This window comes from Salmo salar, chromosome ssa11 (assembly GCF_905237065.1).
Source record: "Salmo salar chromosome ssa11, Ssal_v3.1, whole genome shotgun sequence".
Taxonomy (NCBI): domain Eukaryota; kingdom Metazoa; phylum Chordata; class Actinopteri; order Salmoniformes; family Salmonidae; genus Salmo; species Salmo salar.
Genome location: NC_059452.1, coordinates 72,867,067 through 73,011,245, shown reverse-complemented (window position 1 = coordinate 73,011,245; position 144,179 = coordinate 72,867,067). Strand labels below are relative to the sequence as shown.

The window sequence follows — 144,179 nt, the reverse complement described above, 5'->3', positions numbered from 1 at the left end:
CATCTTGTTCCTCTCGTCCTATAGGCAGAAACTCAAACAGGAAGTGCCCGTGCTTCGTACTATTCAACACTGGTCTGACCAATCAGAATCCACGCTTCAGGATTGTTTTGATCACATGGGATATGTTCTGGGTAGCATTTGAAAAATAAACCAGATGCACAGATACAGTGACTGAGTTCATAAGGAAGTGTATAGGAGATGTAGTACCCACTGTGACTATTAAAGCCTACCCTAACCAGAAACCGTGGATAGATGGTACTGTAGCATTCGTGGAAAACTGAAAGCAGGAACCACCACATTTAACAATGGCAAGGCGAGTGTTAATATGGCAGAATATAAACAGTGTAGTTATTCACTCTGCAAGGCAATCAAACAAGCTAAACGTCAGTATAGAGATAAAGTGGAGTCGCAATTCAACGGCTAAGACATGAGACATGTGGCAGGGACTACAGACAGTCACGGAGTACAAAAGGAAAACCAGCCACGTCACCGAGACTGACATCTTACTTCCGGACAGGCTAAACACATTCTTCGCACACTTTGAGGATAACACAGTGCCACCGACGCGGCCCACTACCAAGGACTGTGGGCTCTCCTTCTCCGTGGCCGACGTGAGTAAAACATTTAAACGTGTTAAACCTTGCAAGGCTGCCGGTCCTGACGGCATCCCTAGCCGCGTCCTCAGAGCATGCGCAGACCAGCTGGTATGTTTATGGGCATATTCAATCTCTCCCTATCCCAGTCTGCTGTCCCCACATGCTTCAAGATGGCCACCATTGTTCCTGTATCCAAGAAGGCAAAGGAAACTGAACTTAATGACTATCGCCCTGTAGAACTCACTTCTGTCATCAAGAAATGATTTGAGAGACTAGTCAAGGATCATATCACTTCTACCTTACCTGCCACCCTAGACCCACTTCAATTTTCTTACCGCTCCAATATATCTACAGACAATGCAATCGCCATCACTCAGCACACTGCGCTATCCCATCTGGACAAGAGGAATACCTATGTAAGAATGCTGTTTATTGACTATAGCCCAGTATTCAACACCATAGCACCCTCCAAGCTCATCATTAAGCTTGAGGCCCTGGGTCTGAACCCAGCCCTGTGCAACTGGGTCCTGGACTTCCTGACGGGCCGCCCCCAGGTGGTGAAGGTAGGAAACATCCCCTCCACTCTGCTGATCTTCAACATCAGTCTCAACGTCAACAGTGAAGAAAAGACTCCGGGATGCTGGCCTTCTAGGCAGAGTTCCTCTGTTCAGTGTTTGTGTTCTTTTGTCCGTCTTAATCTTTTCTTTTTATTGGCCAGTCTGGGATATGGCTCTTTCTTTGCAACTCTGCCTAGAAGGCCAGCATCCCGGAGTCACCTCTTCACTGTTGACGTTGAGACTGTTGTTTTGCTGGTACTATTAAATGAAGCTGCCAGTTGAGGACTTGTGAGGCATCTATTTCTCAAACTAGACACTCTAATGTACTTGTCCTCTTGGTCAGTTGTGCACCGGGGCCTCCCACTCTTCTTTCTATTCTGGCTACAGCCAGTTTGCGCTGTTCTGTGAAGGGAGTTGTACACAGCTTTGTACGAGATCTTAAGTTTCTTGGCAATTTCTCACATGGAATAGCCTTCATTTCTCAGAACAAACAAACAAAACAAAAGGTGTTATCTGGAACCTAAAAGGGTTAATCAGCTGACTTATAGGAGAACACTTTGAGAACCTTTTTGGGTTCCAGGTAGAACCTTTTTTCTTCCAGGTATAACCCTTTTAAGTTCCATCTGGAACCCTTTACAAAGAGGGTTCTACATGGAACCTGAAAGAGTTCTATCTGGAACCAAAACGGGTTCTCCTATGGGGACAGCCTAGAACCCTTTTGGAACCTTTTTTCTTAGAGTGTTCTTGGCTGTTCATTAACCACAGCTCAGTCAAAGAGACGGGCAGAGCCGCTGAGAGATAGGCGCAGCTGCCACTGGGTCCATTACGACTCAAAAAGGCTGTAGTACTCAATTACATTTGGAGCTGTGTCCTATTAATGACAACAGCGGGGAGATTCATTGTGCTCTGCCATGTTGCAGAGCAGCTTCACTGACTGTATGGAAGAGGGAGCGACAGAGATTGGAGTGGCCGGCCCTGAGTCCATTATGGCTCAAACCGCTGCAGCGTTGGGTTGGGTGCTGTTTAGAGCAGACAGCGTGACTGCGCAGTTTCAAAGTCAAATTCACCATACGCAATGACCCAATAACAGGGCTCCTCTAGACAGACAGGGGCACTGTTCTGAAGCCACCGCTAATGTTCTTCACCAACTAAAGCCAACCGCTCTTTCTCTTCCATTGAAAGCGATGACGTCAGTCTACTCATTCCAGTGACGTATGGGTGTGAGCAAAACCCAACCCAAGACCCCAGCAGTCATTCAGTCATGCTGGATGATTTCTCTGCGTGCATCAGTAAGCTAAACTGCTCAAGGCTTCTCTCCGGTACCTTTTTATAAACCCAGGTGACTCACCTTCAGTCTCCGAGTCAACTAAACTCTCTCCCACGACAACAACGCAGTGAAGTCTCATTCTGTTGTCATGGTAACCCAACCCCACAAAGCGCAACAACAGCACATAAGGTAATTGCTGAAAAAAAAGGTCATGTGGTCTGAGTTGCTGATCCTAGATCTGTCTCTTAGGCGCACCCACGCGCGCACACACACACACGCTGCCATGCAGAGACTTAATAACACATGAGATTAGAGAGATGCAGGATCACATATTACATTACTCAACTGCTTACACACAGAGAAAGAGAGGGAGGGAGATCGGGAGGAAGGGTGGGGGGGTTAAATGGTGGTAGAGAGAGAACAATAGTGAGGGTAGAGAGAAAGAGAGGATATAGGGAGGTGGAAAGGGACAGCACGGAACTTAGAACGAGAAAGAGAATGGCAAAGTAACCTCCAACTGAGAGACTGAAGAGGCTCATATTCAGAGAGACTAAGGGAGAGATGTCTGAGAGATGAGAAATGAGAGAAGCAGATTGGGGATCTGTAAAGTGTCTTACTCTCCACCTTTTCTCTCTCCCTCTCTCCATCTCTCTCTCTCACTCATTCTCTCTCCCACCACTAGCTCACAGAAAAAGGCAATTATCGTCAGTGTCACTATCTATTAACCAACACCTTAATGGAAGATGACAAATTATGGAGTGCATTGGACATCACAGTCCTCCACCCACTCGGCGTGTGTGTGTGTGTCCGTGTCCATCTGGACAACAACTAATACACTGAAAAACAGCATTACAGAGGAACAATACTTTCCTTGTGTAGTTTTGTAAACACGATTGATTAGCAGATATTACTGTTATACAGAATATGAACCTTCAACTTCACATTAGCCCATGGCAACCTTTGTAACATTTTGCTTAAGGTAACCTGCGCATGGACCAATTGATTCTCTACCCTATCAAGGCTGTACTGTTCCATCTCTTCTCATCTTTCCTTTCTGGGCACATAGCTACTCAGTAGTACTTCTGAAGACATTTCCCTTGGCGTGGAACCCTGCATGTTTGATTCAGCCAACAGATGGTACATGCAGTAAACATAAAGCCTTGGCTATGTGCTTCAAGGCTACTTGAAAAGAAACAAAAGAGAGGACAAGAGGAGGTTAGAGAGGCACTGTGGGAAGAGTGATTCAAAACAACACATCTGTGTTTTCAACACATAGCATAGAACATGTCAAGTCCTCTTTGGGTTGTTCAAGTCACCTTTTGTAGTAGATTAGACATGAACACATGTCCAAACACCTAGTTGAAAGTGTGTTCGCGTGTGTGACTATGTGGGCTTCAGTGTAAGGTTGAGTGACAGGATCTTTCCACATCAAAGTCAAGTGGACACTCCTAGAAGCACATTTGATGTGCTTTTAGAAACAGCTAAAACTGTCACATCAACCACCTCCTTATTGTAGATGCACAAATCCCCAGCTGAATCTATAGTAGGAATTGTGTATTCATTGGATAGTGGTATGTTTTAGTGTATGAATACAGTAACCTCCCTGTCACGTTGTATAAATGATTGGAAACAGGCGCAGGAATACGTAATCGTAATCGTAATCGTATTTTTTTTTTTTTTAATACGAAGTCCAAAACAAACACGTATACAAAAACACAGGGACCCAAACAAAAGAGCGAGGTTAAACCTCTAATAAATACACGGGACAAGACCCGTAATAACAAGTGCACATTAATACAGGCAGTACGAAAGCCGAAACAACAAAGCACAGGTACTCACAAGACCAACAGACATGGAAACAATAGCCGACCAAGACAATTGTGAACAAAGGGCACAATTATACAACTACTAATCCAGGAAAATGGGAACCAGGTGTGCGTAATGAAACAGTTCAGTAATGCTTAGAGGCCAGTGACGTAGACCTCCGGAACTGGGACATGGAATGAGCAACATTACCGGAGGGATCCGTGACACTCCCATTGACTATGTCCCAAATGGCCAAATGACCTGGCCGTGTGGTGGCAGGACAACAACCTGTCCCTCAATGTGATCAAGACAAAGGAGATGATTGTGGACTACAGGAAAAAGAGGACCGAGCAAGCCCCCATTCTCATCGACGAGGCTGCAGTGGAGCAGGTTGAGAGCTCAAGTTCCTTGGTGTCCACATCACCAACAAACTAACATGGTCCAAGCACACCAAGACAGTCGTGAAGAGGGCACGACAAAACCTATTCCCCCTCAGGAGACTGAAAAGATTTGGCATGGGTCCTCAGATCCTCAAAAGGTTCGACAGCTGCACCATCGAGAGCATCCTGACTGGTTGCATCACTGCCTGGTATGGCATCTGCTTGGCCTCCGATCACAAGGCACTACAGAGGGTAGTCCGAATGGCCCAGTACATCACTGGGGCCAAGCTTCCTGCTATCCAGGACCTCTATACTAGACGATGTCAGAAGGCCCTAAAAATGTTCAAAGACTCCAGTCACCCAGTCATAGACTGTTCTCTCTGCTATCGCACGGCAAGCGGTACTGGAGCGCCAAGTCTAGGTTCAAGAGGCTTCTAAACAGCTTCTACCCCCAAGCCATAAGACTCCTGAACACCTAATCAAATGGCTACCCAGACTATTTGCATTGCCCCCCCCCCCCCCCTTTACACCACTGCTACTCTCTGTTGTTATCATAGTCACTTTAATAACTCTACCTACGTGTACATATTACCTCAACTAACCGATGCCCCCTGCACATTGACTCCGTACAGGTACCCCCCCTATATATAGTCTCGGAATTGTTATTTTACTGCTGCTATTTAATTACTTGTTACTTTTATTTATTTTTCTTATCCGTATTTTTTTATAACTGCATTGATGCATTGATGCAGTCCAGTAAGTAAGCATTTCACATTACAAGGTCTACATACACCTGTTGTATTCGGCGCATGTGACTAATACAATTTGATTTGATTTGAAATTAGACCTTATTCCCTATGTAGTGCACTACTTTTGTCCAAAAGTATTGTAAACTAGCCTATCCCTGCTTCCCTCAACACTCATTCTAACGTTACACTTCTCAACTGCCTTTTTCAATCCTTGATTCTCTTTTTTTACAGGAATCTCCTACAGCTTGGATGGAAAGATGGAGTAGGGAAAACAGGGAAAAATTACATAAGTTATCCAGCCTGCTGACTAAGAAATGTTAATAGCCAATGTTTTGCTGTCTATCTCTCTTTCTATCTCTGTCTGTCTGCCTGACTGACAGATAGTTGAGGGGCAACATAGTCAATGTACTTGCTAAGCTAAGTCTATCTTAGTGAAGACCTTAGGTAGTGGTTAATCATGATTCTTCTCTGTCTTTACAGTTCCAGAAACATGTCAATGACCTGATGCATGGCCTCTACAGTAGTGCTTGGCCACCCACTCAGTTACCAGATCATCTGATCTTAAATGTGTATTGATTCTCACTAACCAGCTTGGTAAGATCTAGGTATGTAATAGCTATGCTGATGATCATTAATGTTTTTGCTCTGCATCAGGTCTCAGAGAGTGGATTCCCCAAGAGGCATGCTATTCATCTGCCCATGATTACCTGATTTTAGTGTAAGTAAATTGAAATAGCACCACTTCTAGTAATATTAGTTTGTAAAGCAAATAAAATCCTATTTTAACTCTTTTTTTCCCCGGTAGGCTACCTGCCACCTCAGAAAAGCCAGAAAACTCAGGAAGTTGATGTGTTGCGGGCCTTCTGGAAAGTCCTAAATATGCCTCTTACCACCGTGGTGGAGGAGGACGAAAAAGTAGGTATATGAGCAAGTTGCTATTTTTCGAAGACATCTCTAAGCTCTAACTGCCACAACCTTCTTCAACTTAGAGTCCTCCATGGAAATACTTTTAGCCAGCTGAGTCCACAAAGTTTTTTTCAGGAATGTCCTTTATTTCAAAATCAGTGATTGTCTTCACTGCAGATCTGACCCATCACATGACTCTTTAAGAGGGCCATTAGGCTCCAGGTCAACTTCTGTGCTCAGAGGTCCTTGATGAGGATCTACCCCATCACACCACTCTTATTAATCATTCATCAAATATAACAATGGGCCTTCATATACTCTGTGTCCCAGTATTTCAATGCATGTAATATCTGTGGGTGAATTATGAAACAATTACTGCATGCAGATGGGCAAGAAATTGCGATGTAGATTCGTTTTTTGCCATTGCTTGATCTATTTTAAATGTAAGAACATGTTGCAGATTTAAACTTTAATTGGTGCCTATGGAAACAAATTGAAATGTAATCAACCATTTTTTCAATATCCAACTTTTCCCTCGGCAATACGTTTTACAGTAGGTAATAAGCTGTAGTCAGGTGGTTATTACCAGGTTATGATTAGGTCTTAACTATCCCCAGTACATAATAGTGTGGTCAGAATTATGACCAGCTGGTTAGATAGAGGTCACAATTTGGACAAACTGGTCATATGGTGGTCAGAAAGGAGGGTGGAAGGGGGACCTGAGTGAAAAAGTTTGGGAACCCCTGATCTAACCAAGCATGTATAGGTTATTACAAGTTTCCACGTGACCTTTGAAAAGGAATAGTATTAGTTTAAACAGAGCTACACCCCAAACTGACCCCTGTTCTTGTGACGAGTGCGCTGAGAGTCGGGAAGAAAGTTCAGGGAGTGAGAGTTTTAATAAATAAACACAACTAAATGCAAAACAAGGAAACACAACGCACAGACATGACACTGGAACAGAAACAGTGACGCCTGGGGAAGGAACCAAAGGGAGTGACATATATAGGGAAGGTAATCAGGGAAGTGATGCAGTCCAGTTGAGTCTGATGACGCGCAGGTGCGCGTAACGATGGTGACAGGTGTGCGCCATAACGAGCAGCCTGGTGACCTAGAGGCCGGAGAGGGAGCACACCTGACAGTTCTACTGATTCCAAATTTCATGTTTTAATGTCATCTGCAGTGAATGCCTTTCTTGCAAGCTCTAAACCCAACAATGCAGTAATCAACATCAGTGTAGTACTAAAAATAACAAGGTAGAACAAAAACACACAAGGAATTTAAGTAGGAAATAAGAAGAACATAAGAAAGTAAGAAGCTCCGGTATATACAGGGTCAGTTCCATATTTATAATGTGCAGGGATACTGGAGTGATGGAGGTAGATATGTATAGGGGTAAGGTGACTAGGCATCAGGATGTATGATAAGCAGAGTAGCGGCAGCGTAAATTAAGATTGTATGTTTGTGTGTGTGCGTGCGTGTACACGCCGTTTAAGAATTATTTTTAATGAACATGGCTTAAGATAAAAAAATTATGAACATGGCCTTATTTATATTACAGCATATTGGATGACTGTCATGCATATTCCGATCACCCAGCTCAACGTAACAAAATGTTTCCCTATGTCCATCATGAGGTTGCTACAACCTAGCCTACGAATGAAAGTTTACAACGTAGGTGCACAGGTCGAGAGAAATTTGAGTAGTCAAGGTGACAGACATTGACACATTGTCACGGTTGTCGTAAGAACGGGACCAAGGCGCAGCGGATGTTGAATTCCACATATTTATTACAAAGTGAAACTTTAAGCAAAAACAATAAATCAATAAACGACCAACGAAACGTGACTACGTGGTGCACATGCACAAACAAAAAACAATATCCCACAAACGCAGGTGGGAAAAATAGCTACATAAATATGATCCCCAATTAGAGACAACAATTACTAGCTGCCCCTAATTGGGAACCATACAAAACACCAACATAGAAAATAAAACTAGAACACAACATAGAAATTTTAAACTAGAATACCCCCTAGTCACGCCCTGACCTACTACACAATAGAAAAACAAGGGCTCTCTATGGTCAGGGCGTGACAGTACCCCCCAAAGGTGCGGACTCCGGCCGCAAAACCTGAAACCAAATGGGGAGGGTAGGGGGGGTGATTAGTGTCGGTGGCGGCTCCGGTGTAGGTCGTAGCCCCCGCCCAGACCCCGGAGGACTCCGGCCATGGAGCTGGGTTGGACGCCATGCCTGGACTGGGCACCGGCGCAAAGGAGGACTCCGGCCATGGAGCTGGGTTGGACGCCGTGCCTGGACTGGGCACCAGCGCAGAGGAAGGCTCCGGCTTTGGAGCTGGACTGGACGCCGTGCCTGGACTGAGCACCGGGTGCAGAGGGAGGCTCCTGCCATGGAGCGGAACTGGACGCCGTGCCTGGACTGGGCACCGGCACAGAGGGAGGCTCCTGCCATGGAGCGGGACTGGATGCCGTGCCTGGACTGGGCACCGGCGCAGAGGAAGGCTCCGGCCTTGGAGCGGGACTGGACGCCGTGCCTGGACTGGGCACCGGCGCCGAGGAAGGCTCCTGCCATGGAGCGGGACTAGACGCCGTGCCTGGACTGGGCACCAGCGCAGGGGAAGGCTCCGGCCTTGGAGCGGGACTGGACACCGTGCCTGGACTGGCACCGGCGCAGAGGAAGGCTCCTGCCCTGGAGCTGGACTGGACGCCATGCCTGGACTCTCCGGACCATTGACCGTCGCTCAGGTTTCACCGGACTGATGACACGCTCCTCCAAACGCCTGCGTTGCCGCATACTCCTAGCTAACTTCATTCTCCGGTATCCTTCCTCACACTGTTCCATCGATTCCCAGGCGAGCTCTGGCACTCTCCTTGGGTCGACCGACCACTTCTCTATCGCCTCCTTGACGGTCTCTGGCTCTTCCCTCTGCTCAGCCGCCAGCTCCATGTCCCCCCCCAAAAACAATCTTGGGGTTTCTGTGGCCGCGGTCCCCGGCGTCGTTGCTGTCCCCCTATGCTCCTTGGCGACTCCCGCCAAGGAAGGGTCTCATGTCCTCTCATGTCCTCCCAAGTCCAAAACTCCCTTACCTCATTTTCATGCTGCTTGGTCCTTTGTAGGTGGGATATTCTGACACGGTTGTCGTAAGAACGGGACCAAGGCGCAGCGGATGTTGAGTTCCACATATTTATTACAAAGTGAAACTTAAGCAAAAACAATAAATCAATAAACGAACAATGAAACGTGACTACGTGGTGCACATGCACAAACACAAAACAATATCCCACAAACACAGGTGGTAAAAATATCTACTTAAATATGATCCCCAATTAGAGACAACAATTAACTGCTGCCTCTAATTGGGAACCAACATAGAAAATAAAACTAGAACACAACATAGACATTTTAAACTAGAATACCCCCTAGTCACACCCTGACCTACTACACCATAGAGAAACAAGGGCTCAAGGGCGTGACACACATTCAGTACCGCCTTGCACACTCTCGCCTGCATCTAGCTGATCTAGGGTGTAATCATAGTCAAAACAGTTGCAAACGAGAGTTTCTATTGGACTAATTCAGGTATGTTTATCTCTGTTTCTTTCCGTTTGCTTACGTTTAAGAAATGTTTTTCAACAGAATCGGCGGAATGAATACACCCCTGATCACCCGCAAACACAGTTCACTTTCATAGCAGGCCTATGCAAACAGGATGATGACTTTGCTCGTTGTATAATTCCTTCTCGCATCTCCACCTCTCACCTGTGCCCTTCACTTGAGCACAACACAACAGCTGTCTGTGACCAGGCAAAAAAAACTTTCCAAACCAAACCTTCATACCATAACCACTAACCGTAACACACAGCCTAAATTGTTGTCACCATATTAGTTAACGTCATAGTCAACATAGCTACTAACACGTTGGAAAACCCTTTACAATCATGCAGTACAGTGTACAGCAAGCAGTTTAACCTGTTAGGGCTAGGGGGCAGTATTGACAAAGACTGGATAAAAAACGTACCCGATTTAATCTGGTTACTACTCCTGCCCAGTAACTAGAATATGCATATAATTATTGGCTTTGGATAGAAAACACCTTAAAGTTTCTAAAACTGTTTGAATGGTGTCTGTGAGTATAACAGAACTCCTATGGCAGGCCAAAACCTGAGAAGATTTCAAGCAGGAAGTGGCCTGTCTGAGAAGTAGTGTTTCACCTTGGCTCTTTTTATTGAAGACTCAGGATCTGTGCAATAACGTGACACTTCCTACGTCTTCCATAGGGTCTCAGAGCCCGGGAAAAAGTTGAACGATATCGAGGCAGGCTCTGGCTGAAACACTTTATCGCTTTTGGCAAGTGGCCACTCAGAGTACTATGGGCATAGGCGCGTGCCCGCTTCGACCGAATGCTTTCTTTTCCTTTGTCTGTTTATCTAAACGCAGATTCCCGGTCGGAATATTATCGCTTTTTTATGAGAAAAATGGCATAAAAATTGATTTTAAACAGCGGTTGACATGCTTCAAAGTACGGTAATGGAATATTTAGAATTCTTTTTTCACGAATTGCGCCATGCTCATCACCCTTATTTACCCTTTAGGATAGTGTCTAGAACGCACGAACAAAACGCCGCTGTTTGGATATAACGATGGATTATTTTGGACCAAACCAACATTTGTTATTGAAGTAGAAGTCCTGGGAGTGCATTCTGACGAAGACAACAAAGGTAATAACATTTTTCTTATAGTAAATCTGACTTTGATGAGTGCTAAACCTGCTGGGTGTCTAAATAGCTAGCCCTGTGATGCCGGGCTATCTACTGAGAATATTGCAAAATGTGCTTTCACCGAAAAGCTATTTTAAAATCGGACATATCGAGTGCATAGAGGAGTTCTGTATCTATAATTCTTAAAATAATTGTTATGCTTTTTGTGAACGTTTATCGTGAGTAATTTAGTAAATTCACCGGCAGTGTTCGGTGGGAATGCTAGTCACATGCTAGTCACATGCTAATGTAAAAAGCTGGTTTTTGATATAAATATGAACTTGATTGAACAAAACATGCATGTATTGTATAACATAATGTCCTAGGGTTGTCATCTGATGAAGATCATCAAAGGTTAGTGCTACATTTAGCTGTGGTTTGGGTTTATGTGACATTATATGCTAGCTTGAAAAATGGGTGTCTGATTATTTCTGGCTCGGTACTCTGCTGACATAATCTAATGTTTTGCTTTCGTTGTAAAGCCTTTTTGAAATCGGACAGTGTGGTTAGATTAACGAGAGTCTTATCTTTAAAATGGTGTAAAATAGTCATATTTTTGAAAAATTGAAGTAATATCATATCTAAGGTATTTGAATAACGCGCCACAGGATTCAACTGGCTGTTGAGTAGGTGGGACGCAAGCGTCCCACCTAGCCCATAGAGGTTAACGGTTACACCTGCGGGCCATGGTGGCAATAAATTATTATCTGGAATGATGGAGGTGATGTGTGCATACCTAGGGCTGTTGCGGTGACCGTATTACCGCCACACCGGCAGTCATGAGTCATGACCGTTGAGTCACGGTAATTTCATTTTATGCACTCTGGACATGCGTTAGTCGTGAGTACCCAACTGGCTCAGGATCATCAGGTCCTTATGGCCTGGTACTCAGGGCTCTGTTGTCCCTCTAACCACTCTGACGTCAATGCAAATGCAATGGATAATCACATCAAGCACTTATCATCAAAACAGTATGCGCTTTTAAAACTCACCTCAATTTGAAGAAAGTTCACCAACAGGTTGAAATGGAGTGGGAAATATGGTCATTGTGGATGTTGTTTCAAAGCCTAAAACAATGAAATGGACAGCGCTTTCTAAGGTGATGATTCATTCAAAACCCTCATATGCATATTAGAGCTTATGCATAAACATAGGCCTACAGTATATATCAGCCTAAGCCTGAAAAACAAATCTGAATTAAAATAATGATTGCGCCATTACACAATATATAGTCTACCGAATTTGTATTTGATTTTGAATAGCCTAGTAAAAATGTTTTAAAAAATATATATATATTCATAATAAATTGCTAACATTACCTTTAGATACAGAATAAGCTCGCAGAGAAGTGGTAGGCCACACAAGCTCACAGAACGGGACCAACAAGTGCTGAAGCGTGTAGTGCTGGAAGCAATGTCAGCACAATAACTAATGGTCGGGAGCTTCATAAAATGGGTTTCTATGGCCGAGCAGCCGCATACAAGCCTAAGATCACAATGTGCTATGCCAAGCATCGGCTGGAGTGGTGTAAAACTCTGGAGCAGTGGAAATGCTTCACCATCTGGCAGTCCGACGAACAAATCTGGGTTTGGCGGACTGCGAGCCAGGCCTAATCGCCCAAAATCAATGCCTGACCTCACTAATGCTCTTGTGGCTGAATGGAAGCAAGTCCCCGCAGCAATGTTCCAACATCTAGTAGAAAGCCTTCCCAGAAGAGTGGAGGCTGTTATAGCAGCAAAGGGGGACCAACTCCATATTAATGCCCATGATTTTGGAATGAGATGTTTGACGAGCAGGTGTTCATGTAGTGTTTGTGATAGTCATTGCTTAACTATATGAGTAGTGTAGGTAAGGGATAAAGGGAAAACCAATAGGAGGATAGCTCTCCACGAGGTGGGTTGGGCCTGAAATGACAGCAGGCTGTTCAATACTGAGCCATGCTGACTGACAAGTGGTGTGGGTTGGTACAGGGCAATTCCATGATAACAAAATTATGCTGAGACTCCTATTTGTCACTTTAAAATGTATGTCAAACAAACCAAATGATTGCAAATTGTGAAATGTAGACCTTGTGCATAGATTTTGTCCTGTGCGGCTCAGTTGGTAAAGCATGGCACTAAGATTGTGTGCTCAATTCCCATGAGGGACCAGTATGAAATAAAACATTTTTTTGACAATGTATGCACTCACTACTGTAAGTTGCTCTGGATAAGTGTGTCTGTAATATGTTTGGTTTGCTTCACTAGGATCATTGGTTTTTGTTTGACATCATTTTTAATGTGAAAAGTCTGAGCGTCAGCATCACCCTGTTACCGTAGAATTGCCCTACAGCTCTGCTCAGTCCAGTTCCACATTGTGTGTTATCACTTATTTGGCTAAATGGTTATCCATAGTTGCCTCTTTTGATACAGCAACAGCAGTCTTAAAATGGACTGTTACCTTGAATGTAGCATTAAGACATTTAAACTCCAATTGAAGTTTGTCTGTTACGTTTCCTGACGTCTTACTTTCTTCTCTCTCTCACTCCAGCTGTTCTCAGGAGACAGGTCAGTGTGTGTAGAGGGAACACGTTTGATCAGGTAGAGTCAGGCTTCTAGTTCATTGCCCTGGACCACTACACCAACGAGGCAGAGGACACCAAGTTTGGACCAGTCACCAACTCATCTTCCGCCTTACACAACTGAGCACATATGTATCGCTCCACCTTCCTCAAACTCCAGTTCCCTACTTTTGTTTACCTTTTGTCTATGGATTGTACAAGGATTTCAGGTTGGGACTTCGACTCCATACTAAATGTAATTCCATCTCCTGTATTGTTCTGCCCTCTCTATAGATTATGCTGATGCCCCACTGTAAGAACCTGGAGATATTCACTGGTTCTGAAGGAGGTGACGTGGCCACAAACACTGCCTGTCTAGAGAACAGCCAGAGGATGGCTCTGCTGCACCTGGGAGCTAAAGATAATGCCACTGACACTCCCAACAGTCATGAATCCGTAGCCCTTTCATGCAGTCAAATGACCTAGTTGCCTCGTGGGTGGAATGTTATTAATATTTGTCATAATTTTATAATTGATCAACATTATAAATAAATAAAAAAACACAGAAAATCCGGTGTTCTATGTGAAACAGATTTGTTATAATTCAGTCTTCTGTGATGTATGTCACGCCCTGACCTGAGAGAGCCTTTTCTATGTCTCTATTTAGGTTGGTCAGGGTGTGATTTAGGTGGACATTCTATGTCCTTTTTTCTATGCTTTGTATTTCTTTGTTTTGGCCAGGTATGGCTCTCAATCAGGGACAGCTGTACTTCGTTGTCACTGATTGGGAGTCATACTTAGGCAGCCTGTTTTCCTTTGGGGTTTGTGGGTGGTTATTTCCTGTTTTGTGTTCGTGCACCTGACGGGACTGTTTAGCTGTCATTTGTTGTTTTTGTATACGTGTTTCTTTTGTTTTCCTTTAATAAAATAAGAAGATGAGTTTACACGTTCCCGCTGCGTTTTGGTCTAATCCCTACGACACCCGTTACAGAACTACCCACCAACAGAAGACCAAGGAGTGTGGTTTAGCATCTGGGGGAAGGATGGACATGGGAGATGGAACGGCAACTCTGGGAGGACAGGCGAAGGGAGCTATGGGGAAGGGTTAGCTAAAATGGTTAAGGTTAACTCTGTAAGGTCTGCAATGGCTGACATGACAAGAGGAACTGATGATGTACTACCCAATTTACAAATTGCACCTTGTGCATTCTACTATTACAACTTTCAGGAGTAAGTTAAAAGCCGGACTGAGTTCCTTAAAAACAAATATTTCTGGATTACAATTAAAAACAAATTTGCTAAAATCTCTAAAAACATGTAATCACTATGTCATTGAATTGCAAAGCTGGAGAAATTAGAGTTGCAGTCTCCTGTCTATTAGAACAGAGAAGGAGAGAGATCGAAGAAAGTGAATCTCATTCTAGTTCTGTGAGAGAGATGCTGTCTCGCTTCTCTCTCTTACGGCTGAGATCCTCTTAACTTGTAAATTCGGATAGCCACGCTTGTTCTGCCATCATGTTGTTTCTAGCAGGCTAACAAGTAGGCTAGCTAGTGCTAGGTACCAACAGCCAATCCTGTAGGGGCTGGAAATTATAACGAGCTTCTATTGGTCAATATCAAAGCAATGTTGTGGAGTATTTGCATAAAGTTCAGCTTTCCCCAACTTTGGTCCTGCCTTGTTCAGGTACCTTGCCCATGCTTGCCTCGCCCAATGGTCCCCCACCCACTTTGATTCCTTCATTGAAAATGAAGACTATCGTTGTTTAGTCTCCCCCAACATGCTATGTGGATCTCTTGTGTTAACGCAATGGCTACGCCTGAGGTCTTAAACATGGATAAAATGTTACGCAAACCTAAGCATGGGTGGCCTAACCCAAATAAATTCTTAGATTATCAGGCGCGGGCTATCACATGGCATTTTCTTAGGGGGGAGGAGAATTAACGAGGAGGCAACTCAAATTAACTCTGATCGTTTTTATTAGAATATTTATTATGCAAACAGTGAAAATTATTTTTTTACCCCACGAGAGGTACCGGATCCGGCCAAACAGGTTCTGGAACGAAACAGACCAAAACTGAGAGGTGCTGGATGCTGTTCCAGCAGGTTCCGGCTCAAATTAAGCACTGGTAATATATCATACTAAATAGAGTGTCACAGATTTACGTACAGAATAAGAAGAATTTCCCTGAGACCACGTTGCACCTAAAGGTCAAGTGAAGAGATCCAATCTGATCAAACACACAATAGTGATGATTGATGTGTCCCTCATATGACTAGTAGCCACACCACCCACTCCTGCCTCATTGCATTACATTTCACATTACTACCCTCACTTACCCACGGCTGTATGGGACACCGGTGGAGAATCCACACACACATTATATTGTGGTGCTAACTGGGAAACCCTGGTGGAAACACACACACACACACACACACACACACACACACACACACACACACACACACACACACACACACACATACATACACACCAGTAGTTTTCTTCCTGCAGGTCATACATTAAGCTAAGTGCTTCCCGTGGTTGTTGGAGTTTGTAAAGGAAGACTGGACAGCCTGAGGTGGATTCCACTCCTCTTCTCATTTCCTCCCACTTCCTTTAATTTCCTCTTTTCCCCTCTTCACCACATTCCCATCCCCCTCTTTCTTCCTCTCCCCTCTACTCCCTTCCTTTCGTCTTGCCTCATCTCCTTTATCCCCTCTCCTCCCTCCTTACTGGTGATGGGAGGAAAAAGAGAGAACATAAGGAGAATGGGGACAAGCGGCAGATGGGGGGAGAGAAGAAGAGAAGGGATGAGAGGGAGGGGGAAGACAGTAGGGAAATAGGGAATGGGAGAAGAGAGGGAGAGAGGGAGATAGGAGATAGAGAAGGGAAAGAGAGGAAGGGAGAGTGGGGAAAAGAGAGGGCAGGGCGTAAGAGAGGTTATCCCCTAGGGAGATATTTGAGCATCATCAGGTTTGTGTTGTAGTGAGAGATGGTCCTTTCACAGCTCACTGTATAGTCCCTTACAGTCTCCCATTGGGATTGCATTAGGAAGGACAGACACACCATACATTAGTTGAAATACATTACACACTGTAGCTATAAAACCAGGATGTCAAGCCAGCCAATATGTACTTAGCTCATTGCAGTAGTTTAGATACTATTGTTACATGTGATTGTCGAAACGGTACATGTGTAAAAGAAAGTATGGTTATGGACCACATATGAGTGTAATGTGTTTTGTTCTACTTTAGGCAATGATGGATAATGAATGAAAGAAGATGCTCAGTTCCCTTGGTGAAGAAAGGAAAATAGGACAAGCAACAGCCAACATGACCTTAACTCACTGCATATCACACAGAAACACACACACACACACACACACACACACACACACACACACACACACACACACACACACACACACACACACACACACACACACACACACACACACACACACACACACACACTCTGTTACTCAGAACTCAGACACAGAGTGAGATCATTGTTGCAAATCTAAAGATACAGAGCACAAGATGACAACAATCCTGAGAGAGGAAGAGAGAAAGAGAAGGGAGAGAGAAAGATATATATATATATATGTACATAGTTTTACAAGTTATGTTTCACTGTATGTATAAAAAAAGACTAATAATAGGCAAATAATAGAAGCTATAAACCAGACCTATAGCTATGTATACTGGCCATAAGATTAGCCAATTATTGTAAGCAACACACACATTTAGACAGGTAAAAACATCCTTCTATCTGTTGAATGTATCTTTGTTGTTATTTCTGGACCAGTAGCTGCTGACGTCTGGAGGAAAACCTCTGGGAGCTGCTTGACATTTTGGCATTTGCAGAGCCAGAATGCTCTCGGACAAAAGTATCCTCTCTCCTTAACGTTTAGAAATGCGACAATGCTAAATATCACATCGCTCAGAGTGAATTGTTTGTTGTCATGGAACTTTCCAGAACGGAGCATGAATAAGCGTTTTTGTTCACAGCTGTTCAATGACAAGTCTGTGAGAGAAGACTGCATATGAAGCATCGATATGTTTCTCTGTGTCTGTAAGGCCCTACACCCAAACAAGGGCACTCCGTTCATCCACCTCTGGCCTGCTCGCCTCCCTACCTCTGAGGAAGCACAGTTCCCGCTCAGCCCAGTCAAAACTGTTCGCTGCTCTGGCACCCCAATGGTGGAACAAGCTCCCTCACGACGCCAGGACAGCGGAGTCAATCACCACCTTCCGGAGTCACCTGAAACCCCACCTCTTCAAGGAATACCTGGGATAGGATAAAGTAATCCTTCTAACCCCCCCCTTAAAAGATTTAGATGCACTATTGTAAAGTGGTTGTTCCACTGGATATTATAAGGTGAATGCACCAATTTGTAAGTCGCTCTGGATAAGAGCGTCTGCTAAATGACTTAAATGTAAAAAAAATGTAAATGTTAAATGTAAGTAATTAATTCATAGCATGTTCGCAAATGTAAAGGGTTAGAGTTACACACACACACACACACACACACACACACACACACACACACACACACACACACACACACACACACACACACACACACACACACACACACTCACCTCAGTGGAGAAAAATATCAATGATATGCATGATGTGGATACACACGTATAAAGAACATTTGTCTGACAGACTGCTCGGTGTTGCATAGTGAGGCTGCCTCTTGAGTCTGTTACTGTTCTAAAGAGCTGTCTTCTGTGACTCTGTCTGGTTCTTAAAGCAGCAATGTGTCTCTCTGCCTCTGGAGGAAAATAAAAGGAACAGGGACATCCCCACCACTACATAACATCTCTGTTCTCTAAGGACTGCTGAAAGGGAGAGAGAAAAAGAGAGACAGGAAGAGATCTATCGCCTTCCTTTTGATCCCTTCACCCTTTCTCCTCATCTCTATTCCTCTCTCCCTCCTCCACAGCCCTCCTTCTTTATTCTCCTCTCTTCCTCCACACTCCCCCCTTCCTCTCTCCTCCCCCTCCTCAGTGACTCTGGACCTCTGGGTGTTAACAGATGTAGTTAACCTTGCTGTAACCCCCCCCCCAGCTGCTATCCTATAGTGCCGCTTGTCTCACTACTTAACGCTATGTATGCATCACTCAGCCTTCAGAGGCTTGTTTATAGGCCCTGGTCTGGGAACTGTGGAATGAGGAAAGCGATGGATCAAATGCCTGCTAGAGGTGGATAGGAAATGATGGGCTGAAGGAACATAGGAATTTATGGATGGGAACACCCATCAAGGAGCCTTGGTGTGAATGGGAATGTAGATTTTATTCGCTGTGACCCTCTCTGTAATCACTAGCAGACTGTAATCAGAAGTGAGTAGCAGGTACATGCTATTTGTTCTTAAAACTCGTTCACTGTTGGTTAGGAGTACGGTTACATTAGATTTAGAGCTAGTGGTTCAAATCTATTTTTTTGGAGGGAAGGCTCTATCGTTTTGTCAGCATTGCCGGATAGTGATGAGTGTCTGTCAGTTCAGTACGCGCACTACAATATCACGGAGTCAGAGGTGAAGTGCTGGAGGCTTAAAGCTTCCTCTTCACATTAAGAGGAAAGAAAAATGAATTCACAGATGAACAGAGATCAAACACACTATCGATATCAACATATATGGATGTATTAATGAATTGACAGTTTTATCAACAGAGTGGCTTTCATAACAGAATTTTTGTTAACTAGGAAAGTCAGTCAAGAAGAAATTCTTATTTACAATGACAGCCTAGGAACAGTGGGTCTGCCTTGTTCAGGGGCAGAACGACAAATTTTTACCTTGTCAGCTCGGGGATTTGACCTACCAACTTTTTGGTTACTGGCCCAAAGCGCTAACCACTAGGCTACCTGCCGCCCCTATAGGATACGGGCTATCTGAACGCAGCAATTATGTTGAAGCTGATGGTATTGATGACCTCAAACTATTTACTTTGATGCATTGAGAGATGGGTTGAGTTTTTTATTGCCATGAGTTTATTATGTGTGGAAACTGTGTGAGTGCGGTGGGTTGGAAAAAGAGAGACACGAAGAGAGTTTTTGGCAAACAAGAGGACCAGCAATATGTAATTATCACCCCCTCTTTTTACACCCACAGGTGTTTTGTGTGTGTGTGTGTGTGTGTGTGTGTGTGTGTGTGTGTGTGTGTGTGTGTGTGTGTGTGTGTGTGTGTGTGTGTGCGCGCGTTAGCGTTTCTCAAAAACGGCCCCTACCCCTCATTTCAAGCCCACACACACACACACACACATGACCTGATTGGGGGGGGAGGACAGAGATGAGAGGAGTGTGTAATTATAGCGAAGAACAAAGCGCTGCATGGTAAAGCAGACCTTAACAACCTCCTATGTTTTCAGCCTCATCTGCATGGAATTATGTGCCCCGCTAAGCCATGTAATTGGTGATCAATTAAACTCCCTTTCACACCTCCACCGATGGAACAACTTGAAGACTATTACCTACACATGCTGCCCCGGGGCCTCCATCAGGAGTTCTGGGAACGACTTCAGAAAATGTCAACGTTCTATTGAAGGATTGGGATTTTTGAACTGCTGGAAAATAAAAGATGACTTGTTGTGAAGGAAAAGGGATAGAGTATGAAGGTATTGTGTGGTGGTGCAGTGGTCATACCTCTGCGTGTCAAGGGACGGCTGTGTGAAAAGTTAGTATTGTATGTATTTAACGCACAAAGTCAATGTCTGCGTGCGTCTATAGTGGTGTACCACTGCAGGTCCCTTGGGCACCAGTTCAAGTAACCTATGTAGGCTACGTGCGGCTACAGCGCATCTCGCATAGCCGCGGGAAGTAAGGGTGCTGAGACTGCAGCAGCACCCGCTGAAAAATCAAAAAACAAATAATAATAAATACAAAAATATATGTATTTTTTAGAAGAAAAAATCTCACAAAGTAGTGCACTGGGCCTAGTCCAGTATCAATGGACCAATATTGTCAGGTGTGTGCGTACTAGTAGCGAAGTCAGGTGCAGGAGAGCAGAGATTTGTGAACAGGCACACACTTTATTGAGGCAAAAGTGCAAAACGCTCAAAACAGTCACAAGAATTATGTTTAACAATAAACATCTTCGTGAAATACCATGGAAAAAACAAACCAGTCTGGCGCGTCAACAATAAACACGTAACACAAACAATCTTTCACAAAGACATGATGGGGAACAGAGGAATATATACATGTAGATTGATTGGGGAATGAAAACCAGGTGTGCAGGGAACAAGACAAAACAAATGGATACATGAAAAATGGAGCGGGGATGGCTAGAAAGCCGGTGACGTCGACCGCCGAACGCCGCCCGAACAAGGAGAGGAGCCGACTTCGGCGGAAGTCGTGACAGATATGGCCATCTGTGGCACCGGCAAAACTACATTTTTGCAACAGAGTCGGGTTTGAATCCGGTCCACTGCCCTTTAACTCACCCTTCCCCGACTTTCCAACACTATTCTATCTCTCCAATAAAAATTTTAACTTCTCTAGGGTAGGGGGCAGTATTTTGACGTCCAGATGAAAGGGGTGCTCAAATTAAACTGCCTGCTACTCATGCTCAGAAGGTAGGATATGCATATTAGTAGTAGATTTGGATAGAAAACACTCTGAAGTTTCTAAAACTGTTTGAATGATGTCTGTGAGTATAACAGAACTCATATGGCAGGTAAAAACCTGAGAAAAATCCAACCAGGAAGTGTGGAAATCTGAGGCTTGTAGTTTTTCAAGTGATTCCCTATCCAGTATACAGTGACTTAGGGTTCATTTTGCACTTCCTAAGGCTTCCATTAGATGTCAACAGTCTTTAGAACGTTGTTTCATGCTTCTACTGTGAATATGGAGCGAACAAGAGGGTCTGGAAGTTGGTTGATGAGTGAGAAAATGACATGAGCTCAGAGGCGAGCGCTCACGTGACTAAGTCAAGTCAGTAAGGGGGATAGAGTTATGGTCAAGGACATGGTAGGCACTGAAGGCAGCAGCCCTAACTAGACCACCCCAGGCCATGATTGAACAGTTGATTCATAAACTTAGGGTCCCTAGAAACCTTAAGATGTCCTCCTTTACAATAAGAAATACTGTAGATAAAAAATATATATATGTTTTTTGGGGGGTTTCAAAATCTGAGTCGCTCTCTTTCATACCATTGCATTCCAATCTGAGGGCTACCTCATTATTCTCAATTTCATTGTCTTTAAATCTGATATTATAGGCCTCTGTGTGCAATTACACTGAAGAAAAAAATGGTGTTTCGTGGGACCAAAAATGAGCTCAAATAAAAATGTCAGAAAATGTCCATAAGCACAAAAACCTTATTTCTGTCAAATGTGGTGCACAAATCAAATCAAATGTAATTTGTCAGATGCGCCGAATACAACAGGTGTAGACCTTATCGTGAAATGGTTACTTACAAGCCCTTAACCAACAATGTAGTTTTAAGAAAATAGAGTTAAGAAAATATTTACTAAATAAATGAAAGAAAAAACAAAAATGGAATACAAAATAACAATAATGAGGCTATATATACAGTGGGTACCGGTACCGAGTCAATGTGCTAGGGTACAGGTTAGTTGAGGTAATTTGTACATGTAGGTAGGGTGTAACGCCCTGGCCATAGAGAGGTTTTTTTTTGTACTTTATTTTGGTTAGGCCAGGGTGTTACATTGGGTGGGTGTTCTATGTTTTGTTTCTATGTTCTGTTTCTATATTTTTTGTATTTCTTTGTTTTGGGCCGTGTGTGGCTCCCAATCAGGCACAGCTGAAGTTCGTTGTTGTTGATTGGGAGTCACAACATAAGTGCATGTTTTTCCGTTGGGGTTTTGTGGGTAATTGTTTCTGTCATTGTGTTTCACCTGACAGGACTGTTTGGCTGTCAGTTTCTTGTTTTGTTTGTAGAGTGTTCTGTCTAGACGTTCCGCTAGCGGAACACCTGCTCCAATATCCAATGATAGGCGTGGCGCGAATTACAAATTCCTCAAAAATACAAAAACTTCAATTTTTCAAACATATGACTATTTCACAGCATTTTAAAGACAAGACTCTCCTTTATCTAACCACACTGTCCGATTTCAAAAAGGCTTTACAGCGAAAGCAAAACATTAGATTATGTCAGCAGAGTACCAAGCCAGAAATAATCAGACACCCATTTTTCAAGCTAGCATATAATGTCACAAAAACCCAGAAGACAGCTAAATGCAGCACTAACCTTTGATGATCTTCATCAGATGACACACCTAGGACATTATGTTATACAATACATGCATGTTTTGTTCAATCAAGTTCATATTTATATCAAAAAACAGCTTTTTACATTAGCATGTGACGTTCAGAACTAGCATACTAACTAGCATACTATAAACTTCCGGAGGAATTTGCTAACAATTTACTAAATTACTCACGATAAACGTTCACAAAAAGCAAAACAATTATTTTAAGAATTATAGATACAGAACTCCTCTATGCACTCGATATGTCCGATTTTAAAATAGCTTTTTGGTGAAAGCACATTTTGCAATATTCTAAGTACATAGCCCGGCATCACAGGGCTAGCTATTTAGACACCCGGCAAGTTTAGCCTTCACCAATATCAGATTTACTATTATAAAAGTTTGATTACCTTTTGTTGTCTTCGTCAGAATGCACTCCCAGGACTGCTACTTCAATAACAAATGTTGGTTTGGTCCAAAATAATCCATCGTTATATCCAAATTGCGGCGTTTTGTTCGTGCGTTCCAGACACTATCTGAAAGGGTAAATAAGGGTCGTGCGCATGGCGCAATTCGTGACAAAAAAAATCAAAATATTCCATTACCGTACTTCGAAGCATGTCAACCGCTGTTTAAAATCCATTTTTATGCCATTTTTCTCGTAAAAAAGCGATAATATTCCAACCGGGAATGTCCATTTAGCTAAACAGAGGAAAGTAAACAAAGCTTTCGGTCGACGCGGGCACGAGCCTGAGTCTCACAGTACTGTAACCAGCCACTACCCAAACGCGCTACTTTTTTTCAGCCAGAGCCTGCAAAGCCACGGTTCAGCTTTTTACCGCCTTCTGAGACCCTATGGCAGCCGTAGGAAGTGTCACGGGACAGCTAAGATCCTCACTCTTCAATAAACAGAGACAAGAAGAACGACACCTTGTCAGACAGGCCACTTCCTGCATGAAATCTTCTCAGGTTTTTGCCTGCCATATGAGTTCTGTTATACTCACAGACACCATTCAAACAGTTTTAGAAAATTTGGAGTGTTTTCTATCCAAAGCCAATAATTATATGCATATTCTAGTTACTGGGCAGGAGTAGTAACCAGATGAAATCGGGTACGTTTTTTATCCAGCCGTGAAAATACTGCCCCCTAGCCATAACAGGTTAATTAAATATGATGAACACTAACTCCGCTGTGTTTTGGTCCACTCTCTCTCACGGCAGTCGTTACAGAATTACCCACCACAAAAGGACCAAGCAGCGGAGGAAGGAGCAGCACCAGGAGAGCAGCATGATGGACTCATGGACGTGGGAACAAATACTGGACGGAGAGGGACCATGGACTCAGGCTGGGGATTATCGCCTCCCGCAGTGGGATATCGAAGTGGCGAGAGCGGAGAGGCGATGGTATGAGGAGAGAGAGCGCAACAGGCACGAAAGGCAGCCCCAAGATTCTTTTTGGGGGGGGTCACACGGGACAGTCGGCGGTGCCGAGGTCGGAACCAGAGCCAGTCGGGTTGACGTTGGAGGTGAGCGAAGGGTGGAAAGCAGAGACAGTGAAGGAGTTGATGGGGAGATTGGAGGAGAGAGAGAGATGAGAGACCTGCTGGTTTGGTGCATAAGGCACGGCATTCGCCCTACGGAGCGTGTCAGTGAATTGATGTCACCTGAGTCAGTTCTCAATACTCGTCCTGAGGTGCGTGCTGGCCGTCTGTTGAAGACTGTGCCTGTGCCCAGAAACAGGCCTCCTGCATGTCTTCCCAGCCCTGCACGTCCTGTGCCTACGCCCAGAAACAGGCCTCCTGTATGTCTTCCCATCCTGGTCAGTCCTGTGCCTCCTCCTAGGACCAGGCCACCAGTGGGTCTCCCCATCCTGGTCTGTCCTGTGCCTGCTCCACGGACTAGGCCTCCAGTGGGTCTCCCCATCCTGGTCTGTCCTGTGCCTGCTCCACGGACCAGGCCTCCAGTGGGTCTCCCCATCCTGGTTAAGCCTGTGCCACCTCCCAGGACTAGGCCTCCAGTGGGTCTGCCCATCCTGGTTAAGCCTGTGCCTCCTCCTCGGACCAGGCCTCCAGTGGGTCTCCCCATCCTGGTCTGTCCTGTGCCTGCTCCACGGACCAGGCCTCCAGTGGGTCTCCCCATCCTGGTCCGTCCAGTGCCACCTCCCAGGACTAGGCCTCCAGTGGGTCTCACCAGTCAGGAGCTGCCAGAGCCGCCCGCCAGTTCGGAGCTGCCAGAGTGGCCCGCCTGTTCGGAGCTGCCAGAGTGGCCCGCCTGTCCGGATCTGCCAGAGTGCCCCGCCAGTCCGGATCTGCCAGAGTGCCCCGCCAGTCCGGATCTGCCAGAGTGCCCCGCCAGTCCGGATCTGCCAGAGTGGCCCGCCGGTCCGGATCTGCCATCGCCGCCCGCCAGCCGGGCGCAGCCATCGCCGCCCGCCAGCCGGGCGCAGCCATCGCCGCCCGCCAGCCGGGCGCAGCCAGGGTCGTCCGCCAGCCGGGCGCAAATAGGGTCGCCCGCCAGCCGGGCGAAGTCAGGGTCGCCCACCAGACCTTCGGCGCGGCCAGGTGCGCCACCTAAGAGGGCGACGCCAAGGGTGGGGCAGAGGCCACGTCCCGCACCTGAGCCGCCGCCGTAAGAAGGCCCACCCGGACCCTCCTCTTCAGTGTCAGGTTTTGCGGCCGGAGTCCGCACCTTGGGGGGGGTACTGTAACGCCCTGGCCATAGAGAGGTTTTTTTTTGTTCTTTATTTTGTTTAGGCCAGGGTGTACATTGGGTGGGCGTTCTATGTTCTGTTTCTATGTTCTGTTTCTATGTTTTTGTATTTCTTTGTTTTGGGCCGTGTGTGGCTCCCAATCAGGCACAGCTGAAGTTCGTTGTTGTTGATTGGGAGTCACACATAACTGCATGTTTTTCCGTTGGGGTTTTGTGGGTAATTGTTTCTGTCATTGTGTTTCACCTGACAGGACTGTTTGGCTGTCAGTTTCTTGTTTTGTTTGTATAGTGTTCTGTCTTAATTAAATATGATGAACACTAACTCCGCTGCGTTTCGGTCCACTCTCTCTCACGGCAGTCGTTACATAGGGGTAAAGTAACTATGCATAGATAATAAACAGCGAGTAGCAGCAGCGTAAAAACAAAGGGGGGGGATGCAATAGTCCAGGTAGCCATTTGGTTAATTGTTCAGAAGTCTTATGGCTTGGGGGTAGTAGCTGTTAACCTGTTAGGGCTAGGGGGCAGTATTTACACCGCCGGATAAAAAACGTACCAGATTTAATCTGGTTACTACTCCTGCCCAGTAACTAGAATATGCGTATAATTATTGGCTTTGGATAGAAAACACCCTAAAGTTTCTAAAACTGTTTGAATGGTGTCTGTGAGTATAACAGAACTCCTATGGCAGGCCAAAACCTGAGAAGATTTCATGCAGGAAGTGGCCTGTCTGAGAAGTAGTGTTTCATCTTGGCTCTTTTTATTGAAGACTCAGGATCTGTGCAATAACGTGACACTTCCTACGTCTTCCATAGGGTCTCAGAGCCCGGGAAAACGTTGAACGATATCGAGGCAGGCTCTGGCTGAAACACTTTATCGCTTTTGGCAAGTGGCCACTCAGAGTACTATGGGCTTAGGCGCGTGCCCGCTTCGACCGAATGCTTTCTTTTCCTTTGTCTGTTTATCTAAACGCAGATTCCCGGTCGGAATATTATCGCTTTTTTATGAGAAAAATGGCATAAAAATGGATTTTAAACAGCGGTTGACATGCTTCGAAGTACGGTACTGGAATATTTAGAATTCTTTTGTCACGAATTGCGCCATGCTCGTCACCCTTATTTAGCCTTTAGGATAGTGTCTAGAACGCACGAACAAAACGCCGCTGTTTGGATATAACGATGGATTATTTTGGACCAAACCAACATTTGTTATTGAAGTAGAAGTCCTGGGAGTGCATTCTGACGAAGACAACAAAGGTAATAACATTTTTCTTATAGTAAATCTGACTTTGATGAGTGCTAAACTTGCTGGGTGTCTAAATAGCTAGCCCTGTGATACCGGGCTTTCTACTGAGAATATTGCAAAATGTGCTTTCACCGAAAAGCTATTTTAAAATCGGACATATCGAGTGCATAGAGGAGTTCTGTATCTATAATTCTTAAAATAATTGTTATGCTTTTTGTGAACGTTTATCGTGAGTAATTTAGTAAATTAACCGGCAGTGTTCGGTGGGAATGCTAGTCACATGCTAGTCACATGCTAATGTAAAAAGCTGGTTTTTGATATAAATATGAACTTGATTGAACAAAACATGCATGTATTGTATAACATAATGTCCTAGGGTTGTCATCTGATGAAGATCATCAAAGGTTAGTGCTACATTTAGCTGTGGTTTGGGTTTATGTGACATTATATGCTAGCTTGAAAAATGGGTGTCTGATTATTTCTGGCTCGGTACTCTGCTGACATAATCTAATGTTTTGCTTTCGTTGTAAAGCCTTTTTGAAATCGGACAGTGTGGTTAGATTAACGAGAGTCTTATCTTTAAAATGGTGTAAAATAGTCATATTTTTGAAAAATTGAAGTAATATCATATCTAAGGTATTTGAATAATGCGCCACAGGATTCAACTGGCTGTTGAGTAGGTGGGACGCAAGCGTCCCACCTAGCCCATAGAGGTTATGATATCATCTAGTACGTTGAGCGTGGCTGAGGCGCACCCATGACCAGCTCGGAACCCAGATTGCATAGCGGAGAAGGTACGGTGGGATTCTAAATGGTCGGTGATCTGTTTGTTAACTTGGCCTTCGAAGACCTTAGAAAGGCAGGGTGGGATAGATATAGGTCTGTAACAATTTGTGTCTAGAGTGTCACCCCCTTTGAAGAGGGGGATGACCGCTGCAGGTTTCCAATCTTTGGGGATCTCAGATGATACGAAAGAGAGGTCGAACATGCTAGTAATAGGGGTTGCAACAATTGCAGCGGATAATTTTAGAAAGAGAGGGTCCAGATTGTCTAGCCCGGCTGATTTGAAGAGGTCCAGATTTTGCAGTTTTTTCAGAACATTAGCTATCTGAATTTGGGTGAAGGAGAAATTGGGAAGGCTTGGGCAAGTTGCTATAGGGGGCGCAGGGCTGTTGACTGGGGTAGGGGTAGCCAGGTGAAAAGCATGGCCAGCAGTAGAAAAATGCTCATTGAAATTCTCAATTATCGCGGATTTATCTGTTGTGACAGTGTTTCCTAGCCTCAGTGCAGTGGACAGCTGGGAGGAGGTGCTCTTATTCTCCATGGACTTTTCAGTGTTCCAGAGCTTTTTGGAGTTTGTGCTACAGGATGCAAATTTCTGTTTGAAAAAGATAGCCTTTGCTTTCCTATATGCCTGTGTACAGTAATTTGGTTCCTAACTTCCCTGAAAGTTGCATATCGCGGGGGCTATTCGATGCTAATGCAGTACGCCATAGGATGTTTTTGTGCTGGTCAAGGGCAGTCAGGTCTGGAGTGAACCAAGGGCTATATCTGTTCCTGGTTAAAAAATGTTTGAATGGGGCATGCTTATTTAAGATGGTGAGAAAGGCACTTTTAAAGAATAACCAGGCACCCTCTACTGATGGAATGAGGTCAATATCCTTCCAGGATATCCGGGCCAGGTCAATTAGAAAGGCCTGCTCGCTGAAGTGTTTTAGGGATTGTTTGACTGTGATGAGGGTTGGTCGTTTGACCGCAGAACCATTATTACATTTACATTTACATTTAAGTCATTTAGCAGACGCTCTTATCCAGAGCGACTTACAAATTGGTGCATTCATTATGATATCCAGTGGAACAACCACTTTACAATAGTGCATCTAAATCTTTTAGGGGGGGGGGGTAGAAGGATTACTTTATCCTATCCCAGGTATTCCTTAAAGAGGTGGGGTTTCAGGTGTCTCCGGAAGGTGGTGATTGACTCCGCTGTCCTGGCGTCATGAGGGAGCTTGTTCCACCATAGGGGTGCCAGAGCAGCGAACAGTTTTGGCTGGGCTGAGCGGGAACTGTGCTTCCTCAGAGGTAGGGGGGCCAGCAGGCCAGAGGTGGATGAGCGCAGTGCCCTCGTTTGGGTGTAGGGACTGATCAGAGCCTGAAGGTACGGAGGTGCCGTTCCCCTCACGGCTCCGTAGGCAAGCACCATGGTCTTGTAGCGGATGCGAGCTTCAACTGGAAGCCAGTGGAGAGAGCGGAGGAGCGGGGTGACGTGAGAGAACTTGGGAAGGTTGAACACCAGACGGGCTGCGGCGTTCTGGATGAGTTGTAGGGGTTTAATGGCACAGGCAGGGAGCCCAGCCAAGAGCGAGATGCAGTAATCCAGACGGGAGATGACAAGTGCCTGGATTAGGACCTGCGCCGCTTCCTGTGTGAGGCAGGGTCGTACTCTGCGAATGTTGTAGAGCATGAACCTACAGGATCGGGTCACCGCCTTGATATTAGTGGAGAACGACAGGGTGTTGTCCAGGGTCACGCCAAGGTTCTTAGCACTCTGGGAGGAGGACACAATGGAGTTGTCAACCGTGATGGCGAGATCATGGAACGGGCAGTCCTTCCCCGGGAGGCTCCGTCTTGCCGAGGTTCAGCTTGAGGTTGTGATCCGTCATCCACACTGATATGTCTGCCAGACATGCAGAGATGCGATTCGCCACCTGGTTATCAGAAGGGGGAAAGGAGAATTGTGTGTCGTCTGCATAGCAATGATAGGAGAGACCATGTGAGGATATGACAGAGCCAAGTGACTTGGTGTATAGCGAGAATAGGAGAGGGCCTAGAACAGAGCCCTGGGGGACACCAGTGGTGAGAGCACGTGGTGCGGAGACAGATTCTCGCCACGCCACCTGGTAGGAGCGACCTGTCAGGTAGGACGCAATCCAAGCTTGGGCCGCGCCGGAGATGCCCAACTCGGAGAGGGTGGAGAGGAGGATCTGGTGGTTCACAGTATCAAAGGCAGCAGATAGGTCTAAAAGGATGAGAGCAGAGGAGAGAGAGTTAGCATTAGCAGTGCGGAGAGCCTCCGTGACACAGAGAAGAGCAGTCTCAGTTGAATGACCAGTCTTGAAGCCTGACTGATTGGGATCGAGAAGGTCATTCTGAGAGAGATAGCAAGATAGCTGGCCAAGGACGGCCGCTCAAGAGTTTTGGAGAGAAAAGAAAGAAGGGAAACGGGTCTGTAGTTGTTGACATTGGAGGGATCGAGTGTAGGTTTTTTGAGAAGTGGTGCAACTCTCGCTCTCTTGAGGACGGAAGGGACGTATCCAGTGGTCAAGGATGAGTTGATGAACGAGGTGAGATAAGGGAGAAGGTCTCCGGAAATGGTCTGGAGGAGAGAGGAGGGGATAGGGTCAAGCGGGCAGGTTGTTGGGCGGCCGGCCGTCACAAGTCGCAAGATTTCATCTGGAGAGAGAGGGGAGAATGAGGTCAAAGCATAGGGTAGGGCAATGTGAGCAGGACCCGTGGTAGAAAGTGGACCAGCGGTGTCGTTTGACTTAACAAACGAGGAGTGGATGTCGTCAACCTTCTTTTCAAAATGGTTGACGAAGTCATCCGCAGAGAGGGAGAAGCGGGGGGGAGGAGGATTCAGGAGGGAGGAGAAGGTGGCAAAGAGCTTCCTAGGGTTAGAGGCAGACGCTTGGAATTTAGAGTGGTAGAAATTGGCTTTAGCAGCAGAAACAGAAGAGGTAAATGTAGAGAGGAGGGAGTGAAAGGATGCCAGGTCCGCAGGGAGGCGAGTTTTCCTCCATTTCCGCTCAGCAGTGATCTGAGATCCTGGTTGAAGACAGCAGAGGTGTATTTGGAGGGCAGGTTGGTTAGGATGATATCTATGAGGGTCCCGTTTTTACGGATATTGGGTTGTACCTGGTAGGTTCATTGATCATTTGTGTGAGACGAAGGGCATCAAGCTTAGATTGTAGGATGGCCGGGGTGTTAACCTGTTAGGGCTAGGGGGCAGTATTTACACCGCCGGATAAAAAACGTACCCGATTTAATCTGGTTACCACTCCTACCCAGTAACTAGAATATGCATATACTTATTACATATGGATAGAAAACACCCTAAAGTTTCTAAAACTGTTTGAATGGTGTCTGTGAGTATAACAGAACTCATTTGGCAGGCAAAAACCTGAGAAGGTTTCATGCAGGAAGTGGCCTGTCTGACAAGGTGTCGTTCTTCTTGTCTCTGTTTATTGAAGAGTGAGGATTTTAGCTGTCCCGTGACACTTCCTACGGCTGCCATAGGCTCTCAGAAGGCGGCAAAACGCAGAATCGTGGCTTTGCAGGCTCTGGCTGAAAAAAAGTAGCGCGTTTGGGTAGTGGCTGGTTACAGTACTGTGAGACTCAGGCTCGTGCCCGCTTCGACCGAAAGCTGTGTTTTCTTTCCTCTGTTTAGCTAAATGGACATTCCCGGTCGGAATATTATCGCTTTTTTATGAGAAAAATGGCATAAAAATGGATTTTAAACAGCGGTTGACATGCTTCGAAGTACGGTAATGGAATATTTAGATTTTTTTTGTCACGAATTGTGCCATGCGCACGACCCTGATTTACCATTTCAGATAGTGTCTGGGACGCACGAACAAAACGCCGCTATTCGGATATAACGATGGATTATTTTGGACCAAACCAACATTTGTTATTGAAGTAGCAGTCCTGGGAGTGCATTCTGACGAAGACAACAAAAGGTAATCAAACTTTTATAATAGTAAATCTGATATTGGTGAAGGCTAAACTTGCCGGGTGTCTAAATAGCTAGCCCGTGATGCCTGGGCTATGTACTTAGAATATTGCAAAATGTGCTTTCACCAAAAAGCTATTTTAAAATCGGACATATCGAGTGCATAGAGGAGTTCTGTATCTATAATTCTTAAAATAATTGTTATGCTTTTTGTGAATGTTTATCGTGAGTAATTTAGTAAATTGTTAGCGAATTCCCCGGAAGTTTGCCCCCCGCAGACCCGTATGCTAGTTCTGAATGTCACATGCTAATGTAAAAAGCTGGTTTTTGATATAAATATGAACTTGATTGAACAAAACATGCATGTATTGTATAACATAATGTCCTAGGGTTGTCATCTGATGAAGATCATCAAAGGTTAGTGCTGCATTTAGCTGTCTTCTGGGTTTTTGTGACATTATATGCTAGCTTGAAAAATGGGTGTCTGATTATTTCTGGCTTGGTACTCTGCTGACATAATCTAATGTTTTGCTTTCGTTGTAAAGCCTTTTTGAAATCGGACAGTGTGGTTAGATTACCGAGAGTCTTGTCTTTAAATAGCTGTAAAATAGTCATATGTTTGAGAAATTGAAGTAATAATCCATAGTTATATCCAAATAGCGGCGTTTTGTTCGTGCGTTCAAGACACTATCCGAAAGGGTAAATAAGGGTTACGAGCATGGCGCATTTCGTGACAAAAAAATTCTAAATATTCCATTACCGTACTTCGAAGCATGTCAACCGTTGTTTAAGGAGCCTTTTGGACCTAGACTTGGTGCTCCGGTACCACTTGCTGTGCGATAGCAGAGAGAACAGTCTCTGACTTGGGTGACTAGAGTCTTTGACATTTTTTGTGCCATCCTCTGACACAGCCTGGTATATAGGTCCTGGACGGCAGGAAGCTTGGCCCCAGTGATGTACTGGGCTGTACGCACTACCCTCTGTAGTGCCTTATGGTCGGATGCCGAGCAGTTGCCATACCAGAGGGTGATGCAACCGGTCAGGATGTTCTCGATGGTGCAGCTGCAGAACTTTTTGAGGATCTGGGGGCACATGCCAAATCTTTTCAGTCTCCTGAGGAGTAAAAGGTGTTGTTGTGTCCTCTTCACGACTTCCTTGGTGTGTTTGGACCATGATAGTTTGTTGGTGATGTGGACACCAAGGAACTTGAAACTCTTGACCGCCTCCACTACAGCCCCGTCGATGTGAATGGGGGCGTCCACGATCATCTTAGTCTTGCTCACGTTGAGGGAGAGGTTGTTGTACTGGCACAACACTGCCAGGTCTCTGACCTCCTCCCTATAGGCTGTCTCATCGTTGTCTGTGATCAGGCCTACCACTGTTGTGTCGTCAGCAAACTTAATGATTGTGTCGGAGTTGTGCTTGGCCACACAGTCTTGGGCAAACAGGGAGTACAGGAGGGGACTAAGAATGCACCCCTCAGGGGCCCCCATGTTGAGGATCAGCGTGACAAATGTACTGTTGCCTACCCTTACCACCTGGGGTCGGCCCGTCAGGAAGTCCAGGATCCAGTTGCAGAGGGAGGTGTTCAGTCCCAGGGTCCTTAGCTTAGTGATGAGCTTTGTGAGCACTATGGTGTTGAACGCTGACCTGTAGTCAATGAACAGCATTCTCACATAGGTGTTCCTTTTGTCCAGCTGAGAAATGGCAGTGTGGAGTGCAATTGAGATTGCGTCATCTATGGATCTGTTGGGGAGGTATGCGAATTGGAGTGGGTCTATGGCTTCTCGGGATGAGGGTGTTGATGTGAGCCATGACCAGAATTTCAAAGAAATGTGTCTACATCTCTATTAGTGAGCATTTCTCCTTTGCCAAGATAATCCATTCACCTGACAGGTGTGGCATATCAAGAAGCTGATTAAACAGCACAATCACTATACAGGTGCACCTTGTGCTGGAAACAATAAAAGCTACTCTAAAATGTGCAGTTTTGTCACACAACAGAATGCCACATATGTCTCAAGTGAGGGACCGTGCAATTGGCATGCTGACTGCAGGAATGTCCACCAGAGCTGTTGCCAGAGAATGAAATGTCCATTTTTCTAACATAAGCCGATGTTTTAGAAAATATTGCAGTACATCCAACCAGCCTCACAACCACAGACCACGTTTAACCATGGCAGAACCTCCACATCCGGCTTTTTAACCTGCGGGATCATCTGATGAAACTGGGTTTGCACAACCCAAGATTTTCTGCACAAACTGTCAGAAACCATCTCAGGGAAGCTCATCTGCATGCTCATCGTCCTCACCAGGGTCTTGATCTGACTGCAGTTCGGCGTCGTAACCGACTTCAGTGGGCAAATGCTCACCTTCGATGGCCACTGGCACGCTGGAGAAGTGTGCTCTTCATGGATGAATCGTGGTTTGAACTGTACCGGGCAGATGGCAGATAGCGTGTATGACGTTGTGTGGGCGAGCGGTTTACTGATGTCAACGCTGTGAACAGAGTGCCCCATGGTAGCGGGGGGTTATGTTACGGCAGGCATAAGCTACGGACAATGAACACAATTGCATTTTATCAATGTCAATTTGAATGCACAGAGATACCGTGACGAGATCCTGAGGCCCATTGTCATGCCATTCGTCCACCGCCATCACCTCATGTTTCATCATGATAATGCACAGCCCCATGCCTCAAGGATCTGTACACAACTCCTGGAAGCTAAAAATGTCTCAGTTCTTCCATGGCCTGCATACTCACCAGACATGTCACCCATTGAGCACGTTTGGGATGCTCTGGATTGACGTGTATGACAGCGTGTTCCAGTTCCCGTCAATATCCAGCAACTTTGCACAGCTTTTGAAGAGGAGTAGGACAACATTCCACAGGCCACAATCAACAGCCTGATCAACTATGTAAAGGAGTCGCAAATTGTGGTCACACCAGATACTGACTCGTTTTCTAATCCACACCCCTACCTTTTTTTTAAAGTATCTTTAACCAACTTATGAATATCTGTATTCCCAGTCATGTGAAATCCATATTAGGCCCTAATGAATTTAATTCAATTGACTGATTTCCTTCCTGATTTGACTGAACTGTAACTCAGTAAAATCTTTGAAATTGTTGCATGTTGCGTTTATTTTTTTGTTTGTGTATTTTTAATAGTCTAAAGTAGGCTATAGTTTAGGTGCATTACACTTGACACTTGTATGTCGTGGAAACCAATATTGGTCTACTGTTATTAAGCTATATAAAACGACGGTTGTTGATGTGTTTGGATGCATTTGAGATACATTATTGTATGCTTGAATGTTGCACTAATAGGACCATAGGCCTACAGTACTGTAGCAGGAGGACATTTATTAATATTCTGTCTGGTGTTTTTAGCGTTTGAGCAAGCGACAGGGAGGATGATTTTGATAGCTGGCACTGGTCTGAATGATTTGACTGCCCCCGCATGGAGAGAAAGAGAACTGCGGGTTTTCAATTGTGCGCTACCCTATGGGACTCCCAATTATGGCCGGATGTGATACAGCCTGGATTCAAACCAGGGACTGTGGTGATGCCTCTTGCACTGAGATGTAGTGCCTTAGACCACTGCGCCACTCACACAAGGCTCATTTGAATTTCCTGATGCCCAGGAAAAAAAGTGCAACAAAAGAGTGAGCAAATTAAGATCCAACATCTGTAGGAAAGGTGGGGGTGGTGGGGGGGTAGATCAAATCAAAGGAGCAGGTTGTCTAATAAAGATGCTATGAAACACACCAGATGCCCAGAGCCTGACTTCTAACATGGACACGTTACACAGCTCATATAAATTAAATAATGCCGGAGCAATTAGTGGCTGTGGAGCCAGGAGTGTGTGTTTGTGCATGGTGTTTGTGCATGGTGCGCACGTGTGTGTGAGAGAGAGAGAGAGAGAGAGAGAGAGAGAGAGAGAGAGAGAGAGAGTGTGTGTGCCAATCTGTGCATGTGAGTGTGTAGATGAAACAGCAGCTGGTGGATATAAATGCACATTTATTAGCATTTTCATTTGAGTTGGAAAAAAGGGAGGTCCTTCCTTGCTTCCTTCCTCTCTACTTGAGATTTCTCTAATGGTTTTTTTTTTCGAGAGGAGAAGAGTAAAAAAAGAGAGGCTGTAAAAATAGAGGAACGGGGGAGAGGATAGAAGAGAAAAGGAGAGGATAGGAGAGGAAAGGAAAGGAGAGGATAGGAGAGGAACAGGAGGAGAGGATAGGAGAGGAAAGGAGAGGATATGAGAGGAACGGGATGAGAGGATAGGAGAGGAAAGGAGAGGATAGGACAGAAGAGGAGAGGAGGAGTCATTCATCAGAGTTGATAATGGCTGTTGTCCAGCCAAGCAGAATAGATGGCGCTTTTTGGGAAGATGGGATTTTCTACCCACAAGTCTCTGGGGTCCTCTTCAGAGCCTAAACAATCAACACACACACGCACACACACACACACACAGTTTGTCTGTTCTCATTTGACCCATGATGAAGGATAAACCTATTAAGTATGCGTCATTAAAAGTACAATTATACTTGTTTCGCTTCTCTATTTGGAAAGTTAATGACACACGTAAAAACCCTACCAGGCCTGCTTGGATGATAAATCATTGTTGAATTCACTGAATAAGTCAAGTGTCTATCTCTTGCTTAGGATTGTCCTCAGAATTCCAGGAAACAGTGAGTCATAATCTGACAGAAGTATGTGTCAATGCAAGGGTGAAGTGGATTAGTCTATCTATGCACAATAGTTCAACAGTGTTAGCTAGCCTACTGAACAGTAGTATTTGGGGAATTATAGGGTCTCAGACACACTCTCAAATCACTTTCAAATCAAATCTTATTTGTCACATGCTTCGTAAACAACAGGTGTAGACTAACAGTGAAATGCAGAGATGCAGAGAAAAAAAGAGAAATAACAGAAAAATAAAAACACGAGGAATAAATACACAATGAGTAACGATGACCTGGCTATATACACAGGGTACCGAGTAGATGTGCAGGGATACAAGGTAATTGAGGTAGATACTGTATGTACAGGTGTTGGTTCCACTTTTCTGGGCTCCGTTATTTACTTAACAAATAAGGAACACTCAAAATGTGCATATATAAAATTAAGATATTTTAATTAGAATACAGCTGTAGACAGAAGTCAAAGATCAAACATCAGACATACAACTGATGTATCTCCTGAGTTCTGCCCCGAACAAAAGAAAGACAGGATCTTATATACAAAGATCACACCTTATCTGCCCTTGTTTCAGAGAAAAACAGACACTGTCTCTCTGTGTCTCGCTATCACCCTCAGTCCCTTTCTCACCTTCTCTCACAGACGCACTATACAGGGGTGCCACTTTCACTGGGGATGGGGGGGGGGGGGGGGTAATGGCCACCCCACATTTGAAATTTCATTTTTGCCCCTCCTAGTTTTATTATTGCAATGTGATACAAAAAGCGGCAACGGTGTGCTTTAAACGGTCTTTGAACCACGCGGACGGTCTTAGAACCACACGGACAACACAGAGTAGGCTGACAAGCTGTGTGAACTGCGAAGGCAAAGCTTCTAGAAGGCTGGCTGGACCAGCATGGGAGAGTTGAGCATAGTTCAGTGTGTATGTGTTGTGCTCTTTCACCGAAGTTGTAAAAGCAAGTAGAGCAGAAACTGGCTACTCTTTAGTTGACTGATGTAGCTGGCAAGGTAACTGCTGTTTAACTTAACAGAAAAAACTAAACTAGTGTTTATTCACAATGCTGAGCTAGTATTGTAACTGACATGAAACGTTAACTAATGTTTCATCCCCTCTCGACTGAGGTGAATGAATAAGCTACACTAGCAAGTAGCTACCACAGCCAGGTCAGCTCTAGCCTCTAGTTATCTGTCAGAAAGAGATATGAGGTGGCAATTATTACTATCTAACAGCTGTTGTTTGTATGGAAATGTTTAGTAGCCTTTGTCCCGTTTCAGAAGTAAATGAACTTGGCTAGCTTTCGCCAGTTTATGTACCGTTAGAAAGAGAGCTGGCCAAAAGTTGGCTAATGTTAGCTATTATTTTTGCTTCAATCACACTAGACCTGAATCAAACGATGAAACCATCGGCCAAACGATTTAAGATTGATATTAAGACGTTTTTTTCAGTGTGAGTTTTATTACTCAGTATGGCAATGTAACGTTATTGATCTGTCAGTTTCCCCAGCTAACTCCCTTCTTTTCACACTTACGCAGTAATAAACCGCTCTAACGTTACAGGCTTCACTGTCATGGTGCACAGTATGGGTGATCAATATTTAGGCGTATTTCTAGGCAATGTAGTAAACTATAGCCTAATCATAGGCCTATTTAGGAAGTACATTTCCTTGGAAAGATAACTGCCCCATTCTTCTCCAACCATGCATAGTCTGTATGCTACTCCATTTAATTGAGATCACACGCAAACCTGATCTCGCAGGTATGGCTACTGAACTGGAAGCAGCAAGAATGATGACAGTGACACTTCGTTTTGCATAGTCCTATAGGATATAGGCAACCTTTTAGGAGGGACGATTTACAGTCAGAGACAAATAAATGGGTAATCATTACTTATTGAAAATGAAAAGGCTCAACGCTCGTTCACCATAGTAGCCTAACCTATGTGTGCGTTGTGCCTTTTCCTTTTCAATGATTGCAGTTTTGGATTGCACTTCGACTCACGTTGGTTGACAGCGCCCTTCCCTTCTTCCCATTTTCCGTGTTTATTTACAGACACTGTAGTAAACTACAGTCTAATCATATTTAAGGTAATTTCATATTCAAGTTAACTGCCACGTGATTCTCCACCCATGTAGGCAGCCTACTCTGTTTCAATGAGACCACACATACTAGGCGCACTTGAACTCTCACGCCAAACTAGGCGAGGTAGGCTACTGAAGTTGAGTGTATGAATAATGCGAAAAATACGTGATTTTAATACAATAGGTAGGCTAACGCATACAAAGCAAAAAGAGGACCTTTTCCAAATAATCTGTGGGACCAAAAAACATTTTCATCCCAAAGTCGTCTGTCCGACGACAGCTCCCACCCGCAGAATGAAAAATTCAGTGCAGTCAGTACACAACACTATGCTCATCATATTTGAACAGGATCAGATGGTGACAGTTGTCCCAGCAAGGTGAGACAGCCAGGGAAGCCCAGTCTATGGAGCTCAGATGAATTTTGCAGTATATTAACAATATCAGTGGATGATACAAAGATACAAAATCTTTGATGGGGAGACCTACAGTAGCTACAGGACAGCAGCTTAAACTTAAAGCTACAGTCTGGGATATTGGAGTAATGGTAATTTCAATTATTGAACCATTGATTATATTACTGGGTAAAATAACGTACACCAAGGTAATTCTTTATCATGCCTCATTTTAGGAGGATCAGACAGGGGTCTCAGCACTGTCAGGCAGACAGGGAAGACCCGTCTGTGACAGAGGTGAGGTGAAATTTTGCAGATACAACACTTTATTCTCTCTGTGCAGCAAACACTGGACAAGCCAGATGCTATTTTAAGGCAGTCTGACAAACCTCCAAAGTTGATTTCCAAACTGTATCAAGGGTTGATAGAGTCTTTTACAGGGCTCTAACTCCTCTGGCTCCACAATGACATAGGGTGCAGGCCAGACAGCAGGCTGTTAGTCAGCCTGCCTGCTTAGTGGAGTCTGCCACTTGCACAGTCAGTGTAGTCAGCTCAGCTATCCCTATTGAGACCGTGTCTGTGCCTTGATTTCTGATCATAATCTTGATGTGACTGGCCTGATTGAAACATGGCTCAAGTCTGATGAATTTACTGTGTTAAATGAGGCCTCTCATCCTGGTTACACTAGTGACCATATCCCCTGCGCAGCAAATTTCAATTCCCCCCCCAAAAATGACTGAATTTTTGTATTTTGAGCTTCTAGTCATGATATCTATGCAGCCTACTCAGTGTTTACAGGCCTCCTGGGCCATATACAGCGTTCCTCACAGATTTCCCTGAATTCCTATCGGACCTTGTAGTCATGGCAGATAATATTCCAATTTTTGGGGACTTTAAATATCAACTCAGTGGGTTTTGTCCAACATGTCTCCGAACCTACTCATTGCTACAGTCATACCCTGGATCTAGTTTTAATAAATATTGTGGATCTAAACGCCTTTTCTCATAATCCTGGACTATCGGACTACCATTTTATTACATTTGAAATCGCAACAAATAATCTGCTCAGACCCCAACCAAAGATCATCAAAAGCCGTGCAATAAATTTTCGGACAACCCAAAGATTCCTAGATGCCCTTCCAGACTCCCTCCACCTACCCAAGGACGTCAGAGTACAACAATCGGTGAACCACCTAACTGATGATCTTAATTTAACCTTGCGTAATACCATTGATGCAGTCGCACCCCAAAAGACAAAAACATTTGCCACAAGAAATGTACTCTCTGGTATACAGAAAATACCCGAGCGCTGAAGCAAGCTTCCAGAAAATTGGAACAGAAATGGGACTCCACCAAACTGGAAGTCTTCCAACTAGATTGGAAAGACAGTAACGTGCAATATCGAAGAGCCCTCACTGCTGCTCGATCATCCTATTTTTACAACCGAATTGAGGAGAATAAGAACAATCCCCCCCCCAAAAAAAATTATACGGTTGCAAAGCTAACTAAAAAGCAGCATTCAACAAGAGAGGATTGCTTTCACTTCAGCAGTGATAAATTCATGAACTTCTTCGATGAAAAGATCATGACCATTAGAAAGCAAATTACCGACTCCACTTTGAATCTCTGTATTTCTCCAAAGTTCAGTCGTCCTGAGTTTGCACAGAACTGCCAGGGGTCAATGGAGACACTCTTGACACATTCATGAAAATAGTCATGGCCTCTAAACCGTCAAGCTGCATACTGGACCCTATTTCAACTAAACTACTGAAAGAGCTACTTTCTGTGCTTGGCCCTCCTATGTTGAACATAATAAATGTCTCCCTATCCACCGGATGTGTACCAAACTCACTAAAAGTGTAAGTAATAAAGCCCCTCTTGAAAAGCCAAACCTTGACCCGGAAAATGTAAAAAACTATCTGCCTATATGAATCTCCCATTCCTCTCAAAAATGTTCGAAAAAGCTGTTGCACAGAAACTCACTGCCTTCCTGAAGACAAATAATATATACGAAATGCTTCAGTCTGGTTTTGACCCCATCATAGCACTGACACTGCACTCGTGAAGGTGGTAAATTACCTTTTATTGGCGTCAGACCAAGGCTCTGCATCTTTTCGCGTGCTCCTAGACCTTAGTGCTGCTTTTGACACCATCTATCACCACATTCTTTTGGAGAGATTAGAAACCATAATTGGTCTACATGGACAAGTTCTTGCCTGGTTTAGATCTTATATGTTGAAAATATATCAGTTCTTCTCTGTGGATTGTTTGTCCCCTGACAAATCAATTTTAAGTTTTGGCTTTCCTCAAGGTTCCGTTTTAGGACCACTATTGTTTTCATTATATATTCTACCTCTTGGTGATGTCATTCGGAAACACAATGTCAACTTTCTCTACTAAGCGGACGACACACAGCTGTACATTTCGATGAACATTGGTGAAGCCCCAAAATTGACTACCCTGGAAGCCTATGTTTCAGACATAAGGAAGTGGATGGCGGCACATGTTTTACTTTTAAACTTGGACAAAACAGAGATGCTTGTTCTAGGTCTCAAGAAACAAAGAGATCTACTGTTGGATCTGATAATTAATCTTGATGGTTATACAGTCGTCTCAAATAAACAAGTGAAAGACCTCGGAGTTACTCTGGACCCTGATCTCTCTTTTGACGAACATATCAAGAATATATCAAGGACAGCTTTTTTACATCTTCGTAACATTGCAAAAAACAGAAACTTTTTGTCAAAAAATGACAAAAAAGTGAATTCATGCTTTTGTCACTTCTAGATTAGACTACCACAATACCCTACTCTCCAGCTACCCAGATAAAGCACTAAATAAACTTCAGTTATTGCTAAACACGGTTGCTAGAATCCTGACTAGAACCCCAAAATTTGATCATATTACTCCAGTGCTAGCCTCTCTATATTGGCTTCCTGTTAAGGCTGGGGCTGATTTCAAGGTTTTACTGCTAACCTACGAAGCATTACATGGGCTTGCTCCTACCTATATCTCCGATTTGGTCCTGCCGTACATACCTACACGTACGCTACGGTCACAAGAAGCAGGTTTCCTTATTGTCCCTAGAATTTCTAAGCAAACAGCTGCAGGCAGGGCTTTCTCCTATAGAGCTCCATTTTTATGGAATGGTCTGCCTATCCATGTGAGAGAGGCAGACTCGGTCTCGACCTTTAAGTCCTTTGTGAAGACTCATCTATTCAGCAGGCCCTATGATTGAGTGTAGTCTGGCCCATGGGTGCGAAGGTGAATGGCAAGGCACTGGAGAGACTACCTTCCCTTGCTGTCTCTGCCTGGCTGGCTCCCCTCTCTCTTCTGGGATTTTGTGCCTCTGACCCTATCACGGGGGCTGAGTCACTGGCTGAGTGGCTGAGTCACTGGCTGAAAAGGGCTTTATAAATAAATGATTAATTTTCCTGATGACACGTGAGGAAGACCTGGTAGAAGCTATTGATGATGATGCATGGATACAGATATGTTTGAATGCCCAGTCATGTTCATATCATCTCAGACATAAATTACTGCAGTTGAAGACCATCCATAGAACGTACTATATATGTCTGTGAAAAGGAATTACATGCACTCAGAAATGTCATTCCTCTGCTGGAGGTGTAAAAAACAAAAGGGGACATATTTCCATATGTTATGGTCTTGTCGATGCTGGCTGCATTCTGGCAAAGAGTATGTTATTGTATCACAGATTCTCCCTTCTCCCTGTTTTTGTTTGCTTTGAAATATTGATACTGGAGACTTTTATCTGAAGAAACTGTGTAACCAAGCATTTATATCGGCTAAGCAATCCATTGCCATTAATTGGAAGGTTGGATATCCTCCCACAATGTCAAGGAATACAGTTGAAGTCGGAAGTTTACATACACCTTAGCCAAATACATTTAAACTCAGTTTTTCACAATTCCTGACATTTAATCAAAGTAAAATGTCCCTGTCTTAGGTCAGTTAGGATCTCCACTTTATTTTAAGAATGTGAAATGTCAGAATAATAGAGAGAATTATTTATTTCAGCTTTTATTTTCTTTCATCACATTCCCAGTGGGTCAGAAGTTTACATACACTCAATTAGTATTTGGTAGCATTGCCTTTAAATTGTTTAACTTGGGTCAAACGTTTCGGGTAGCCTTCCACAAGCTTCCCACAATAAGTTGGGGGAATTCTGGCCCACTCCTCTGGACAGAGCTGGTGTAACTAAGTCAGGTTTGTAGGCCTCCTTGCTCGCACACACTTTTTCAGTTCTGCCCAAAACGTTTCTATAGGATTGAGGTCAGGGCTTTGTGATGGCCACTCCAATACCTTGATTTTGTTGTCCTTAAGCCATTTTGCCACAACTTTGGAAGTATGTTTGGAGTCATTGTCCATTTGGAAGACCCATTTGCGACCAAGCTTTAACTTCGTGACTGATGTCTTGAGATGTTGCTTCAATATATCCACATAATTTACCATCTTCATGATACCATCTATTTTGTGAAGTGCACCAGTCCCTCCTGCAGGAAAGCACCCCCACAACATGATGCTACCACCCCCGTGCTTCACGGTTGGGATGGTGTTCTTCAGCTTGCAAGCCTCCCCCTTTTTCCTACAAACATAACGATGGTCATTATGGCCAAACAGTTCTATTTTTATTTCATCAGACCAGAGGACATTTCTCCAAAAAGTACAATCTTTGTCCCCAATGTGCATTTGCAAACCGTAGTCTGTCTTTTTTATGGCGGTTTTGGAGCAGTGGCTTCTTCCTTGCTGAGCGGCCTTTCAGGTTATGTCGATATAGGACTCATTTTACTGTGGATATCGATATTTTTGTACTTTTTTCCTCCATCATCTTCACAAGATCCTTTGCTGTTGTTCTGGGATTGATTTGCACTTTTCACACCAAATTACATTTATCTCTAGGAGACAGAACGTGTCTCCGTCCTGAGGGGTATGACAGCTACGTGGTCCCATGGTGTTTATACTTGCGTAATATTGTTTGTACAGATGAACGTGGTACCTTCAGGCATTTGGAAATTTCTCCCAAGGATGAACCAGACTTGTGGAGGTCTACCATTTTTTTCCGAGGTCTTGGCTGATTTATTTTGATTTTCCCATGATTTCAAGCAAAGAGGCACTGAGTTTGAAGGTAGGCCTTGAAATACATACACAGGTACACCTTCAGCTGACTGAAATGATGTCAATTAGCCTATCAGAAGCTTCTAAAGCCATGACATTTTTTTCAGGAATTTTCCAAGCTGTTTAAAGGTACAGTCAACTTAGTATATGTAAACTTTTGACCCACTGGAATTGTGATATAGTGAATTATAAGTGAAATAATCTGTCTGTAAACAATTGTTGGAAAAATTACTTGTGTCATGCACAAAGTAGACTATAGTTTGTTAACAAGAAATTTGTAGAGTGGTTGAAAAACAACTTTTAATGACTCCAACCTAAGTGTATGTAAACTTCCGACTTCAACTGTATATCACTGGATTTTATTTATTACAAGATTAAGGTTATACTGGGCAACTTTCATAAGGTCTGGATGCCTTATGAATACAGTAGGACTAAAGGAGTCTGTATTAAAAACATGCCCATGTCAGGAGAGATACCTATTTAGGCAATCCCTAGCTGCTGGGCTGCTCATTCCTGGACCTGAAGGTCTGCTGTCCTGTGGGTTGTCACTCTGGCCTTGGCCTAACACACCCAAAACCAAAAATGAATGTTTCACTAAGATCCTAAAGCTGAGTGGTGTGTGTTGGGTTGGGGTACTGCAGGGTGGTAGACCCCTAGAGACAGGGCGGGGCGACCCAGCTATATTGTGTGTAAGTAAAAATAACTTTACATTACTATTAGTCCTATGAGATTAATTAAATAGAGGATTTTATGTTTCTGTGTGTTAATGTATATTTTATGTGTATGTGTTTTATTTTGTTTTGTTGTTTTGTTTCCAAACCTTTCCCTTGGGAATATATATTTTTTAATGCAGGCAGCTTGGGCTGGCTGGTCGGTCTGGCTGAAAATGTATATAGAGGATGTTTTAACAAAGACAATCAAAAGTCTTTTTTTTTTTTATGTTTAGGCTGTTGGTTGAAGGTGCAACACAATATTATTATTATTATTGAATTACCTTTGATCTAGTTCAGTCTTATTAATCACTTAAACATATTGAATAATGATCTCTTAACTAGCTTGATGACTGTGGCTTTTTTGCTTACTTTTTGTTCTAAATAGAGACGGCATATTGGATTGTGTAAAAATGCAGTAAATTTGCTTAAAATGCCTCAAAAAATGATGGAGCAGGACCCCCAAAGCCCTCGCCAGGCTATGTCCCCCCACTACTAAAACTAAAGTGGCACCCCTGGCATAATAGAACTGAGCTGCAAGGATACTCTCTATGTTTCCAGCTGTACCTACTATAAGCAGACAGCATCAGCTCAGTAGTGGCCAAGCTTCTGGAGTGACTTCTCTCAGAACATATCTCTATCGTTATACATCATTCATATTACCATGTACGATGAATAAACGTCTTATAGACTCACTCGCAAGTTTTATTCAGATTGATTCAGACCGAGTTTCAGTCAACTTGAACACTTAAAACGAATTGTGAAACGGAATGCACAACGAGTCTGATTTTCTATGCAGTTCTAATAAACATGATGTATCTTTTGATCGCGAATATTCGCTATTAAATGTTGTGGCCTATTCCTCTGCCTCAAAGTATTGCTTTATTATTTTAATATCTTCTCAACGTAGCAGCCAGTGTCCCATCCAACCCTAAACCCTCCCCGCATCAGATACTAGACAGATTCTTCCATTATAGGGGATTACCCTCTAGTATTATTGATTTCATTCACCCTATTCCATCGTATGCTATGATAATGGATAATGAAATGAAAAACACAATACAAAGATATGCACACCTTATAAATCCCGGAGTGTCTCTTGGGACTCAACAATCAATCAACACAGACTACACCCCGAATGTGAAGTACTCTCTCTCTCTCTCTCTCTCTCTGTTTTTCTTTCCCTCTCGGCGTCTCTTCTCTTTATTGGAGTACTGCAGAGGCACCGCTGCATCGTGCATCGTGTAGGAGAGGGGGAGAAAAAAAAGAAAAGAGAAATAGCACTCCTTGCGCGGTCACTAACTACCTCCGTTTCTGCGTCGCGAGGGAAACCAGGAAATATCCGCCGGAAAAAGCACACAGCTGGCTCCCTGCGCTGTTTTACCGAACTGTCCATCTTCTGTAGTCTGTGAGTATAGTTGTTTTCCTCTCTTTATACTTAAATTTGACTTCAACTCTTTGATGCAAACCCCGTGTATTGTGAGTGGCCTATCCCAGTGATTCCTTTTATCTTTGCCAGGTTTACAGTTGGCTAAATGTAGATTTGAAATGTGTATCAAACCGTAGTGGGTACACCTCTGCGTTAGATTATCTCATCAATAGCTCGAAATAGGCTAGTTATTGTTATGTATGGTAAGACATGAATGGAATAAGACGTTCACATATTTTGGGAAAACTTTTAAAAGGTATGTCACGTTTCTAAACTTCAAACAGTGTAGTTTGTCATCCGCTGTGTCCTCGGTGTAATTCAGCAGCTGTCGCTGTTGGAGAGGGACACTTTGATCTGCTGAGATCACAACACCGTACATGAATTATCACACATTTAGCTGTATTAATGTAGGCTACTCTAGGCTACAAGATGCTTAATTTATTTAAATTGAATCGATATAGTTATGCTGTTTAAACTCTAACGTTTTTGCAGAAAGGTAATTGACTAATTAACGAATTCACACTCTCTTTCATTCTAATAAACAACATTTTGGACTGAAGGATAATGAAATAAAAAAAACACAATACAAAGATATTTACACCTTATAAGTCCCTGAGCGTCTCTTGGGACTCGTCAATCAATCAACACACACATTACAACGAATTTGTATCTCTCTCGCTCTCTCTCAAACGGCCCCCTACCCCTCATTTCAAGCCTACTCACACACACACACACACACACACACACACACACACACACACACACACACGCACGCACGCACACACACACACACACACACACACACACACACACACACACACACACACACACACACACACACACACACACACACACACACATACATTATGCATAAAGAGAACAGATCCATCTACAGTAGTACTGGGCAAAGAGAGACTATCTTAACATATCATACTGTACTTATTGTAAATTCGTAACATATTGTACTAATTGCAATTCATAACATATAGGAAATACAGGAGCATGTGCCTTGGGTTAAGTGCCTTGCTCAAGGGCACATTGACCGTTTTTTCAACTGGGCTCAGAGATGCGAACGCGCTTAAACCACTAAGCTACCTGCCACCGAGTCGTCTGTAGATATGAGAGCAGTTAGAGGATAGAGGAGGATGGAGGTTTGATTCCCGTCCACAATGTCAGGACAAGCCCTAGAATCTCATTACAGAACGCGACTTTCGCCAAAAGGCCGGCCGGTGATTGATGTCCTTCCTGGCCGGGTTCTCTGTGACCAAGCAGCGCAGCAGCGCAGCCCCTCACGAGCCGGTAGAACCGCGGTAGTAAAGGGGGAACCCGTGGTGCGTGAAACGACCAGCAGAGAGAGGGGGGTGTGTAGAACGAGAGGGAGACAGAGAAAAGAAGAGGAAGAGAGAAAGAAGGAGAGAAAGAACACTCAAGAGAGTCTCTCTTTGCCCAGTACTACTATCTCTGCTTCCATTGTTAGTGCTGAACATACACAACATCCCGCTGTCTCTCTTTGTACTGTAACATTGGCGATGTGTCCGTTTGATGGAGACCGACACTAAACAGTTGAAACAGTTAATTATGGGAGCTTGAGCAGGACTGAACGTGGGCGTATTGACATTTCCCTGGCTCAGCTATACATCGAGGGCATGTGTCCCAAATGGCACCCCTTTCCCTATAGTGCGCTCCTTTTGACAGGAATCCCCCATGGGCCTTGGGAATAGGGAATAGGGTGCCATTTGGGACAGACCGTTGTAGAACGTTATCTGGCTAGCAGACAGACATCTACCTTAATTAACTCAGTGTTGACTGTAAATTGGAATAGAGGTATGTCACCGTTGGAATAGAGTGTATCAACTCATGGATAGATTGTTCCATTGATTATAGTAGTCACATTTAATGTAATTCGGGTCTTTCTATAAACTAGGGGACCAGTGAAGAATTCCAATGCTGGACAACTTGTTACAGCAGAAGTAATTCATAATGATCTGTAACTGTGTTTAATGTCATTACATCAAGATATAAGGGGGAACATACCTATATTCCATAAAATTCACGAGTTGATTTAAAACCTATGTCTAACCCTTTATCATGGTTGGTGTCTTGACGGATTTTGTCGAAAATCGTGTGACATAAAACATGATTTTTCTGTCTTTGCATTTACGGTGGAGTAAGTTGTCGCTATATCATATATTAACCATTAATGAGTTACATTTTATATTGAATTTCAACCCTGTAAGAATACTGGATCTAGATGTCAAACATCTCAGAAACGCAGTGTAACTATGTAACATTTAATGTATTATGTTACTGGGTGAAAACAGTTTTTCATGGGCATACAAATCCAAAATAATAAGTGCGATTGCAAAATCGAATGCTTCTAACCGAAAGAGTCATATTACCTTGATAATTAAAACCTAATTCGATACAGTCATTAACGTGGTTGATCAATAATTATGTATAATACTTGTTGGATGCACACTTGGTGTTGAGCTGCAATTATGCTGTGATAATTTCACACGTCATCATCTGATCCAGGAAGGAACGTTAAAGCCAGAAACAGCTGTTGTGATAGCGCATGCAACGCTACAGCAGCCCAAGTGCTGAAAAAAAGGTGTTCACTTGGAATGTCCAGAATATTTTTGTGTCTCATTTATTAAACAGGTGAAGACAGTTGTGAATGGATTCACGTTGGATCTAATATCCCTAGTGAATTGTTGATAATCTGTTTTCTGCTTGATTTACAGCAAGGTCTCATTAGATTTAACAGAGAAAGCATCAAGGTAATGAGTTCACGTTTTCATATGTTTTTAGCCCTGGGATTGAACACGAGTCTGTAGGATAGATTATTGCGCAACGCTATTCCTATTCATTATTCTGGATATAATGACAACACATTACATCGCCTAGTGGGCTTCTTCACACTATCATCTGGTAATGAAATAACATGACGAATACATTTTGTTTTCCATGTTAGACCTGCAATTTTAAACAATACGGGGCTTGAAGGATCCTACTTGAATTTGAATTTGGAGCTCCGAAATTCAAGTAGCAATAGGCCTTCCTTGAAATTCAGACATTTCCTCAATTTGGTTCTTGAAAAGTACTTGTAATTATTGTAGCCAATTTCTAAGTTCTCCTGCTACCTTATAATTATCCGTGATTTCATTTTTTATACGTGTATTGTGAGAGATGTGACCAGTTTCGGGTTGTTTCCCGCCGCTTCAATTGACGGGTGTTGTTGCGCGAATCTGTTGCGGTAAAACCACGTGCGGTTATTATGACGATGACAATATTTAATGCTGGCTTCAACTTGGCTTCTCATACAAATCCTCCTGTTACAAAAGGAACCTGGTTTTTGGTCGTTTTCTCATTATAAAAACAGATGGTGAGATTAATGCTACCGCTATTCACGGTTTTATTATGTGTGCCTGCGTTGGCCACATAGGCTACAGAAAACCGGCATGCACATTCATTCACTCATTCAATTAATTTAGTCAGGCAAGTACACATTATTCTCACATATTTTAGGTAAATAATAATAATTATAAAATTAATGCATTGACAAGGCCTAAACAATTAATTGTTCTGAAAGTGTGTTAATGGCCTACTTATTTATTTATTTGTACACTTTTCGCATGATTTTTGTTGGGGGGGAGGGGGGGGGGGTTCTATATTAAGCCCTATATGTACACACATCTAAATTATGGCATTTTAGTCATTTAGCAGACGCTCTTATTGAGATCGTTTTACAGGAGCAATTAAGGTGAAGTGCATTGCTCAAGGGCACATAGATAGATTTTTCACCTAGTCGGCTCGGGGATTCAAACCAGCAACCTTTCGGTTACTGGCCCAATGCTCTTATCCACCAGGCTAACTGCTAACACTGAGGTCTTTGAAAATATAATGAAGTGCTTGAGAAAGTCCCTGAATGGCCTTGAATTTGACTTGCCAATGTCTGTATCAACCTTGCTTATAGGATGTATTGTCCTAGGCCGATGCTGAAATTGGAGTTATGGGTCAATTTGCATATATTCCTCTATTCCTGAAGCTGCATAAAAATCATTTTTATTTTTGTTTCAAACTATTTAGAAATGTTGAGCCCAATGTCACACATTGGCCCCATTATTGATGGAAAGACCCAATTCCTTTTGGATACTTATATGTTATGGTCTTTATGTCAGAATTGGTACTTACATGGAACACCGACTGCGAGCCAGGCCTAATCGCCCAAACATCAGTGCCCGACCTCACTAATGCTCTTGTGGCTGAATGGAAGCAAGTCCCCGCAGCAATGTTCCAACATCTAGTGGAAAGCCTTCCCAGAAGAGTGGAGGCTGTTATAGCAGCAAAGGGGGGGACCAACTCCATATTAATACTCATGATTTTGGAATGAGATGTTCGACGAGCAGGTGTCCATGTAGTGCTTGTGATAGTCATTGCTAAATAACACACACACACGCACGCACACACACACACGCACACACACACACACACACACACACACACACACACACACACACACACACACACGCACGCACGCACACGCACACACACACAGTCCTCAAGTGCCTCTATGAAACCAGTTTGATCTCCTACAGCTGTTGTGCAGTCATCCCCAGCAGCCAGTCAACCCACACAGCCATCCATCACCATATTACTGCACGCAGCCAGGCAGCTTGGTGGGTGTGCGTGCGTGCCCACGTGTGTGTCCTGAGACTATGACAGCTTTCGTGCAGTGTGTGTGTGTGACTCCATAAATACATAATTGAGTCCCAGTGTAATGAATGGTTGTTATACTGCCCTTTGTCTTTAGCAGTCAGTAACCAATCACCAGACAACGCTATGTGGAGTACAGTAGGGAGACACATGAGATGCCGCAATATGACATCACTGAGACTATGACGCCATAGCCCCAAGAGAGACAGAGCAGTGAATTTACACATCACTTTTTTCAGCCAGGACTTTTTCACCTCACCTCTGGACCAATCATTGAAAAAAAAAAATATATATATATTTATATATAGTTTTCTTGTTTTTTATTTCTATTTTCCAAATGATGCAGGATGATTAAGAACAAGCCTGTACTGTAACCTTTGATGCCCCTGAGAGGTAGAGTTTTGGGCTTGTCTGGGATGAGATGATGAAAGGGGGAGTGAGAGCATGGGGAAACCACGTCTGGTGCTACTGCAGTATCCTGCAGCTACCGAGACAAGAGGACGAGTGTCGTTCCTTCTTCAAACATCCTTATAAGGAAACATCGCCACCCTGCACAGACACACATTCACTCCCTGAGGAATACCTAGGTAGTGTTCAGAAAGCACGAAAAACAGGAGGAAACGGGGTTTTTTTAAACGGAGAAGGTACTACATGTATCTGAACAGTTCTCTCCAATCAGAATACAGATTTTTATTTTAAAATGTTTTCTGTTTGCAACTCTGGTTGGATATGGAAAGCTGCATGTTAGTCATTGAGCAGACACTCTTATCCAGAGTGACATAGAGGAGCAATTAGGTTTAAGTTTGTATTTTTATTCAGTTTTTCATTTTATCCCCCCCATCTCCTACAAAATGGGAAAAATCTCCCACCCTCTTTGATTCACTGTGTGTGTGCATGTGCGCGTGCGTGTCCGTGCGTACGTGTGCATGTGTGTGCGTTCGTGCATGCACGTGTGTGTGTGATTAATGAAGGTGGCTGGGTGGCGTCAGCGGGCCATGACAGCCCCACTAGGAGGAAATCATTTGTCCCCCTCAGCAGGCTCCTGATTCCAGCCAGCAGGAAATGTGCTGATTGCTTAAAACACATCTTGAGGCTGCGGTGGCTATATTAACCCCAATCACTGCACTAGGCACAGCAGCTACGCAGGGAGAGAGACGTGGAAAGGCATTTGACTCTGGATCTGAAATTGGAAGGGTAAAGTGTGGTGTGTGTGTGTGTGTGTGTGTGTGTGTGTGTGTGTGTGTGTGTGTGTGTGTGTGTGTGTGTGTGTGTGTGTGTGTGTGTGTGTGTGTGTGTGATTTTCTGTTCACACCTGCGTCAGTGTGTGTTTATACTGATGTTCCATATAAATCCATAGTGTGTTATCTGTGAAGCTCAAGGTGCATAGTGGTGATTTATAAATGTCAGCATTAATGACCATTAGCATATTAACTGTATGTAGGAAGGAATGGATCCACCATCATACGTAATGAAATGTCAACAGACAGACATACAAGGCCTTTAAGTCCCAGATTGCCTGTATGAAGATGACTTTGAAGCGTTTTTACACTGTAGAGAGAGCGAGAGCGAGAGAGAGAGAGAGAGAGAGAGGGAGGGAGAGGGAGAGAAGGGGAGAGGGAGAAAGAAGGACAGTGTGGTAAAGTGAAAAGTCTTTCAGTCAACCTTTACTAAAACATTTCACAGGCATTCCTATTCCACAGTCTACATTCCACCCCTACCTTGGCTGCTTGGTTATCCCATCCCCACCGGTATTCATACCCCGTTTTGTAAAAGGTGTGCCTAAATTAGTCAGGCAGAGTTGATCAGCTATTCCCTCATCCTTCCCCCCTGGGTGCAAAACCTCAGCCTCCAGTGTGATCTTGGTCTGTTGTCCTGGTCTGACCCCCACTGAGCCGTCAGACACTGTGTTAGGGAAGCAGGAGTACTGTAATTGATTTTAGGGAACTTGTCTAACATCCCAAATGATACACTGTTCCCTATATAGTGCAGTACCTTTCGCCATGTAGAGAATAGGGAGCCATTTAGGACGCAGCCTTCGAGACGGCTCTCTCCTCTCTAGATGGGCCAGATGAACAGGAAGTAGAGATATCTTTGTGCTTGTTGTCTTGGTGGTACATTATTGTTGTATGTTTATGGTTTGTTGCATTGTGGTTGAGGTATTTTACTTTTTTTATTGGACTGGGTTGATTGGTGCAGTGAAGTAGAAAGATACACCGTATAACGTGGTTGTGTGAACACACATCACATACTATACTCATACAGTACACATGCTGCATGGGCACACACACACACACACACACGCATAGACTGCAGTTGAGGAACAATGGGGGAAGTAATTATGCTTTGAAAGTTAATAAACTTGTAACCCCACTTGTTTTGAATGTTTTGGTACACCCTGCTTGAGAGCTCTTCTTTGTCTACTCCCACTCAGCATTGCTCTTACGCCTTAATCCCACCCATCTCTTTAAGGATTCACATGTGAGGTCATGTGCTAAACAGGGTGAGTAAGGTAGTGTAGTAAACAACCAAAGATTTCAAGACTAAACGTGGTGAAAATAGTAGCCTACAATAAAGAAAAACCCAAGGTTAAAAAAAATATTTATCTAGTCTTAATCTGACTTTGATGCAGGCCATGTTGTTCTTCACATTACCTTCTCTGGTAAACACACACTATTATCAAATGAAATCCAAGTCTGTTTGTCACATGCACAGGAAACAGAAGGTGTAAACAGTACAGTGAAACGGTTACTTGCATATTTCCATAGTAACAATATCAAAAATAGAAAGTGTCCAGATAAAAAAAACTATAACAAAAAGTGTCAATTCCAGTAGACAAAGAACTAAATAATATACAGTATGTACAAGAACAATATCAATAATGATATCAGTGATACTGGTGATAGATGAGGTAGTTACAGTACATGCATACTATCAGGGCTAAAGTGGCTGAGCAGCAGGATGAAAAAAACTATAGCAGCGGCAACGTTATGGTGTGTGTGTGTGTTAGGAGAGAGTCATGTGAATGTGCATAGAAATGGGTCCATCCGCACCACGCATAAACAAGGGAATCTATATTCGGAGAGCCTGTTTCTGTTCTGCCTTTGACTTAGGTCAATGTCTGTGCCCTCTTCATCACCAAACTTCCTGATCTTCTCAAAGAGCTACATTTGTCTAGTCGTGTCCAGTCCAGGTGGTGCTTGTACAGGCAGACCATCTATGGGAGGAAGGACATCAACGTTTTGCAGCAGCTGAAACCTGGTACCGACAGTCTGAACGCTCCTTGACAACACCAGGCTCCAGAGCATCAAAGCTGTAAAACAGTAAAATAGACATAAAACATTTACAACACAATACAACTTTAACATAACATCAGTTCACCTCTCAAGTTTAGATAATAAACGAATAACCTCATACAATGCAATGAAAATTATATTCACCTGAAGTGCTGGTACTGCTGTGGCGGTGGCCTGAGGTACGGAGTCAGGTATTGTTGCCAGCCATAGCTTTCCACCAGCACCGTACCATCCTCCAGTCCAACCAGCTGTGGGATGTTGACAGTGCTGTCCTTCACCACATCAGAAATTTCTGACAAAGTGTTCACTCTGGTCTTTCCGAAGCGGTGCTAGATGAGGCCGAAGCACCAGTTGGGGGCAAACTTGTTGTGGCCTGTGATCAGGAAGTGAATGTCCAGACTGTGATGGAGCTTGTGCATGGTCTGCCAGGCACAATACCAGAGTAAAAACTTGTTCTTGTTAAAAAGTATATGGGACCTGGCTGCAAAAATAAGTAGGAACAAAAGTAAAATAATAGGGTCAGAAGGATTGTGCACCTGCAAACAACAACAAAAGAACATTAGAGAAATGAAAATTCATTGTCACATCCCTGTCGGTCTGTCTTTACACAGGTCAGTGGAGACACGTGCCTGCTTCCCATTTATATACACAGTGCATTCAGGAAAGTATGCAGACCCCTTGACTTTAACAACATTTTGTTACGTTACAACCTTATTCTAAAATGATGAAAAAAAATACAAATCTCAGCAATCTACACAAAATATCCCATAATGACCAGGCAAAAATCGTTTTGGGGATTTTTTGCAATTTATAAAAATAAAAAAAAACAGAAATACATTATTTACATAAGTATTCAGACCCTTTGCTATAAGACACAAAATTGAGCTCAGGTGCATCCTGTTTCTATTGATCATCCTAGAGATGTTTCTACAACTTGATTGGAGTCCGCCTGTGGTAAATTCAATTGATTGGACATTATTTGGAAAGGCACAGACCTGTCTATATAAGGTCCCACAGTTGACAGTGCATGTCAGAGCAAAAACCAAGCCATGAGGTTGAAGGAGTTGTCCTTAAAGCTCTGAGACAAGATTGTGTCGATGCACAGATCTGGGAATGGTACCAAAACATTTCTGCAGCATTGAAGGTCCCCAAGAACACCGTGGCCTTCATTATGCTTAAATGGAAGAAGTTTGGAACCACCAAGACTCTTCATAGAGCTGACTGCCCGGCCAAACTGAGCAATCGGAGGAGAAGGGCCTTGGTCAGAGAGTTGACCAAGAACACTCTGATAGAGCTTGAGAATTCCTCTGGGAGAACCTTCCAGAAGGACAACTATCTCTGCTGCGCTCTACCAATCAGGCCTTTATGGTAAAGTGGCCAGACGGAAGCCATTCCTCAGTAAACGGCATATGACAGCCCACTTGGAGTTTGCCAAAAGGCACACAAAGACTCTAAAACCATAAGAAATAAGATTCTCTGTTCTGATGAAACCAAGATTGAACTCTTTGGCCTGAATGCCAAGCGTTACATCTGGAGGAAACCTGGCAACATCCCTACGGTGAAACATGGTGGTGACAGCATCATGCAGTGGGGATGTTTTTCAGCAGCAGGGACTGGGAGACTAGTCAGGATAGAAAGGAAATATGAATGGAGCAAAGTACATAGAGTTCCTTGATGAAAACCTGCTCCAGAGCGCTCAGGACCTCAGACTGGCGCAAAGGTTCACCTTCCAACAGGACAACGACGCTAAGCACACAGCCAAGACGATACAAGAGTGGCTTCGGGACAAGCCTCTGAATGGCCTTGAGTGGCCCAGCCAGTGGTGAAAAAAAAAAAATAAATAAAGAGCCAGGACTTGAACCTGATCGAACATCTCTGGAGAGACCTGAAAATTGCTCTGCAGCGACGCCCCAGATCACTACACAGATCATACACATAACTTTAGCTAGCAAGCCAGCCAGCTAACGTTAGCTAGCTAGCTAACAGTAGCCTTTAACTTGCAATGAACAACTTTGACAAAATTAGAAACGTATAATATCTGAAAATGTATTTTGACCCTTGCCCATATATATGGATGAATGCTTCTCCCTCTCTGTCATGGATGCCATGGTTGCCCTTATTTGGAAGATGTAATCCAGAGATAGGTGTTTTATACAACAGCCTTCTGCGTTCTCTTTTCGACTCCCTCTGCATTTGCAATCAAACGCTGATTCCACTGGGCATTCCACTGATTTCGAAACATGGTCAACTTCTTCTGTGACAACAGCACTGTTGTTTGCCATGTCTTCCTCATCACTGCCATTAGAAGAATCTACAATGTTTTTGCCTAGATCATGAATTTCCTCATCGTCTGATTCATTTTCAGTCAGATAGAATAAGCATGGCACGATCGTCCTCCAGAAAATAATCCATCACAACTTTTCCCCACTGATCTTTGTCAATAGGGCCTGCTAAATTCAGGGCAGCAATGTTGTTGAGAGCATTAGAAACACTTTTGAAGCTCTCCATGATATCTTTCAAAAAAGCTGCAGTAGCAAGGATTATCTACACATACTGAGCAGCTTACATTATAGACAGAAGCCTGCTACATGGCCAATCTGAACTCATCTCTCGGAATGTCCAGCCCATCCATTATCTCAGCCAATCATGGCTGGCGGGAAGGTTCCTTTCTTTATCCGTGGTGAAACCAACTAGGCTCGTAATTTCACCATTTTATTCGTATTTACAGATGGCATGCACGTTTGTTATTAAGGCACATGAAAGTTCACATGTTCCAGAAAGCATTTCCGCCTAAAAACACATTTTGATAAAAAAAAAAAAAACCGTTTACCTCTAAATGTCTCTCCTCTGGGCTGGCGTCCTGGTGAGACTGAGACAAAGTGAAAATCGACCAGCACTCACCTGCGTTTTATCGGTAAATGTCCAGTCACTCAAGAATATGATGGATGAGCTTCGTTCGAGAGTCTCCTATCAAAGAGACTTGAAAAGCTGCAACATTAAATGCCTTGCAGAAACTTCGCTGGCTGAATCTATGATCATAGAACTCAGTGGTTTCTCCATGCAGGGGCATGATCAGACGACAGTAGCCTCGGGCAAGTCCAAAGGGAGAGGGGTGAGCCTCTTCATAAACAACAACTGGTGCACTGTTTCCAGTATGAAGGAAATCCCTAGGTTTTGCTCACCTGATACAGAATAAGCTGCAGACCTTTTTATCTACCAAAACAGTTCTCATCTGTAATTACCATGGCTGTCTACATCCCTCCACAAGCCAACACCACTTTGGCAAACAACAAACTGTATGAGGCCATAAACAAATAAGAAACCGCAAACCCAGGGGCAGCATTTCTGGTGGACGGAGACTTTAAAGCAGGCAGACTTAAAACCGGTCTACCTCACTTCTACCAACACGTCTCCTCCGCCATTAGGGTTGCTAAAACTCTAGACCATGTTTATTCTACCCACAGAAACGCATACAGAACTAGGGATGTTAACAGTTAAACGTTAATCCATTAGCCGACAAAAATACATTTGACCGGTCATGCTTATCGGTCTATAGGTTAATTTGCATAATTTTGAGGAATTCAATTGGCTCGTGTATTTTTCCATTAGTGGTCATGTATCTTATCATACGCACACAGCATACAGAGCCTGGTTTGAGGAGCAGAATGGCCTATCACCTGTCAGACAGCACGAGAGCAGTTCCTCAAAAAGCTGGTACTGGAGTGAAACATGCTTTTATAAGCCCAGTCATTGCGCAACCAATAATTCTAAATGCAATCACGTGTTAAATGTTTTGATGGCCACACGATTCATGTGCTAAAACGGTTTTGATAGTCTCGATTAAAAATAGCTACCATTTTATTTCTCAATCTCAACTCGTAATTAAAGCACGTCTCCCATTCGCCATTCAAGTGCATAGGTTGCTTTCAATGGTAGCCATGATATCAATGCGTTACCCACCACTTTACAATGTGAGTTTGAGGGATTAAAATGGCCCGAAAGTTGCTAAGCCATAGACTGTTCACTCTGCTACCATCCAGCAAACGGTACCGAAACATCGGTTCTCAGACTAACATGCTCCGAGACAGCTTCTACCCCACAGCTATAAGACTGCTAAATAGCCATAACACTGCTATACAGTTAATTAACTGGGTCATTAAGACTGCATTGACCCTATCTTGCATTTACCCTATGCACACTCACAAGACTATTATACACACTATATAGGCACTCACTCAGACACATTACACTGACACACTTACAAAAAAAACACACATACACAATCATACACATACACTTTAACACTCATCATTTGCTGCTGCTACTCTGTACTTTATTTTATTCTTATTATTATCTATCCTGATGGCTAGTAACTTTACCCTGCCTTCATGTACATGTCTACCTCAAATATCTCGTACCTCTGCACATTGATCTGGGCATCCTTGGGAAGGGCTCAAAAACAAGCATTTCACAGTAACGTCTACACCCGTTGTATTCGGCGCATGTGACATATAAAATGTAATTACATCTTTGATTTAATGGTGAAGCAGGATGGAACACACATGCTCAGACAGAATACACAAACTCTAGACCAGTCTAGAGACGGAACACAGAAACTAGATGGAATGTACAGTATAGGACTAGATGGATCAGACCTAACCGGAACTCCTAGACCCCCAAACAGATCACATGGGTGTCTCAGACCCATTCCAGTCAGAGAGTGTATGGAATGGATCCACTTTTATTTAGCCCCTTCTCTCTGTCCCTTGTTTCCGCCTTTTACGTTCATTTCCTTCCATTGACGTCACAGACAGATTCCCTGATAAGGTTGAGGAAGAGTTCTAGCTAGTACACTGAAGTCCTCAAGGCTTCCTCACTAAATCTCTGCAGAGAACCTGACTTTAGGGACTGACACTGAGATGGGACATTAAACCTGAACACTGCTGGACCGGAAATTAAGCAAATGTATCTCTCTCCACAGAAAGATGAGCTGTGACCAGACCTAAAGACAGCGTGGATGGTGATCTCTCCTACAGGAACTCAGCTGTCTTCACCTCTCAACCGTGTGACTGCTCCCATCCCACTGCCATAGAGATCTGCTCTCCCTCACACCAGCAGCAGCAGCAAGCTATCCTAGCCAACACTAGTATCATTTGAACCATCACCCAACTTACTGTGATTTGCTGCAACTGAGTTGCCCTGTTGTAACTTACATCAGAAGAAAGTAAGAAAGTAAGCTAACGTAAGATACTTTCAAATTTTCTCTCACACTTAGGTCAGCTTTTTTGGCAGTTCTTTTTGCCAGTGAGCATTGGCTCCCAACTGACCTAGCTGCTTCGATAAAGGGCAAATAAAGACAGGTAGATAGAATCAGAGTCAGCAAGATGGATGAGTCGTACAACAACAGGACGTCACTGGTGAAGGGCGCCAAGGACATCGCCAAGGAGGCCAAACGCCATGCCGCTAAGAAGGTCAGCAAGGTCGTCAACCGCGCCGCGGACGAGTACTCCTCCCAACGCAACTACAGCCAGTTCCATAACGAGGACGACGACGATGATGACGGCCGCTACGCCTACACGCAGCCCGACGGCAACGACCACTTCCCCGGTGGTCTTACTGCCAAAGACGAAGACGGGGAAGACTACGCCAGTGACGCCACGGAGGGTCACGATGATGAAGATGAGATCTATGAGGGGGAGTATCAGGGGGTGCCTGCTGACGGGAAGCCTAGGGACGGGCATGATTCTCTGGGTCAACTTGTGTCAGACAGCATGAGGGACCGTAAGGACCTGGAGCAGGAGAGGCAGGCGGACGAGGAGGAGCTGGCCCAGCAGTATGAGCTGATCATGCAGGAGTGTGGCCACGGCAGGTTCCAGTGGCAGCTGTTCTTCGTGCTGGGCATGGCGCTGATGTCTGATGGAGTGGAGGTGTTCGTGGTGGGGTTCGTCCTGCCCAGCGCCGAGCTGGACATGTGTGTCCCCAACTCTGGAGCAGGGTGGCTAGGTAAGGTGTGTGTGTGTGTGTGTGTGTGTGTGTGTGTGTGTGTGTGTGTGTGTGTGTGTGTGTGTGTGTGTGTGTGTGTGTGTGTGTGTGTGTGTGTGTGTGTGTGTGTGTGTGTGTGTGTGTGTGTGTGTGTGTGTGTGTGTGTTATATATCTGGGAAATTATTTTTGATGATATATTGTATCATGTCATTTTGACAATAGAGCAATATTATTTTTGCGCAAGTTGGCTGTACCTGTACCAAAACTCCAGAATTGTCCTTTGATAGCATGTTCTCCATGTTCTTTTTCAATAGGGAGCCAATTTGATTTCAGCACTTTTATTTCCATGACTGATCAAAACTCGTTTTCTCATGGCTCTCTCTTCTCCCTCTGCAGCAGACATACAGTGCATTCGGAATGTATTCAGAACCCTTGACTTTTACTACATTTTTGTTACACTACAGCCTTATTCCAAAAAGGATGAAATAGATATTTTCCCTCATCAAATTACACACAATACCCATAATGACAAAGCAAAACAAGCTTGGCACACCTGTATTTGGGGAGTTTCTCCCATTCTTCTCTGCAGAGCGTTGCTGCACAGCTATTTTCAGGTCTCTCTAGAGATGTTCGATCAGGTTCGATCAAGTCCGGGCTCTGTCTGGGCCACTCAAGGACGTTCAGAGGCTTGTCCCAAGGCATCTTCTGTGTTGTTTTGGCTGTGTGGTTAGGGTCGTTGTCCTGTTGGAAGGTGAACCATTGCCCCAGTTTGAGGTCCTGAGCGCTCTGGAGCAGGTTTTCATCAAGGATCTCTGTACTTTGCTCTGTTCATCTTTCCCTCGATCCTGTCTAGTCTCCCAGTCCCTGCCGCTGAAAAACATCCCCTCAGCATGTTGCTGCCACCACCACGCTTCACCTTAGGGATGGTGCCAGGTTTCTTCCAGATTTGACACTTGGCATTCAGGCCAAAGAGTTCAATCTTGGTTTCATCAGAACAGAGAATCTTGTTTCTCATGATCTGAGAGGTTTTTGGGTGCCTTTTGGCAAACTCCAAGCGGGCTATCATGTGCCTTTCACTGAGGAGTGGCTTCCGTCTGGCCACTCTACCATAAAGGCCTGATTGGTGGAGTGCTCCAGAGATGGATGTCCTTCTGGAAGGTTCTCCCATCTCCACAGAGGAACTCTGGAGCTCTGTCAGAGTGACCATAGGGTTCTTGGACACCTCCCTGATCAAGAACCTTTTCCCCCGATTGCTCAGTTTGGCCAGGCGGCCAGCTCTAGGAAGAGTCTTGGTGGTTCCAAACTTCTTCCATTTAAGAATGATGGAGGCCACTGTGTTCTTGGGGACCTCCAGATCTGTGCCTCGACACAATCCTGTCTCGGAGCTCTACAGACAATTCCTTCGATCTCATGGCTTGGTTTTTGCTCTGACACCTTATATAGAATGTTATGTGCCTTTCCAAATCATGTCCAATCAATAGAATTTACCATAGGTGGACTCCAATCAAGTTGCAGAAACATCTCAAGGATGATCAATGGGAACAGGATGCACCTGTGCTCAATTTCGAGTCTCGTTGCAAAGGGTCTGAATAAGGTATTTCTGTTTTTTAAGTTGAATAAATCTGAAAACCTGTTTTCGCTTTGTCATTATGGCGTATTGTGTGTAGATTTATGATAGAAAAATGTATTTAATCAATTTTAGAATAAGCATGTAACGTAACAAAATGTGGGAAAAGTCAAGGGGTCTGAATACTTTCCAAATGCACTCAATGGTGAGCAATATGTTTGGAATATCGAATCACAATTAAATCACAGTATCGAATCAAAATACATGTAGAATCGTGATAATCGTGAGAATCGCAATACATATCGTATCGGCCTAAGTATCGTGATAATATCATATCTTGAGGTACCTGGCAATTCCCAGCCCTAGTAGAAACAGGGGCAGTGAGGACATTGGATGCCATTTACAACTGTATTCTCATGGCGTTCGAGCATGCTGTGTAATCATGCCACCTATGGGACGCCGTTTTGGTCTTTGCGTGTCAAGTGACTGCAGTTTCTACTGGTCATTGTTTTCAGGCTGGATGTATTGGTGCTAGCTAGGTACCAAGCTAAAGCTAGCTACCACAGAAGTTGCGGTCAAACAAATAATGCCTTATTACCATCACGGTATTGTAAACACATCGTTCGTGGCCAGTGTGTGCTTGTTTGCAGACTTTTTTGTACAGCTTTGACAGTGCTACTGATAGTGGTGGCGCTTGGCTTACACGTGCAAATTCATCACACACAACATTCTAATAGAATTGTGTTATTTGACGTGTCAAATTAAAAGCTTATTTAACGCGTCAAATAGTGTTATTTGACATGTATCTTTTTTTTAACATGTAAAGACCCAAATGGCGTTCCATACCCACCAGCTATTTGTATACCTGAGTAAGAGGTGTTTCCTTTCCTTCCGCGCTAGGGAGCAGTGTGTATGTTGTTAGTGTCTACAGAACTATGAATTCCAAGGCCACATAAACCCAGATGCAGTTAACATGTCATCTTCCTCATCATCCTATCTGAGGTAACGGTGACTCACTCTAAAGAAACAGAGAAACCCCCCACTGCGCACACCAATTCATCACCAAGTAATTTCAAAGAGGATAATTGGGTAATATTTGTTTGAAATTCAGGGGGCAGGTGGTCAGAATGAAAAACACTTCTTTACTTTTATTTTATTTTTGAGCACAGCCCTATTTATTTCTGCAGCAACACACTCACTCACCCAACCTGACAGGGCTTGAGAGGAAATGCAGAGAAGAATGGGCGAAACTCCCCAAATACAGGTGTGCCAAAACATATAATAATACTTTTAAAAAAAAAGAACACAATAAAATAGCAGTAATGAGGCTATATATACAGGGGGTACCGGTACCGAGTCAATGTGCGGGGGTACAGGTTAGTTGAGGTAATTTGTACATGTAGGTATGGTTAAAGTGACCATACATCGATAATAAACAGCAGGTAGCAGCAGTGTAAAAACAAAAGGGGGTGTCAATGCAAATAGTCCAAGTGGCCATTTGATTAATTGTTCAGCAGTCTTATGGCTTGGGGGTAGAAGCTGTTAAGGAACCTTTTTGACCTGGCACCACACTGCCAAGTCTCTGACCTCCTCCCTATAGACTGTCTCATCATTGTCTGTGATCAGGCCTACCACCATTGTCTCGTCAGCAAACTTAATGATGGTGTTGGAGTCGTGCTTGGCCACGCAGTGGTGGGTGAACAGGGAGTATAGGAGGAGACTAAGCACACACCGCTGAGGTGCCCCCGTGTTGAGGATCAGCGTGGCAGATGTGTTGTTGCCTACCTTTAACACCTGGGGGCGGCCCGTCAGGAAGTCCAGGATCCAGTTGCAGAGGGAGGTGTTTAGTCCCAGGGTCCTTAGCTTAGTGATGAGCTTCGTGAGCACTATGGTGTTGAATGCTGAGCTGTAGTCAATGAACAGCATTCTCACATAGGTGTTCCTTTTGTCCAGGTGGGAAAGGGCAGTATGGAGTGCGATTGACATTGTATCATCTATGTATCTGTTGGGACGGTATACAAATTGGAGGGGGTCTAGGGTTTCCGGGATGATGGGGTTGATGTGAGCCATTACCAGCCTTTCAAAGCACTTCCTGGCTACAGGCGTGAGTGCAACGAGGCGATAGTCATTTAGGCAGGTTACCTTCCTTTTCTTGGGCACAGGGACTATGGTGTCTGCTTGAAACATGTAGGTATTACAGACTCGGTCAGGGAGAGGTTGAAAATATCAGTGAAGACACTTGCCAGTTAGTCCGTGCATGCTCTGAGTACACCTCCTGGTAATCCGTCTGGCCCCACAGCCTTGTGAATGTTGACTTGCTTAAAGGTCTTGCTCACATCGGCTATGGAGAGCTTGATCACAGAGTCTTCCGGAACAGCTGGTGCTCTCATGCATGCTTCAGTGTCGCTTGCCTCGAAGTGAGCATAAAAGGCATTATGCCCGTCTGGTAGGCTCGCTTCACTGGGCAGCTCTCAGCTGAGTTTCCCTTTGTAGTTCGTAATAGTTTGTAAGCCCTGCCACATCCGACGAGCGTCAGAGCCGGTGTAGTAGGAATTAATCCTAGTCCTGTATTGACGCTTTGCCCGTTTGATGCTTTGTCTGAGGGCATAGCGGGATTTCTTATAAACATCCGGATTAGTGTCCCACTCCTTGAAAGCGGCTTTTAGCTCAGTGCGGATGTTGCCTGTAATCCATGGCTTCTGGTTGGGATATGTATGTACGGTCACTGTGGGGACGACGTCATCGATGCACTTATTGATGAAGCCAGTGACTGAGGTGGTATACTCCTCAATGCCATCGGATGAATCCTAGAACATATTCCAGTCTGTGCTAGCAAAACAGTCCTGTAGCATAGCATCCGCGTCATCTGACCACTTCCGTATTGAGCGAGTAAGCTACTTCCTGCTTTAGATTTTTGCTTGAAAGTAGGAATCAGGAGGATAGAATTATGGTCAGATTTGCCAAATGGAGAGTGAGGAAGAGCTTTGTACGCATCTCTGTGTGTCGAGTAAAAGTGGTCTATGTTTTTTTCCCTCTGGTTCCACATGTGAAATGCTGGTAGAAATGAGGTAAAATAGATTTAAGTTTTCCTGCATTATGGTCCCCGGCCACTAGGAGCACCGCTTCTGGATGAGCATTTCCTTTTTAGCTTATGACCTTACACAGCTCGTTGAGTGCGTTCTTAGTGCCAGCATCGGTTTGCGGTGGTAAATAGATGGCTACAAAAAATATAGATGAAAACACTCCTGGTTGATAGTGTGGTCAACAGCTTATCTTATGGTACTCTACCTCAGGCAAGCAATACCTCAAGACTACCTTAATATTAGACATCATGCATCATCTGTTATTGACAAATAGACACACACTCCCACCTCTTGTTTTACCGGACGTAGCTGTTCTGTCCTGTCGATGCACGGAAAACCCAGTGAACTGTTTGTTATCCATGTCGTCGTTCAGCCACGACACTGTGAGACATAAAATATTACAGTTTTTAATGTCCCGTTGGTAGGATAGTCTCGAATGGAGCTCATTCAATTTGTTCTCCAGTGATTGCACGTTGGCCAATAGAACGGATTGTAGAGGTTTGTTACCCACTCACCGATGAATTCTCACAAGGCACCCTGATCTGCGCCCCCTGTATTTCCTTATTTTCTTCACGCGAATGACGGGGATTTGGGCCTTGTCCGGGAGCAACATTAAATCCTTCGCGTCAGACTCATTAAAGAAAAAATATTTGTCCAGTTCCAGGTGAGTAATCGCTGTCCAGAAGCTCTTTTCAGTCATAAGAGACGGTAGCATCAATATTATGTACAAAATGAGTTACAAACAATGCGAAAAAACACACAAAATAGCACAATTGGTTAAACAGCAGCCATCCACACTTTTCTGGACAATAATCACGATGAGATAAATCAAGTTCTTGACCTCAGCTGAATCTGGTAATGAATGGTGTGGCTATTGAACAAGTTGTGGAGACTAAATTACTTGGTGTTACCTTAGATTGTAAACTGTCATGGTCAAAACATATAGATTATATGGTTGTAAAGATGGGGAGAGGTCTGTCTGTAATAAATAGATTCTGTGCTTTTTTGACACCACACACAAGTGCTGTAAAGAAAGCTGCAGCTGGCCCAGAACAGAGCTGAACGTCTTGCTCTTCATTGTAATCAGAGGGCTAATATTAATACTACGCATGCCAATCTCTCTTGGCTAAGAGTTGAGGAAAGACTGACTCCGTCACTTCTTGTTTTTATAAGAAATATTAATGTGTTGGAAATTCCAAATTGTTTGCATATTCAACTTACACACAGCTCTGACACACACGCTTACCCCACCAGACATGCCACCAGGGGTATTTTCAGTCTCCAGGTCCAGAACAAATTCAAGGAAATGTACAGTATTATACAGAGCCATGAGTGCATGGAACTCCCTTCCATCTTTTATAGCGCAAGTAAACAGCAAACCTGGTTCCAAAATACAAATAAAGCAACACCTCACGGTGCAACACCTTTCCACCTTGTGACCTACTTGTTGTGTGTATGTACTGACATGTATGTATAACTGATAGATGCACACACACTCTACATGTTAACGTTTTTAAATGTATGCAAATTGTAAAGTTTTTCATCTGTAATGTTGGACCCCAGTAAGACTAACTGTCGCCATTGGAGTTGGCCATGGATGTGTTACTCATTTTACGTTTGTAAGAGAGCCTTAACTTTAGGCTATTTGCTTCATTACGAAAGTAATATAGAATTGTGTTTGGTTGACAACTCAACCAAATACCAACATTTAAAGTAGATGTATCTACTGCATGAATAGTTCCATCTGAGCCACTGGCTTAATCCCATATTTTTACTTGTATATTTGGTTGAGTTGGAGACGTGAATCCAACATATCATTTATTAACATGTCGACAAGTTAATAGGCTATTTATTGTATTTGTCACGCCCTGACCATAGAGAGCCATTGTTTTTCTATGGTGTAGTAGGTCAGGGCGTGAGTAGGGTGTGATCTAGTATATCTATGTCTATGTTGTGTTCTAGTTTCTTTTTCTATTTTGGGGTTTTGTATGATTCCCAATTAGAGGCAGCTGGTAATCGTTGTCTCTAATTGGGGATCATATTTAAGTAGTTATTTTTTCCACCTGTGTTTGTGGGATCTTGTTTCTGTGTAGTTGCCTATGAGCACTGCTTGAGCGTCACGTATCGTCTATTCTTTGTTGTTTTGTGCGTTTCACTTAAATAAAATATGTGGAACCCAGATCACGCTGCACGTTGGTCCGAGTATGCTTCCAGTTCGTACGACGAGCGTGACAGTATTTGAAATGAGATAATGAATTGTGTTTGGTTGTCAAACCAACCAAATATCAACATTTGAAGGAGATGGATCTTCTGCTTGGCTAGTTTAATTCCAGTTTGTCTACAAATGAGTAATTGTTAAGTTGGATTCACGTATCCATCTGAACCAAAAATCTAAGTTAAAGAACAGGACTAAATCAAATCAAACTTTTAATGTACTTTAAATGAAATTTGATTTGATTTAAAAAAAAAAGTTTTATTTGATTTAGTCGTAGGGCGGCAGGTAGCCTAGCGGTTAAGAGCGTTGGACCAGTAACTGAAAGGTTGCTGGTTCAAATCCTAGAGCCGACTAGATGGAATATCTATCAATGTACCTTTGAGCAAGGCACTTAATCATAATTACTCCTGTAAGTTGCTCTGAATAAGAGTGTCTGCTAAATGTAGTCAGTCCTGTTCTTTAACTTAGATTTTGGGTTGAGATGGAGATGGGAATCTAACATAATTATTAATTTGTAGACAAACTGGAATTAAAGTTATTAAATTAAAGACACTAAATATCATACGTTTTTAACCAACCAGACCTTGAAACAGATGGCTGACCCACTCATTAGGCAACACCAACAACAACACATAAAACCTCACATAATTCTGCCCCAAAACAATGACAATTTCTCTCAACCAGTGGCATAAGGGCTTTTTACATGAGCGTTGATGCTGTCCTGTGATAAGCAGTGCCCACTTTGTTGTATCACAGATCTGGGGAAGGGTACCAAAACAATTCTCTATCATTGAAGGTCCCCAAGAGCCTCCATCATTCTTAAATGGAAGAAGTTTGGAACCACCAAGACTCTTCCTAGAGCTAGCCGCCCGGCCAAACTGAGCAATCGGGGGAGAAGGGCCTTGGTCAGGGAGGTGACCAAGAACCCAATGGTCACTCTGACAGATCTCCATAGTTCCTCTGTGGAGATGGGAGAACCTTCCAGAAGGACAACCCTCTCTGTAGCACTCCACCAATCAGGCCTTTATGGTAGAGTGGCCAGAGAAATCTTTAATGAAAACCTGCTCCAGAGCACTCAGGACCTCAGACTGGGATGAAGGTTCACCTTCCTACAGGATAATGACCCTAAGCACACAGCCAAGACAATACAGGAGTGGCTTCCGGACTTGAACCCCATCGAACATCTCTGGAGAGACCTGAAAATAGTTGTGCAGAGACGCTCCCCATCCAACCTGACAGAGCTTGAGAGGATCTGCAGAGAAGAATGGGAGAAACTCCTCAAATACATGTGTGCCAAGCTTGTAGGGTCATACCCAAGAAGACTCGAGGCTGTAATCACTGCCAAAGGTGCTTCAACAAAGTACTGAGTAAAGGGTCTGAATACCTATGTAAATGTTATATTTCAGTTTCTAAACTTATTTTTGCTTTGTCATAATGGGGTATTGTGTGTAGATTGATCTGGATGTTTTTCCCAATCCATTTTAGAACAAGACTGTAACGTAACAAAATGTGGAAAAAGTCAAGGCGTCTGAATACTTTCCGAATGCACTGTAAATCATGTAGCAGATATAGGATATGGTAGAAAGACTATGTGGCCTTTTCTGTAGCCTACAGGCTGGAGATAAAATGTATGAAAATGCAATGAGATGGACACTTTTTATATCATGCAGGTTTCTCCGATTAAATAGCTTAACCTAAGACACTTTTTACGTCATGCAGGTTTCTCTGATCAAATAGCCTAACCTAAGACACTTTTTTAATCAAATAGCTTAACCTAAATGCCACCCAATAAACAACATATCTTAAAAACAGGACAGGTCAAAGTAAAATGGACAATATGGAATGAACAATCACAACTGTTGTCCAGGAGTTTCACCCCTTGTCATGATCATTGGTTTCAAGTTTGTATCTGTACATTTTTGACAAGCTGATAATAGCGAAAAAGAAAATACTTTTTCATTTCCCGCTGTGTAAACACATTGCAAATAGGCTCACAATAACTCCTGATAAAGTTGGGTAGCTGATATTCAGAGCTTCAATAGCCAAATTGATAAGTCAGGACGAACAAAGCCAATGCAACAGCCTGTTTTACAAATGGTGGGCCTACCACATGGATGGGAATTCATAAAATTCCGTTGTGGGCCAACATGGTAGGCTACACCCCAGTAAGCAAGAGGCGACGTCTTTTGGACGTCTTTTTTTTGTGTTTTATAAACGGCAGGCTTACCACATACTGTAGATGGGCATTCATAACATTCAATTTCACCTCAGTAAGCATGGACTGACGCCAATGCCTTTTTAATGTATTTTTTTGGTGCAGTTCGGACCAGCCTTGATATCCACATCCATGGACATTGGTTTTTGGTCCGGTCCAGACCAAATCTGAAACAATTATAGACGTCTATGTTTGGTTCAGATTTTGTTCGTTCTGGACAGCCTTGATTTGGCCCCAAAAATAATTATTTTCAATTTTGATTCAGAACCAAATATAAACATGATTTCAACATCCGGAAAATACATATTTTTAACGTCTGGAAAATACCTATTTTTAACATCCGGAAAATTCATATTTTCAATTTTCATTCCGAACTGAAAATGAACCTGATTTCAACGTCCGCAAAGTACGTATTTTCAACGTTCGGAAAAGATGCCTTTTCACCTTTCATTCAGAACCTAAATTGAACCTCAACGTCTTTTCAGTCTTTTAGACATCTTTCCAACATCATCTTTCTTAATGGGACTATTCTAGTTTTGCAGGGGAGCATTTTTTGGTCTCACCTAGGGCTGCAGAATGGCAAGGACCGGCCCTGGGCCTATTTATTGTCTATTTTTTTAATGAATCCTGGGTTGAATTGAAACAATAGCTGTTGATGACTTTGCAAATGCTATATAGTCTTAAATAGCATCATTGATGATATATGAGTGATAAAGTATGGGTACGTTTAATTTACTCTGTTAAACCTACCCTTTGGAATGACTTTGATAGCAACAGTAAATATATTTAGTGGAGATCTCTCAACATTTATTCTCATGATTGCACATTGTCAGAGACAAGTATCATAGCTAAGCAGGGCTGGGATTGGTTATAACCCTGGATGGGAGAGCAAGAAATTGCTCTAGATTGATCAATTTAGCGTTGAAGATCTGGTGATACATTAAAGGTATTAATTCAACATATTTTATCCAAGATTTGTCTATGTTAAAATGTGGTTACCATGATTTTATTTTTGGTTTTTTATTTCACCTTTATTTAACCAGGTAAGCTAGTTGAGAACAAGTTCTCATTTACAACTGCGACCTGGCCAAGATAAAGCAAAGCAGTGCGACACAAACAACAACACAGAGTTACACATGGAATAAACAAGCGTACAGTCAAATAACACAATCGAAAAAAAGAAAGTCTATATACAGTGTGTGCAAATGTCATGAGGAGGTAAGGCAATAAATAGGCCATAGTAGCGAAGTAATTACAATTTAGCAAATTTAACACTGGAGTGATAGATGAGATGATGACATAATCCTGTGGTTGAAATTCCACTCTCACAACAGCAGTTGATAATTCTTTCAAATCCAAGGTTTCCACTTAGATTTCACGTCACAATACGTTGACAAAAATTCTAACAGTTTGTGCTGAGATACAGAGGAACTGGTGCCTTAACCAGACCTCTTCAATTGCAGACCAAACTCTTTAGGTGCGGTGTGTGTGTGTGTGTGTGTGTGTGTGTGTGTGTGTGTGTGTGTGTGTGTGTGTGTGTGTGTGTGTGTGTGTGTGTGTGTGTGTGTGTGTGTGTGTGTAGAGGCCTTGGGGCCCTGAAATAGCCCTCTGGTACAGTGTAGGTCTTATAGCCCAGCCTCATCATGGCTCTATATGAAGGTCATCCACACTGTTAGTGGAGAAGGGCTCCTAATTGACTGTCTGGTTTAGGAGAGAGAGGGAGAGATAGGTAAACAGAGCGAGAGAGAGAGAGCGAGAGAGAGAGATAGGGGTCGGGAGAGAGAAGTCAGAGAGGGAGACAGTCAGAGAGAGGGAGGGAGAGAGAGAGAGAGAGAGAGAGAGAGAGAGGGAAGACAGGATAAAAATGATAAAAAGAGTCACACAGACTTTCGACCAGGCCCAGCGCAGGCCAGTGGTCTCACTCCAAGGGTACTTTTTACTAAGCGTTTGCTCTCTAGCATTTCCGATTCAGACAAGTGTTATAGTTCTGCAATGGCTGGCCAGAGACAAAGAGAGGCATGATTGACTCCAATGAGAAAACACTTCAGCTTTTCTTTTCCCTGCTTTCATTCATTGTCTCTATCCATTCCCACCCCTCTCTCTTTGTGCTACCTCCCACCCTTCATCCCTTTTATCTCTTCCTCTTCCTCTTTTTATTCCATGTCCTCTTCATTACATCCCCCTCTCTCTCCCTCCCTCTCTGTGTCTCACTGCTATTAGGTGATTGTGAGGGTGAGATATTACTGTGAGGTAGTATAATCTCTACGGTATTGTGTTTCTTTCTGCAGTTTAGCCATGCTTAGCTGGCTCAGTTAAACCCGCTTGACTGAGGAGAACAGAGAGGAGGAGGAGGAGAGAGCAGGAGACTACGGTTGAGCCTACCTCCCTACAAAACACTCTGACACACTTCACATCTCTCCTCCTCTCCTCCTGTCTTCACTCCGTCAGTCCTCCTCTCCCTCCAACTATCTTCTCTGTGTTCTGTTGAAGGTTTGACTCGGGGTCAGTGGATAGACACAGCAGGGGTCAACAGAGCATGATTGGAGATTTGTGTGTCTGTGTGTGCGTGTGTCTGCGTGCGCGTGTCTGTGTGTGTGTGTGTTAATCAACACAATGGGGTGATAAATTGGCTGAACTCGAGCCTGAGGTCAACTAATTAAAGCATACAGGGATAAAGCACCAACGCTGTGTGTGTGTGTGTGTGTGTGTGTGTGTGTGTGTGTGTGTGTGTGTGTGTGTGTGTGTGTGTGTGTGTGTGTGTGTGTGTGTGTGTGTGTGTGTGTGTGTGTCGTTGTGGTGTGTGTGTGTGTGTGTGTGGTGTGGGGTGTGTGTGTGTGTGTGTGTGTGTGTGTGTGTGTGTGTGTGTGTGTGTGTGTGTGTGTGTGTGTGTGTGTGTGTGTGTCGTTGTGGGTGTGTGCAATGGATGGGTTAAGCTGAAAAAACTGACAGACACAAACCAGCTCACAGTCTGATGTCAAGTGTTCTGTCCACCCTGGCCTGCCCCCTGCTGTCAGTAGACTAGTGAAAACTGGGGGCTGCAGGCAGGCAGGAGGCAGGAGGCAGGATGCTAATACAAGTGTCTGCCTCAACATGATAATGGACTGCTTTGTTTCCTGACAGGCCTCCTGTCTCTGTGTATGTGTGCGTGCGTGCGTGCGTGTGAATGTGAGTGTAATACTGGCATTTTCTCAAATGAATCAGAATCAAAAGACACAGAACCAAAATATAAATGCAACATGTAAATTGTTGGTCCCATGTTTCATGAGCTGAAATAAAAGATCAAAAAATGTTTCCATACGCACAGAAAGCTTATTTTTCTAAAATTTTGTGCACAAATTTGTTTACATCGCTGTCAGTGAGCATTTCTCCTTTGCCAAGATAATCCATCCACCTGACATGTGTGGCATATCAAGAAGCTGATTAAACAGCATGATCATTACAGAGGTGCACCTTGTGCTGGGGACAATAAAAGGCCACTCCAAAATGTGCAGTTTTGTCCTACAACACAATGCCACAGATGTCTCCAGTTTTGGGGGAGAGTGCAATTGGCATGCTGACTGCAGGAATGTCCACCAGAGCTGTTGCCAGAGAATTTAATGTAAATGTTCACACCATAAGTGGTTTTAGAGAATTTGGCAGTACGTCCAACCGTCCTCACAACCGCAGACCACTTGTAACCACGCCAGCCCAGGACCACCACATCCGGCTTCTTCACCTGCGGGATCATCTGAGACCAGCCAACTGGACAGCTGATGAAACAGTGGGTTTGCACAACCGAAGAACAAACAAACTGTTGCACAAACAAACTGTCAGAAACCGTCTCAGGGGCTGTCCATCTGCATGCTCGACTTCCTCACCAGGGTCTTGACCTGACTGCAGTTCGGCGTGGTAACCAACTTCAGTGGGCAAGTGCTCATCTTCGGTGGCCACTGGCACACTGGAGAAGTGTGCTCTTCACGGATTAATCCCAGTTTCAACTCTTCTGGGCAGATGGCAGACAGCGTGTATGGCGTCATGTGGGCGAGCGGTTTGCTGATGTCAATGCTGTGAACAGAGTGCGTCATGGTGGCGGTGAGGTTATGGTATGGGCAGGCATAAACTACGGACAACAAACATAATATAATTTTATCGATGGCAATTTGAATGCACAGAGATACCATGATGAGATCCTGAGGCCCATTGCCATGCCATTCATCCACCGCCATCACCTAATGTTTTAGCATGATAATGCACAGCCCAAATGTCGCAAGGATCTATATACAATTCCTGGAAGCTGAAAATGTCCCAGTTTTTCCATGGCCTGCATACTCACCAGACATGTCACCCATTGAGCATGTTTGGGATGCTCTGGATCGACGTGTACGACAGCGTGTTCCAGTTCCCGCCAATATCCAGAAACTTCGGACAGCCATTGAAGAGGAATGGGACAACATTCCACAGGCCACAATCAATAGGCTGATCAACGCTATGTCGAGCTGCATGAGGCAAATGGTGGTCACACAAGATACTGACTGGTTTTCTGATCCACGTCACTACCTTTTTTTAAGCTATCTCTGACCAACAGATGCGTGTCTGTATTCCCAGTCATGTGAAATCCATTGATTAGGGCCTCATTTATTTATTTAAATTTTCCTTATGTGAACTGTAACTCAGTCTTTGAATTTGTGGCATGATGCGCTTATATTTTTGTTCGGTGTCATTTAGAACAGTTGTAAGATGATATAACTGTATTCCTTCTCTTCACCATTCTAATATTCCTTGTAATAGATGCTCTCAGACAGACCTGTCAATCAAACATCAACCTCAGTGGATTCCCTGAATCTGGGGGGAATCCCTAAAGAGCCCCCGGAATGTACCCAATGTTCCAGTTCCGGAATTACTCAGCTGTTTCTCTCTGTTGTCGCCCTTCTCTCCTCTTCTCCACTCCTCCTCTCTCATCCTCTCCTCCTTTCCTTTTATCCTCTCATCCGTGCTGAGAGTGTAGTGGCGAGGAGTGTAGCATGGATGGGGAATTATGCTTACACATAAGAGCTAATTACCATAGAGACAAACCCACCGCGCCGCTCCCCGCTTGACGCTTACTGCTCCCGTCTCGTCTGGCGGAGATAGCAGCAGCAGTAGCAGCAGCTAAAGTTGAGTTAGTGAAGTATTCCCTCTGGGTCGGAGGCAGAGCTGCACACTGTACCGTTGGAGAGGAGAGAAAAGATAGACAGTCTGCAGAAATATCTCTCTAAAGTCTATGATTAGTTTCTAATTCAGTTGGACTAAATGCAGCTTTATTTGATGAACGCTTATTACTACGCAGTCATTTGTAATGGAAGTCAACTCCGGGAAACTGTGTTAGATGTGAGGGTTTTGATTTGATTAGATTTGATTAGGATCTCTTTTAGTCCTCATTTGGACTAATCTTCCAGGATTCCTTAAACATTAAAATACAATTTAAATTACGATCACATTTTCACATATAACACACTGTTACAAACAGACATAATACACGGACATATTGACCAGATAAATACTCTAACAATCTGAAAAGATAGATTGATTCCTTCATCTACCGTAGTCCTGCACAACCTTCCAATGAATTATATTTAAATGGTTTTAAAGTATTATTTGAATTTATATATTGAAAGGTTTCTGGTTTTCTCAGATAAATTATTAAATTTCTTTATTAATTTGAATCGAAATTTTATTTTGCCTATTTTTCTTTACTGTCTGGATAACACAGATGGTGGACAATCTATTCCTAGTATTTACTGAATGACTGTCTCTTACTAACTGAATACTGTTATGAATAGAGTTTGGCTGTTTTAAATGGTGTATATTAGGAAATAAAATAAGCATGTCTTTTTTCAATTATCTTGTTGATTGATGACCAACCAAGAGCATTCTGCATGACTACAACAGAAGAACCATATCTCCACCATCAAACAATCCTTGCTGCTTTGTTCTGTACTATCTGCATCCTCCTAATTTAACTTGCTGATGCTTTTTCCCAGACCACAGAACAATAGTTCACCTGACTCCCAATTAATGCTTTGAGACGACCATGATAAGCAGTTGTCTAGCTGCAATCCTAGTAGTTTGGTTTCTGCCACTTCCTCAAGTTGTACTCCCCCCCCCAAGCTTAAATGTATCCCATGCTGTGTTGGCCTTTCCTGGTGGAACAGGCCAACATAACCTTGGTTTTCATGGTGTTCAAAACAAATTTGTTCCGGCAAACCCACTCCCTGATATTTCACAGATCTACTTGTAGAGCTTTCTGTACCTGTTGAACCGATTGTATTGCTGTATGAATTGTAGTATCATCTGCAAATATAGTAGCTTGAGCTTCAAGGTCGTTGGTATACTAAGTAAAGAAGTGGCCCAAGGCAGCTCGCTGCAGCATGTCAGTTAGATATGACTGTACCCAATTCAATGATGCCTCCTTAAAACCATAATGCATTCATTTTGTCAAAATGATTTTATGATCCACTAAATCAAATGCTGCACTAAAATCTAAAAATAGTACACCCACAAACCTGCCATTATCCATAACATTGAGCCACTGGTCAGTCATGTCAACCAATGCAGTGGTAGTAGAATGGTTTGTGCGATAAGCATGATGATTGGCTGTGATCAGATCCTTTTTCTCCATGTACTCCTATATTTGTCTACTCACAATACCCTCCAATATCTTACTGAGTGAAGGGAGTAGACTGATTGGTCGACTATTGGCAGGAGTAATGGATTCTTTGCTGTCATTCAGGATCGGACACAGTTTAGCATGCTTCCAAACATTTGGAAATGTCCGCTTTTCCAGTGACCAATTAAATATGTATTTCAGTGGAGTTGCAATCTGGGGAGCAGAATAGTGAAGTAAAACATTGTCCATAAGATCATAACATGTAGATTTACCATTGGGTAATGACTTCAATAGGTTTAACACCTCCTCTAACACCTCCTCTGACGCCATTTGTAGACTAAAAGAGCAGGGTTTTTGCTCATAATATGATCATCAATCCATTGGACAATAGCTTGTTTGGAGGAATGGGTGTTCACATTATCGCTCAGTAAATACATTTTCTTTGTCAAAAAATCTGCAAAATGATTGGTAATATCAGCTGGTTATGTTATTGTTCTCCCATCAACCTCCACACTAGATGGACATGATAAATAGATGTACCAAGTAAGCCCTTAACTGTATTCTATACCTTTTTTTGAATAGTTTTTACAACAATAAAAGCATTTTTGTAAAAAAGAAATGTCTTATGATTTAGTTTAACTGCATAATTGCGTAGTGTTCTATAATTCTGTTAACCAATTTCTAGTTTAGATTTGGCTGCTAAGACATTTTTCCATATTTCTTTGAGAAAATGCCTCACCCAGTTCATCATCAGTCCATGGAGATGGACAATCCTCAACTGTCCTCTTTCTTACTGGGGCATGATGGTCCATTACCTCAGTGAGCAAATCAATAAAACATTCTGTAGCGTGATTTAAATCATCCTCTAGATAAATCAGCTCCCAGGGTACAGCAGCCAAATCATTTTGAAATAGCTCATGATTAAATGTCTTAACATTTCTCTTGACCACAATCCTTGGGGGTTTATTTGGAACCTTGGTGTTCATGGTTATGGTCACAATATTATGGTCTGTCCAGCCCACTGGCATTGATCTGGCTTTTAAGCATGGCAAAGGTATATTACAGGAGATCAGATCAATGCACGTGTCCGAACGGTGACCTAACTTAGTTGATGATCTAGTAGTATCATTAACCTGTTGTTTCAAACCACAACTCTCGGCATATCTTATCAATGTAGTTCTATTTGAATTATTATGATCCTTCCAATTGATATTAAAATCATTCAAGATAAATACATTTCTGTTACTACCTGTGGCCTGGTCAAACTAAGTGCATAAGTCATCCAGATAGGACACCTTAGAGCTAGGAGGTCTGTACACACATCTTACCAATATGGCTGCCTCTATTTGACATACATTAAGGTCACCCCTCCTTTTAAAAGGTATATGATTCTGAATGTACAGAGCTACACCCCCACCATTCCTATTCCTGTCCTGATATAGTTGAATTAAAATAGCCAGGCAGTTACTCTAGAGTCCTGATATAGTTGGATTAGAATAGCCAGGGAGTTAATCTAGAGTCCTGATATAGTTGGATTAGAATAGCCAGGGAGTTACTCTAGAGTCCTTATATAGTTGGATTAGAATAGCCAGGGAGTTAATCTAGAGTCCTGATATAGTTGGATTAGAATAGCCAGGGAGTTACTCTAGAGTCCCAATATAGTTGGATTAGAATAGCCAGGGAGTTACTCTAGAGTCCCAATATAGTTGCCCGTTGATGTAAAGTTTATCCATCACCAAGGAGACTCGTTGGTTCAGGCAACGCTTTTCTTTCATGATGGGATTCAGTTTTTTTCTCCTTTTCATTGATCTCCGTGGGGAAGTGATCATTCATTCCAAAATGTTTCTGAGTTCTCTGCCCCTGCTCTTCGCCATTTCCTTATTCTATGGACTCTGGAGAAAGTGACATTACGCACAACGTCAGTGGGCAGTTTCAGTTGAGTTGACCTAAAGTCTCGGATGGTGTCCTCACAGCTTCTGCTGTTGTCATTCTCCAGTATCCCTGAAAAGATTAGATTGTCCCACATTGATCGACACTGTACATCAAGCAAGGTTTCTTTAAGATGTTTGTTCTCCCTTTGCACCACCTCCACCTTGCCATGAAGAGTCTACAGTACCTTTCAGCTCTGTGATCTCTTTCCTTAGATCATCAATCTGACATTGGCTGAATTCTAGACAGGCACATAATGCATTGATGTCCTCTCGTAGTATATCCAATATATCAAGTTTGGCAAGCCTTTCATTGATGGATTTCAGCAAGTCAATATCCATATCCGTAAACCTCTCCCCACTCTCCTGATTTGCTGTCTTAGACTCTAGTTCCGATTCAACTCTGAGATTTTTGATTGGACAAAACTCTTAAGAAAGCAAAGCAACTCTGGATCATTCATGCTGTTGGGTGGAGATAAATACTGTACATGTGTGGGTAAGGGGTACAGACTGGGGTGTCACTGTGGGAAAGTCTCAAATGACAACCTATTTTGTCCCAGGAATAAGGAATATAGGGTATCATTTGGGATGCAGTCTGAGGTTCTACTACACCCTGACCCCTGGTTGAACCCTACAGGAAATCCACTCTTCTGGAAGAGGTTGTTTACTATGCTCTCCCCCCTCTCCTCCAATTCACTTTTCCCACCTCCTCACCCCAACCTCCCCCTCCCCACCCCTTTATGACTGATACCAGCCCAGCTGTGGGGAGTCATAAAGTAAATGAGGTGTTGTTAGCCGATACCATGGACTGTTTCTCTGCATTGCTCCCGAGTGGCACAGCGGTCTAAGGCACTGCATCTCAGTGCTAGAGGCGTCAATACAGACTCTGGTTTGATTCCAGGCTGTATCACAACCGACCGTGATTGGGAGTCCCATACGGCGGCGCACAATTGGCCCAGCGTCGTCCGGGTTAGGGTTTGGCCGGGGTAGGCCATCATTGTAAATAAGAATTTGTTCTTAACTGATTTGCCTAGTTAAATAAAAAAAACAGAGAGGGGCTGGGCTCTGGGCTTCCTGGCAGCGATGGGGCACAGCATCTGTGAACGATCGCCTCTCCCCATAAACACACATTAGCATTTTTATTAGCATATCTAGACTCTGGCTGAGTGAAGTGGATTATTTACTACCCCCCACCCGCCTCCATTTCCCAGTGTCCAATGGGACTGGAAGAGAGATCACACTTACTTCCTGTGGAAAAACAAACTTATCTGAAAGTGTATAGGTCAGTCAACGCTCGCTTATCAAATGCTGTGGCCAGAACATAGTACTGTTGAAATTCAGTTAATGTTTTGGCTTCCATAGTGAGGTTCAGTTAGTGTTGAGGCTTCCATAGTGAGGTTCAGTTAGTGTTGAGACTTCCATAGTGAGGTTCAGTTAGTGTTTAGTTAGTGTGTTGAGGTTTCCATAGTGAGGTTCAGTTAGTGTTGAGGTTTCCATAGTGAGGTTCAGTTAGTGTTGAGGCTTCCATAGTGAGGTTCAGTTAGTGTTGAGATTTCCATAGTGAGGTTCAGTTAGTGTTGAGTCTTCCATAGTGAGGTTCAGTAAGTGTTGAGGCTTCCATAGTGAGGTTCAGTTAGTGTTTAGGCTATAGTAGTGTTGAGGCTTCCATAGTGAGGTTCAGTTAGTGTTGAGGTTTCCATAGTGAGGTTCAGTTAGTGTTGAGGCTTCCATAGTGAGGTTCAGTAAGTGTTGAGGTTTCCATAGTGAGGTTCAGTTAGTGTTTAGGTCTTCCATAGTGACGTTCAGTTAGTGTTGAGGCTTCCATAGTGAGGTTCAGTTAGTGTTGAGGCTTCCATAGTGAGGTTCAGTTAGTGTTGAGGCTTTCATAGTGAGGTTCAGTTAGTGTGTTGAGGTTTCCATAGTGAGGTTCAGTTAGTGTTGAGGTTTCCATAGTGAGGTTCAGTTAGTGTTGAATCTTCCATAGTGAGGTTCAGTTAGTGTTAGTGTTGAGGCTTCCATAATGAGGTTCAGTTCGTGTTGAGGTTTCCATAGTGAGATTCAGTAAGTGTTGAGGCTTACATAGTGAGGTTCAGTTAGTGTTGAGGCTTCCATAGTGAGGTTCAGTTAGTGTTTAGGCTTCCATAGTGAGGTTCAGTAAGTGTTTAAGCTTCCATAGTGAGGTTCAGTTACTGTTGAGGCTTCCATAGTGAGGTTCAGTTAGTGTTCAGTTAGTGTGTTGAGGTTTCCATAGTGAGGTTCAGTTAGTGTTGAGGTTTCCATAGTGAGGTTCAGTTAGTGTTGAGGTTTCCATAGTGAGGTTCAGTTAGTGTTGAGATTTCCATAGTGAGGTTCAGTTAGTGTTGAGGCTTCAATAGTGAGGTTCAGTTAGTGTTTAGGCTTCCATAGTGACGTTCAGTTAGTGTTGAGGCTTCCATAGTGAGGTTCAGTTAGTGTTGAGGCTTCCATAGTGAGGTTCAGTAAGTCTTGAGGTTTCCATATTGAGGTTCAGTTAGTGTTTAGGTTTCCATAGTGATGTTCAGTTAGTGTTGAGGCTTCCATAGTGAGGTTCAGTTAGTGTTGAGGCTTCCATAGTGAGATTCAGTTAGTGTTGAGGCTTTCATTGTGAGGTTCAGTTAGTGTTCAGTTAGTGTGTTGAGGTTTCCATAGTGAGGTTCAGTTAGTGTTGAGGTTTCCATAGTGAGGTTCAGTTAGTGTTGAATCTTCCATAGTGAGGTTCAGTTAGTGTTAGTGTTGAGGCTTCCATAGTGAGGTTCAGTTCGTGTTGAGGTTTCCATAGTGAGGTTCAGTTAGTGTTGAATCTTCCATAGTGAGGTTCAGTTAGTGTTAGTGTTGAGGCTTACATAGTGAGGTTCAGTTAGTGTTGAGACTTCCATAGTGAGGTTCAGTTAGTGTTTAGGCTTCCATAGTGAGGTTCAGTAAGTGTTTAGGCTTCCATAGTGAGGTTCAGTTAGTGTTGAGGCTTCCATAGTGAGGTTCAGTTAGTGTTCAGTTAGTGTGTTTAGGCTTCCATAGTGAGGTTCAGTTACTGTTGAGGCTTCCATAGTGAGGTTCAGTTATTAGTGTGTTTAGGCTTCCATAGTGAGGTTCAGTTAGTGTGTTGAGGCTTCCATAGTGAGGTTCAGTTAGTGTTTAGGCTTCCATAGTGAGGTTCAGTTAGTGTTGAGGCTTCCATAGTGAGGTTCAGTTAGTGTTGAGGCTTCCATAGTGAGGTTCAGTTAGTGTTCAGTTAGTGTGTTTAGGCTTCCATAGTGAGGTTCAGTTAGTGTTGAGGCTCCCATAGTGAGGTTCAGTTAGTGTTGAGGCTTCCATAGTGAGGTTCAGTACGTGTTGAGTCTTTCATAGTGAGGTTCAGTTAGTGTTGAGGCTTCCATAGTGAGGTTCAGTTAGTGTTGAGGCTTCCATAGTGAGGTTCAGTTAGTGTTCAGTTAGTGTGTTTAGGCTTCCATAGTGAGGTTCAGTTAGTGTGTTGAGGCTTCCATAATGAGGTTCAGTTAGTGTTTAGGCTTCCATAGTGAGGTTCAGTTAGTGTTGAGGCTTCCATAGTGAGGTTCAGTTAGTGTTGAGGCTTCCATAGTGAGGTTCAGTTAGTGTTCAGTTAGTGTGTTTAGGCTTCCATAGTGAGGTTCAGTTAGTGTTGAGGCTTCCATAGTGAGGTTCAGTTAGTGTTGAGGCTTCCATAGTGAGGTTCAGTACGTGTTGAGTCTTTCATAGTGAGGTTCAGTTATTTGTTGAGTCTTCCATAGTGAGGTTCAGTTAGTGTTGAGGCTTCCATAGTGAGGTTCAGTTCGTGTTGAGGCTTCCATAGTGAGGTTCAGTTAGTGTTGAGGCTTCCATAGTGAGGTTCAGTTAGTGTTGAGGCTTCCATAGTGAGGTTCAGTTAGTGGTGTAGCTTCATGGCTGCCTCTGTGTTCTTTATTAGGTTTGTCTGTCTGCAGGTCCCCAGGCAAATCAGATCGATTGGATCTCTGTGACCCCTCAGTGGTTTATCAATGACTGGGAAATGACAAGCCTGGTTAAATCACATCACTCTTTCTGCTCTGGACTCTACTAATACAGTCAGACATGCAGCGATACTGATACAGTTGCTGTGTGTGAGACACACCGGCTTCTCTGTGTGTGACTGTGTGTGTGTCCTCCCTAGTCAGCAGTTTGCCTGAAAAGCCATTTTGGTCCAGATGGTTCAGATCATTTTCAAGTGCTGCAAATCTAGAAGTGTCAAGTAAAAAGTTAACACAAATTACATTTCAAAAAAAAATTCTCTCTCCTTTTATCCAACCTAATTCTCTTCCCGCTCTTCCTGCCCCTCTCTCCCTCCCCCTCTTCTCTCTCCCGCTCTCTTTTTCTATCTTTCATTCTCTTTTTTTCTTTCGATTTCGCTCCTCTCCCTCTCCCTCCTCTCTGCAGGCAGCATAGTGTACCTGGGGATGATGATTGGGGCATTCTTCTGGGGTGGTCTGTCGGACAAGGTGGGCCGTAAACAGTGTCTGCTTATCGCTATGTCGGTCAACGGCTTCTTCTCCTTCCTCTCCTCCTTCGTCCAGGGGTACGGCATGTTTCTCTTCTGCCGCATGCTCTCCGGCTTCGGGTGAGTGTTGTCGGATTTGTTCTGTTCTATTCTATTCTATTCCACTATTCTAAAATACTCTACTCTTCTCTACTGTACTCTACTCTGTTGTGTTCTTTTCTATTCCATTCTACTATACTATACTATAATATACACTGTTCTATTATAATATACTATTCTATACTATACTATACTATACTATACTATACACTGTTCTATTCTACTCTACTCTACTCTACTCTACTCTACTCTACTCTACTATACTATATTATACTATACTATACTATACACGGTTCTATTCCACTAGACTATACTATACTATACTATACTACACTGTACTATACTACACTATACTATACTATACTATACTATACTATACTATACTATACTATACACTGTTCTATTCTATTCTATTCAACTATATTATACTATACTATACTATACTATACTATACTATACTATACTATACACGGTTCTATTCCACTATACTATACTATACTACACTGTACTATACTACACTATACTATACTATACTATACTATACTATACTATACTATACTATACACTATTCTATTCTATTCAACTATACTATACTATACTATACTATACACTGTTCTATTCTATTCAACTATACTATACTATACTACACTACACTACACTATACTATACTATACTATACTATACTATACTATACACTGTTCTATTCTATTCTACTATATTATACTATAATATACACTGTTCTATTCTATTCTACTCTATTACAGTCCTTTATAATGTGGCTTCCCACTGTCTTGAAAAACAGTTCATTTTCCTTCGCTCTTCCAGAACACCATTAAGTTCTACTAAATTGTTCCTGAACACTCTCCATCACTAATAGTCTTCCATGATGACATTGTGTTCTACTTGGTTGAGAGTTAGTGGTCTCTCACTCAATATCTCGCTATATCTCTGTATCTCTCTATATCTCTATATCTCTCTATTTCTCTATATCTCTATATCTCTCTATCTCTCTCTATCTCTATATCTCTCTAAATCTCTATATCTCTCTATATCTCTATATCTCTCTCTAAATCTTTATCTCTCTATGTCTCTCTATATCTCTATATATTGCTGTATCTCTCTCTATATCTCCATATCTCTCTACAGTATATCTCTCTAAATCTCTATCTCTCTATATCTCTATATTCTCAATATCTCTCTCTCTATTGCGCTGTATCTCTCTCTACATCTCTATCTCTCTATCTCTCTAAATCTCTCTGTATCTCTCTGTATCTCTATATCTCTCTATTCTCTATCTATCTCTCTCAATCTCTTTATCTCTCTCTATATCTCTCTATCTCTCTATATCTTCATGTCTCTCTATATATCTATATCTCTAGATAGCTCTATATCTCTGTCTCTCTCTCTAGCTCTCTATATCGCTCTATCTCTCTCTATTTCTCTATATATTTCTGTAAATCTCTATCTCTCTATGTCTTTCTATCTCTCTCTATATCTGTCTATATCTCTCTCTATCTTTCTATAACTCTATCTCCCTATATCTCTCTATATCTCTATATCTCTCTAAATCTAATTCTATAAATCTATCTATCTATCTATCTCTCTAAATCTATATATCTATCTCTCTATCTATCTCTCTATACCTCTCTATATGTCTCTATATGTCTGTATCGCTCTAAATCTCTCTATCTCTCTAAATCTCTCTATCTCTCTATCTCATTCTATATCTCTATATCGCTATATCTCTCTGTCTCTCTCTATCTCTTTATCTCTCTATATATCTATATCTCTCTATATCTTCCTGTCTCTAGCTCTCTATATCTCTCAATCTCTCTAAATCTCTATCTCTCTCTATTTCTCTATATATTCTCTAAATCTCTATCTCTATATCTCTCTGTCTCTCTCTATCTATTTTTCTCTCTATATATCTCTATCTCCCTATGTCTCTATCTCTCTCTATAGCTCTATATAGCTCTATATCTCTCTCTAGCTCTCTATCTCTAAATCTCTATCTCTCTCTATTCTCTATATATTTCTCTAAATCTCTATCTCTCTGTCTTTCTATCTCTCTCTATATCTGTCTATCTCTCTCTATCTTTCTATGACTCTATCTCCCTATATCTCTCTATATCTCTATATCTCTCTAAATCTATCTCTCTAAATCTAATTCTCTAAATCTATCTATCTATCTCTCTAAATCTATATATCTATCTCTCTATACCTCTCTATATGTCTCTATATGTCTGTATCGCTCTAAATCTCTCTATCTCTCTATCTCTCTAAATCTCTCTGTATCTCTCTATCTCTCTATCTCATTCTATATCTCTATATCGCTATATCTCTCTGTCTCTCTCTATCTCTGTATCTCTCTATATATCTATATCTCTCTATATCTTCCTGTCTCTAGCTCTCTATATCTCTCAATCGCTCTAAATCTCTATCTCTCTCTATTTCTCTATATATTCTCTATCTCTATATCTCTCTGTCTCTCTCTATCTCCTTTTCTCTCTATATATCTCTATCTCCCTATGTCTCTATCTCTCTCTATAGCTCTATATAGCTCTATATCTCTCTCTAGCTCTCTATCTCTAAATCTCTATCTCTCTCTATTCTCTATATATTTCTCTAAATCTCTATCTCTCTGTCTTTCTATCTCTCTCTATATCTGTCTATCTCTCTCTATCTTTCTATGACTCTATCTCCCTATATCTCTCTATATATCTATATATCTCTCTATATATCTCTCTATATATCAATCTCCCTGCCTCTACACTCTTAGAAAAAAAGGTGATATCTAATACCTGAAAGGGTCCTTCGGCTGTCCCCACAGGAGAACCCTTTTTGGTTCCAAGTAGAACTCTTTTGAGGTCCATGTAGAACCCTTTCCATAGAGGTTTCTAACTGGAACCTGTTACCAAAAAGGGTTATACCTGGAACCAAAAACAGTTCTCCTACGGGGACAGCCGCAGAACCCTTTTGGAATCCGTTTCTCTAAGAGTGTAGTCCTCCAAAGTCAGAGAACAGGACAGGGGGTTATTCTAACTGTCTGGCATCAGCCCATCCCCTGAGTGGGAAACACAAATGTTAGCTAAACATTCACAGCAGACTAAATGTCCTTAAGTTTCTGTTTTATGACTGATTCAAAGTCGGTTCATAGGTCACAAGATGCATCAGACTTTGACAGTGGAAAGAAAACGTTTTTGTTGTTGTTGTCCTTCGTAAATAAATAAAAAACATTGCTAACATGCATTGGTCAAAACTGAAGTCACATTGTCAAAACTCTTCACACAGCCAGCGAAACAGAAGTGTATGTGGACCAAACTGTAAATCCTTTTTCACTGCTTTCACACAAAATGCATTCAATGACCACATTCTCCGAAATCCATGAACTCTTCTCATTCATACTTCACCACCTGCAAAACGATATATGCAGCACATGTTTTCAAATGCTAACACACTGTTTCCAAAACTGTTAAAAACACATTCAAAACAGAATGATGGCAAATGTCGTGCATTTCTGCAGTAACCAGATTGAAACATATAGAAAATCTCAGGAGAATATTGAATCATTCTGAACACAGCTGATTGCAATTTCAGCTAAAAGCCCACCCAAGTGTCCTGTTTTAAGTCTCGTTACCAAACAGACAAAAGAGGACGGCTTCGGAATGGTTTAGTTTGGAAACATGGATCAAGGAAGACAGGTTGGTGGGGAAAGAAGAGTGGCAGGGAGAGGGAGAATGCGTGGAGGACAAAGGAGAGCAAGAGAGGTGGTCACTGATGAGATAAGGGCCACAATTATTGACCATGTTGTAAACCATCGTCTCTCTTTGAGAGGCCAGTTTAAGGGTGCAACCAAATCTGCAGCGTTCAACAGTTGCATCAATAGTATGAATTTTCTGGCAAAACAACAGGTGAGATGTGCATCCTTCAATGATAATTGAACTACATATTACAGTACAATATGTTCACATTTTTACATGTACTGACATTTTGAAATATATGGTTTTGTGTTTTTCAGTAGGATCCAAAGGTTGCCTCCCACAGGAGGGAGAGGCAGAATATTATCAGGTGTGCAGGAAATTGCCATTGTTCACATGGTAGTTGGCAACAATAAAATAAAACTGGGGGAAATTCGGGACAGAGTGCTGGCAGACAATATCACTTTTTGGAATGTGAATACGGTCAGCACAATGACAATTGCCAGAGTCCTAGAGAAACATAAAATAAGGATGAAGCAGTTGTACACTGTACCCTTTGAGAGAAACTGTGAACTTGTGAAAGAACTCCCGTATCAATATGTCCAGGTAAGATGTGTGTTCAATAACCAAACAGGCTACATACACAGCTATGCATAATGTAAAGTACTGGAAAACTGTGGATTTTCTGTATTTTAGAGAGTAATTGAGATGGAAGACAGGAAAACTGCACATACATTCATCTTTGTGGATGAAGCTGGATTCAACCTGGCAAAAACACGCCGCAGGGGAAGAAATGTGATTGGACAGAGAGCAACCGTGGATGTCCCAGGCCAGAGAGGAGCTAACATCACAATGAGTGCAGCACTGTCCAATGATGGTTTGCTGTTACACAAACCACTCATTGGCCCCTACAATACAGACAGGCTCTCTTTCTTTTCTGGATGACCTGCATAATCGACTTGTGCCAGCGGAGGAGAGAGGGGCAAGAAACTCCCCTACCTTCGTTGTGGTGTGGGATAATGTGGCATTCCACCGCTCTGCTGCAGTCACCGACTGGCTTGCTGCACATCCCAGGATGTAAGAACTATTCCTGCCTCCATACTCCCACTTCCTAAACCCCATAGAGGAGTTTTTCTCCTCATGGAGGTGGAAGGTTTATGACCACCCTCCACATGACCAGATGTCCTTACTGGATGGCATGAATGCGGGGTGTGGAGACACTTCTCCTGAAGACTGCCAGGGTTAGATTAGACATTCCAGAAGATACTTTCCATGATGCATTGCCAGAGAAGACATAAGATGTGATGTTGATGAGAACTTGTGGCCAAATGCAGGGGAGAGGGAGAACTAGAACCCTCACAGCACTGTACAGTATGAGTGATTATACTATACATGTTGATAAGAACTAGAACCCTCACAGTACTGTACAGTATGAGTGATTATACTATACATGTTGATAAGAACTAGAACCCTCACAGTACTGTACAGTATGAGTGATTATACTATACATGTTGATGAGAACTAGAACCCTCACAGTACTGTACAGTATGAGTGATTATACTATACATGTTGATGAGAACTAGAACCCTCACAGTACTGTACAGTATGAGTGATTATACTATACATGTTGATGAGAACTACAACCCTCACAGTACTGTACAGTATGAGTGATTATACTATACATGATGAGAACTACAACCCTCACAGTACTGTACAGTATGAGTGATTATACTATACATGTTGATGAGAACTACAACCCTCACAGTACTGTACAGTATGAGTGATTATACTATACATGTTGATGAGAACTACAACCCTCACAGTACTGTACAGTATGAGTGATTATACTATACATGTTGATGAGAACTAGAACCCTCACAGTACTGTACAGTATGAGTGATTATACTATACATGTTGATGAGAACTAGAACCCTCACAGTACTGTACAGTATGAGTGATTATACTATACATGTTGATTTGTAATTATTATTGCAAAACTGGAATTTCAGGAATTCGTTTTCTGTTTCAACTTTTTATTTTTCACAAGTAAATTACTGTGTGCAAAGATCTAGAACAAATAAAGGCTATTGAAGCAAATTGCTGCATTTCTGATTCATTCTTGTTACATATACTTTAGTACAGTCAAAGTGATAAGGTGTTATTCTTATTCTATAATGAAATACTGATTTATGTGAAAAATCATTCAAACTTCAAAGATAAGTTCATCATTTATGTATTGCTACCTGTTAGTGTGTTTTAGGTCAGTGTGATATGAGTGATGCATGCTTTCCGAGTGAGAATTGTTGCCAGTGTTATGGTCGAACAAGATTATTTTGAGACATCTTGTAAGGGCTGTCTTCAGGAATGGACCAGAATGCAGCGGAGTTAGTATTCATCTTTCAATTTAATTAGAAAGAACACTATAACAAACAAAACAAGGAACCTGACAGCCAACAGTCCTGTCAGGTGCAAACACACTAAACAAGAAACAATTACCCACAAACCCCAGTGACAAACAACTCCTACATATGTGACTCCCAATCAGGAACAACGATTCCCAGCTGTTCCTGATCAGGAGTCACAAGACACACACCAGACTGCCACGTCCTGTTCCCCAAACTACTACACCAGCTCCATCTGCTGGTCAGGACGTGACAGTACCCCCCCCTCAAGGTGCAGACCCCGGAATGCACCTAACCACAACAACAAAAAACCACCAACAAACAAAATCCCCAACAAAACCCTAAAACAGTAAGGGAGGATGGCTGCCGTCAACGACGGCACTGTGCTACACCCTCCCTCCCCAACCCACCTATCCTGGAGGCGGCTCAGGCTCTGGCCGTTCCAGGCAGTCTGGGCAGTCTGGCAGCTCGGGGCAGTCTGGCCACTCCGGCAGCTCGGGGCAGTCTGGGCACTCCGGCAGCTCGGGGCAGTCTGGGCAGTCCGGCAGCTCGGGGCAGTCTGGGCACTCCGGCAGCTCGGGGCAGTCTGGGCAGTCCGGCAGCTCGGGGCAGTCTGGCCACTCCGGCAGCTCGGCGCAGTCTGGCCACTCCGGCAGCTCGGCGCAGTCTGGCCACTCCGGCAGCTCGGCGCAGTCTGGCCACTCCGGCAGCTCGGGGCAGTCTGGCCACTCCGGCAGCTCGGGGCAGTCTGGCCACTCCGGCAGCTCGGGGCAGTCTGGCCACTCCGGCAGCTCGGGGCAGTCTGGCCACTCCGGCAGCTCGGGGCAGTCTGGCCACTCCGGCAGCTCGGCGCAGTCTGGCCACTCCGGCAGTTCGGGGCAGTCTGGCCACTCCGGCAGCTCAGGCGCAGTCTGGCCACTCCGGCAGTTCAGCGCAGTCTGGCCACTCCGGCAGCTCGGCGCAGTCTGGCCACTCCGGCAGCTCGGCGCAGTCTGGCCACTCCGGCAGCTCGGCGCAGTCTGGCCACTCCGGCAGTTCAGCGCAGTCTGGCCACTCCGGCAGTTCAGCGCAGTCTGGCCACTCCGGCAGTTCAGCGCAGTCTGGCCACTCCGGCAGTTCAGCGCAGTCTGACCTCTCTGGCGACTGTTGACTGGCGGGCAGCTCTGGCGACTGTTGACTGGCGGGCAGCTCTGATGACGACTGTTGACTGGCGGGCAGCTCTGATGACGACTGTTGACTGGCGGGCAGCTCTGATGACGACTGTTGACTGGCGGGCAGCTCTGATGACGACTGTTGACTGGCGGGCAGCTCTGATGACGACTGTTGACTGGCGGGCAGCTCTGATGACGACTGTTGACTGGCGGGCAGCTCTGATGACGACTGTTGACTGGCGGGGCTGGGTTGACACACTAGACTCCTGATGCGCGGGGCTGGTATAGGATGTGCCAGCCCGGAGACACGCACCTCCATGCTAGTGCGTCTGGCGGGAAACACCGGACCGAAATGGCGCGCTGGCGGTCTTGATTGTAGGGTTGGCATCACCCCTTCCGGCTCGATGCTCCCCTTGCCCTGGCACCTGCGGGGCGCTGGTACTGGGCGAACTGGGCTGTGCGTCCGTATCGGCGAGATGGTGCATACCACAGCGTAACATGGCGCCCTCCACCTCAATTGCACCTCCCTGTAGTCACGGGTAGCTGGCTTACGGCTCTTCCCTGGCCTGGCCAAGCTACCCGTGTGCCCCCCCCAAAAAAAATCTTGGGGCTGCCTCTCGGGTTTCCTAGCCAACCGTGTTCCAGTGTAACGTTCCCGATGGTTCCTCTGTCCAGCTGCCTCCACTCTCCTGAGTGCCTCCACCTGTTCCCATGGGAGGCGATCCCTTCCGGCCAGGATCTCTTCCCAGGTGTAGACTCCCTTGCCGTCCAGGACGTCCTCCCATGTCCATTCCTCCCTTTTTCTCTCCTGTCGCTGCTCCTTCCTCTTCCGCTGCTTGGTCCTTGTTTGGTGGGTAATTCTGTAAGGGCTGTCTTCAGGAATGGACCAAAATGCAGCGGAGTTAGTATTCATCTTTCAATTTAATTAGAAAGAACACTATAACAAACAAAACAAGGAAACTGACAGCCAACAGTCCTGTCAGGTGCAAACACACTAAACAAGAAACAATTACCCACAAACCCCAGTGACAAACAACTCCTACATATGTGACTCCCAATCAGGAACAATGATTCCCAGCTGTTCCTGATCAGGAGTCACAAGACACACACCAGACTGCCACGTCCTGACCCCCAAACTACTACACCAGCTCCATCTGCTGGTCAGGACGTGACACATCTTTGAAGAGTTTTGGTGGTTTGAGTGATGTTTGGAGGTGAGATTAGCTGTTTGGCCAAGATGCATGTTGGTAATGCAGACTGTGTGAAGAGTTTTGGAAAAAGTGGCTTCAGTATTGACCGATGCTTGTTAGCAATTGAAGAAAATTGTAAACAAGAAAATCGAGACATTGATACTACATAGACTTTTGAAAAATGAGAAAATGTCTGCAAAAAGATGAATAACCAGATGATGTATAGAGACGTTGACAGAATATATGCCCTTTGCTCTTAGCTAATACACTCTCTGCACGATTAGCTGGTGATTGTTGCACATGATTATTCATAGCCTGTCCTGGCTCTCCGGTGGGTTTACATTAAAAGTAACTGTAATTGAATCTGAAACAGCCTGTTTTAACCTCAGGGGATTCATAAATCATAGGACTGTTTCTAAAGCAGGGTTTCACTTGGACAGAGCAACACAAAAGATTTACACTCAGCTGTGTGTGTGTGTGTGTGTGTGTGTGTGTGTGTGTGTGTGTGTGTGTGTGTGTGTGTGTGTGTGTGTGTGTGTGTGTGTGTGTGTAAGCGTGTGTGTGTGTAAGCGTGTGTGTTTTGTGTGCACGAGTGTGTTCGTGCGTGTGTATCATAGACTTCACCTTACTGCAGCTCCACTCTACCAGACCTACTTAGCGTCAACATGTTCTATCTAATACAATACCTGTCTTTTATTTCCATGTCGATTTAAAGACTCTTCTCTCCTCATCTCTTCAATAGCCACCAGTGGGTGGTTTCCACTACTTGTCAGAGGAATGGTATCTACTACCATTTGCCTAGAATTGCTACACTTACAGGTAGCTTATACTCACTTCCACTCTGTTCTCAATAAGACAGAGAAGAAAGAAAAAGTAACTTTCAGGTTTACAAGACAAGTATCCATTTTGTTCCCTTCCCAAACAAACCCATCAATAGAGACCCTAACAAAAAAAGCAGCAGAAATTGACAGATAAGCAGTGGTGGAAAAAGTACCCAATGATACTTGAGAAAAAAATCGATATATACCTTAATAGAAAATGACTCACGTAAAAGTGAGTCACCCAGTGAAATACTACTTGAGTAAAAGGATTTGGTTTTAAATATACTTGAGTATCAAAAGTAAATGTAATTGCAAAAATATTGTCATGGTAATTATTCTAATCAAAGGAGAGACTTTTAGATTTCTTCAAAACAATTATTTCATTACTGCAGTAATGGAGCTTGTCAACGACCCACCCGTAGGTGATTCGTGGAGAGCCCAACCTCCAGGACTAAGCCACAGCATTTTATAGCAAAGTCCATCATCCTGGATGTTCATGACAAACAACTGATGTGTGGAATGGGTCAAAAGGTTAGGATTTGTATGAAAGAAATCTGCTGTATCTGCTGTGAAGACTGTTCTCAATGTAAGGAAACCAGGGTTTGACCCCCCAAAATGAGGTTCCTCTCAACCCGAGCCATCTCTCCCTGGTACCTTCCATTACACAAACATCAATTCAACATGCTTCAAGAGGGCCAGGTTGTTCCCAAGAAAGCTAAGGTAACTGAGCTAAATGACTATCTCCCCGTAGCACTCACTTCCGTCATCATGAAGTGCTTTGAGAGACTAGTCAAGGACCATATCACCTCCACCCTACCTGACACCCTAGACCCACTCCAATTTGCTTACCGCCCCAATAGGTCCACAGACGTCGCAATCACACTGCACACTGCCCTAACCCATCTGGACAAGAGGAATACCTATGTAAGAATGCTGTTCATCGACTACAGCACAGCATTTAACATAATAGTACCCTCCAAACTCGTCATAAAGCTCGAGACCCTGGGCCTCGACCCGGCCCTGTGCAACTGGGTCCTGGACTTCCTGATGGGCCGCCCCCAGGTGGTGAGGGTAGGAAACAACATCTCCACCCCGCTGATCCTCAACACTGGGGACCCACAAGGGTGCGTTCTCAGCCCTCTCCTGTACTCCCTGTTCACCCATGACTGCATGGCCATGCATGCCTCCAACTCAATCATCAAATTGTGTGGTGTCAGGAAAATAACCTCACACTCAATGTCAACAAAACAAAGGAGATTATTGTGGACTTCAGGAAACAGCAGAGGGAGCACCCCCCTATCCACATCGATGGGACAGTAGTGGAGAAGGTAGAAAGTTTTAAGTTCCTCGGCGTACACATCACGGACAAACTGAAAAGGCCTACCCACACAGACAGCGTGGTGAAGAAGGCGCAGCAGCTCCTCTTCAACCTAAGGAGGCTGAAGAAATTCGGCTCGTCACCAAAACACTCACAAACTTTTACAGATGCACAATCAAGATCATCCTGTCGGGCTGTATCACCGCCTGGTACGGCAACTGCTCCGCCCACAACTGTAAGGCTCTCCAGAGGGTAGTGAGGTCTGCACAACGCATCACTGGGGGCAAACTACCTGCCCTCCAGGACACCTACACCACCTGATGTCACAGGAAGGCCAAAAAGATCATCAAGGACAACAACCACCCGAGCCATTGCCTGTTCACCCCGCTATCATCCAGAAGGCGAGGTCAGTACAGGTGCATCGAAGCTGGAACCGAGAGACTGAAAAACAGCTTCTATCTCAAGGCCATCAGACTGTTAAACAGCCATCACTAACATTGAGTGGCTGCTGCCAACATACTGACTCAATCTCTAGCCATTTTAATAATTAAAAATTGGATGTAATAAATGTATCACTAGCCACTTTAAACAATGCCACTTTATATAATGTTTACATATCTTACATTTCTCATCTCATATGTATACCATCTACTGCATCTTGCCTATGCCGTTCGGGCCATCGCTCATCCATATATTTTTATGTACATATTCTTATTCATTCCTTTACACTTGTGTGTACAAGGTAGTTGTTGTGAAATGGTTAGATTACTTGTTAGATATTACTGCATGGTTAGAACTAGAAGCACAAGCATTTCGCTACACTTGCATTAACATCTGCTAACCATGTGTATGTGACAAATAACATTTGATTTGATTTGAATTGCACGCTCAGTCAGACTGGAGTCATCTTCCTCACATTAATGGAATGTGGCTCCTTAGGTTTATCACCTAAGGCATCATAAATCAGTTGCCAGAGGTAAATCTCAGAAGCTCCTCCCAGTTCACACAGACGCAATAGAGTTCTAAGAACCCTATTCTGTTGCATAAAACAACCATTTGATGCAATAACAGTATTATAACATAATCTTGTAATTTCACCACCACAATATACTTAAGTATCAAATGTCAAAGTAAAATTATAAATCATTTAAAATGTATTATATTAAGCAAACCAGACTCAACTATTTATTTTATTTTTTTATACACTCCGACACACAGACATAATTTACAAACAAAGCATTTGTGTTTAGTGAGTCCTCCAGATCAGAGGCAGTAGAGATGCCAGGGGTGTTCTCTTGATAAGTACGTAAATTGGACCATTTTCCTGTCCTGCTAAGCATTCAAAATGTAACAAGTACTTTTGGGTATCAGGGAAAATGTATGGAGTAAAATGGACATTATTTTCTTTAGGAATGTAGTGAAGTAAAAGTAAAAGTTGTTAAAAATATGAATAGTAAAGTAAAGTACAGATACCCCAGAAAACGACTTAAGTAGTACTTTACAGTAGTTTTATCTAAGTACTTTACACCTCTGTGGATAAATAGTAATCTATTAATAGTTTGATGTCTGTCATACTGTGTTGCATATGGGACCAGATGAAAGGCTGTTTGGCTACTAACTGCTGGTTCCTCTGATGGCCTATTGATTTTGTCATCCACCAGATCTCGCTCTCTCTCTCTATCTCTGTCTGTGTAACAGTATAGTTTCCGTCCCTCTCCTCGCCCCACCTGGGCTCGAACCAGGGACCCTCTGCACACATCTACAACAGTCACCCTCGAAGCATTGTTACCCATCGCTCCACAAAAGCGGCGAACAACTACTTCAAGGTCTCAGAGCGAGTGATGTCACCGATTGAAACACTATTATCGTGCACCACCGCTAACTAGCTAGCCATTTCACATCGGTTACATCTGTCTGTCTGTCTCTCTAACTCTTTATTTCTCTTGTTCTGTCTTTCTGTTTCTCTCTCCAGACTCAGTCCCATTACGTTAGATGAGAGCAGCCATGTTTCCCGAACTGCTCACACAAACACACATACAACACCAATGACCGGACAAAAAGGACAAAAGGGGCACTCCAAAAATGGATCCTAGGTTTCGCAGTTAATTTGTCCATGTAGTGCTGACTATATTTCCCATGTCCCCATGCAGGATTGGTGGGGCTGTGCCCATCGTGTTCCCCTACTTTGCTGAGTTCCTGGCGAGGGAGAAGAGAGGAGAGCACCTGAGCTGGCTCTGCATGTTCTGGATGATAGGAGGGATCTACGCCTCGGCCATGGCCTGGCTCATCATACCACACTACGGTGAGTGACTGACAGCCCTGTCCTCCTATCAGGTGCAGGATTATCTGAGTGACTCACTTAGTTCACCAATAATAACCGTTCTACGGAAAGTTACATTTGTCACGTGATTGACATAAGCAACTTAGGCCTGAACGGGCTGCAACCCGTATCCTAGAATGGACAAGTATATTTAACAGCAACCAAAGCGAGAGAAGAGGGAAGAAAGAGAGAAAGAGAGGGGATCTGAGAAAGAAAGGACGAAATAGAGGAGAGAGGGCCAACAGTTAGAAAAGAGAAGGAGAGACGGAGAGGAATGCATAGAGGAAAGGGAAGGAAAGAAAAAGCAGGAGGGAGGGAGAGCTGGATAAGTGAAGATGATTTATGTGGGCGGTGTCAGAGATATTTAAAGGGTGAAGGAAAAACAGAGAGAGGGAGGGAGGGACGGAGGGTGATCGATAAAGAAAAGCAGAGTGGGAGAGACAGGGGGAGAGAGAGAGAGAAGGGACGAGGGAGAACGTGAACAGGAAAAAGAGAGACTGGTGAAGGGAGAGAAAAGGAGAGCAAATGAAGGATAGAGACGAAGGAGGGGTGATTGAAGAGGTGTGGTGAATGCATGGGGGTGTATGCAATGTGGTGGGTGTGGGTGTAGGCAGGTGTAGAATTATCAGTGAAGTCATTGATTTACTATAAAAGACTGTTGAGTGCAGAAGATAAAAAAGCACTCATAAAACACACGACATGTCTTCACACACACACACACACACACGCACCACACACCGTTAACACCTTTGTCTCTCTGTGTGAAGCAGCCGTGTGTGTGTGTGTGTGTGTGTGTGTGTGTGTGTGTGTGTGTGTGTGTGTGTGTGTGTGTGTGCGTGCGTGCGTGTGTGTGTGTCATAGGTTCCGCCGCAGTGGACTCTTCATTGACTGCTGCTGGCCAGAGGCTGCAGGACTCCTCTTCCTGGAAAACCTCAGTGTCTGTGTGTGTATGTGTGTTTTCGTGTGTGTGTTTGCTGAATTAAGTTGAGGGGCGTGGCGTACCCTCACAGCCGTAATGTTTTGTATGTGAAGTGTGTCTGTGAGGAGCTGTGCATGTCTGTGGTTACTGTATACTGTACACTCGAATTGCAAATCTAATCAAGGTTTATTTGTCATGTACACAGATTAGCAGATGTTAAAGGACTAGTTCACTATTTTACAACATGATGTTAGATGGTTCCTGAGCCTGAAGGTAGTTTATGGGCAAGGAGAAACTGTAATCCATGGTTCAGTTTTCTCTAAAGTGACGGTGGGCATGTTATCTTAAAAATATATATAATTTCCAAACCACCTGAAGTCAACTCCATATTTGGTTTGATGATACCTAAAGGTGATTTAGCCTTTTTTTAATTTATTTTTTATTTTTTTAGATGTACCCAGTGGCCAACAGTGGGAAAAGGTGGAGCGAGATGGATTTTGCCCGACATTCTGCAAATGTTCTCATCAATGAAACATTTGATCTCAATACAGTTTTCTATTCCCAAAACTAGCATATGTTATGAACAGAGTGGACTAAGCTTTGTAGAATAGCATTTTTTAGAAAGAGTGCAAGGGCGAATTGGGTTATTGCACATACGTACATCACAGAGTAGGTGTTCCAAAGACAAAAATATGGGAATACATGCTAGAATGTGGCAATATGATCTCGCTAGCTTGTGCTTGGCTCTGCCCACCTCTTTGCTTGTTCTGCCCGCTATGATTAATTTGCTCCGATAGGAAATGACAGGCTGTGGTCTATCTTGGGTTGGTAATAAAAATCTTTGACCAAAGCCAGCACAGTATCTGGATCTTCCCCTTTTCCTTTTCAATTGCAGTTTCAAGATAAGCAGCACTCAAAGGGTCAGTGTTCACCCTAGTGAAAAGGTAGCTAGTGCCCTTAATGCCAAAGAGGAGAAAAGTGCAGGACAAAGATTTTTGGTGGGAGTGCAGCGGACTGTAAGCTACACTGTACAATTCATAATAAACAGGTACTATGTAGTCAGATTGCTAGCTATACCTATTACCAGAGTGTAAATCATTAATTTAGCTTATAAAAGTACAATTGAATTCATGTTAATAAGTTAACATTGTTAAGGCTGGGCTTAAAGTGAGTGAGAGAGAGCAATATAGTGAGAGAGAGAGAGAGAGAGAGCACCGTCCGTGTTGAAGCAGGGAGAGGATGAACAGGTTATCAGGTGAGAATTTGAGTTATAAACCGCCATCAGTTCATTTCCTCATCTTTACTGACAGTAGCCCAAGTAAGTGCTAGAACAAAACAGTTGTTTCCTGCATTCTGATTTCATTTGGATTTCATGGCAGGGGTCAGAGACAGTCAGTAGAGGGAGATCCCTGCCCATGTTGAGGCACTGGGAGAGGACTCAGGTCATCAGGTGAGAATTTGTCATTTGAGTTACATGGCAGTCTGGTAAAGCATGTTGCACAGCAATTTACGTTGCACGCAGGATTGGAACTATGAGTTCAACTCCTCATCTTTGCTGACTCTAGCCCAAGTGCTGTAACAAATGTTGTTGCCTGCATTTGGATTTCATTTGGTTGTCATGGAGGTTGAAGACGTGGCTGCGCTCAACAATGACACAAAGCAGATAAACTGGTTACCAACGTAATTACAACAGTAAAAAGTCATTTTTGGTCATACCTGTGGTATACGGTCTGATATACCCCAGCTTTCAGCCAATCAGCATTCAGGGCTCGAACCACCCGGTTTATAATGACTGTTATTGATTGTGTATGTTTGGTGAATGACAATGAGGTTCTTCTATGTATTTTTGAAGTCTATTGCTTGAGCATTACGCCATACGCTTGATCCATATTAAAGAGCTATACACTATATATACAAAAGTATGTGGACACCCCTTCAAATTATGGATTCGGCTATTTCAGCCACACCCGTTGCTGACAGGTGTATAAAATCAAGCACAACGCCATGCAATCTCCATAGACAAACATTGGCAGTAGAATGGCCTTACTGAAGAGCTCAGTGACTTTCAATGTGGCACTGTCATAGGATGCCACCTTTCCAACAAGTCAGTTCGTCAAATTTCTGCCCTGCTAGAGCTGCCCCTGTCAACTGTAAGTGCTGTTATTGTGAAGTGGAAACGTCTAGGAGAAACAACGGTTCAGCCGCGAAGTGGTAGGCCACACAAGCTCACAGAACAGGACCGCTGAGTGCTGAAGCACCTAGCACGTAAAAATCGTCTGTCCTCATTTGCAAAACTCCACACTGCCTCTGGAAGTAACGTCAGCACAAGAACTGTTCATCGGGAACTTCATGAAATGGGTTTCCATGGCTAAGCAGCCGCACACAAGCCTAAGATTGCCATGTGCAAAGCCAAGTGTTGGCTGAAGTGATGTAAAGCTTGCCGCCATTGAACTCTGGAGCAGTGGAAACGCTGGAGTAAATCTGGGTTTGTCAGATGACAGGAGAACGCTACCTGCTCGAATGCATAGTGCCAACTGTAAAGTTTGGTGGAGGAGGAATAATGGTCTGGGGCTGTTTTTCATGGTTTGAGCTAGGTCGCCTTGTTCCAGTGAAGGGAAATCTTAACGTCACAGCATACAATGACATTCTAGACGATTCTGCGCTTCCAACTTTCAAATCAAATCAAATGTTATTGGTCACATACACATTGTTAGCAGATGTTATTGCGAGTGTAGCGAAATGCTTATGCTTCTAGATCCGACAGTGCAGCAGTATCTAACAGGTAATATGTAACAATTCCACAACAAAACCTAATTCACACAATCTAGTAAAGGAATGGGATAAGAATATATAAGTATAAAATATATGGATGAGCAGTGACAGAGCGGCGCAATAGATAGTAAAGAATAGAAAGTGAAGGATACAGTATATACATATGAGATGAGTAATGCAAGATATGTAAACATTCTTAAAGTGGCACTATTAAAGTGACTAGTGTCCCATTTATTAAAGTGGCCAATGATATCAAGTCTGTAGGTAGGCAGCCGCCTCTGTGCTAGTGATGGCTGTTTAACAATCTGATGGCCTTGAGATAGAAGCTGTTTTTCAATCTCTCTGTCCCAGCTTTGATGCACCTGTACTGACCTCGCCTTCTGGATGGAAGCGGGGTAAACAGGTAGTGGCTCGGGTGGTTTTTGTCCTTGATGATCTTTTTTGCCTTCCTGTGACATCGGGTGTTGTAGGTGTCCTGGAGGGCAGGTCGTTTGCCCCTGTTGATGCGTTGTGCAGACCGCACCACTCTCTGGGGAGCCCTGTGGTTGTGGGCGGTGCAGTTGCCGTACCAGGCGGTGATACAGCCCGACAGGATGCTCTCAAATGTGCACCTGTAAAAGTTAGTGAGGGTTTTCGTTGACTAGACTTCTTCACCACACTATCTGTGTGCATGGACCATTTCAGTTTGTCGGTGATATGTACACCGAGGAACTTAAAACCTTTAATCTTCTCCACTGCTGTCCCATCGATGTGGACAGGGGATTGCTCCCTTTGCTGTTTCCTGAAGTCCATGATCATTTATTTTGTTTTGCTGACATTGAGTGAGAGGATATTTTCCTGACACCACACTCCAAGGGCCCTCACCTCCCTGTAGGCTGTTTCGTCATTGTTGGTAATCAAGCCTACCACTGTAGTGTCGTCTGCAAACTTGATGATTGAGTTGGAGGCGTGCATGGCCACGCAGTTGTGGGTGAACAGGGAGTACAGGAGGGGGCTGAGAACGCAGCCTTGTGGGGCCCCAGTGTTGAGGATGAGCGGAGTGGAGATGGTGTTTCCTACCTTCACCACCTGGGGTTGGCCCGTCAGGAAGTCCAGGACCCAGTTGCACAGGGCAAGGTCGAGACCCAGGGTCTCAAGCTTAATGATGAGTTTGGAGGGTACTATGGTGTTGAATGCTGAGCTGTAGTCAATGAACAGCATTCTTACATACTGTAGGTATTCCTCTTGTCCAGATGGGATAGGGCAGTGTGCAGAGTGATGGCGTGGGTCTAGGGTGACAGGTAAGGTAGAGGTGATATGATGCTTAACTAGCCTCTCAAAGCACTTCATGATGACAGAACTGAGTGCTACTGGGCGGTAGTCATTTACTGTAGTTCCGTTACCTTTGCTGTCTTGGGAACAGGAACAATCCTGGCCATCTTGAAGCATGTGGGGACAGCAGACTGGGATAGGGATTGATTGAATATGTCCGTAAACACACGATGCTCTGAGGAAGCGGCTAGGGATGCCGTGTGGGCCGGCAGCCTTGTGAGGGTTAACAGGTTTAAATGTTTTACTCACATCGGCCACGGAGAAGGAGAGCACACAGTCTTTGGTAGTGGGCCGTGTCGGTGGAACTGTATTCTCCTCAAAGCGCTCAAAGAAGTTGTTTAATTTGTCTGGGAGCAAGATGTCGATGTCTGCGACGGGGCTGGTTTTCCCTTTGTAATCTGTGATTGTCTGTAGACCCTGCCACATACGTCTTGTGTTTGAGCCGTTGAATTGCAACTCCACTTTGTCTCTATACTGACGCTTTGCTTGTTTGATTGCCTTACGGAGAGAATAACTACACTGTTTGTATTTGGCCATGTTTCCAGTTGCCTTACCATGATTAAATGTGGTGGTACGTGCTTTCAGTTTTGCGCAAATGCTGCCATCAATCCATGGTTTCTATTTAGGGAAGGTTGTAATAGTCACAGTCCGTACAACACGTATACACTTCCTTATAAACTCGCTCACTGGGTCAGTGTATACGTCAATGTTATTGTCTGAGGCTACCCGGAACATATCCCAGTCCATGTGATCGAAGCAATCTTGAAGCGCGGAATCCGATTGGTCAGACCAGCGCTGGATAGACCTAAGCACGGGCGCTTCCTGTTTTAGTTTCTGCCTATAGAAGGGGAGCAACAAGATGGAGTCATGGTCAGATTTGCCAAAGGGAAGGTGGGGGAGGGCCTTGTATGCATCGCGGAAGTTCGAGTATCAGTGGTTGAGCATGTTACTCGCTCGTGTACTGCAATCGATATGCTGATACAATTTGAGAACAAGGCTACCTAAATTCTATGTCCCTAGCTAGCCATGTCTCCGTGAAACGGAGTATGTTACAATCCCAGATAACTCTTTGGAAAGCAACTCTTGCCCTAATTTTGTTGACTTTGTTAACTAGGGACTGGACATTAGCGAGTAATATACTCGGAAGTGGTGGGTGGTGTGCGCTTTGTGGCAATAGTTTGGGGAAGGCCCTTACCTGTTTCAGCATGACAATGCCCCCGTGCACAAAGCGAGGTCCATACAGAAATTGTTTGGCGACCTCAACCCCATCAAAATCCTTTGGGATGAATTGGAACGCTGACTGCGAGCCAAGCCTAATCGCCCAGCATCAGTGCCCGACCTCACTAATGCTCTTGTGGCTGAATGGAGTGGAGAGAGGAAGCTGTCATAGCAGCAAAGGGAGGACACTCCATATGAATGCCCATGATTTTATAATGAGATGTTCGACGAGCAGGTGTCCACATACTTTTGGTCATGTAGTGTAGTTTGACTGTCACTGAATTATTTGATGAATTAACACTGCAATTAAATTGTGTAACCAAGTAAGACGTTTGTGTACTCAGATTCCCTCAACTCCTTTTAAGTTAATTGGTTATAAGAAATGAGTTATTCAAGACCATGTACTAGCCAAGCATAATGATGGGTACATAAATAGAATATTAGGTTTTAACATGTAAATGTAGTTAAATAAGGGTTGTGGTGGTGACTTTCTGAACTGTTAAGAGTAAGAACACAGTTTAAAGTAATATAGAAAAATATTGGCGTTGTGATTGTAGTATATTGACCAATTTATCATCATCATTTTTTTATGTATTATCACTTCAAAATTAATCAGCTTTTTAATGTTTTTTTTTGTGGGGAATGGGAGATCTGGCTGCATACCGCCTGATCCCCCTAGAGCGGTGTTGACAACGGAAACCCATTGACCGTAATCCCCCCCAAAGTCCAACACAAAGTTACGCCCTTGAAATGAACCATAGATTACAGTTTCTCCTGGCCTGTAGACTACTTTCAGGGCGAGGAACCTTCTAACATCAAGTTGTAAAATAGTGAACTACTCCTTTAAAGCAGATACAGCGAAATGCTTGTGTTTCTAGCTCCAGCTGTACAGTAAATGTCTAACAGTGCAATACTAATACAAACAATATACAGTACCAGTCAAAAGTTTGGACACACCTACTCATTCAAGGGTTTTTCTTTATTTGTACTATTTTCTACATTGTATAATAATAGTGAAGACTTTAAAACTATGGAATAACACATATGGAATCATGTAGTAACCAGAAAAGTATTAAACAATTCAACATATATTTTATATTTGAGATTCTTCAAAGTAACCACCCTTTGCCCAGATGACAGCTTTGCACACTCTTGGCAAAGATCAAATAAAATGTCAATAGAATAAAGTTGCATAAATGATAATCTAATACAGAAACGATTTTGTGTCTACCCATGTGTTTGTGTCAACAGGAAGTGTGTCTGCGTGTGTGAGAGTTTCTGCATGCCTCTGTGTTTTTGTGTATTTGCATGGGTGTTTATGTCGTGACGCAATGTTCCCTCTAAACTGCGTGTGTGCGCTTGTGCGCAGCTCCCCTGGGACTGCCGTGCAGAATACATTTTCCCCATTAGTTAACACTATCAACTTTTCCCTTTACTGTGGGAATTGTGATCAAATCAATGCAATATTAGCCAATTTCAGTGCAACATACCGAAACAAAACGAACTATGCAAGAGATTTTGATGTAGGCAGAACACATCGGAGTAGGATTATATTGCATTGACAGGCACGACTCAGGCCCTTACTCCACACAGACCAGTGCACCACAACCAATCAGAGCTGCAGTTGGCCTATATCCAAATAGACCATTGCCATAAATGGATCTGTGCCATTTACTTTGAACTGGACTGTGTTTACAGTTTGAGCGGTCGTGAGTAGATGCGCTTGCTTTGAGATCAAAACAAGAGTTGCATGTAGCCACGTGCACATTTGTTCATATCCTTTGCTAGTTAGTGAGGTCTTAGACCAGTTATAGATCATTTGTAGTCAGCAGTGGGGTTGTGATTGCTTCCTACAAGAGCACAAAATGGCTGCATTTCTAGACATGAAAAGATAGTCATGTAAAGAGCTTTTTGTTTTGTTTTAAAAGGCCAATGTTGTGTTTTGAGACAGGCTTGAAAAAGCTAAGTAGCCAATAGGCAGAGGGTAGCATAATTTGCCTGATTCTCTGTTATAATGCTATGGGAATAATGATGCATTTTTTTGTTTTGTAAAGTGGTTTCTTGCGTCAAACAACACAATAACATTTCAGTCACCTCCTTGTCTAAAGGACAAGTGGATTAACAGGTTAATGTCAAGTCCTGCATGTTTTTTCAAAGTCTCATGGATTGTAGGCCTACATTGAACACCCCACATTGGCTACTACTGTAGGCTAAATGATAGAACAACTATTTCCATGATAAAATGCATTTTCTCCATTGTTTTTTATGTTAGACCACTCTGGTACAGGTCTACATTATGATCAAATAGCCACAGTAGCCTACCTGACCACTGTTAAAACTAACTTAAGGGTCTCCCAAGTGGCGCAGCAATATAAGGCACTGCATCGCAGTGCTAGAGGCGTCACTACAGACCTGGATTCGATCCCAGGCAGTGTCAGAACCGGACGTGATTGGAGTCCCATAGGGCGGCACACAATTGGCCCAGCGTCGTCCGGGTTATGGGAGGGTTTGGCCGGGCGTGCTTTACTTGGCTCATCGCGCTCTAGCGACTCCTTGTGGTGGGCCAGGCGTTTGCAGGCTGACCTCGGTTGTCAGTTGAACAGTGTTTCTTCTGACACATTGGTGCAGCTGGCTTCCGGGTTAAGTGGGCGGGTGTTAAGAAGCGCAGTTTGGCGGGTCATGTTTAGGAGGACGTATGATCCGGCCTTCACCTCCCGAGCCCGTTGGGGAGTTGCAGCGATGAGACAAGATCGAAATTTGGGAGAAAAAGGAGGTAAAAAAATGAATAATAATAATAATAATAACAAAGCGGGTACAGCCTCAGTGTTCACAGTAAGCGTGCGCTGGAAGTTGCACAGAATTTTCACAACGTACAAGTTTGCGCTCAGCAGACCTGAAATTTGCTCAGTGATTTAACATTGGTCGTGGGCAATGCGCAGAGACCAAGGATACTGCAGGTGTGTATGTGTGTGTGGTGTGACATTGCGTTATTCTGCATAGCGTAGCTCAATAAATCTTGCTGTGTGTGTGTGTTCGCGCGGATGCCTGTATGTGTGCATATGTGTGTGTGAGTCAGTCAGCCATACCCTCCAGTTCATTATAATTCTCCTAATGAGATTTGTACTGGTAGAGTCTAACGCATCCCCATGGGACACACACACACACACACACACACACACACACACACACACACACACACACACACACACACACACACACACACACACACACACACACCAACAACCCTCCAACAGACATGATTTGGTTTACAATGCTGTTTGTGGATTTGGTTTACAATACTGTGATATCACCATAACTCCCCCTTACACTTCTGGTATCTCCCTGACATAACCATAGAAATATAATCCATGGATTGATTTACTTACTTAATAGAATAAATGGATAACATTTTGATGGTTTCTATTCTATTCTATGACAGCTCTGTGGCTTTCTCCCTCCACCCCAGGGGCAAGCCAGAATACCACCCATACACTGACTGTAAAATCACCAACCGTCTGCTTGCTGTGTGTCTTTATTTTGGGTTTGTTCAGGGGATTCTGAAGATGTACTTTATGTACTGTCGGCCTACATTCCTTCCTGTAAGAAAGAGAATAATAGATACAGAGAAGAAAAGACAGAGAGGAATCAAAGAAAAAGAAAGGAAGAGAGAGAGAGAGAGAGAGAGACGAGAGAGAGAGAGAGAGAGAGAGAGAGAGAGAGAGCGAGAGAGAGCGAGAGAGAGAGAGAGAGAGAGAGAAGGTAGTGTGTGCAGTGGTTGCTAACTGAGGCTGTTGCCTGAGTTCTTGCTTTGCTGTCCTCAGAGATTGCTGCATCAATTAGTCTCACTGAATGCCTCCAATAAGAATTGAACCCAACGCTTTGTCTATCTCTCTCCTTCTCCCTCTCTCTTTCTCTCCCGTTCTCTTCACCATATGGTGTTCTTCAGCCTCTAGTCATTCTCATCACCATCAACACGCTGCATCTCATGTGGAAAATAGAAGTGTGTGTCTCCTCATAAGAGACAATGATGAAACAGGTTGATGATTTAAGGGTGCTTGGAGGCACTTTAAGATTTTAACATCATATTAGGCATGGAATTTGTATTTCTGTGCTAACTTTGCTTGTATCTGATTGATGGTTTCTGTTTGTGTGTGCAGGTTGGAGTTTCAGTATGGGCTCGGCTTACCAGTTCCACAGTTGGAGAGTGTTTGTGGTGGTGTGTGCTCTGCCCTGTGTGTGTGCTGTTGTAGCACTCACCTTCATACCTGAGAGCCCACGCTTTTTCCTAGAGGTAAGGAGTGTGTGTGTGTGTGTGTGTGTGTGTGTGTGTGTGTGTGTGTGTGTGTGTGTGTGTGTGTGGGGGTAACCCTCCTCTCTGTGTATAGATGGGTAAGCATGATGAGGCCTGGATGGTGCTGAAACAGATCCACGACACCAACATGAGGGCCCGCGGAGAACCAGAGAAAGTCTTTACTGTGAGTATACAGTAACTCTCTCTCTCTCGCTTGCTCGCACTCTTCTCTCTGTCTGTCTGTCTGTCTGTCTGTCTGTCTGTCTGTCTGTCTGTCTGTCTGTCTGTCTGTCTGTCTGTCTGTCTGTCTGTCTGTCTGTCTGTCTGTCTGTCTGCCTGCTTGCCTGCCTCTGTGTCTGTCTGTCTGTCTGTTTGTCGGTCTCTCTTTCGCTCACTCTCTCAAACTCTCTCTCTCTCTCAATTCAATTCAATAGCTTTATTGGCATGGGAAACATATGTTTACATTGGCAAAGCAAGTGAAGTAGAAAATAAACAAAAATTAAATAAATAATAAAGATTTACTGTAAACATTACACTCACAGAAGTTTCAAAACAATAAAGACATTTCAAATGTCATATTATGTCTATATACAGTGTTATAACGATGTGCAAATAGTTAAAGTACAAAAGGGAACATAAATGTGGGTTATATTTATAATGGTGTTTGTTCTTCCCTGGTTGCCATTTTCTTGTGGCACCAGGTCACAAATCTTGTTGCTGTGATGGCACACTGTGGTATTTCACCCAGTAGATAAAATTGGTTTTGTTTTCAAATTCTTTGTGGATCTGTGTAATCTGAGGGAAATATGTGTCTGTAATATGTTCATACATTTGGCAGGAGGTTAGGAAGTGCAGCTCAGTTTCCACCTCAGTTTGTGGGCAGTGTGCACATAGCGTGTCTTCTCTTGAGAGCCAGGTCTGCCTACGGTGGCCTTTCTCAATAGCAAGGCTATGCTCACTGAGTCTGTACACTGTCCTTAAGTTTGGGTCAGTCACAGTGGTCAGGTATTCTGCCACTGTGTGCTCTCTGTTTAGGGCCAAATAGCATTCTAGTTTGCTCAGTTTTTTGTTAATTCTTTCCAATGTGTCAAGTAATTATCTCTTTGTTTTCTCATGATTTGGTTGGGTCTAATTGTGTTCTCTATCTATCTATCTATCTATCTATCTATCTATCTATCTATCTATCTATCTATCTATCTATCTATCTATCTATCTATCTATCTATCTATCTATCTATCTATCTATCTATCTATCTATCTATCTATCTATCTATCTATCTATCTATCTATCTATCTATCTATCTATCTATCTATCTATCTATCTATCTATCTATCTATCTATCTATCTATCTATCTATCTATCTATCACAAACACACACACACATTGACTGTGTCTACCCCTGTACTGTAGGTGAACAGGATAAAGCTTCCTAAGCATCTGGATGAGTTGGTAGAGATGCAGTCAGACTCAGCCAACCCTGTGGCCAAAGTCCTCTTCAGGATCAGGACCGAACTCAGAGGGGTAGGAGTCCGATTCCCAGATGATATGAAAGCATTGTGATGAATGAATGTATCACTCTCTCCCTATTTCCATCTCTCTCTCTCTCTCTCTCTCTCTCTCTCATTTACTCTGTTTAGATCTGGTTAACGTTCATGAAATGTTTCAACTACCCGGTCAGAGACAACACCATCAAACTGGCCATCGTGTGGTTCACACTGTCTTTTGGGTAAGATTGTCCTCTCAACTCCACTCTGTTTAGTAAATGAAGGTGTTGAAGTGTTGCTCTTTTCTCAGCAGTACTTATCCCAGTTATCGGTCTGTCCCAGCTGAGTCTGTGTGTTCATAATGAAGTGTTTGACTCTGAGGTATAGCCAGTGTCTCTCTGATGTCCCTGTGATAAATGCTAACACGCTAACATGGAAAGAGATCGCCCATCTATACTGAACAAAAATATGAATGCAACATGCAGGATTTCCAAGATTTTACTGAGTTACAGTTCATAGAAGTAAATCAGTCAATTTAAATAAATGTATTAGGTCCTAATCTATGGATTTCACATGACTGGGCAGGGCACAGCCATGGGTGGGCCTGGGAGGGCATAGGCCCACCCACTGGGGAGTCAGGCCCAGCCAATCGGAATGAGTCTTTCCCCAGAAAAGAAAGAAGTACTCCTCAGCATACATTGCACTACTTTTCAAATGAACAACGTTGAAACAAAACAAGCTACGATGATGTCATTTCCTGCGTGCAGGTACTACGGCCTATCAGTGTGGTTCCCTGATGTCATCCATCACCTTCAGTCTGATGAGTACGCCTCCAGAGTGAAGACTCACAACAACGAACGTATAGAAGACTTCACTTTTAACTTCACCCTGGAGAACCAGATACACACCAACGGAGTGTTCGTCAACGACAGGTACTGTGTCAGCACGCACACACACACACACACACACACACACACACACACACACACACACACACACACATCAATGGAGTCCTCATCAATGACAGGTATTGTAACCAACAGACTCTCTTAAAGAGACTGTCTTTAATGTGTTAAACAGGCTATTTAAAAAAAAACAGTTTCTCCAATGATAATATATTTAAAGTAGCCTATCTCGTTCCATGTTTGCAGTGTGATCCGTCATTCCCGTAAACAACACACCGTTCCTTTATCTGTACCGCCTCCAGGAAATTAAAAAACATAATCTCTCTCCCTCGCCTCCTCCCTACCATTCCTTCTCTGTCTCTCTCTTTCTCCCTCCCTCTCTCTTTCTCTCCCTCCTCTCTCCTCCTCTCACTCCTTCGCCTCTCTTCCTCTCTCTCTATCTCTCTCTATGGAAAGGTTATTATTGCCTCTTTCAGAGGCCAGGGGAGACACCTCAATGTATATTTGTAGTATGCTTCTCCTCTGTACCTTATCTAGGAATACAACATGACACAACACACATATATATTAGATTAGATGAGAGGCAGTATTGTAATACAGTAGCTGTGGGGGAGGATAAGAGACAGGCATGCTGGGATATATCCGACACACAATATCACAGGACCATGTTGACGTACTACACCGCTTACATTAGAAACCATGGTTACCGTAGAACGGAAAACAATCTATTAGAGCTGTAATACGTGAGAGATGAACTTTGTTCATCTCAACACCGCGCGCGTGTGTTCGTGTGTGCGTGTGTGTGCGTGTGTGTGTGTGCGTGCGTGTGTGTGTGTGTGCACTTTGTGTTTTTTTTGTGCATCAACAATACTGGCGTTGCGTCTCTGTTTTGTAAAGTCTTTAATCAGTCCAGTCCAGCCCAGTCCAGTTCAACACGTCTCCTTATCTGGCATATAGGCCAGGCTTGGCTCCTAGTTAGTGGTCTCACACCGCTGGCTGCTGGAGAGGATATCATAAATCGTTTATTTGCCTGATTATAATCTCAGCTCCTCGGCTTTGTGTGGGTAGACCATAAATAAGTGTTGAAGGTGTAATGGAGTTGTTTTTCTTTTCTGCATTCTTCTTTTATTATTTTATTATTTTCTTCTCCTCTCCTCCTCTCCTTCTGTCCTAATCTCATATCCGGCTCGCTAGGTTCATCAGCATGAAGTTGAAGTCCGTCACCTTCGTAGACTCCACGTTTCAGAACTGTTACTTTGATGACGTGTCAACAGTAGGCTCGTTATTCAAGAACTGCAGCTTCGTAGAAGCCTTCTTTTATAACACAGGTGAGAGTCGACACACACGCACTTGGTTATTTACTTGAAATGTAACTCACGTCTCTTCCTCACAGCAACCATGTTATAGATGAGGTGTCCCCCTGCCTAGCCTCTCCTAAATCCCTATTACGCTTCGGACATAACTCTCTTCCTCTCCTCTCTCTATATTTCTCTGCTCTCTCTCTCTCTGCTCCCCCTCTCTCTATTCTCTCTTTCTTTCTGCTCTCACTGTCTCTGCTCTCTCGCTCTCTCTGCTCTCTCTCTCTCTCTCTCTCTCTCTCTCTCTCTGACACCTCATTCTCTGTATTGTGCCAGAGACAGGTTGTAGAGGAGAGTGAAGAGTGGGTTCAGGCAGTTATAACTTTTCCTTTGAATTTTCCCCTGCTGAGATTGCCTCTTTGCTTCCTGTTCATTGTGCTTGACAAAGAAACCGAGCCGTGTGCACCACCTACAATAGTATTGCAATGATCGTTACACACACATAGGCTCCTGCAGCATTAAGTTCAGTTCAATCTGATAGACAGAGTGTCACGCTCGTCGATAAAGATGGACCAAGGCGCAGCGTGAGTTGAGTTCCATATCTTTTATTAAAGTGAAACTAAGAAAACAACAAACGTGAAATCGTAGTGTTCAACACACTAACACAAAACAATATCCCACTGTCACGTCCTGGCCAGTATAAGGGTTAATTGTCATTGTAGTTTGGTCAGGACGTGGCAGAGGGTATTTGTTTTATGTGGTTCGGGGTGGTGTTTTGGTAAAAGGGCATTTGATTTAGTATTTCCGGGTTTTTGGTTATATTCTCTATGTTTATGTATTTCTATGTGGAGTCTAGTGAGTGTGTTTCTATGGTTGATTAATTGGGGTTGGGACTCTCAATTGAAGGCAGGTGTTTTCTCTTTGCCTTTGATTGAGAGTCCCATATATTAGGGTGTGTTTGTGTTTGTCATTGGTGGGAGATTGTTTCTTGTCTAGCGTATGTGAGCCTGAGAAGACTGTCTATATCGTGAGTTCGTTTTGTTATTTTGGTGTTCATTTTGAATTTATTAAACGTCAAGATGAGCATACACATACCTGTTGCGTTTTGGTCTCATCACTACGACAACTGTGACAGAATCTCCCACCAAACCAGGACCAAGCAGCAGAGGAAGGAGCAGAGGGATTTTGAATTGGACAAACGGGAGAGATGGACATGGGAGCAAGTTATGGCCGGAGAGGGCCCATGGAGAATGGCTGGTAAGGACCGGGAACGCTTCCGAGGAACACGACTGGCGTTGAAGCACGAGAGGCACCCCCAATACATTTTTTTGGGGGGGCCACACGGGTAGTTTGGCTAGGCCAAGGCAGAGCCAGAAGCCAGCTACCCGTGGTTATATGGAGGAGCGTATGAGGTGGAGGGCGCCATGTTTCGCTGAAGAGCGCACTATCTCACCCATACGCACGCACAGTCCGGTGCGCGTTATTCCAGCCCCTCGCAGGTGCCGTGCTAGAGTGGGCATCCAGCCTGGTAGGAGGATGCCTGCGCAGCGCATATGGTCGCTGGTACGCCTCCGAGGACCAGGCTACCCAACTCCCGCTCTACGCACGGCTACCATCAGGCCCCTGCACAGCCCAGTCCGCCCTGTACAAGCACCCCGCTCGTACAGGGCTACTAGTTCCATCCAGCCAGGACGGGTTGTGCAGGAGGTAAGATCAAGACCGCCTGTGCGCCTCCATAGCCCGGTGTTTCCAGTTCCTGTCTCTCGTGCGGACCCGGAAGTGCGTCAGCCCAGTCCGACTCGTCCTGTTCCCGCTCCCCGCACTAGCCTGGAGGTACGTGTTCCCAGTCTGGTACGTCCAGTACCAGCACCACGCACCAGGCTTCAAGTGCGTCATCCCAGTCCGACGTCGCCAGGGCTGCCCGTCAGTCAAGAGTCGCCAGAGCTGCCTCTCAGTCAGGAGTCGCCAGAGCTGGAGTAGGAGCGCAGAGCCGCCCGTATCAGGATAGAGTCCCCCGCCCGTAAAGGCCCGGAGATGCCAGAGCGGCCCGACTGCCCGGAGATGCCAGAGCGGCCAGACTGCCCGGAGATGCCAGAGCGGCCAGACTGCCCGGAGATGCCAGAGCGGCCAGACTGCCCGGAGATGCCAGAGCGGCCAGACTGCCCGGAGATGCCAGGGTGGCCAGACTGCCCGGAGATGCCAGAGTGGCCAGACTGCCCGGAGATGCCAGAGTGGTCAGACTGCCCGGAGATGCCAGAGTGGCCAGACTGCCCGGCGATGCCAGAGTGGCCAGACTGCCCGGAGCTGCCAGACTGCCCCATCGGCCAGGATGAGCCAGAGTGGCCCATCGGCCCAGAGTCTGCCGATTACGAAGAACCAAGGGAGTCGAGCAGCAACCCTGAACTGAGTAAGCCTGACAATCCAGAACTTAAAATGATTAACTGTTCAATTAATGAGTCTGTATACAGGGTGAAGAAGAGGAGGTCTGCCCAGGATCCAGAGCAAGGGGAGTCTGCCTACAGTCCGAGGCTGATCGGGGTCGGCAATCTGGAGGACAATAGGCCGGAGCCTGAACCACCACCTGCATAGGTGGGTTGGGGAGGGGGGTGTAGCACAAGTGCCGTCGGTGACGGCAGCCACCCTCCCTTCCCTCCCTTTACTTTAGGGGGATTTTTGTTGTTGTTTGGGGTTTTTGTTTTTCTTGAGGTGCTTCCGGGTTAGCACCTTTAGGGGGGGGGGGGTACTGTCACGTCCTGGCCAGTATAAGGGTTAATTGTCATTGTAGTTTGGTCAGGACGTGGCAGAGGGTATTTGTTTTATGTGGTTCGGGGTGGTGTTTTGGTAAAAGGGCGTTTGATTTAGTATTTCCGGGTTTTTGGTTTATGGTCTATGTTTATGTATTTCTATGTGGAGTCTAGTTTAATGTGGTTGATTAATTGGAGTTGGGACTCTCAATTGAAGGCAGGTGTTTTCTCTTTGCCTTTGATTGAGAGTCCCATATATTAGGGTGTGTTTGTGTTTGTCATTGGTGGGAGATTGTTTCTTGTCTAGCGTATGTGAGCCTGAGAAGACTGTCTATATCGTGAGTTCGTTTTGTTATTTTGGTGTTCATTTTGAATTTATTAAAAGTCAAAATGAGCATACACATACCTGCTGCGTTTTGGTCTCATCACTACGACAACCCTGACACCCACCAAGCAGGTGGGAACAGGGAACGAGGCAACGAACATCAGTTGCCTCTAATTGGGAACCATACTAAGAGCACCAACATAGAAATAAAAAGACTAGAACACCCCCTAGTCACGCCCTGACCTACAACACCATAAAGAACCAAGGGCTCTCCATGGTCAGGGCGTGACACAGAGGGTCACCAAATTAAACATTCTGCTCTAAAGTTAAGGCAAGGAAAGATATCCTTTCTAAATTGGCTTGGCTTCACACAGACCAATTCACGTTGTAATGTCATCTCAATGTACACTTGGTTAAACGCTCCCAGTTCTTGGTTAACGCTATCTTAAAATACTGTTTATGACATACAATACCAGTCAAAAGTTTGGACACAGCTACTCATTCAAGGGTTTTTCTTTATTTTTACTATTTTCTACATTGTAGAATAACCGTGAAGACATCAAACTATGAAATGACACATATGGAATCATGTAGTAACCAAAAAAGAGTTCAACAAATCAAAATATATTTTAGATTTTAGATACTTCAAAGTAGCCACCCTTTGCCTTGATGGCAGCTTTGCACACTCTTGGCATTCTTTCAACCAGCTTCACCTGGAATGCTTTTCCAGGTCTTGAAGGAGTTCCCAGATATGCTGAGCACTTGTTGGCTGCTTTTCCTTGGGTTGAGGTTGGGGGATTGTGGAGGCCAGGTCATCTGATGCAGCACTCCATCACTCTCCTACTTGGTCAAATAGCCCTTCCACAGCCTGGCGGTGTGTTTTGAAAAACAAATGGTAGTCCCAGAATGCTGCAGAATGCTGTGGTAGCCATGCTGGTTAAGTGTGCCTTGAATTCTAAATAAATCACTGACAGTGTCACCAGAAAAGCATCCCGACACCATCACACCTCCTCCTCCATACTTCACGGTGGGAACCACACATGCGGAGATCATCCGTTCACATACTCTGCGTCTTACAAAGACACGGAGGTTGGACCCAAAAATCTCAAATTTGAACTCATCAGACCAAATGTCCATTGCTCGTGTTTCTTGGCCCAAGCAAGTCTCTTCTTCTTATTGGTGTCCTTTAGTAGTGAAGGCCTGATTCACGCATTCTCCTCTGAACAGTTGATGTTGAGATGTGTCCGTTATTTGAACTCTGTGAAGCATTTATTTGTGCTACAATTTCTGAGTCTGGTAACTCTAATGAACTTATCCTCTGCAGCAGAGGTAACTCTGGGTCTTCCTTTCCTGTGGCGGTCCTCATGAGAGGCAGTTTCATCATCGCGCTTGATGGTTTTTGCGACTGCACTTGAAGAAACTTTCAAAGTTCTTGAATTGTTCCGGAATGACTGACATTCATGTCTTAAAGTAATGATGGACTGTCATTTCTTTTTGCTTATTTGAGCTGTTCTCTCCATAATATGGTCTTGGTCTTTTACCAAATAGGGCTATCTTCTGTATACCCCCCTACCTTGTCACAACACAATTGATTGGCTGAAACGCATTAAGAAGGAAAGAAATTCCACAAATTAACTTTTAACAAGGCACACCTGTAAATTGAAATGCATTCCAGGTGACTACCTCATGAAGCTGGTTGAGAGAATGCCAAGAGTGTACAAAGCTTTCATCAGCAAAGGGTGGCTACTTTGAAGAATCTCAAATATAAAATATATTTTGATTTGTTTAACACTTTTTTGATTACTACATGATTCCACATGTGTTATTTCATAGTTTTGATGTCTTCATTATTATTCTACAATGTAGAAAATAGTAAAAAATAAAGAAAAACCCTTGAATGAGTAGGTGTGTCCAAACTTTTGACTGGTACTGTATGTTATATCATCGTTATGACTGTTACGAAGTCTTCTGAAGTAAGGTTCAGGTAGAGTGCAATTTAATTATAAGAGCACCTGACTAATGGTTGAACCCGACGACACCTCCAGGACACCAAGTGTTTCTGAGGGAGTAGTGAATTTGGGGGACTGTAAACAGTCACGGTGCAGTTCAGCTGATTCAGGTTTAGAAACAGTTCCCCTTCAGCCTTTAGGAAACAGCTGAACATGAAAACAGTTTGGGCGTGTCAGCTTGGTGCAAAAGCCACATGGGAAATGTAGTCTTACTGCCTCTAGCAGTGACACTCCTCCTGGGAGCAGAGACCAAAGAGAGAGGAATGGGGGAGGGAGGCTGTGGTAATGGAGGGAGAGGGGAGAGAGAAAAAGGGAGTGAGAGATGAAGAGAGAGAGGTAAAGAGAGGGCAGAGTGTTTGCTGCCTTTGTCTCTTTAATGTATATTAATAGTTTTCCGATCAGAGTTACGTAGTTATCCCTAAAAGACCTGGGATGTTTTTGCTGATGGACCATGTTTTTGACCCACCTCCCACCCCCTGTTCACCCTTCCCTTCATCAAGATAAGTTACTGAGACAAAGAGGCAGGGTGATACCATTTGTGAATGATAGGGGGAAACATGAGTTAATAAAGGACTTATAGGCCTACTGACTTTCCTTATGATAAGGGGATACCTAGTCAGTTGTACAACTGAAATGTGTCTTCCGCATTTAACTCAACCCGTTTGAATCAGAGAGGTGCGGAGGGCTGCCTTAATTGACATCCATGTCTTCAGCATCCGGGGAACTGTGGGTTAACTGCCTTGTTCACGGGCAGAACGACAGATTTTTACCTTGTCAGCTCGGGGATTCGATCCAGCAACCTTTCAGTTACTGGCCCAACGCTCCTACCCGCCAGGCTACCTGCCACGGGTTCAACCACAGCAACAAAATCCACCTGCCAGACAAAAAGCACAGAAAGGAGTCAAATTAGTACTCTTCATTCTCTGTTCGTCTCCATGTCTTTCTCTCCAGATATTGACGATACTAAGCTGGTTGGGTCGAGGGTAATCAACAGTTCATTTCATCACAACAAAACGGGCTGTCAGATGACTTTCGACGACGACTACAGCGCCTACTGGGTCTACTTTGTCAACTTCCTGGGGACGCTCGCCGTGTTGCCCGGCAACATAGTCTCCGCCCTCCTGATGGACAAAATAGGGCGCCTGAGCATGCTGGGTAGGACTGTTTCAATTGTACACATTTTTGAAAGTATGTCTTTGGAACTCAGATAGAGTTTCAATTGCATGACTACCCCACTGGAGTTTGACATTGCTGTGAAATGAAGCAAAACAATCATCACCAAAAAGAGTATGTATTTGTAATGTGTTACCAAATGACATCTCGTGTTTTTGTGATCTTGAGTGTAATAGCATGTTTTGTCCTCCAGGGGGCTCCATGGTGCTGTCAGGCATCAGCTGTTTCTTCCTGTGGTTTGGTACCAGCGAGTCTATGATGATCTTCATGCTGTGTCTCTATAACGGCCTCAGCATATCAGCCTGGAACTCCCTGGATGTAGTCACTGCTGAGCTTTACCCTACAGACAGGAGGTGGATAGATCGCGCACGCACACACACACACACACACAGACACGCACACACACACACACACACACACACACACACACACACACACACACACACACACACACACACACACACACACACACTGACTCTCTCCTCCTCTCCTCCTCTCCAGGGGTACAGGCTTTGGCTTCTGTAATGCCATGTGTAAGCTGGCAGCGGTGCTGGGGAACCTGATCTTCGGCTCTCTGGTTGGCATCACTAAGGCCATCCCCATCCTGCTGGCTTCGACTGTACTGGTGGGAGGAGGACTGGTGGGGCTACGGCTGCCTGACACACGCGGCAATGTCCTGATGTAGAACTACACATACCCAGCAGCCTTCACTCATGTGCTGGTTAGACTTTTGTTGAACATGCTGTCATAAGGACTACATATCTGGGCTGGTATTCAAGTATGCTATCTGGCCAGCTTCATGCTTAGCCAATTAGCTAAGCTAAACAATAGTACACGCCGTAACAGCACAAAGTCGGTTGTCATAAAGACATGTAGTGTCTTTGTTTTACGACAGTGTTATGTAGGCCTTATTACAGCATGTTCAAATAAGGTAATAGAGAAACACCAATGGTTGCCCTACACAGGCGCCACACGGAATACACGTGTGTAAAAGGCTTTACCACCAATCACTCACTGTACTCTGTCTTTAGTTCAGATTTTACTGTAAAATATGGGCATTCATTCATTTGTTTGCTTGTTTATTTATTAATTTGTCTATCAATAATGTAATAATGTTATTTATTGTGTCGCTGCTGTGCTATCTTGTACTTCAAACCAAAAGGCCAAAAAGTGCTGTACACTTCAGAGTGGGGCGGGATTTCTCCTTTCAAAATAGTCAATTATTCATGATGTATGTTCAAGCCTTTTGCACCCCCAGCTCCAATTGCAAGAAAAACATTGCCATAGTAAAATAGAAATAGTAAGAAATAGCTTTTAGTGTCGTCAAAAGTTACAGCAAATTCAGCAGCTACATTTCTAAAGAAAACTGTGTGTGTGTGTGTGTGTGTGTGTGTGTGTGTTGTGGGACAGCTTAGGGCTTTGTTCTCTGTTGCTGTGGGTCTCTGTCAAAAGGAATTTATTCAGTAAGAAACCTCTGAGCTGCTAGCGATAGCTTCTTCCCCGTTTCTTTGTATCTGTTTAACTCTTTCTTTGTCTTTATCTGTATCCCTACCGCTGTCCCTCTCTCTCTCTCTCTCTCTCTCTCTCTCTCTCTCTCTCTCTCTGTCTTTCCATTCATCTTTCTCGTGTTGTCTCTCTCTCTCCTTACCTTGCTCTCTCTGTTTCTTTCTGTTGTGATTCTCTCTCCATCCCTCTATCTTTCTCTCTCTCTCTGCCATGCTGCTTGTCTCATACGGTAGCTTATCCTCTACAAAACTCGATGGCCTTTCTCAAATGTCGTGCCTCGTTCCCTACAACCTTTCTTATGGAACTCGCTCTAGTATGTAGTTCTTCTCTTCTTCGCTCTAGTGTGTGTGTGTGTGTGTGTGTGTGTGTGTGTGTGTGTGTGTGTGTGTGTGTGTGTGTGTGTGTGTGTGTGTGGTGTGTGTGTGTCTGCGGGTGTGTGTGTTTGCGGGTGTGTGTGTGTCTGCGGGTGTGTGTGATATATAGGCAATCTCCTGTGAGCTAGCTTGTCAGTTTCACCATCTTGGTATGTGACCTAATTTAAATCCATAAACAGAAAAGTAATATCTGCTTATGCGTGTTTAGGTTATTTGTTGCTGAGTTGATATAACATTAAACTATGTGTTTAAGCAGAAAGCAGGTGGATTTTAACGGGATGATATATGAAAAAGCCATTGTAACAGCCTGGTCTCATAGACTAGACCTAACATGGTAAACGTAAATCCGGGACACTCAAATTAGTATGATATGTTGATTTGATATGATATGTCACGTTTGGTAGGGTTACATAAGACCGATGGTTACTTAAGGCAAAAACTAAAGTAGGGTGGTTGATCGGGGTGGATGGGTTGCGTATAACACAAACATCTAGAAACCCAAAGGTTGCGAGTTTGAATGTCATTACGGACAACTTTAGCTAATTAGCAACTTTTCAACGACATACTATTTTTTAGCTACTTCGCAATTCTTTTGCATGTTAGCTAACCCTTCCAGTAACCCTAAGCTTATGTCACGCCCTGTTTCTGTTCTGTTCTATTTCACCTGTCCTTGTGCTTGTCTCCACCCCACTCCAGGTGTTGCTCATCTTCCCTATTATCCCCTGTGTATTTATACCTGTGTTCTTGTCTTGTTCGTTCAAGCTTATAAGCGTTTTTTCCTGTCAGCTCCTATCGTTTCCCAGCCTCTCTTTGCTAAATCAAATCAAATCAAATTGTATTGGTCGCATACACATGGTTAGCAGATGTTAATGCGAGTGTAGCGAAATGCTTGTGCTTCTAGTTCTGACCGTGCAGTAATATCTAACAACGACCATGCTAAATCAAATCAAATCAAATGTATTTATATAGCCCTTCTTACATCAGCTGATATCTCAAAGTGCTGTACAGAAACCCAGCCTAAAACCCCAAACAGCAAGCAATGCAGGTGTAGAAGCACGGTGGCTAGGAAAAACTCCCTAGAAAGGCCAAAACCTAGGAAGAAACCTAGAGAGGAACCAGGCTATCAGGGGTGGCCAGTCTTACATTTACATTACATTTAAGTCATTTAGCAGACGCTCTTATCCAGAGCGACTTACAAAATGGTGCATTCACCTTATGATATCCAGTGGAACAACCACTTTACAATAGTGCATCTAAATCTTTTAAGGGGGGGGGTTAGAAGGATTACTTTATCCTATCCTAGGTATTCCTTAAAGAGGTGGGGTTTCAGGTGTCTCTGGAAGGTGGTGATTGACTCCGCTGTCCTGGCGTCGTGAGGGAGCTTGTTCCACCATTGGGGTGACAGAGCAGCGAACAGTTTTGACTGGGCTGAGCGGGAACTGTGCTTCCTCAGAGGTAGGGGGGCCAGCAGGCCAGTGGTGGATGAACGCAGTGCCCTTGTTTGGGTGTAGGGCCTGATCAGAGCCTGAAGGTATGGAGGTGCCGTTCCCTTCACAGCTCCGTAGGCAATCACCATGGTCTTGTAGCGGATGCGAGCTTCAACTGGAAGCCAGTGGAGAGAGCGGAGGAGCGGGGTGACGTGAGAGAACTTGGGAAGGTTGAACACCAGACGGGCTGCGGCGTTCTGGATGAGTTGTAGGGGTTTAATGGCACAGGCAGGGAGCCCAGCCAACAGCGAGTTGCAGTAATCCAGACGGGAGATGACAAGTGCCTGGATTAGGACCTGCGCCGCTTCCTGTGTGAGGCAGGGTCGTACTCTGCGAATGTTGTAGAGCATGAACCTACAGGATCGGGTCACCGCCTTGATGTTAGTGGAGAACGACAGGGTGTTGTCCAGGATCACGCCAAGGTTTTTAGCACTCTGGGAGGAGGACACAAGGGAGTTGTCAACCGTGATGGCGAGATCATGGAACGGGCAGTCCTTCCCCGGGAGGAAGAGCAGCTCCGTCTTGCCGAGGTTCAGCTTGAGCTGGTGATCCGTCATCCACACTGATATGTCTGACAGACATGCAGAGATGCGATTCGCCGCCTGGTTATCAGAAGGGGGAAAGGAGAAGATTAATTGTGTGTCGTCTGCATAGCAATGATAGGAGAGACCATGTGAGGATATGACAGAGCCAAGTGACTTGGTGTATAGCGAGAATAGGAGAGGGCCTAGAACAGAGCCCTGGGGGACACCAGTGGTGAGAGCGCATGGTGCGGAGACAGATTCTCGCCACGCCACCTGGTAGGAGCGACCTGTCAGGTAGGACGCAATCCAAGCGTGGGCCGCGCCGGAGATGCCCAACTCGGAGAGGGTGGAGAGGAGGATCTGATGGTTCACATTATCAAAGGCAGCAGATAGGTCTAGAAGGATGAGAGCAGAGGAGAGAGTCTTCTTCTGGCTGTGCCGGGTGGAGATTATAACACACATGGCCAAGATGTTCAAATGTTCATAAATGACCAGCATGGTCAAATAATAATAATCATAGTAGTTGTCGAGGGTGCAACAAGTCAGTAACACAAGATTAAGTGTCAGTTGGCTTTTTCATAGCCGATCTTTGAGAGTATCTCTACCGCTCCTGCTGCCTCTAGAGAGTTGAAAACAGCAGGTCTGGGACAGGTAGCACGTCCGGTGAACAGGTCAGGGTTCCAGCAGGTCTGGGACAGCAGGTCTGGGACAGGTAGCACGTCCGGTGAACAGGTCAGGGTTCCATAGCTGCAGGCAGAACAGTTGGAACTGGAGCAGCAGCACAGCCAGGTGAACTGGGGACAGCAAGGAGTCATCAAGCCAGGTAGTCCTGAGGCATGGTCTTAGGGCTCAGGTCCTCGGAGAGAGAGAAAGAAAGAAAGAGAGAAAGAAAGAGAGAATTAGAGAGAGCATATTTAAATTCACACAGGACACCGGAAAAGACTAGAGAAATACCCCAGATGTGACAGACTGACCCTAGCCCCCCGACACATAAACTACTGCAGCATAAATACTGGAGGCTGAGACAGGAGGGGTCAGGAGACACTGTGGCCCCATCCGATGAAACCCCCAGACAGGGCCAAACAGGTAGGATATAACCCCACCCACTTTGCCAAAGCACAGCCCCCACACCACTGGAGGGATATCTCCAACCACCAACATACCATCCCGGGACAAGGCCGAGTATAGCCCACAAAGATCTCCGCCACGGCACAACCCAAGGGGGGGCGCCAACCCAGACAGGAAGACCACGTCAGTGACTCAACCCACTCAAGTGACGCACCCCTCCCAGGGACGGCATGGAAGAACATCAGTAAGCCAGTGACTCAGCCCCTGTAATAGGGGTAGAGGCAGAGAATCCCAGTGGAATCCCATCCCATGCTAGTCCTCCCGGTTTTGACCATTGCCTGTCCTGACCCTGTACCCGCCCTCCTGACCTCTCTGCCTGACCCTGAGTCCGCCTGCCGTTCTGTACCCTTGCCTTACCCTGGATTTTCAACCCCTGCCTACCTTGACCTGTCTTTGTCTGCCTCTGTTGCCACAATAAGCAGTGTAACTTCGATAGTTTGCATCTGGGTCTTACCTTGATCCCTGATACCTTAAACCCTTTAACCTAACCCCTAAACTTAACCCTGACACCCAAACCTAACTCCTAGTCTAGCTAATATTAGCCAGCTAGCTATAATTCGTAAAATATCATATGAAATGGGTGATGGTCATCCACAAATGAATACATACCATACGAAACGGAACATAGTGTTTTCAGATTTACGTACAGAATAATACGAAATGCTCTGAGACCAGGTTGATTGTAAACGTAGCCTGAGTTTTAACAAAGGTACATATTGCTGCTACCCTCAGTGCTACGGGTCTGACGTGACAAGTTAGGTGATAAGATACGTTCTTTAGTCAGCCTAGGTGCCATAGTTTTACTATGTTACAAAATATTGATTCTGTAAGGACAGAATCCAAACTAGAGAAGCGTCAATGAAGGATTCCGGCTTGTCATGTTAAAGGGATATTTCACCCATTTTATTTGTTTACATGGATTACTTTCTAGGTATCCATACGATTATCTAAATGAATAGTTTGTGGGGGAACTGCAGGAGTATATTGGCATTATTGCAGTGCATGCTTTTGCTTTTGACCAGGAATGGATAGTTTGCGTAGATGTACAATATGTGTGTGCATGTGTGTGTGTATGATATCGGGTGTGTGCGTATGTGTTTATTATAATGTATACATTCAAAAGTTTAAAGTTTTCCAACTATGGGTTGGGGTCAATATTGATGAGTTGATTTGACTCACTGAAGTGTCTGATTGGTTTGTTAATGAGTTTCTGTGTCTGTCAGCTCGTTCAACTGCATAATTTGCAGCCATCTATCCCTCCTCATATCACTCTGTGTGAAACAAACTCTAAGGCCCAGATTCAATCAGATCAAGCGTTAACTGGCAGCATCCAATCTGTGAGCAGCTGCTCTTTTGCGATCATTGTCACAAAGAGTTGGAAGTTCAGAACGAGAAAGTATAGGCTATACAGAAATAATGATGCTCAGAATGAAAAACGACGAAATCAAAATGAGGATTTCTGTCAGCCTAATTGACGTGTAGATTACATCTCAAATTCCTGTGTTCCAACTTGTAAACAAGGCTACATAGGATTTATGTTAATACGACTCCTTGCAGCCAATGGCAGTGTCCGCTTTAGGTATAATGCTTTAGGTATAATGCTTGTGGTTGTGCTTGCTGCTTGTGGATTTGACAGCTCTAACGCAGTTCCGACTCCGCCAAAACAACCGCTATGCGGATCTGATTGAATAGATCCCTAAAACTACACCTCTCTTAAAATATGAAACTTTGCATGTGTGCTACTAAAGTATTTCTGTTGCTGTGCAGTTTTTGTGTCTCTGCTTACAGGGATGTAGTGGTAAAAAAATATATAAAGGTGGCTATACGTTGAATGTCGGCCGAGATGACAGGCGTAGAGGATCAAGTAACGTAAGCACTAATGCTAACCATGCTAATTGGTAATAGCCAGGTGTGCTAACAATATAACATTTTTTTTACGTTGGTTTCCGCTCCACTACATCCCTGCTGCTGTTCTTCTGTGGAGGAGCTGCTATGTTAATCTGGGTCAAAGGGGAATGTATCATTCTGGTGCGGTCCTTGTTGTCAGGTTGTTCTGTGGGCAGGTGTCCGTCCTTTCTTCTGAGTTGACTTCTGGGTAGTTGTGACAGGCATGCCAGTGGTGAGATGACTGTACTATACGTAGCTACAGACATGCTATAGACCAGGACTATTCAACTCCAGGCCCTCCAGGTCCCTCCACAGTACTGCTAGGTTTCTCTTCTCCCCTTCTCTCTCCCTCTTCTCACCGATCATTCAATAATTCAAGTTTATCTGTACTTTTTCCAAAAACATTTGTGCTTTCCAGTAACCCAGTCTAGACCCTGAAAGAACAAGCATGCATTTGATTGGCCAGAGAATCCACTGACCAAGTCTGAATCCAGCAGTGCTGCAGTTACTAGTCCTTTAGGCCCAGGTTGGAATAGCCCTGCTATAGACAATACATAGATAGAGGTGTGTTAAACCATTTACTAAATACCTGTCCTTGATGTAATTTATCTTGATGAGGGAACGTTAACATGTGCAATGTCTAAAGTCTAAAGAGGTAGGTTCTACTGGGATCTACATGTATTCAATAAAGGCTTACATTATCTAACAACCATGGTACTTGTATTACAGACTTTACCTTGGTGTCATTTATCAAGATGGACAAAGGGTGGAGCTGTTCATTCAGAGTGGTGTGTGTGTGTGTGTGTGTGTGTGTGTTACAACTGTTTTGGCTTAGAGTTATAGGGCTAATGTGTTCTTCTGTTGCGCAGGGGACCCAGTTTGACCATAACTGAAGGTTGCTGAGTATCTCACAGTTGTACAATAACATCATAAACTGGTTGTTCATAATCAGTAGGTAAGCAATTTCCAATAACACCCTTCATGTTATCTACAGGCTACTGTGTGTGTGTGTGTGGGGGGGGGGGGGGGGGTCCTTTATCTGGTTCCTTTGAGAACCCTGTTACTACTACAGTCACTACTACTAATATTACTAAGTAGTATTACTAATACTACTACTGCAGCATTCTAGTTTCAAAGATCAGTGACAACAACAAGAGCACCAACTCAATTGAGGATCAACTTTGCTCTTTCTGCTACACATTATATAAGCTTTACAAGCATCCTATGGCAATAAACTGGACTGAATGTTGCTGAATTGCTCACAGTTGCACATCAACCACAATAGGATCATATGATGATGTAATAGCTAAGTAAATTATTTGTACTGATGACACCCTTCATTCGATCTACACTTCACTACTTGACTTACAGAGTGAGAGGGGGGGAGTACCTGAGAAGAGAAGTACCTGAGAAGAGAAGTACCTAAGTAAAGGTGAAAGTGGAAATTTCCTGTACAGGTCAAGAGAGTGTTCAGTAAAAATGTTGAATACATACTGTGCATTCGGAAAGTATTCAGACCCCTTGACTTTTTCCACAATTTGTTACGTTACAGCCTTATTCTAAAATGGATTAAATATTTGTTTCCCCTCATCAATCTACACACAAAACCCCATAATTACAAAGCCAAATCAGGTTTGAAGGTCCCCAAGAACACAGTGGCCTCCATCACACTTACATGAAAGAAATTTGGAATCACCAAGACTCTTCCTAGAGCTGGCTGCCCGGCCAAACTGAGCAATCGGGGGAGAAGGGCCTTGGTCAGGGAGGTGGCCAAGAACCCGATGGTCACTCTGACAGAGCTCCAGAGTTCCTCTGTGGAGATGAGAGAACCTTCCAGAAGGACAACCATCTCTGCAGCACTCCATCAATCAAGCCTTTATGGTAGAGTGGCCAGGTGGAAGCCACTCCTCAGTAAAAGGCACATGACAGCCCACTTGGAGTTTGCCAAAAGGCACCTCAAGGACTCTCAGACCATAAAAAACAAGATTCTCTGGTCTGATGTAACCAAGATTGAACTGTTTGGCCTGAATGGAGAAAACCTGGCACCATCCCTACGGTGAAGCATGGTGTTGGCACAATCATGCTGTGGGGATGTTTTTCAGCGTCAGGGACTGGGAGACTAGTCAGGATCAGGGGAAAGAGGGAAAGAGCAAATTACAGAGAGATCCTTGATGAAAACCTGCTCCAAAGTGCTCAGGACCTCAGACTGGGGCGAAGGGTCACCTTCCAACAGGACAATGATCCTAAGCACACAGCCAAGACAACACAGGAGTGGCCTTGGTTAAAGTCTCTGAATGTCCTAGAGTGGCCCAGCCAGTGCCCGGACTTGAACCCAATGGAAAATCTCTGGAGAGACCTGAAAATAGCTGTGCAGCGACACTCTCCATCCAACCTGACCGAGCTTGAGAGGATCTGCAGAGAAGAATAGGAGAAACTCCACAAATACAGGTGTGCCAAGCTTGTAGCATCATACCGAAGAAGACTTGAGGCTGCAATCGCTCCCAAAGATGCTTCAACAAAGTACTGAGTAAAAGGTCTGAATACTTATTTTGATGTGATATTTCCGTTTTATATTTTTAATGCATTTGCAAACATTTCTAAAAAACTGTTTTTGCTTTGTCATTATGGGATATTGTATGTATATTAAAAATGAGGGGAAAAAACAACTGAATCTATTTTAGAATAAGGCTGTAACGTAACGTGGAAGAAGTGAAGGGGTCTGAAAACGTTCCGAATGCACTGTATGTCTGTACATACTCAAGTACAGTATGTTTTTCATGAATAGTGGGTCATTATAATCTGAAGTGGAGGACGTGAAGACCATTAAAGGTAAGAGGAGATCAGTGTATTTCACTTTCCAATCCAGACACAACAGGGAGGACTGAACAAAGAATCTTGTTTGTGTCGTCTGTATTTGAGAGAAAAAGAATGAGAGCACTCTTGTTTGAAAACAATGAGTGGAGGAAAGAGGAAGAGATGTTTGTGTTTGCCTGACAGAGAGACAATCTGATGAATAGTTGTTGGAATGATGCAAACACAAAAGTTTTATTGCAGGGAAGATGGCATAGCTCAGGAGACATAGAACCACTAATAGTAACTCACTATGATATAATTAACCCCTGTGCGGCGACATCCAGCAAAAAATCCTATCGCCATTAGCATAACAAAATGTAATAAAAAAAAGTTTTCAATTTTTTTTTCAAATTATATCGTTTTATAGATACACCTCTCCTGAATCGAACCACGTTGTCCGATTTCAAAAGGGCTTTACAGCAAAAGCAAAACATTAGATTATGTTAGAGGAGTATATCGTAAAAGTAGCCACATAGCCATTTTCCGACCAACCACATGCATCACAAATAACCAAAAAACAGCTAAATGCAGCAGTAACCTTTGACAATCTTCATCAGATGACACACCTAGGACATCATGTTACACAATACATGCATTCTTTTGTTCGATAAAGTTCATATGTATATATAAAAACAGCATTTTACATCGGTGCGTAACGTTGACTAACTATTTTCCCTCAAATGCATCCGATGAAACAGCGCTACAATTTACTAAATTACTATTCGAAAACATTTTTAAAATGTAATATTGTCATTCTAAGATTTATAGATGAATATCTCTTGAAAGCACCTGTAATGCCAGATTTAAAATTAACTTTACTGGGTAATCACACTTTGCGATAAAAGGGGATGCGATACTCAGAACAATAGGCTAGCAATAGCAATAGGCTAGCCATCTTGGAACAATCGCATATCACATCTAGTCTTGTATACTATTGTCAATAATCCCTTACCTTTGATTATCTTCATCCTTAGGCACTTCCAGGATTCCCAGGTCCACAACAAATGTATTTTCGTTCGAAAAAGTTCATCCTTTATGTTCCATTAGCTTGTTGTTGTTAGCGCGTTCTGAAGGCTGAACCAAAAGTTCCGACGTGCGCGGGGCTACTCTTTCAACAAAATGCATTTTTTTCTTATTTAGGTTCGTTCAAACATGTCAAACGTTGTATAACATAAATCTGTAGGGCCTTTTTAAACGAGAGCTCCAATAAGATGCGAGGGGGACGATTGCATTGTGTTTCAAAATGTTTCGAAAGGGGAGGGTAACCAGGGGCGCCGGCGTCATAATGGTGATGGCCCTCTCCGTGTGACCACGTTCCACATCGTGTCATTCTGTCAGTTTTCACAGTAGGAGACTCAAATCACTTTGTAAAGACTGGGGACATCTAGTGGAAGCAATAGGAAGTGCTCAATGAACCATAGCTCACGGTGTGATTAATAGGCAACGTGATGAAGTTGAGTTCGCAATTCAGAATTCCACTTCCTGTTTCGATCTGTCTCGGGGTTTTGACTGCCATATGAGTTCTGTTATACTCACAGACACCATTCAAACAGTTTTAGAAACTTTAGGGTGTTTTCTATCCACAAGTATTAATTATATGCATATCCTAGCTTCTGAGTTTGAGTAGTAGGCCGTTTAAAATGGGCACGAATCTTTTTCAAAATGCGCTGTGGCGCCCCCTATCCTAGGCGACCGTCAAGTTAAGCAATAAGGCCCGAGGCGGTGTGGTATATGGCCCTTTCCCATCTGGACAAAATGAACACCTAAGAGAGAATGCTGTTCATTGACTACAGCTCAGCGTTTAACACAAAGCTTCTAAGCTAAGCACCCTGGGACTAAACACCTCCCTCTGCAACTGGATCCTGGACTTCCTGACGCGCCGCCCCCAGGTGGTTGGGTTAGGCAACAACACATCTGCCACGCTGAACTTCAACAAGGGGGCCCCTCAGGGGTGCGTGCTTAGTCTCCTCCTGTACTCCCTGTTCACCCACGACTGCGTGTCCAAGCACGACTCCAACACCATCATTAAGTTTGCTGACGACACAACGGTCACTGACAACGATGAGACAGCCTATAGGGAGGAGGTCAGAGACCTGGCAGTGTGGTGCCAGGACAACAATGTCTTCCTCAACGTGAGCAAGACAAAGGAGATGATCGTGGACTACAGCAAAAGGAGTGATGTACATGTCCCCATTCACATCGGCGAGGCTGTAGTGGAGCGAGTTGAGAATTTCAAGGTCCTTGTTGTCCACATCACCAACAAACTATCATGGTCCTAACAAACCAAGAAAGTCGTGTAGATGGCACGACAACACCTATTCCCCCTCAGGAGACTGAAAAGATTTGGCATGGGTCCCTAGATCCTCAAAAAGTTCTACAGCTGCACCATCGAGAGCATCCTGACCGGTTGCATCACCGCCTGGTATGGTAACTGCTCGGCATCCGACCGTAAGGCGCTACAGAGGGTAGTGCTTACGGCCCAGTACATCTCTGGGGCCAAGCTTCCTGACATCCAGGACCTATATACTAGGCGGTGTCAAAGGAAGGCCCAAAAAATTGTCAAAGACTCCAGTCACCCAAGTCATAGATTGTTCTCTCTCCTACAGCACGGCAAGCGGTAGCGGAGCGCCAAGTCTAGGACCAAAAGGCTCCTTAACAGCTTCTACCCCAATCCATAAGACGTCTGAACATTTAATCAAATGGCCACCCGGACTATTTGCATTGACCCCCCCCACCCCCACAGCTCCTCGCTGTTCATTATTTATGCATAGTTACTTTACCCCTCCCTATATGTACGAATTACCTCGACAAACTTGTACCACCGCACATTGACTCGGTACCCCCTGTATATAGCCTCATTATTGTTATTTTTTGCGTTACTTTTTTATTTTTTACTTTAATTTATTTAATAAATATTTTCTTAATTCTATTTTCTTAAAACGGCATTGTTGGTTAAGGGCTTGTAAGTAAGCATTTCACGGTAAGGTATACACCTGTTTTATTCGGCGCAAATTTGAGTTGATTTGATTCTTTGGGGCATTCTACAAGGTGATGGAAATGTCCCACAGTGATGTTGGTCCATGCTGACGCGATGGCATCACACAGTTGCTGCAGATTGGATGACCATACATTCATGATGCGAACAGACCGTTCTATAGTATCTCATCCCAAAGATGTTCTATTGGGTTGAGGTCTGGGGACTGTGGAAGCCACTCAAGTAAACAGAACTCGCTGTCATGTTCTAGGCTATGTTTTTCCACTCCTCAATTGTCCAGTGTTGGTGATCGCGTGCCCAATGGACCCGCTTCTTCTTGTTTTTAGCTCATAGGAGTGGAACCCGGTGTGGTCGTCTGCTGCAATAGCCCATCCGTAACAAGGATCGATGAGTTGTGCGTTTCGAGATGCCGTTCTGCACACCACCGGTGTTTTGCACCATTATGTCTGTTTGTGGCCCACCTCTTAGCTTGCACGATTCTTGCCATTCTCCTTCGGCCTCTCATCAACGAGCTTTTTTCACCCACAGGACTGCCACTGACTGGATGTTTTTTGTTTGTCGCACCATTCTTGGTAAAACCCTAGAAACTGTTATGCAGGAAAAGCCCAGGAGGTCGGCCGTTTCTGAGATACTGGAACCGGCGCGCCTGACACCGACGATCATATCACACTCAAAGTAGCTTAGGTCACTAGTTTTGCCCATTCTAATGTTCACTCGAACAGTAACTGAATGCCTCGATGCCTGCCTGCTTTATATAACAAGCCATGGCCACGTGACTCACTGTCTGTAGGAATGTTCCATTTTCTGTAACGGGGTGGTGTACCTTATAAACTGGCCTTTGAGTGTAGTTTGTGGTGATATTTCTTTGCACATATACACTGAGTGTACAAAACATTAGAAAGACCTTCCTAATATTGAGTTGCAACCTCTTTTGCCCTTAGAACAACCTCAATTAGTCAGAGCATGGACTCTACAAGATTTCGAAAGCGTTCCACAGGGATGCTGGCCCATGTTGATTCTAATGCTTTCTTTCCACATGTATGTCAAGTTGGCTGGATGTCCTTTGGGTGGTGGTCCATTATTGAAAAAACCCAGCAGCATTGCAATTCTTGACACAAACCGGTGTGCCTGGCCCCTACTACCATACCCCGTTCAAAGGCTCTTAACATGCCCATTCCCCTCTGAATGGCACACATACAAAATCTGTCTAAATTGTCGCAAGGCTTAAAAACCCTTCTTTAACCTGTCTCTTCCTCTTCAGCTACACTGACTGAAGTGGATTTAAGTGACATCAATAAGTGATCATAGCTTTCAACGGGATTCACCTGGTCAGTCTATGTCATGGAAAAAGCAGGTGTTCCTAATGTTTTGTACAGTCAGTGTATGTGTTTATAAGCTCAGGAGTTGATAGTCTGTTTATATACTTAAAATAGTCTGGAGGAGAGAGGATATGTTCAGGGAACATGATTGATCTCCTTCAGTTTGACAGTAACTAATTAATGAATGATAATGAAATCAGCTGACTGTTGATTGTCAGAGTGGCTGGATGCAGATATACAGTAGCTGGTTGGTTTAACTGATTCAATCAGATTGTGAAAGTGTCTTTATGAATGAATTAATTAATTCATTAATTAATATCAGTGTTGTGTTCAAGACCAACTAAAGCGAGAACGATTCAAGACCGGAGCAAATCCAGTCCAATTCAAGACCATGATTGTAATTTTGTCAAATCCCCACCATAAGAAGTGTTCAAAATGTCCAGTATTTCTGTGTTCATATATCAGAACAACATGTGGATTCTTTAGACATTGAAAATTGTGAAAAAATGCATGCTGAGGAAAATAGAGCCACTCTACAAATTATTACTAACCCAAATACAGCAGGGAAAAATGGGCCTTCGATGCCTTCAGAGAAGGACTAAGGATTTATAAAATAATGATTATAATAATATAATTTTCAAAGATTCTCTGATTTAATCTAATCAGGTTTGTTCTCTGCTGGTCTCTGGAGAGATAAATCTAGCCAATCTGCCGTTGGCTAGGCCATCAGAAGCTAGATAAAGGCATCTGCCTTTCAAATGTATTCGGGCAACATTTTGGAGTGACAGTGGAATCGACCAATCACATTTTGAGTTAATGAGTGGGACCGTTTTTACAAAATGTATGGTAACTTCTGCTTTCTTGAAGGCCAACAGGTCACTGCGAAATAGCAAGCAGGAGTTTTCCCACGGTCTAGCTAGCTAGCTTTTGTTATCAAAGAGGATGTTGTTGCTAATTTGTTAGCTTCTCCCTTTTCAAGAATAACTTTCAACAAGAAGTTAAGTTTCAAATTATCATTATCTGGTTAGTGGAACTGTTTTTTATTGCAATGCACTTGCTGTTGTTAGCCGTCTCTTTGAAAATAACTTGTGTGTGAAACACTGTTGCATTTAAAGTGGAACTGACAGCATTTTAGTGACCCCTTAGATATGTTAATTTTCACGTTTCCTAAATTCTTAGAATGTTTACACCACCCGATGTCACAGGAAGGCCAAAAAGTTCATCAATGACAACAACCACCCAAGCCACTGCCTGTTCACCCTGCTATCATCCAGAAGGCGAGGTCAGTACAGGTGCATCAAAGCTGGGACCGAGAGACTGAAAAACAGCTTCTATCTCAAGGCCATCAGACTGTTAATCAGCCATCACTAACATTGAGTGGCTGCTGCCAACATACTGACTCAAATCTCTAGCTACTTTAATAATTACAAATTGGGATGTAATAAATGTATAACTAGTCACTTTAAACAATGCCACTTTATATAATGTTTACATACCCTACATTACTCATCACATATGTATGTACTGTACTCTATACCATTTACTGCATCTTGCCTATGCCGTTCGGCCATCGCTCATCTCTATATTTCTATGTACATATTCTTATTCATTCCTTTACGCTTGTGTGTATGAGGTAGCTATTGTGAAATTGTTAGATTACTTGTTAGATATTACTGCATGGTTAGAACTAGAAGCACAAGCATTTCGCTACACTTGCATTAACATCTGCTAACCATGTGTATGTGACCAATAACATTTGATTTGATTTGATTACACATAGAGTGTTCTTGACTAACTATAACTTCTTTTTGGCCTACATTTACTAACCCCGGTCATATTCAGCAGGTGTTTCACATTCGTAAATTCATCAGTTGTTCTGCACTCTGGCACACTCAGATGAGTGCTCTGAAATCGGAGGAGATAGCCAGAGTAAATCTGCGAATGCAAGAGATGCTAACTGTATAACAGTCGTTCAAGTTCTTGCTCGCTAACCAAGTTACACCTGTTTTTAGTCACCGAAGAACGATATGAGGGGAAAAAGTCAGTCGCTCATCCACTCTTCCAATGGCATGACATGACATCCTCCTAGCAGCTAGCGCTCTAGCTAACGTTTGGCTCCGTGTTTTTAGCTTGGTACATAAATAGATACAATAGCCTATTACCCACGTTATGACTGACTTGTGATCATTGCCTTTGATAGTTTGATTAAATTGACATTCCCAGCCTCAGTTACGTTCGTTCGTTTTTGTCCCGAATATTTAGTAGTTGAAACTGAAACAGTGCAGAAAACAATGTACCAGACCAGCTGTGATTTACAACCTGATAGACATATGTTTTAGACTACCAAGAAATGTATTGGTGAATTATATGAATCATGCATTGAATTGCATCCATATTTTCTGACAACAATGCCTTAGTGTGCCTTGGGGGGGCAGGTAGCCTAGTGGTTAGAGCATTGGGCCAGTAACCAGAAATTTGCTAGATCGAATCCCTGAGCTGACAATATAAAAATCTGTTTTTCTGCCCACTGTTCCTAGGCCATCATTGTAAAAAGAAATTTGTTCTTAACTGACTTGCCTAGTTAAATAAAAGTGTACATCATGGAATGTTGAGTCAAATAGAACCTATGTTTAAAACATCTTATGCAGTTTGCTTTGTAGCATAAACTGGGAATTTGTTTTTTTATTAGTTTTCATATAGATTTTTCTGATTTTCACTCTCAATATCCCTTTTTTTATAGACCATATTTTGTTTAAAATTTTTAAAGTCCACAACAATGCTTAAACCACATCAATTTGATTGGATGGGCCTGTCGGGGCCTGTCTCCCCAGTGAGTAAGCCTCTGTCCCTCTACGCCCCTGATGCAAACAGGCATGATGACAATTGCGCATCACAAATAGCCTACTAACCAACACACTAAATAGCCTACTAACACAACACACTAAACTTTTTCAATGCGTGGTTTGCATACCCATTGCTGCCTTGGTTACCATTTACTGGTAGATATCATAAGTTGAAACGTCTTTCCTACCCTACCGGCTACAGATGTCACTCTTTTGTGAGCTGCTCCATGCCAAAACCAGCTGAGAGCTGCACACTTGCAGCCTGCAGATGATATTCCGCTGAAACTAGGTTATTTTGTGGATCACATGTAAAAATATACATATATTTCATGTGCTTGTGATTATGTAGGCTATTCTGTGAATGGTTTCTCCATTGTACTACATAATTGATAAGTCGTATACCTCCACTACACTACTTTGATTTACATCAATAGGGATTAAGAAGTGAGTATAATCAATGCCCACTGAAAAATAACTGGGTATACGTCTCATACCTGCATATACCCTCCACAACACCACTGGCCCTTTGTGTTTTACTAAAAGTGCACTCTGCTACATGAGTGGGCTGGTATTACGGATGCTGTCCCTTCAGAATCACCAACCTGTCACACACTGAAGGCCTAAAGGGTTGCCACTGTGCAAACATGTCTATAATCAGGGGCACAACTTTCACTGGGGACGGCAAAAATTGCATCCCACCCCCCCAGAGTTTTGTCATTGGAATGTGATACAAAACGAGGCAACGGTGTGCTTAGAACCATGTCGGGTAGGCTGTTTGGAGTGTTTATCCGTCTGGATATACATACAGTTGAAGTCGGAAGTTTACATACACTGGAGTCATTAAAACTCGTTTTTCAACCACTCCACAAATTTATTGTTAAAAACTATAGTTTTGGCAGGTCGGTTAGGACATCTACTTTGTGCATGACACAAGTAATTTTTCCAACAATTGTTAACAGACAGATTATTTCACTTATAATTCACTGTATCACAATTCCAGTGGGTCAGAAGTTTACATACACTAAGTTAACTGTGCCTTTAATCAGCTTGGAAAATTCCAGAAAATGATAATGGATAATTGACATAATTTGAGTCAATTGGAGATGTACCTGTGGATGTATTTCAAGGCCTACCTTCAAACTCAGTGCCTTTTTGCTTGACATCATGGGAAAATCAAAAGAAATCAGCCAAGACCCCAGAAAAAATTGTAGACCTCCACAAGTCTGGTTCATCCTTGGGAGCAATTTCCAAATGCCTGAAAGTACCATGTTCATCTGTACAAACAATTGTACGCAAGTATAAACACCATGGGACCACGTAGCCGTCATACCGCTCAGGAAGGAGTCTCAGCTGAAATAAATCCTTCTCTCTACTATTATTCTGACATTTCACGTTCTTAAAATAAAGTGGTGATCCTAACTGACCTAAGACAGTGACTTTTTTTCTAGGATTAAATGTCAGGAATTGTGAAAAACTGAGTTGAAATGTATTTGGCTAAGGTGTATGTAAACTTCCGACTTCAACTGTACTTCAACTGTATGTATATATATACATACAGTTGAAGTCAGATGTTTACATAACCCTCCACTTCGAAAACCAAAGTTGCGCCCCTGTCTATAATAGATATAAAGGCTGTCAAGATATTATATATAGTGTATATATTTGCCCTGCGAAGCGGTTTTACGCGCTGACTGAATGGAAGCTGATCTTTTAGTTTTTTACTCGGCTGGTCTCGGGAAGAAAGTCAAGACCGAGTACAACAACGAGACATTCATTATGTGGTCTCGAGACTGAGACCGGTCTGGAGTACTACAACACTGATTAATATTATTATATTTTGCCAAATCAATAACTTCAAATTTGTCATTACTCCAAATGTCAAAGTGGAGAGCAAAATGAGTGTCAAGAAGTTGAATTCTGGTCAACAAATTAATTAGTATATTAGTGTAGTTTTTAGAGATGAGAGGGAGAACATTAGAAGAGAAAAACAGTCTGTATCTTCGTAGGAATACAAATGAATGAATGAATGAATTGCTGACTGGGTGGATGAATGACTGAATAGTAAATGACCAGTTCAGGCAGTCAGCAATAAATTGATCCTAAATGTTAATTGCTCTCTCTCCCGCAGCATTGAAGCTGGGAAGAAGAAGAAGCATTCAGACATTCAGCAGTAAAAAATAATCTCGAGGACAAAGACAGACAAGTAGAGGAGTTGAGGAAGACATTGAGGGAATTTGAAGAGAACCTAAAAGAAAAGGACTCAACACTGAACGAGAGGAATAATGTACTTAAGGACACAGAGCGCAGACTGGAGAAAACCACACAGCAACTGAATGAGAACATCAAACAAATTCAGGCACACAACTGGATGAAACAGTATGACCCAGCAAGTGAGAGAGAAATAGAGACTCCTGGAGAACACTATCAAAGTCTATCAAATTTTATTGGTCACGTACACGTGTTTAGCAGATGTTATTGCGGGTGTAGTGAAATTCTTGTGTTTCTAGCTCCGACAGTGCAGTAATATCTAACAAGTAATATCTTAACAATTTCACAACATATACCCAATACACACAAATCTAATTAAAGGAATGGAATTAAGAATATATAAATATATGGATGAGCAATGTCAGAGCGCCACGAAAATACAGTCGAATAGTATTCAGTACATACATATGAGATGAGTAATGCAAAATATGTAACATTATTAAAGTGACTAGTGTTCCATTTATTCAAGTGGCAAAGTACCAAAGAGGTGGAGAAGAGTAAGAGACAAGTTGATGCACTGGGAAAGGACCTGCAGGACTCGAACAGCCAAGTAGAGAACTTCAGAGTTCTACTGCAGGAAAAAGACAATGAGATAGAGGACAGGAACCACAGACCGAGAGTGAAGGACAGACTACTGGAAGAGAGAGAAAAACAAGTGGAGAAAGTCAACAATGAAAATATTAAACTGGGTAAGATTACTGAAACCCTTTCGTTATCACCTTTACTGTATACGGTGTACTTTCCTCAATTTGCAGGTTATTGATGACTCTTCACAAAGTAATGAATATGGTTGGATATCACTTCATACTTTCCAACTACTTAATATTTCTGCCTAAAGTCTTTTAACACAGAATTCAGATATTATCATTTCAGCTTAACAGATTTGTGATGTGAAGGCTGAAGTAGAGCGACTAAGAAGAGAGACCTCAGCTCAGATGACTGGTTAGTGAAATACACAATATGTGATGCTTAACATTCAAATTTCACTAGAAACCCAGAAGTACCCTTCAGTAGGTCTATACCATGTCACTGAGGTAACGTAAACCTACCTTCATGTGTCAGTGTTCCCATAAAGGGTTGTCATGTGTCCAATAAATGGTTGTTGTGTTTTAGAACGTGGCGATACAACAGACATCAGCACCACCATTCTACTGAGGAGGACAAAGAGAGTGGAAGATCCTCCATAGAGTGAGTTCCAGTATTATTTCTGCTTACACTGTGTCTAATCCCCAGAGTCAGTGTGTTGAACAGTGCTGTGTTGTGTTGCAGTGGTAGGAGAGACCTCAGATACAGACCCCCCCCCCCCAGTGAAGGAGGACAAAGAGCATGGAAGATCCTTGACTTAGTGAGTTATGGATGTTGTTTTATGTTTTAAAGTGGTCCAACCTCCAGAGAGTCAGAATATTGAGCAGTGCTGTGTGTTGTGTTCCAGTGGGAGGAAAGAGCAGAGGTCCAGACTCCCCAGTGTCTCCCAGTGTGTCTGAGCTGAGACTGGTGCTGCTGTGGAGGACTGGGGCTGGGAGGAGTGCAGCAGGAAACACCATCCTGGGCAGAGAGGAGTTTAGGGCCCAGGCCAGCCTTGCTATCATCAATGTATTTATAAAGCCCTTCTTACATCAGCAGATGTCACACAGTGCTGTACAGAAACCCAGCCTAAAACCCCAAACAGCAAGCAATGCAGGTGTAGAAGCACGGTGGCTAGGAAAAACTCCCTAGAAAGGCCAGAACCTAGGAAGAAACCTAGAGAGGAACCAGGCTTTGAGGGGTGGCCAGTCCTCTTCTGGCTGTGCCGGGTGGAGATTATAACAGAACATGGCCAAGATGTTCAAATGTTCATAAATGACCAGCATGGTCAAATAATAATAATCACAGTGGTTGTAGAGGGTGAAACAGGTCAGCACCTCAGGAGTAAATGTCAGTTGGCTTTTCATAGCCGATCATTCAGAGTATCTCTACCGCTCCTGCTGTCTCTAGAGATTTGAAAACAGCAGGTCTGGGACAGGTAGCACGTCCGGTGAACAGGTCAGGGTTCCATAGCCGCAGGCAGAACAGTTGAAACTGGAGCAGCAGCACGACCAGGTGGACAGGGGACAGCAAGGAGTCATCAGGCCAGGTAGTCCTGAGGCATGGTCCTAGGGCTCAGGTCCTCTGAAAGAGAAAGAAAGAAAGAAAGAAAGAAAGAAAGAAAGAAAGAAAGAAAGAAAGAAAGAAAGAAAGAAAGAAAGAAAGAAAGAAAGAAAGAAAGAAAGAAAGAAAGAAAGAAAGAAAGAAAGAAAAAAAGAGAGAGAGTAGAGAGAGCACACTTAAATTCACACAGGACACCGGATAAGGCAGGAGAAATACTCCAGACATAACAGACTGACCCTAGCCCCCCGACACATAAACTATTGCAGCATAAATACTGGAGGCTGGGTTTTGCTAGGGCGTTATTTTCAACCAACAACTATCAGGAAGTAACAAGGGTCACATTGTCACGGTTTGTCACACTTTAACACCTGTACAATATGATACAAAACACAGGTAAAAAAAGATGTCTAAGATGGCCAGAAGATGGCAGTGTTAAATCCTTTGAAGAGATGGCATTGTTATTTCTCTCTTGACCTGTGTAACTACACAGAATGATGCGAGACGTTAGCTTTATTCATACAAGACATAACCAGAAAGACAGCAGCTGTAAGAGTATGGAGGAACAACATTCCACACAGATTCTATCAGCCCACTGACCTGATTAGAGAGACCTACCCCCTTTAATTAACACACTTGACAGAAAATACCAACACAGTGAGAGAGAGCGATGTAGATACACTGAAGTGGCGTCGATATATTGACAACATTTTTTTTGCACATGGGGAGGAACAGGAAAAGAGCTGTCAGACTTTATGGCATCACTCAACGACATTGACCCCAATCTCAAATTCACTATTGAATGTGACACTAAACGTGTTTATTACCTCAATATGTGGATTGAGAAATCAAATGGAACCCTGTTTACAACTCTGTATAGAAAAGAAACGGACAGAAATACTCTATTACATGGGGACAGCTTCCATCCTGAGCCATTAAAAAGAGGACTTCCAAGAAGCCAGTTTTTCAGACTGCACCGTTGTTGTGCCGAAAAGCTCCCCCCTGCCAGAATTCCCCCCCCTTCGCGTGAATGCACACACACTCAATTCTTCATTGCTGAAACTTGCTTGCTAGTTGAGATTTCTGATCACGTTAGGCTGCGTTTCATTTTATTTTTATGTCGGTTTGATCGCGGGGAGGCACTACTAATGTCTGCAGTTTTCGGTTTGGTTTCGGTTTCGGCTATTTGTTTCAAGTGTATCAGTCTATAAATAAATCTCTTTGCCAAAATTTGTCATCTTTCCCATGTCTTATTCGACTAGTATTTTTTAAAGTGTAATAATAATAATTCAGCCATAGTTGTTCTGAAATGTTTATTGCTTGCCTACATTTTACTCCCTCCTCTATGTTTAATATAACACACATACACACATATGGGATTGAGGTCAGTAACTGAGCTCCTATACTCTGCCCAGAGCCCAGAGACAGGAGAAGGCTCAATCCACTTTCTGAAGGCTTTAGACAGCCAATGGAAGCCTTAGAAAGTGCAACGTAACAGCACAGATACTGTAGTTTCGAAAGGGACTAGAAAGAAGAACTACAATTCTCAGATCCTACACTTCCTGGTTGACTTTTTCTCAGGTTTTTGCCTGTCATATGAGTTCTGTTATACTCACAGACACCATTCAAACAGTTTTAGAAACTTCAGAGTGTTTTCTATCCAAATCTACTAATAATATGCATATTCTCGTTTCTGGGCAAGAGTAGTAACCAGTTTAAATCGGGTACGTTTTTTCATTCGGACGTGAAAATACTGCCCCTATCCTTAAGCAATTTTGCCTCAACTTTGGAAGTATGCTTGGGGTCATTGTCCATTTGGAAGACCCATTTGCGACCAAGCTTTAACTTCCTGACTGATGTCTTGAGATGTTGCTTCAATATATCCACATTATTTTCATCCCTCATGATGCCATCTATCTTGTGAAGTGCACCAGTCCCTCCTGCAGCAAAGCACACCCACAACATGATGCTGCCACCCCCATGCTTCACGGTTGGGATGGTGTTCTTCGGCTTGCAAGCGTCCCTCTTTTTCCTCCAAACATAACGATAGTTGTTATGACCAAACAGTTATATTTTTGTTTCATCAGAGCAGAGGACATTTCTCCAAAAAGTACGATCTTTGTCCCCATGTGCAGTTGCAAACCGAAGTCTGGCTTTTTGATGGCGGTTTTGGAGCAATGGCTTCCTCCTTGCTGAGCAGCCTTTCAGGTTATGTCGATATAGGACTTGTTTTACAGTGGATATAGATACTTTTGTACCTGTTTCCTCCAGCATCTTAACAAGGTCCTTTGCAGTTGTTCTGGGATTGATTTGCACTTTTCGCACCAAAGTACGTTCATCTCTAGGAGACAGAATGCGTCTCCTTCCTGAGCGGTATGATGGCTGCGTGGTCGCATGGTGTTTATACTTGCCTACTATAGTTTGTACAGACGAACGTGGTACCTTCAGGCATTTGGAAGTTGCTCCCAAGGATGAACCAGACTTGTGGAGGTCTCCTATTTTTTTCTGGGGTCTTAGCTGATTTCTTTTGATTTTCCCATGATGTCAAGCAAAGAGGCACTGAGTTTGAAGGTAGGCCTTGAAATACATCCACAGGTACACCTCCAATTGACTCAAATGATATCAATTACCATATCAGAAGCTTCTAAAGCCATGCCATCATTTTCTGGAATTTTTGTCAGGTTTGTATGTAAACTTCTGACCCACTGGAATTGTGATACAGTGAATTATAAGTGAAATAATCTGTCTGTAAACAATTGTTGGAAAAATGACTTGTGTCATGCACAAAGTAGACGTCCTAACCGACCTGGCAAAACTATAGTATGTTAACAAGAAATTTGTGGAGTTGTTAAAAAACGAGTTTTAATGACTCCAACCTAAGTGTATGTAAACGTCCGACTTCAACTGTACATTAATTATTCATTTCGGTTGCCTATCCTGATGTGAAGTTTGTTCTATAGAAAGTATTTGACTCTGATGTGTGCCACAGAAAGTATTTGGGGGGGGTTTCGGCAGGGCTATTTTCTTGCCTGCCGAAATTCTGTTATCTTCTGTTATCTTGTGTTCTGTGATTACAGGTTTAGTTTGTACGCTGCCAGTTCTGCAATTGTGATGAGATTGATTGAAGTTCAAGTGATTTTAAACAGGCTACTAACGTAGGGTTTCCACCACTTCTGAATTCGCCAGACGAAGTTCCACCCCCATTTATTTTCCACGGGAGAACGCGGAGCAATGCGCAGGGGATTGTAGGAAGGTGAGCTGCGCGACAGAAACAAAAATCATAAGGTAAATTTTACAAGACACTCTTATCCAGAAACAACTTACAGTAATGAATGCATACATTTTTTTTTTAAAATTCAGACTAGCCCCCCGTGGGAATCGAACCCACAACCCTGGCGTTGCAAACACCATGCTTTACCAACTGAGCCACAGGGAAGACGTGGAGGAGGATGGCATGGAGGAGGATTTCAGAGATTGTTGGTGTTGATGTTGGGTGAAGAGAGATTTGCAAAACAATGTCTGCTTGTGCTGCTAGCTAGCTATGAACATCAAACAACCTCAACCCCCAAACTGTGATCAAAGCCACCGTTTGTGAATGTGTTGAGTATTGTGATTTTGTGGTTTTTACTCATCAAAGGATAGAAATCACCAGTAGCACGCATTACAACTGACTAGGTATCCCCCTTTCCCTTTTATAACATTGTAAATGATAAACTTACCCATGACTTTCTCATGTAATATGCTACCAATTGGATTATGGTATCTTAACATTATGATTCCAATATATAATAGCTTGTGGTTCTTTCATTGTACTTGTATCATGACATTGATGATTATAAGTAACTTCCTGTGAAATACACAGGCCTACATTCATGTGAATGGGTCATTTGGTTAAATTGTGGCTTTGCAAATCTATCTTTACCCACCAACAACACCAACATCTCTGCATTCCTCTTCCATGCCATTTGACCTTCTGATTTTGTCTCTGTGTTCTGAAATCATTCTCGGCAAATAAATGAGGTGGAATTACAATGCTCCCCATGCCAACCCCTAGTTAAATAAAGGTTAAATAAATAAATAAACGCTCCCCACGCTAGCTAACTAACATGCATCTCATTAGCTTACACACAGTGGCCTGCTGTAGCAAGCCAGCTAGCTAATAGTACAATACTCTTCCTAGAGTTGGCTGCCTGGCCAAACTGAGCAATCGGGGGAGAAGGGCCTTGATCTGGGAGGTGAGCAAGAACCCGATGGTCACTCTGATAGAGCTCCAGAGTTCCTCTGTGGAGATGAGAGAACCTTCTAGAAGGACAACCATCTCTACAGCACTCCACCAATCAGACGGAAGACGGAAGCCAATCCTTAGTAAAGGGCACATGACAGCCTGCTTGGAGGTTGCTAAAAGACACCTAAAGACTCTCAGACCATGAGAAACGAGATTCTCTGGTATGAAGAAAACCAAGATTGAAATATTTGGCCTGAATGCCAAGCGTCAAGTCTGGAGGAAACCTGGCACCATCCCTACAGTGAAGCATGGTGGTGGCAGCATCATGCTATGGAGATGTTTTTCAGCAGCAGGGACTGGGAGACTAGTCAGGATCGAGGGAAAGATGAAGGGAACAAAGTACAGAGAGGTCCTAGATGAAAACCTGCTCCAGAGCGCTCAGTACCTCAGACTGGGGCAAAGGTTCACCTTCCAACAGGACCACGACTCTAAGCACACAGCCAAGACAACGCAGGAGTGGCTTCGGAACACATCTCTGAATGTCCTTGAGTGGCCCAGTCAGAGCCCGGACTTGAACCCGTTCGAACATCAGTGGAGAGACCTGAAAATAGCTGTGCAGCAATGCTCCCCATTCAATCTGACAGAGCTTGAGAGGATCTGCAGAGAAGAATGGGAGAAACTCCCCAAATACAGGTGTGCCAAGCTTGTAGCGTCATACCCAAGAAGACTCGAGGCTGTAATTGCTGCCAAAGGTGCTTCAACACAGTACTGAGTAAAGGGTCTGAATACTTAAGTAAATGTAATATTTCAGTGTTTTATTTTTATACATTTGCAAACATTTCTTAAAACCTGTTTATGCTTTGTCATTTTGGGGTATCGTGTGTAGATTAATGAGGAACAAAAACAATTTAATCAATTTTAGAATAAGGCTGTAACCTGAATACTTTCCGAAGGCACTGCAAAGGGTTATGTTTGGGGCAAATCCAATACAACCCATTACCGAGTAGCACACTCTATATTTTCAAGCATAGTGGTGGCTGCATCATGTTATGGGTATGCGTGTAATCGTTAAGCTCCATCTATGGAATGGAGCTAAGCACAAGCAAAATCCTAGAGAAATTCCTGGTTCAGTCTTCTTTCCACCAGACACTGGGAGATGAATTCACCTTTCAGCAGAACAAAAACCTAGGCCAAAACTACACTGGAGTTGTTTACTAAGAAGACAGTGAATTTCCCTGAGCGGCCGAGGTACAGTTTTGACTTAAATCTGCTTGAAAATCAAATGGCAAGACCTGAAAATGGTTGTCTAGCAATGATCAACAACCAATTTGACAGATCTTGAAGAATTCTGAAAAGGATAATGGGCAAATGTTGCACAATCCAGGTGTGGAATGCTCTCAGAGACTTACCCAGAAAGACTCACAGCTATAATCGCTGCCAAGGTGAATCTAACATTTATTGACCTAGGGGGTTGAATACTTATTAAATCAAGATATACTAGTGTTTTATTTTCATGAATGTATTACAAATGTTAGAATTTTTCTTCCATATTGACATTACAGCGTATTTTGTGTAGATCTTTGTAACACAACAAAATGTGGAAAAAGTAAAGAGGTGTGAATACTTTCTGAAGGCACTGTATTTACATTTGAAATACATTCTGTAATATATGTTGTCATGTATACATTATTTGGCCAAATGTAAATATTTCACATGTATCCTTAAAAGAAATCTAATAGCTTTTTAAGGAAACAACACATACAATAGACATATATAGGCCTGTGCACACACACACACACACACACACACACAAACACGCATACAGAATTCCAGTCCAGTCTACTCAGAACACAGAGTCCCAGTATTGATACAGTAGTTGGCGTTCCTCTCTCTGTTTGTGGTTGGAAGGGTCCCGTTTAGGACTTGCCAACAACAAATTGCCAATTGACTCATTCATCCCCTTTCCTCTCCCCTGTAACTACTCCCCAGGTCGTTGCTGTAAATGAGTATGTGTTCTCAGTCAATTTACCTGGTAAAATCAGGGTTAAAAAAAGAAAAAAAGAGTCACACACAGATCTAAACCGATTTCACATATGAAACTGGATCTGAGAAGAGATGAGAAATCTCACTGAGATCCATAACTGTCTCAAACCCTGATCCAGTTTCTGGCCTTATCTTCCGATAGTCAGTCACATATTCACAGTTGAGTTCTAGATTGAAGTGGCTGACACAAATTTAGGCCTGATGTTGCGGTCCAACTTCTAATCCAGGTTACGTCAAATTCAGGTGGGGATGCTCATGGTCTTCCCCTTGAAGCTCGTGGAATAAATGTGGATTATTTTGTTCATCTGATCCGGATTAAGAATCAGGTGGAGATGCTCAGAGTCTTCCCCTTGAGGGTCATGAAGTGGAGTTTGGATCCGGCTGATTTGGACATAAGGAGGAAGAGGAATGGGTCCAGGCAGGCATGCAGACAGCACAGACACACTGCCACGTTGAAGTAGCCGTAGAAGCTGTCCTCCTTGTCCGCCAACAGACGCACATAATGCAGGAAGTGGAGGGTCCCGGCGGGGCCGAAACATGCCACGAAAATCACAAACACCAGCGAGCTAGCCTTGACATAGAGCGCCCAGTCGTGGTGTGAGTGGTTGAGTTCTCGGACTATCCGTGCATAACACACAGCCGTGACCACCAGCGGGACTAGTAGACCCAGAAAGGTCAGGCCCAGCTTGTAGTAGAGCAGAGGAGCATGGGAGCTGTAGTCCAGTGGAAGAACATCATGGCAAGTGGTGAGGCCAAGCTGAGGGAGGTGGTAGCTCTGCCGGACCAGGAGCTCGGGTATGACAGCCGCCCCAAACACCCCCCAAACAACCACGCTGGCCCAGGCGGTATAGGCCCTCTTAGGGAGGCTCTTGTAGAGAAACGGGCGCACCACGGCCAGGTAGCGTTTGACGCTAATACAGGCTAGCGTGTGTGCCGAGCAGTACAGGTTGCCGTAGAAACAGGCTGTGACGATGCGGCAGGCAGTCTCGCTGAACACCCAGTGGTTGCCGTGGAGATGGTAGTGGGCCTTGAAAACGAGGGAGAGGAGGAGGAAGAGGTCGGAGACGGCCAGGCTGCAGTAGAGGATGGCCGACGACACCCTCCTG

General features: G+C 43.6%; 2 protein-coding genes across 2 annotated transcripts in view; one reads left to right on the top strand and one right to left on the bottom strand.

Moving 5' to 3' along the window:
• The first annotated feature begins 45,675 nt into the window (after positions 1 to 45,675).
• On the top strand, positions 45,676 to 116,615 carry LOC106563032 (synaptic vesicle glycoprotein 2C). Its single transcript, XM_014128239.2, has 13 exons — positions 45,676 to 45,917; positions 58,929 to 59,950; positions 81,989 to 82,169; positions 94,879 to 95,030; positions 105,426 to 105,559; positions 105,654 to 105,743; positions 106,970 to 107,080; positions 107,197 to 107,285; positions 107,811 to 107,975; positions 109,143 to 109,276; positions 115,276 to 115,479; positions 115,691 to 115,850; positions 115,999 to 116,615. Exons 2-13 carry the CDS (start codon positions 59,332 to 59,334, stop codon positions 116,180 to 116,182), a joined length of 2,223 nt encoding a protein of 740 aa, XP_013983714.1. The 5' UTR covers positions 45,676 to 45,917; positions 58,929 to 59,331; the 3' UTR covers positions 116,183 to 116,615.
• Positions 116,616 to 142,512: 25,897 nt separating this feature from the next.
• LOC106563033 (proteinase-activated receptor 3) overlaps positions 142,513 to 144,179 on the bottom strand; it is a 2,885-nt gene continuing 1,218 nt past the window's right edge. Inside the window, exon 2 of the mRNA XM_014128240.2 lies at positions 142,513 to 144,179. This exon is cut by the window's right edge and continues 313 nt beyond it. Within this exon, the coding sequence (XP_013983715.2) occupies positions 143,396 to 144,179 (784 nt within the window). The 3' untranslated portion in view covers positions 142,513 to 143,395.

Coding starts and splice junctions, on each gene's coding strand:
- LOC106563032 (XM_014128239.2), top strand. CDS start 59,332: ATGGATGAGTCGTACAACAACAGGACGTCACTGGTGAAGGGCGCCAAG. Junction 95,031..105,425: donor GCTCATCATACCACACTACG/GTGAGTGACTGA, acceptor TTGTGTGTGCAG/GTTGGAGTTTCAGTATGGGC. Junction 109,277..115,275: donor AGCCTTCTTTTATAACACAG/GTGAGAGTCGAC, acceptor CTTTCTCTCCAG/ATATTGACGATACTAAGCTG.